Here is a 112074-nt window from a genome sequence, read left to right as displayed (position 1 = left end):
AGGATGTGTAAAAAAAATAAAAAAAGCATGTGGTGTTTAAGTTCAAAGAAAGTTTCAATAAATAAAAACACATTATGCCAACATTTTCCAAGGCTGATGGAGGAGCTTTTCATCTTCCTCAGGGGCCAGTGTCAATCCGTTGTTTCAGAACATGTGCCTTAACCCTTGCGGTTCTCCCACACGCAGCAGAATCAAAGTTAGTTCAACATGAGGCGAAGCCCCTATTCATCTCTCATAACTACTACCAGACCAGACACACACCAGGACACTGTATGCACAAGGCAGAAATATTAGAAAATAACCAGTTGATGTCACTAGTAGCATGGCCATTGTTCATATGTGATCACTACAAATAGCAGTAGGATGCAGTTTATTAGTTGTCGGTTCAGTGTGAATTAATGTGTGGGCAAACATGCTAACAGGATTCCTGCCTAACAACAACAATGAAACAAGACAAGAGTCTCATTGAAATTTATTTTAATAATCATATTGTTAAGAGTTAAAAGTTTAAAATTAATCATAAGCCTTAAAGCAATGTTATTGCTGACAGCCCTCATGTATACAGATCAACTGGAGAATAAAATAAATTCATTCTGGCAGTTTAGAGAAAAATAAGTTATTTTTATTGAAAAGGTGGAAAAAGTATAAAAACGTAGCAAATAAAGAGTTTAAAAAGCACAAATGGCAAACTACGGGGTCATATCAGTGTGAATGCTTTGTGTATTATGTTGCAAAATGCTATACCTCCACACCCCACGGTTTTGTCATGACTGATGTGTATCGGGAAATATTATCCTCTTGAGACCCAAATGTCCTCATATAAAGACACAACAATTTTTTCCTAGATACATTGTCTATAAACATGCATTTCTCATATGATGACCATATAATTATTTTGCTAAACATTTTCTTGTGCAAAGACACTGATTTAGTTCATATATATCAGGTTCTAATAAACCAAAACAGTAAGGGAAATTGCAATATATGCAATAGTTGAGTCCAGGTCTCAGGAGTTTAATATGCAATTTATTACCAAAAATATGTAGGTTGAGTAACTGACTGTAAACATTTTTTGCCTTGGCTTCAACATTCTTCAACAATCCATCAAATGCATTTAGCTCATTTATAGCAGCTGCTATTTTGTACAGTCGGTAAAATCTTTTAACTGATGCCATGACAGGAAAAACTAATATTATTGTCTCTTTCCGCATGCTTTGTGTTTTGCTTTGTAATTTGGTCATCGCTTTTAGTGTTATATATATATAAATCAAACGTATATATATAATACTCTAGGTTTGATTTTCAATAAATGATTTGTGAAAAAATTAGTTAAGTGTTTTCTTCTCATACAAGCATTTTAGCCTATTCGGGTTATGAGGCTGCAATGTGAAATTACCAGTACATGCACTTTAGATGTGAACATATGTTTTTTTAAACATGATGATGTGAACAATAAGGGATCACAAAAATGCATGACTTCATTCACATCCAAAACTGCATGAACTCAAGTAAATACTCATCATGTGAATATTATTTGATGATGTGAAAAAAAAAATACATTTTTAGATGTGAGAAGTCATGTGTAAAGAATGTAACCATATAACTTTTTAAATTGCCCAGATAAATAAATGGTGTGATGAATCACAGGTATGGAAAATAAAATTGCATGCTCTATATGTAAAGCATAAACACATGAAAATAAATAATAATAAAAAAATCACAAAAGAAACATCCTCTACATAAATTCAATTCAATTTTACTTGTATAGAGCTTTCAACAATTGTCATTGTCGCAAAGCAGCTTTACACAATCAAAAGAATTATTTAAGTTACATAAACAAATGTGTGAACTGTATAAAAGTGTTAAAATCATAAAAACTAATTTATAGTTGTTTTTAATACAAAACACAACCATTTCACATGTGAATCAGTCGATTGATCTGTAAAACGTTTTTTTTTATATTTAATGGAGTAATAAAAAAATACATCTCCAAAAATGTTATTTCATTTGTATAGTACTACAATAATATATAGTAATTTCAAGTAGATTTCTGTACATTAATTTTGACACTCTGCATGTCTTACCTGCTTCTGATCTATCCAACACAAATACACAAAAACACACAACAAAAATTGCTGCACCAGGGAGGCAGATCAGCCGATGCAGGTGGAGAGAAACGGATTAAACCTGTGAGTGACAGCTCTCATCTCTACATAGCAAGTAGTCTGAACCTGGGTTTACAGGGATTATAATGAAACCAAACTATTTATACAACCTATCGAACTCCATATGTGCATCTGTCACAGCGCTTTAATAAGCATAGAACTGGTTCTAAATGTATACGTTTAGATATGCTGGAGGAATTGCCAAAAGTTTAAGAAATCTTGTGCAGCGATGTGAATTTTGTGATACATCCTATTATTCAGATAATTTATATTCTATGGCAGGCAATGTTAAAGGGGTTGTAAACATTTATGGTACATGGCATGAACTGTTGTAAAAAAGCATTCTGATCCTAATTCTGTAAAATGAATAAAGAAGAAAGATTTATTAGTGCAGATTCTTACTGCAGTAATATGTTCTTTGCTGTTTTGCTTCAATTCGTTTAGCTTGGGCTTTGCAGCTGCAGCATGCTCCAATGCATAATTTGTTGAGGTATATTATGGGATATGGCCTAGTCTTCTGGGGGGCACCTATGGCTATGAATCTGGAGAGGGGAAATCCCACTGCATCGATTTTACTATAGCTCAAGATTTTTTTTGTGTGTGTGATTAACACACATTCTTTGGAAGAATACAACATTCCAGCACATCAGGCTTCAGTTTTGTACACATCTATCATCAATATAAGTGTGGTGAGTGTCAGAGTAACGCAATTTGACCATGAGAAAACAATCCTGTCATATATCGATTGCTTTTAGAAAAATCTTTTTCTAAGCCAGGACCAGACACCATAAACAAATCAGAGCTTGAAGTAAAGGTGGATGGTTAGAGCTAAAGGACAGCATCATGGGATGTGCCATTGATCTTCTTTTTTTCGCTTCTCTGAACCTTAGGTCACAAGTCAGACATGATTTATTGAGTTTTGACCTACTCATCCGCTAGGTCTGCTATGCCCTTTTGGACTAAAGCCAGCCGTTTCAAAGGACCTGCGCAGTCATGGCGGCGACACTGGCTTGGTCTGTGTGGTCACTCAGGATGAGGTCAAGAGGTCAAAGTGGAGGACAGTGAAACATGGACTGTCGATGTGAGAGGCTGGAAAAAAAAAACACAAAACTCCCCTTTGTGAATTTCTGGTTCATTCTACCTGTATCGATTAAAAGATATCATATTTAAAAGAAATTCGATCATACATGTAGTCACTTTATTTGATTATTTACACTGAATCGATTCAATTTAATATAATTTGCATATAGGTTGCTCCTTATTTTTCAAGGAATGTAGGTATGTGATTTTAAATAATATGTGCAATAATTAAATAACTGGCTTTTGCCAATGCCTCTCATATTCTTCCATGTCATGGACTTTCTGTGGTCAGAGAATATAAATGTAACAGAAAGATTATCAATGCTTTAAAGTCGAAATGACGATAGAAAATATTTTTCAACAATATTTGGACACAGAATTGTAAAAATCAGCCAGCCCGTTTATCAATTCAATGTGGTCTGTACTGTTGCTATGGTGATCTAGTCCATACTTACCACATGGTGGACTGAACGAATGTGAAAAGCCAGGCTCGACTCCCGTCTCTGTGTGCATGGAGGTTGAATGTTCGTGGTGGGTTTCCACCGGGTACCCCAGTTTCCTCCCACAGTCCAAAGATCTGCAGGTTAGGTTAATTGGCGTTCCTAAATTGCCTGTAGTGTGTGAATGAGTGTGTGAGTGTGTGTATGTGTGTGTGCCCTGCGATGGATTGGCACCCTGTCCAGGGTGTACCCACGCCTTGTGCCCTAAGCCTCCTGGGATAGGCTCCAGGTCCCATGTATCCCTGGGATACATGTGATAAAGCGGTATAGAAGATGAGTGAGTGAGTGAAAGAAAATAAAGGGTTGCATTGAAGTGCTTAACTGTCAAGTGCCTAAAGCATATATATTAAAATTACTACACTGAGTACAATGAGTTGAAGTAAGGAAGTGACAAGAGAAAATCTTATGTGTCTAGATTTATACTTTTTTTGTGTGTGGATGTGCATATGTGTACTGCAGCTGCCCTTGTGGCTCTCTTGGACCAGAAAACTAAGGGACAGTGATGTTTATGAAAAGAAAGAAAAAAAAAGAACTCTGAGCTGTCCAGCACCATGCTAAATGAGACGCGTGACTCATCAGATGAAACAGGGGATTAGGTGGTAATGATCTGGCAAATGGTTTTGAAATTGTAATTATCTACCCTGTGCCGTTGTGCTTAGACTTAGTGTGTGGGTGGGGGACATGGGGGGTGAGTGAGAGAGAGAGAGAGAGAGAGAGAGAGAGCTATGAAGGTTAAAATGTAAAGGATTTTATCTAAGCAAGTGCTTCTTACCTAAAAAAAGAAATATCTGAAAGTTCCGTGTATGGAGTGGTGTTATCAGAATGGTCTCGATGAATATAGCAGGCTTCGTCATTGAGCCATTGATCTTCACTAAGTGTAGACAAAGAGGATGCTGAGCAAAGATTGCTCTTGCTCTGCTCTCTCTAGCGTAAACACTTGACCTGACCAATCACTATGTTACCTGTGCTACTCCCCTCAGCAGTGCTTGAGCACTTTAGAATGTGCTAAAGAAGAGCCTCAGAAAGCCCTCTAAAGCCTCCCAGGTGTATTATATTTCAAATATGGCACAACACTGTGGAGTAATGCATATTCATTATCTCACTGGCCATTCTATTCAAGTCCGGCACAACAGCACACTTTAAAACACTCACAAATAAATAACATTCAGGTGGTTATCTGTAGAAGGTTGTTACTTTTGGTTAAGAAATGATCTGAGTTCTTATGTGAGCTCCTCTTTCACATATCATTTGCCTTATACTCCCATCTTCAGTGGTATATCATGGTTAAGTCAGCAGTGCACCAATCCTAGAAATCTCTTTTCAAAGCAATTGCAGAAATCTCACATTCTCAAAAGCAATGATTCCCAAAATGAGTTAGCTAAGAAGAGGATTTAAAAATCAACTCATGCATGAAATGAAGTGTTGCTTTATATTAATGGTTGACTGCCACCTCATGCATAGTCTTAAACTGCAAGTAGACTGCAAAATGGAGGTCTATTGCCATCTACTGGCAAAACTGCCCAGTGTCCAGGAAAAAAAAATACATGAAAATATGTTTGGACATTTATGTAGAATGTATTATTTTAAGTGGAGTTTGATCAGGTTGTGTATGTTGTTTGATCAGTTTGTGTGTTTGGTTTAGACTTGGTCTAGTTTTGGTCTCCCTAACATTTTACTGAGAACAGGTGCTTCTCTAATCATTGCTCGTTCCTTTTCATTAATGCCCAGTGGAGTGTGTGTGTGTGTGTGTGTGTGTGTGAATATAGAATCCTATAATAATAATAATAATAATAATAATTTTTTCACAGGTTAAAATTAGTGTTTATAGGAAACATGAGTGGTTTAATATACACTATATCCTACTGGACCTACATCAAGCCACTCACCAGGGTGTACACAAAAATGCATACTTCTATCACCACAGTACTATGAGATTAAATGACATATCATATGTTATGTTTAAGAAGTAAATTGGCCAGCTTTAGTGGCTTGAAATAAAAAAAAGAAAAAATATTCACTTAGACTTTGAGATGAAATACATTCACCTCTCTCTAAGAACATAAGTCTATAAATTAAAATATTGCATTTACTAACAATAAGAGAGATATTAGCTATGTACATTATGATGTCTCTCACCCTTTATAGTACAGTAATGCAATAATACAGTCAAATTGTTTCTGATAACTGGTACATGGAGAGTACAATTGTACAGCACATCACATACAGTACCAGTCAAATGTTTGGACACAAGTTTGCAAACATTACTTTGTTTTGTAGAAACATTGTAGAAAAGTACTGGAAAAATCAGGAAGGACCATGGTATTAGAGGGTGTGTCCAAATGCTTGACTGGTAGTGTATAAAATTATAGTGAAACAAGGATATAATAAAACAATTAAATATGTACAAATGTAATATTTAAATGTTAACCTATTGCACTTCAATTGCAAATCAATTTCACTAAAGACTTTTACATTGACATTTCTCTTAAAGGCTTTCTTTCCCAGATCTTACTGGTGACACTAAGCAGATTAGTCATAAAAAAAGCCCTGTACCTGCAACTCTAAATGTCCCCTCCACCGACTCATGAAAGTACTGTTCATGTGCCATAGTGGGTGACTTTTAATTAAAATGTGACTTTGCAACTAGAATGATAATTAACCTCACACTGATAATCTTCTAGAAACTAACAAACAGACAGAGAACAAGTAAAATCAGGAATTCTGGATAGATGAATTACATCATAATGAATTTAGGCAAATAAGATGTGATTTAATGGAATAATAAAAGAAGAAGAGAAATCTGAAGATGGAAGATAAGGGACGTAACCAGTCTCTGCTTTCATCTTTGATTGAAGGTCAGGCCATTTTGCTTAAAATTTACACGTTGATGTTAAAATGTTGATAATCAAATGTAAATTATGGGCCTCAGTAAACAGTAGCATCTAACATTTTTCTGGTTAAGAATTTTTCCAGTCCGAGTCCTGGAGTAGTCTAATGCAGTATCGCACATCCAGTCAGTTCATTATGGAACATAACTTTACAACACTGACTTACAGGAAATAAGGAACTGTCAGTTGTCCTGAAACATAACAAGACTAACTTGTTACAAAATAAGACATGTGGTGAAACATTAAAGTTTTACTGCACATTTGTTTCATAAATTTTTGTTTCTCCACAGAAAAACAAGAATAATAAAATGAAAGTGCCAATCCACACCATAGGCAATTTTGGGAAAGCAATTAGCCTAATCTGCATGTCTTGGGACTGTGGGAGGAAACCGGGTACCCAGAGGAAACCCCACCGAGCACAGGGAGAACAAGCAAGCTACATACACACCGAGGCGGGAATCAAACCTGGCCAGAAATCGAATCCGAACCTGGAGGTGCAAGGCGACAGTGCTAACCACTAAGCCACTCTGCCACCAAGCTTATTTCTTATTTCACTTTAGACACATCAGTTGTTTCTTAGTGCAACATACGTACAACAATGTAGAATATGCAGAGTTGCTGTTTTGGTTTGTCTTTCTTAGCAGTGAAATATAAAATTTTACTGTAGATGTAAAAAATAAATAAATAAATATATATATATATATATATATATATATATATATATATAGATACACACACAGTAAAGGGTGGATTCTGCACAATGTTGTGAGAACAGCTTCCCACATTTACTTGATGTCAGCAATGCCACAGAATATTTTAATTATACAAAAAAACTGCTACTAAAAATTGTTCTAACGCCACTTAGATAGACTGATATTTATTGCCGATTGGAAGATATTTAACTTAGCAGCAGAATTTAACTATAACATAGACAACAGTGAGTGAAACTCTATTTATATCATCTGTTCTCCTAGATGGCGCTTTACTGTGTGTCATGTCGTCATATTCATGCGACTTTTATTTTTAAATAATGACGCGATATTTGTGCGCCCATGATTAGCCGGTGCTAGGCGTTTTAACATTATATCCGCACAACAGATTAGTGTATGTACTCTGGGTTTAGTGTAGCTGCCGGTCCGAGAGAACAGGCGAGTGAATTTAAGTGTTCAGAATGCTCGGTGTACGCGGGGGAAATGCTCCAACTCTTCTGCCTTTGAGAAAGAAACATTTCCTCATTCTCAACTTGACAATTCCGCTCGAGTAGAGTTGCTGTTGTTGTTGTTGTTACTGGGAAGTACAACATTTGTAAGGTTGTAACTGCAGCGTTTCTCCTGAGTGTGAGCTGTGTGAGAGGAGCAGAGATGCTGAACATGCCCTCGCAGTCTTTCCCCGCAGTCAGCTCTCAGCAGCGCGTCTCTGCGGCCGGACAGCCCAGGAACAAGGTCTGCATCTTTCTCTAATCAGTGTCATTACTCTTTACTCCATTACTAACATGTGGCTCCTAATTCAGAGGGTTTTTTGTTTATACGCTCACAAGATGCGGGTTTGAAGTCAACCAAGTTTTAACCTCTACCATTACTGACAGCGAGTTTCCTATGTCTAGGTGGCTCTGAAGCCAGGTCACAGTCTGATGGACTGGATCCGACTCAGCAAAAGTGGCCGTGATATGACTGGACTGAAGGGGAGATTGATTGAGGTAACAGAAGAGGAACTCAAGAAGCACAACACAAAAAATGACTGTTGGACATGTATAAGAGGTGAGGAAGTAAACACACACAGGAAACCAGAATATTAGACAAGTATTCTTCTTTAAAACAAGGTTTATTTGTGACGCCCACTTTTTCTTTACTTCCCTCCTGTTTTCTTACTGTTGGTTTTATGTAATGAATCAATCAGGTTTACAGGTTGTTTATATCACAACAGCAGCTAGAGATAAGCAGTAATTAGCTCTGATTACAGAAGGGAGATTACCGTTCATGGAAAAGGCTTCAGTTCCACTCTTATATACTTGATTGGTTGAACTAGTCATCTGCCACCTGGTACATCATTTTCTAACTTCGTTATTACTTGAATAAATTCATTAATAAATGTTTAACATTTAATACTCTGTTATTTTCTTAAAAAATAACTTCTTTGTGTTGTTGAACTAGCAGTCATTCAGAAAGTCTTTACTTTACCAGCTAGACCAGGCTGTGTATTGGGAGCTAAATGCTTATAGCCATGAGCTGTGGCCAGGCTTTATCACCATTTCTTAATATTAGTGATCAGATTTAATCCTGCTAACTGTTTGTTTTTCTGCAGGTATGGTGTATAATATAAGTGCGTACATGGATTTCCATCCGGGTGGGGAGGAGGAGCTGATGAAGGCAGCTGGTATTGATGGCACTGACCTGTTTGACCAGGTAAATAACAAATTTATAAAATGAGATAATAAACATAAACCCCACCTGGTTTTGTGTACAGTATTGTGCTGTGATAAGCTGTTAGAGTTACAAATAGTGTATAGTTTATGTGAATCTAGTAGTAGTAGTGCTTGTACAAAGCTTACCACTAATCAGCAATAATTCATGATTGTGTACATTTTTTTTGTTTTTGTAAATGTTATGAATAAGGTTGAGACTGTGTGTGCTTCATATCCATTGACAGGTCCACCGCTGGGTAAATTATGAGTCCATGTTGAAAGAGTGCTTGGTGGGCAGGATGGTGGTAAAGGCGAGCACAGCAATCAAAGGTATGGGCCAAGTCACTATAGAAATGCCTATATACCTAGTTAGCTAAGTCATCAGCATTACATAAAGTCAGGGGTACGAAATACAACAGTTCTTCAACTCCAGTCCTATAGGGCCCTTGTCAGCACAGTTTGGTAACTCTTTTGCTTAAACACAACAGCAACACTACTTCCTGGAGCACACTGTACTCTGTTAATTACAAGGTTCACTGTGGGAATTTAGGTGTTAAAGAATTACAAACTATGCTACACATTGGCCTTCCAGCATTGGAGTTTAAAAAAAAAGCTTAAAATACACTATCCAAATGTACTGTAGTTACATCTTCCCTTCAAGTCACAACTAAATATAGCCCTTTTCATTAGCTTTTGCCATAAACCTAGAAGTACAGAATTGTGTTCAATGTCTGCTGTAGCATGATTTCTTCACTACAAATAAAAGGCCAAAATATGTTTCAGCATGAAACACAAGCATTTCTGAGTGACAAATTACATTTTTCACAACATGTGCAACTGTTGTATCAGTGATGTATGAGATGTTTGTTTGCTTCCACAGCACATGCATTGAAACCTGAGCTCACTCATGTGAATGGTAAGAATGTAAACATGCATTTAAGCAATATTAACTATTTGTGTTAATATTTGTTGTAAGTGCTGGATAACATAAAGAGGTGTACGGTTTCCTAAAAATGTTTCTAATGTCAAAAGATTTATCCAGTCACTCCATAAAGAGAGGAAGTTTTCTGTCTTCTAGGTCTTGCTCCTCCTGCTGCTTTGTTGCTGGATTCAGCACCTGCTGCCCCAGCGGCAAAAGACAACCATCCTCGGTATGCTTACATTTTATTAATCAGTATTTTTATCCCCAACAATGATTATCTCTCTCTTGTACACAGCTGATTGCGTATGCTGTTGTTTCCAGTGCTGCTGTTCAGCTTTATTAAACATGTGAATTAATATTATTATTTTTGTCTATAATTAATGTGTAATTATACAGGTTTATCAGCATGTTTAACAAAGAAAAAAAGTTGTGAAAATGTATCTTTCTTTCCTTTTTTTTTTTTTTAAAGATATGACTGGTTCCAGACAGAGGAAACTGTCAATGTTGTCATTTACACCAAGCGTAAGGTTGGACTGTTTTCATCATGTCAGTTCACTATTATAGCTATGTTTTGCTGCAAAAGACAGACTTTCAGATCTGTCCCCTTACTTCTCGTATTTTGCTCTTTTTTTATTCTCTATGACCTTTTTCTCTTTTTCTTGCTTCATCTCTCTACTTACTGCCCCCTTCCTGTTTCAGATTCCAAGATCTGGATGTTCAGTAGTGGACCTTCAAGGAAATGTTCTGCGGGTAGAGGTGCTCTTAGGACAGTGGTCATATTTACTTCATTGGAGTGAGTTGTGTGATTTTTATGTTAGCACTTAATATGTACACAAAGGTTAAATCTGTTCAGGGTAATGTCTAACTTCCCCCCTAAACACATTAGCCATGTTTATATTGAAGTTACTGTATGTGATGGTATTATGGTACTAAGTTGTTGGTTGGTACTGTATTTTATTCATTCTTGTGAAAAACGTCAGTGGTTGTTGTATCACAGCGTTACAGGGTTGAAATGAGAGGAAAAAAAATTATCACGGACATAAGTAATATGTCATTTTTACTGTTAGCGCCTGAAATCAAGAAATCTGACGCAGAAGTATTGGTGACAGCAGACAGAATTAGAGAATAGGATGCAGTTACTCCGTTCAGCTCTTCTATCCACTGATCTATGAGATTATGAGTATGATGGAGTTGATAGGAGGTTTAGCAGCAAAGGTGAAGCTTTAGACCCAGAAAAATGAGTAAGTGAGAGATCTGGACAGGTTAAAGGAAAAGAGCTGTTGCACAAGTCAGCCTTGCGGGCAATGTTGAAAATGGTTAAGAGATCAACATGTTCATGGAAAAATTTAAAGAAGATTATGTATTATTTGTAAATATTAATAGAAAGTTTAGAATGATTTTGTTTTCTTAAAGTCTAAATACTTATGATCACCTGTTTGTATTAAATGTGTTTTAGGTCTTTCTCAAGAAGTAGAAGCAAATGTTACAGGTAAATGATTCCTTTATTTTATTTTTATTATGTTACACATATGTGAGCGCCAGATGTTGAACTCAGCAGATTTCTTTGTCTGCGTTTGTCTGCCATGTTAGTGGCCTATATGTCCATGTTTGAGGTTTGTCAATGCAGATCTCTGTTAAAAGCAGAGTATATACAGTGAAAACCAGCCTCATATACTCTGATTAACATGGAAATTCTCTTGTTACTCACTTGCTCACTACTACCCACAAATTATACAGGGAGTGCAGAATTATTAGGCAAGTTGTATTTTTGAGGAATAATTTTATTATTGAACAACAACCATGTTCTCAATGAACCCAAAAAACTCATTTATATCAAAGCTGAATATTTTTGGAAGTAGTTTTTAGTTTGTTTTTAGTTTTAGCTATTTAAGGGGGATATCTGTGTGTGCAGGTGACCATTACTGTGCATAATTATTAGGCAACTTAACAAAAAACAAATATATACCCATTTCAATTATTTATTTTTACCAGTGAAACCAATATAACATCTCCACATTTACAAATATACATTTCTGACATTCAAAAACAAAACAAAAACAAATCAGTGACCAATATAGCCACCTTTCTTTGCAAGGACACTCATTAGCCTGCCATCCATGGATTCTGTCAGTGTTTTGATCTGTTCACCATCAACATTGCGTGCAGCAGCAACCACAGCCTCCCAGACACTGTTCAGAGAGGTGTACTGTTTTCCCTCTTTGTAAATCTCACATTTGATGATGGACCACAGGTTCTCAATGTGGTTCAGATCAGGGGTCCGTTCTTCGTACGTCGCTAACTCAGTTAGCTGGATTTGATTGTTGTGGATTTGTCCTGATCTTGGATTGTTTCGTTCTTCGATGCGCTTCTAGCATTTGTTGTCATAGCAACATATCCGTAAGCTTGAACCTGCTCGGGAGCAGGTTTATTTCATGTAAACAGGATTTAGCCTGCGCTCCTGGCGGGTTATGATTGGTTGAAATGGCGAGGTCACATCTGATTGGTTAAAGAGCATGACCGACTCACGTGGAAAAAGAAAAGTATATGCCCCCTGCCATGGACTCCCCCACCCACACACACACACACATAATCGCTATCAAATATTATATATGAACATAAATTCATAGGTTTATTATTATCAAATATGATATTACTATTATAATAAACCCTAGGCACGAGACAGCCGTCAAAACCATTAATGCAAATTCTTGTATAATGTTTATTTTGTAACATTTATTTTTCAGGGGTTTGTCATAAAAATATGCTAATAAATATTTATATATATATTAAAAATTTATATTTTATAATGATAAATTGGACGAAACTAATTTTAGTATAAAATAAACAATATAAAACTATACATAATATTTCTATTTTTTCATATACAACATATTTATTTTCATATTGCTTATTTTATTTTATTGTCTCATGTAATTTGTAATTTGTAAACCATTAACCTATAAGTTTATGTTCTAATATAATATTTGATAGCGATTATGTAGGGGGGCAATCCATGGCAGGGGGGGCATTTCAGCGCATAACACGTGTTACAAATAAAAGTTGAGCCGGTCTTTTTCCATTTCGTCAACCAATCGGAGGGCTTGTGATCAGTGTTTCTACTGTCGATGCATATCGCCTTTTAAACCAACGCACGAGCGCGCAAGAATCCTAGACAACTCAATCCAGATATACTAATCATCAACAACAGGTGAGCTCGAAGAACCGACTTAGCCAGATCGTAATTAGCACGATGATCTCATCTTAGATGTGTCAATTCATCTCGGATGTGTCAAGCGACGTACGAAGAACGGACCTCAGGTGAACAAGGAGGCCATGTCATTAGTTTTTCTTCTTTTATACCCTTTCTTGCCAGCCACGCTGTGGAGTACTTGGACGCGTGTGATGGAGCATTGTCCTGCATGAAAATCATGTTTTTCTTGAAGGATGCAGACTTCTTTTTGTACCACTGCTTGAAGAAGGTGTCCAGAAACTGGCAGTAGGACTGGGAGTTGAGCTTGACTCCATCCTCAACCCGAAAAGGCCCCACAAGCTCATCTTTGATGATACCAGCCCAAACCAGTACTCCACCTCCACCTTGCTGGCGTCTGAGTCGGACTGGAGCTCTCTGCCCTTTACCAATCCAGCCACGGGCCCATCCATCTGGCCTATCAAGACTCACTCTCATTTTATCAGTCCATAAAACCTTAGAAAAATCAGTCTTGAGATATTTCTTGGCCCAGTCTTGACGTTTCAGCTTGTGTCTTGTTCAGTGGTGGTCGTCTTTCAGCTTTTCTTACCTTGGCCATGTCTCTGAGTATTGCACACCTTGTGCTTTTGGGCACTCCAGTGATGTTGCAGCTCTGAAATATGGCCAAACTGGTGGCAAGTGGCATCTTGGCAGCTGCACGCTTGACTTTTCTCAGTTCATGGGCAGTTATTTTGCGCCTTGGTTTTTCCACACGTTCTTGCGACCCTGTTGACTATTTTGAATGAAACGCTTGATTTTTCGATGATCACGATTTAGAAGCTTTGCAATTTTAAGAGTGCTGCATCCCTCTGCAAGATATCTCACAATTTTTCACTTTTCTGAGCCTGTCAAGTCCTTCTTTTGACCCATTTTGCCAAAGGAAAGGAAGTTGCCTAATAATTATGCACACCTGATATAGGGTGTTGATGTCATTAGACCACACCCCTTCTTATTACAGAGATGCACATCACCTAATATGCTTAATTGGTAGTAGGCTTTCGAGTCTATACAGCTTGGAGTAAGACAACATGCATTAAAGAGGATGATGTGGACAAAATACTCATTTGTCAAAATAATTCTGCACTCGCTGTACATACCCTTTACTCCTACTGTTCATCACTGATCTAAAGTTAGATTTGATATGTTCTGACAGTTTTCTCTCCTCTTATGTAATGTCAGTTCAGACAGCGAGTTCAGTCGGGAAGGTCGAGGTGTGCCTGCGCAAAGTCCACAAAGCCAAATGGACACAAGTGGGTCAACCCCTAGAATCCCATGACTCATTTATTCAGAGTAAACACAGAGGTGAGTCAACCGCCTGTCCTTTTGTTCTGTGTCTGAATGGAAAACTATGTGATTAATCAATAACTCTGGGTGCAGATCAGTTGAGTGAAAGCAGATGTGAAATTTGTTTTGGGAATCTAGGGTTGTTCTACAGAGACTGTGTATTGGCTTCAAAGAAAGAAGTTACACATGACACGCAGCTCTTCTGTTTCCGGCTGTCTCCTGGAGCACACATGCACATCCCTGTGGGAAGACATGTCTACCTCAAAGCTTCTATTCAGGGTCATTTCTGTTTTGTTTTTTTCAATCATAATCATTAATTTTTAAAATTCTTTTATTGATCATAATGTAAAGCCAAGTATACCAAGTAAATAAGTACTTCAGAATTAGAACTATTTTTGGACAAACTGTACTTCAGTAATTGTGTGCAGCATACTTAAATGTGTTTTCTATTAAACAGGCAACGATGTTGTAAAGCCCTACACACCAGTAGACCAGGTGCTCATGCCCCAGATTCACTCCAGCAACACTCTGAGCTCTGAAATCTATCTGATGATTAAGGTCTATCCTGATGGAGCATTTACACAACATTTGAACAATCTTGACATTGGTGTGTATCCGTGTTCATGTGTGTGCATGCATGCTTTCTTTTAATCCTGGTGATTTTACTGAACATATTTGATTTAAGGACATGCATGGCAGTATTGATTATACTTATTTGCTTGCTTTAGTTCTGAGTAATTTGTTTACTGTTAATTAAATATAAATTTAAAGCAGTATCTATTAATATGATTTTCCATTCCCCTGGATATTGCTTGTTCTTTATCAGGAGCCTCCGTGTCCATAAGCGGTCCAGAGGGTCCCTTTACACTCAGGAGTCTGCATGATGTCACTCATTTGTACCTCTTAGCCGCTGGCACTGGTTTCACACCCATGGCTCGCCTTCTCTGCCTTGCCTTACAGGACCTGCCCTCTGTCAGGTTACACTCTACACACAACCACACAGGCTTGAATGCAGTTACTTAATTCTGCAGCACTTTTAGGAATAAATGGTGCTCACACTATACTGCTTTAATGTTTTTTTCTCCGTAACAAAAAACTATAAATGTTTATATTAGTGGTGGAAATCTTTAAATATTTAAGTTCAATTTAAGGTGCACAAAGCTCTACCCTTTTATGGGGCTTAATTCTGACAACATTTTGGAGTCTTTGCAATATAACAATTTATCTATACACATATAACCACGGTTAGGCCTGGCATTACATGCAGTGGCTGAGTTGCATGGAGCGCAAAGTTATGGGTCTTGCGGAAGGACCCACTGCTGTGACCTGATGGCGGGGCTCCGACCTCCAACCCTCTGATCAGCAATCCTGAGCCTCAGTAGTTCATGGGTAAAAAAAGATTCCTCATGCTTTCAAAACCATTCTTCCACTGTTCGGGCCCTGGCAGAGGAAAAAAAAGCAACTAAAGCAACCCCAGATTGCAAATAGTGCCTCTAGAGGCTTGTATAGTCGCCACGCCATAGGAAGGTTACTTCATGCACTTCTGTACTTATGCTGATATGCACCCATTACTCTGGAATAGGGTCAGTCTGGACTCAGCAGACCACATGACCATTTTCCTTTGTTCCAAAGTTACATTTTTACGCTCCCTATACTTTCACTATTGAACATAGCTGAAATTTGTATAGTCCGTTTTTAATGATGCAAACTGCCCCCCTAAATCTAACACACAAAGAGGTGTCAAGTAACGAAGTACAAATACTTCGTTACATTACTTAAGAAGAAATTTTGTGTATCTATACTTTACTGGAGTAATTATTTTTCAGACGACTTTTTACTTCTACTCCGTACAGTTTCACGCAATTATCTGTACTTTCTATTCCTTACATTTTAAAACTAGCCTCGTTACTCCTATTTTATTTCAGCTTGTCATTCAAAAAGCAAACAAAACAAAAAAACATCCGGATAAATCTCGCCATCCATTTCTTTGATTGTGGTTGGATGAGAAGTACAAACATACCGTTCCGACACCCTATTGGTTGGTACGCGATCCATCGCACCTGCACATGACGTCACGTCACACACTCCAGCAAGGACGTTTGAATAAAATAGCATTTTCGGTTGATAAGGTTGTGATAAGTAGACGAAGATGTCCGTGATAGAGACTCAAGATTCGAGTGAAATGTCACAACCAAGCACCAGCGAGGAAGGTAACAGCACCAGGAAGGTAACAGAATGAATGATTAATCCAAGTGATTAATCAGAATTTATATATATATATATATATATATATATATATATATATTTTTTTTTTATTTATTTTTTTTTTTTTTATTAATTACTTGGAATAATCATTCATTCTGACAGCACTAATGTTTATCGTAAACAACCATACAAGGGTAATTGTTACTAAGCCTGCCCTGGGTACACTAATTTTCTTGTATGTTGCCTTCACAGATTCCTGCAGCTAAGCTTGGATGTACATTTACATTCCAGTAAAGGTTACTGATGACATGCCTCTGAAGTTTGACTTTTTGCACCATTAAAATACTTATAGGCAACTAGTTATCATATCTTCTTCTCCATAAAACATGTTAATGTTCAGTAGTACACATATATGGTTCTTTAATGTATTTGCATTGTACTAAAATGCATTCTTTTTCAATTGCCATATACAGCATCCCAAATCACTATGGCCGTTAAAAAATACTACAACAAAACAACAACACATTTTTCTTTTCTTTTTTTATGAGGTGTTAGTGCAATATATAGGCCCGTGGCACAGCCTAAGCTTTTATCCTTAATGCTTTTTTTCCCCCTCACGTTACTTTTATACTTTAAGTAGTTTTGAAACCAGTACTTTTACACTTTTACTTGAGTAAAAAGCTTGAGTTGATACTTCAACTTCTAAAGAAGTCTTTTTAAACCCTAGTATCTATACTTCTACTCAAGCAATGAATGTGAATACTTTTGACACCACTGAACACACACACACACACACATACCCTTATTAGATAATCCTTAACTCCATTCCAGTCATTTCAAATCTCCTTAGTTTTCTTTGCTTAATGCAGGCTGATAATTTGATCCTTTAAAATGTTAAAGGTAATTTAAAATGTTTTTTCAGAAAACACTCAAGCAATCTTTAAGTCAATCTTCTTTGCCTAATAAAGTTTTCATTGCCCCTCAGGGAGACCAAGTTGATGTTCTTCATTCGTCAAGAGAGGGACATTCTGTGGTATTCTCAGCTGGAGCAGCTGCGTGCAGAGGAACGGAGGTAAACAACGTTTACTATAGTTAATAACTTGGTTACTGTTTTATTCACTGACTACGCATAAGAATTTTAAGCTTTGTTTACATCACAGTGAAGCACATAATTCTTCCTCTTGTCAGATTTCAGGTTGAGTATGTTCTCTCTGAGCCTGCAGCCACATGGACTGGGAAAAGAGGACGAATAGATGCCTCGATACTGCAGGCATTTCTGGAAAGACCAGGAGACTCCAAGTGCTTAGTGTGTGTGTGTGGGCCATCTGGTTTCACTGAACTAGCAGTACAGTAAGTATTCCTGTGTATTCCTCTGTGCTTATGCCATCTTTCACTCACCCGAATGCACACTGCTTTTCTAACCTTTTGTGTGTATTGAAACATTCGTTTTACTAAGTTTTACTTTGTTTAATGTAGACATAACCTTCGACATCATCAGCTTTTTCATAAGGTCTTGCTATGAGGCACAAAAATAAAAAAGCAAAGTCATTTTAAATAGTTTGTCTATAAAGTTTTTCTAATCCCCATTCTTCTGTTATATTTATGTGGTTCATCTTCTTACAGGCTGGTCAAGCAACAGGGATTCAGTGACAAGGAGATTCATGCTTTCATAAGTTGAGCCCTAAGAGTTAGTACTAATGATTTCTATGCATTACAAACTCCAAAGCCGTTAAGTAACACCGAGTGATTGATTAGAGTTTGCCATTTACTAACTGGCAATGCTCTTGTCTGATTTGTATGATCTTCTGAAAAGAGCTGCTCTTATTTCACATCCCAAAACTCAGCAAAAGAAATTTGCTGTCTACATATGTAGGATATACCACTTCCACTGTAAATTCAGATTTTATCCATAATTTTTTTTTTATATTTTATTATATGGAATGATCACTTTGTCTTGACAAAAATGTATATATATGAACAGTTAGGCAGGGTAATATGCTAATTGTGAGTCTGTTTATAATGCCTGTCCAATTTCAGTTGAAAATGTAACTAACGAGTTTGGAAAACGTATCTCTGGTATAAATATTTATGACTTCTGTATAGTTTGGAATTATTTACCATGGTTTAATTTATCAATTGGTATTTTAACTTAAACACACCATCGTACCAGAAAAGTCAACCCACATCTTGAAAGTGAAAGTGGTTTCAGAGATGGAGGGATATTTGTTAGACTAATGCAGCTAGCATTAACTGAATTCACTGAAGTGGTATAAATACTAGGATGAAACATCAAATGTAAGAATTGCCTTGCTATTCTTACTTGTGTCTACAGATTAGTATGATGTCAATTAAGTCATAGCCAGTCATATAAAAATTATTTTTTAGGCTGTTGGGATTATGTCATATATTATCTTTATGATTTAGTTGGTGCAGCAGATATGGTATTGTGAAGGAAATTTATAATGTGTATGGAAAAAAAACAATACATTTATTAAAATAAAAAAGGTCTGTGATTTTTCTTTTTTTTTTTTTTTTAACGAATAAGTAGGGTGACATTTATGTGTGCTATATTAACTCTTTTGTGGGATTGTCTAAGCTTTAGGCACTCATAACTCTTGCAGGTTCACTGGTTGTCCTTTCTTGGACTGTGTTTTGTAGGTACTAACAACTGCATTATCAGTAACACTCCACTAGACCAGCCATTGTAGACATGGTACTTGTCAAAGTTGCTCAGACTTTTGAGAACTGACTGTTTCCTTACTGCCAAATACATTACACCCCCAGCAAGTGCCATTGTAATAAGATAATCATTGTAGATGGTTTTCAGGTCAAGGCTGACAGGATTATTTGGCCAAACGTTTGTAGACAACTAACCATGAAACTTGTAAGTGCTTGTTTAACAGTTGGTTCCATATTAACCTCCCCTATGCTGCTGATATAATCTCCTCTTTTCTGGGGAAGTATTCTCAGTAAAATATGAGGATTTGTGCCCAAGAGCATTAGTGAGGTCATGCACTAATGTTGGGTAAGGAGACCTGGAGCACAGTCAGCATTCCAGTTTATCTCAAATGTGTTCTGTGTGGTTGACGCCTTTTATCTTCTTTCATAGCAGCTGTGTCCTGGACCACACTTTGTGCACTTGAGCATTGTAAGGCTGAAAATAGTAGTGCTACACCATACATGCTATACAATTGTATGCTTTTACTGAGATTGGGGAAGAACTTTGTACTGTACTGTACGTGTGTGATGGTCAGGTGTCCACATACTTTTGCCTATATTTTGTCTTCACCAGCAGCACGTCAGTCCGCTTTGATAACCCATGGTGGATTTGAGAACTTCCTACTATTGCCTAATGTGGCAGCAATCTTAAAGACCACTAGATCTCAGTGTAGATTCATATTATTTAATATTAAGGAACAGTTGAGGAAGAAGCCAGCAGTATAGAGTTGCGAGAACATTAGCACTGGACTAACATTGAACTGCTGTTACAACCTGCTAAAGCGGGTTTATTCTCTCTGCAACAAACTTTACTGGTAATTATCCTGGAACCTCTAGCTCTGAGAGGGAAGAAATCATTCTAACCCATCAGATCAACTTCATGCTTTTGCAACTGCTGTAGCAGGGATCAACAAGATGTAGTGGTCATAGCAGACCGGCTAACCTCTTATCCAAAATGTAGGACATCTAGACATGCTTTATCTCATGCTTTATTTTTTTCACTGAATCAAGAGAATAAGAGGGAATTACGTTTCTCATCTCTTTTCCCCAAGCTCCCCTTTGCTATATGTTAGTGTTATGGACTGGTTTGATCCTAAATAAATCGTTCGGTTTGAGAGCAACAGTTGATTTCAGCGCTATTTGACCATGACCATAGGGTCAGCAAAACTGGTCAGCTACAATTGTTCTTTTGTTTCTTTACATTATCCCCTGCGTGTATACAGACACTATATGGGAATGTCACAGCATCTTTAGTTGTGATATAATATTTATATGGACCTACACATCATTCATAACTAATACAATTTTAAAGTGATATTAAGTGCCACGGGCTGAAGTATGGCTTACACTGCAAAGTAAAACACGCTTGTTTTAGAAATCCCCACAGCACACGGTGTGGCCACAAATCAATCCCAGTACAGGGAATGTGTTATCCAGCTGTATTTACTCAGTACAACATTTAACATTCAAGTGAAAGATATTAAGATATATAGAAAATGTAACTTAAAAAACTGAATCACTAAGTTGGAAAATGATCATCACACTCCTAAGAATGTCTTGTAAACTCAATAAGGTGAAGCCTGATTGTGACATGTTGGTGTTATATCTCTCACTTGGATGCTAAAAGTAGTACTGAGTAAATACAGCTGGATAAAACAGGCTGCAAAGCAACAAGCTGGGAAAACTATTTAAAAAAATATTTTACGATTCTTTTTTATTCCCACTGTATATTTATTCTTATATAGAATAGAGGATGGGTTAAGCCTGGTCCCTCTCAAGATCTCTTTCTAGTTTTCTAACAAGCCCCTGGCTTGTTCATCAGGGACAACTGAATCTTAAGTGATACATTTTCCTTACATTTTCCTAATTTCTTTATGTATTGTTTATTATTATTATTATTCTGTAAAGCTGCTTTGTGACGATGACCTTTGTTAAAAGCACTATACAAATAAAATTGAACTGAATTATAAATTAACATTATCAAAAATTAAAAAGTATCATTATTCTAATGATAATCCTGCTTGTATAACCAGTAAACCCACAAAACCACCTTTTCCTTGTCCTTGCAAAAGAAGACGAATTTAACTGCAGTTTAAAAAACTAACCACTAGATGGCAGGCGGCGAACAGTATTAAACCCAGAGCCTTGAGCGCACGAGCGTCTGTTACGTGTCCCGGTTCCGAGAGTAACACAGCATCCTTGACAACACGCAAACAGAACTCAGTGAACTTGGTGTGAACATGGTGTTTTGTGCTGTTAAACGAGGAGATGCACAGAAAACACAGGAGCCCGGGGACACTGTTGACGGTACAATTCTTTTACAGTCCGAGATAAACTCAGGAATGAATTTAGTATCTACACAGGAGAAAGGTTTTGTATGTACTTTGGTCAGAACTCGCACTTCTTGCTATCTTTACGTTTCATACATCGGAGGACCTGAAACCAGGCTCTGAGTATGTTCTGGTTCTATGTCTGTCTAGACAGATTATGTCACAGCATCACGCAAAACTGGCTGGACAGAGTTTAAAGAACCTTTTGCAGCTCCTGTGTGTCTGCCTGAAGTAATATCTGCCATAAACCTTGTTAAATCCTTCTCTTTCACATTGACTGTAATCAAACTAAATGACAGGAGATTTAAAATCTTTCTGTGAACTGGGTACATTTTGTATAATTTCCTAATATTTAACCACCAATCCAGTGGAACAGTATACCATATAATGTCACACCAAACTAAATGTTGTGAAATTACAGTTAAAAAAAAGGGGGGGGGGGTTTATCTTTGTTGCAGGCAAACATTCTCACGTACAAACTCTTTTCCAGTCAATGACAGATACTTTAGCTAGTATAATAAAAAAGAAAGCTGATTCAGTCAACCTATAAATATAAAATGATATTTAAATGTATGATCATATATCTCAGTACCCTGAGTTTGTTGTAGAAGAAGAAAGACCCCAGTATCAAAAAAAGAAAATACTGCTTCGGTGGAATTTAAAACACACGTATGACATAAATTTGATGATGACATGTGATGGCTTTCTGTTTGCATTTAGACCCACTGTGTGATCTGGCCACAGAACCGGCTCCGGTCCAGCCCACGACAGTTCCCCAGGACTCATTGAAGGTGCATTTGTTCTGCCCCTATTGTCAAACCAATAGTGTACATTTAGAGTCTCTTAATAACAGCAGTAGAAAGAGGGAAATATTTTTGTATTTATGATATAGATAAAAAGTTATTTTTGTATTAAATTGTCACTTGTGAAAGAGGGAATGTAGTTTGTTTTTAAAAACCGGTGTAGCAGCAATTCAGACTTTCAGTTAATTTATTGCAGCTTTTGCCAGGAGGAAACTATAACCTGTCGGTTTATAAGATTTGGATGGTGATTTGCAGGATTCTGTTTCTATGGGGGCAAAGATGATTCAGGAGCTGGAGGACCGAGTGAGAGAGCTCGAGGAGCTGCTCAGTGAGTCCCACAGGAACTCTGAAATAAAAAGCAAGGTAAGCAACACTGAAAGTAAGAAATGTGTACACAGTGGAGGTTAATGCTCACCTTGTGCTGAGAGACAGAGGGCTGAAAGCAGTCATGGCTGGTCATGCATGATATTAGATATGAGGCTAAAATCTGATTCCTGTCAATAACTAGGTCACATTTTTTTCCCCTTGGTACACAAAACACACACAAAGTTCACAAACTACTTTGTTTTGTTGCAGCTGGTTTTGCTAAAGTTCAAAATTATTCATTCTATTAAGCTTGAGCATAAAGTTCTGTGTAAAATTTAAAACTGTGCGAGACAAATATGAATGTTGTAGTATTTCTAAACCTTTGCTAAAACAAGACCTGACCAACAGAAGCAACACTGCACCCACAGGCTTATATCATAGGCACTATATGATGATAGACACGTCACTTCATCCTCTCTTCTTACCCTGATGCGCACATCATTTTGGAACAGGGTAAATCTGGACACATGTCATTTCATTTCAATAAGCATTTAAGTGATCATCAAACTCCAGATGTTTTTCCGACCACCTCTTTTTGTAGAAGATGATGGGTTTACCACTATCCTTGCAGGTTAATAATACGTTAATAATCCTGAGTCATTTTTGTCTTTCTGCTGAACAATAATTTGATCCCTATGAAATGGAGTAATGTCTTTGACACGACCACTGAATATGTCTCCTGACATGGTTGTATAAGAAATGAGAAGCTTCTCACTGCATCAGTTAGGGTTAAATAACATGTTGCCAGCTGAAACATATTAATCACTGCAGTCATTATCCAATGGGAGGCTCTTAACTATTTGCGTAGTTAAATCCAGGCTGCGACTTAGTTTTTGGTGTGTGTGTGTGTGTGTGTGTGTGAGAGAGAGAGTGAGAGTGAGAGATTTCTTTATGTTTATTCTAAGGCTCTTGACTCACAGTATATATGCATGATTTTATGAATTGCCCTGCTGCCACATGATTGCTGCATAACTGTGTAATTGTATAGGCGGTTCTGTATGTGTGTTTGTGTGTGTGTTTGAAAGTGCAAGTTTCTTTGTGGGACTTGCAAGCATTTTAAAGAGTTGTTATAAGCGATGAGTCAGCTTATGACTCATTGCATAATTTATGACTTTTTTATTTATGAGCATGTGTGTGTGTGGGCGGTACAGTGACATAATTATTAGCACTTTGACCTCACACCTCGAGGTTAATGGGTTCGATTTCGGACTTGTTGACCCTGTACAGGATAAGCAGTATAGAGTGTGTGTGTGTGTGTGTGTGTGTGTGTGTGTGTTTGTGTGTGTGTGTAAATAAACCAATAAGCCTTGGTCGTTGAATTTTCAGGTTGTTCAATATGATGGAGGGAATTATTATGTTTTTATATTCATGCTGCATGGTTAGTGTACTTTAAATGGAACATTCAGGAGTTTCAACTGTTTTAAAGGTTTTTATTATATGGTAGCAGACCATTTTACAAGTGAACATTCATCACTTGATATTACAAATCATTTTCTATACGTCTGTGTTGTAGAGGTTTGATGAGGAATGCGAGGCGTACAGTAAACTAAAGTCTGAGTATAATGACTTGAAGAAGACTGTGATGCAGAACCAGGAGTTGCTAAAGGTAAATGTTTCTTCTCATGAATATACAGCTAGTATTGTAAACTGTGTGTGTGCATATGTGTGCATGCAATTGTTTACTCAGATTTTTGAGGTTTTGTGTGGGGTTTTTTTTGTTTTTTTACATTTTAGGCTTTTGTCATGAGTGAGGGGTAATTTATATACCTTGTTGCTGTGTTGTAGGAGTTTGAGAGAGAGCGTAAGGCCCACAGCAACCTCCAGGTTGAGTATGACAAGTTAAAGATCATTGCAATGCACAATGAGAAGCTGCTGCAGGTAAATGTTTCTTCTCATGAACATGCAACTACTAATGTAAGCTGTGTGTCTACAGTTACTCAGATTTTATGGCGTGTTTTTTTTCCCCAAAAAAACATTTTAAGCTGTTGTCATGAGTTGACAGGTCATACAGGTCATGGCTATGTTATAGGAGTTTGAGAGAGAGCGTGAGGCCCACAGCAACCTCCAGGTCAAGTGTGAAAAATTAAAGATCACTGCAATGCATAATGAGGAGCTGCTGCAGGTAAGATTTTCTTCCCATGGAACTATAAATGCTATTTTGTGTATGTGTGTGGGAGGGTGTGTATGCGTTTCTTTACTTGCATTTTGGGGAGGTTTTGTTCATTTTAAACTATTGTCATGAAAAGCCTCTTAATGTGTAAAAAAAGACTTGTTTGTTCAATGTTTAGAGCTCTCTGGCAAAAGCTAAGCAGAAACACCAGAAGGCTATGGTGTGCATCGCTCAGCTAGAGGATGAGAAGGATGACCTGATCAAGGAGGTTAAGGCCCTGCGTGAGACAGTGGAGGACCTGGGGAACCTGCTGTCCGAGACTAATAAGGATTATGATGAGCTAATAGAGGTTAGTAAAACAGAACAAAAGGAGAAAAAAAACATGTATTTTACGCATTTCTTAAGAATTATAAGAAAACTTCTTGATGTTTATGCTGAATGATCAGTTTAACAAAAATGAAAATTATAGTTTTGGGTTGTTAGCTTTTACTACACGGCTCTGTTTTAGGAGTGTGAGAGAGAGCGCAAGGCTCACAGCATCATTCAGTCTCAGTATGAAGAGTTAAAGAAGACTGTGATATGCAGCGAAGAGGTACTGAAGGTAAACTTACCTTTTCATAAAATTACAACTATTGTGGTATGTATGTATGTATGTATGTATGTATGTATGTGTGTGTGTGTGTATGCAGAGGTGGAAAGTAAAGAATTGCATTTAATCGCGTTACTGTAATTGAGTAGATTTTGTGTACTTTTACTTTTTCAAGTAGTTTTAAAATGTGTAATTCGACTTTTACTTAAGTATGTCTTGCTTAAAGTACAGTAACCTCGGATTGCGAGTAACATGGTTTGCGAGTGTTCCGCAAGACAAGCAAAGATTTTAAATAAATTTTGACTTGGAAACGAACAAGTCTTGGTTTATGAGTACAAAGTATCATACAGTATATCACGCATGCACTTCTTGTTTTGACGTCCAGCTTCACGTGATCACAACTGAGCCAATGGTTTTTCTCTCTCTTGCGCTGTGGAATTGTGGATAATCGTCTCCCCTACTGGGTCTTAGTGCTCATTTCTCACTGGTATAATCAACATTGTGCAAGTGTGTACTGTTCACTATAACACTGTGACCATGTGTGTGTGCGTAAAACATATTTTATTTTGTGTTTGAAAGCGTGTGTGTACAGCACGCGTGTACTGTTTCTTATAACACATGTGTATAAGTGTGTGTAACGCAAAAGAAAGTCTCATTAGAGGTTAAAAATCCATTTTTTCCCTCTCTGTCGTTATGTGTGTACCCCCTCTCTGCTTCACACACACACACACACACACACACAATTTATGCATGCGCTCACACACACAACACACGCACACTCCGCAGCTCAAGAGAGAGAAAAACACACACACACACACAGCGCCTGCGCGCATAAACAACAACACTTATTTGTTGAGATTTATTTTTACTTTTTTTTAAAAAAAAGTAAAGTGCAGGTTAATTTGTTTTACTTTTACTTTATATTTTTTGTTAATTATTTTTATGTACTTATTTTTTGGGCTGTGGAACGAATAATTTGAATTTCCATTATTTCCTATGGGAAAATTTACGAGTGTTTTGGAATACAAGCATTCGCTTCCGGAACGAATTATGCTCGTAATCCAAACTTTCACTTTAATTGTACTTTGGTACATTTTAATTCATATTTGTTACTGACTAAAAAATAAATGAATGAAAATGCAAAATAATAAAAATAATGCAGCAGGGAAGGAAAGAAAACCCCGGAAACCTGATTGATAGATTTTTATAATGGTAACTTCACTTGTACTTCAGTAAAATTTCACTGAAGTAACAGTACTTGAGTACAAAAGTTTATTACTCTTTCCACGTGTGTGTGTGTGTGTGTGTGTGTGTGTGTGTGTGTGTGTGTGTGTGTGTGTGTGTGTGTGTGTGAGTAAATCAAACCAAAAAAGGCTTGTTTTTTAATTTTCAGGACTCTCTGGCTAAAGCTGAACAAAAACATCAGGAGGCACTGAAGTCAATTGCTCAGCTGGAGAATGAGAACACCAACGAGGTGGAGACCCTGCGCGAGACTGTAGAGGACTTGGGAAACCTCCTTTGTGAGACCAGCAGGGACTGTGATAAGCTAACTGAGGTAAGTTTAAAATAAAGAAAAAAACCTGGAAATTAAATGAGGACTTGTTTATGTTTGTTCCGCATGTTTGTTTGTTTTTACAAAAAAAAAGTAGTTTTAAGTTGTGATCATTCCTCACTCAACTTTACAAGTCATTTTCAACATTGCTGTGCTTTAGGAGTGTGAGAGAGAACGCACAGCTCACAGCAAACTTCTGTCCCAGCTTGACAAGTTGAAGCTCACTGTGATGTGCAGAGAGGAGGTTCTGAAGGTAAACATCTCTTCTCATGAAACTACAATCGTTATTTGGACCCGCTAATTTGTGTGTGTGTATAAGGAGAGAAAACCAAAAGACTTGGCTGATGAATTTTCAGAGTTCGCTGGCTCAGGCTGAACAAAAACACCAGGAGTACATTTCTCTGCTCGAAGGTGAGAACGCCAGCCTGATCAAAAAAGTGAAGACCCTGCGTGAGACCATAGAGGATTTGGGAAACCTCCTTTGTGAGTCCAACAGGAACTGTGATGAGCTAATGAGGCAAGTAAAAACTTTAACACATTGAAATGGCCCATTGTTAATTTTTTACATATATCCCTCAATTCTTTTACTATACTGTGTTGTAACGTTCAGAGGTGTGAGAGAGACTGGAAAGCCCATAGTAACATCCAGTCTCAGTACGAGGAATTAAAGAAACTGTGATGCAACATGAGGAGATGCTGAAGGTAAACCTTTCTTCTCAAAATATAACTACTATAATAAACTTATGTGTGTGTACTTTATTCATATTTCGTTTTTCCCAAAACATTGTAAGCTGTTGTATTGCATAACAAGTTAATTTTTCATTCAATTTCTGTGTGTGTGTGGAAATGAATAAAACCAACAAGCTGTGGATGTTAAACTTTCAGGGCTCTCTGGCTAAAGCTGAGCAGAAACCCCATGAGGCAATGATGTTGCACCTGATCCAGAAATCACCTGCACCTTCTTAATTTCTCCCACACCGCCCCATATCTATGTCTCCTCCACTGGCTTCTCTCGTAGCTGCCCGCATCAAATTCAAAACACTGATTCTTGCCTACAAAAGCAAAACTGGCCCCTCGGTTCCCTCTCATCTTCTAGCTCTGCTTGATCCAACCCACCATGTCCCAGGGATTGAGGAAGACGTGCATCTAATCTGTTTTTTTTTTTATCTGGCTGGTGGTGGAATGAACTTCCTTTAGATGTCCGTACAGCCAAGTCATTGGCAATCATTAAATGACGACTAAAGGCCCATCTGTTTTTGTTGTAGTTATTTGGGTTAACATGGCGTCTTAAGCAACAAAATATATATATATATTCCTAACAGTATGTGACCACTGAATCAGTAGGATATATTTATAGATGAAACTTCAAATGCCACGTAAATAAAATATTTTAAAAAATGTTAAAGTGTGTAGTTGGAATAAAAAAAAAGTTTTCAAATATTGGTCTCAATACTCTAAATATACTGGTATCATACACTAAGGTTATAGACAGAGTATGAGTGGAAGAGTGAGTGACATCTCTTCTACTGAGATGTTGTGAGGGAGCCGCTGTCGCCTCCTAGTAGTGCCCAGTATATCCTGTGTAATCGATGCTTAAAACTATCGTTTAAATGGTTTATTTGGTAGACTTAGTTATTATACAAGTTAAAAACACTGAGGCGATGCAATTAAAATTTCATTATATTTGCCCTGAAATACAATTATTTTGGGGTCTCTGTATGATTATTTGGTGTTCGACTACACGTGTTTGACTCGTTCAACTGCTTGGGCTTTAATGTAGATTTATATTAATAATGCATGTTATGCAAATTAAAATAATGAAATAACAAAAAGAAAATTAAAAAGTATAAAGTATTTTGGTTATGATAAGTTTCAGAGATGAAAGTCTAATCTTTATGCTTTCTAGCAAATCTAGCACTGCTGCTTTTCTGATAAGTTTCACAATCCTGTAAGGTCTTTTCAAATTGTGTATGTGGAAATTCCCTTACTTTCACTATTTATTTCTACAGTTTTTTTTTTAACCATGGATCTTTAATAAGCGCTTAAATAATCTCCATTCATGATTTTAGTTTTCTGAGCAGTCCTTACAGATTTTAATAATGTGTTGGACAGTTCTTACCCCAATCCTAAAAATGTCATATCTATTTGTTTTCTGTGCTTGATGCAGGCCTATTTGACTCTTCTGAAGTGGTGACTTTTTTTGGCCAGAGAGTGTATACCCTATGTATATACAAACAACAAGCTGGTAACTTGTTGTATGAAAGATTATTTGCAGCTACATGTCCATATAATTAAAAAAATACATGGTGCAACAGTTCTAGCAATGTATTACAATAATATCCTTATCGTTAGAAATTACTTCAAAAGGTTGGTAAATAGCCCTTTTCATGGTGGCTCCATTTAAAAATAAAACCTGTGTCCCAAGTGTCGCACAGGATGCTGATTGGTCACGTCATTGGTGATGTCACACAGTCCACGGCAGTGAAGCTTTTACGTGATCCCGCCCCTTCTGCGCGACACAAGCGTTAGAGTCCTACGTGACAATCCTGGCAACCCTGACTGAGGCTAACTCATTAGCTAGCTAGTGTAGAGGGGAAACAAAAGGACAGAGGATCGATTTTCCATTTAATGATTCGGAGATCTTCTCCGCCGTTTATAAACAATGTTCTCCCTAACCACATCTTTCCAGCCTCAGGTAGGAAAGGGTTCTGTGTGTTTCCTGGTGTTATATGACTGAATAGTTGAACATGCTGAAGCATGTATATCAGCTAGCTGCTGGGAGTTAGTTACTCAGTTCAGTTCTTTTCTAAGTAGCTTAGCTCAGTCAACGGGGCACAGTGGAAGCAATTCCGTTTTAAAACGTTTTATGTTTAAAGTTTTAGTGTGAGCTCTTAACGTAAATGAATTGTCTTTAACAAACAGGTCAGCTCTATGAAAGTTAGCTAACTTTACCGGTGTGTGTGTGTGTGTGTGTGAGAGAGAGAGAGAGAGAGAGCAGGCTAGCAATGATGCAACAGCAGCTGGTTAGCTAAGCTAGCATCTCTGGATAGAACTATAAAATATATCCAGTTATAACTGATTACACATCGACACCTGGATTTGGTAACTTGTATACTTTGGCTTATTACACATCTAGAATATCTATGTATTTTTTTTGTTAGCTAGCTAATTTGGTGGTTAAGAGCAGTGACAGCGTGCCTTTAGCCTCGGACGGGTCACTCCTAGCTGTCATGTCAGTGTGTGTGTGTGTGTGGACTGAAGCCAATCCGCGCTGGCTGTAATGTCTCGCGATTTCCTTTCCTTCCGTTTCATTTTTATTTAACGGACTCGGTTTCCTGGACCTTTTATATTCACCTGATATTAAGCTTTATTTAATAAACTTACTCTGACTTTTTATTGCACATGAGCCATTTCCTTTAAATAATGCTATTTAAATACTATGAATATTTATTAAGATATTTAAATTTAGCTCTGTATATTTATTCAAATCTACTACTCACAGACTGTGTGATTAAAGTTATGCTATAAACATATGGGCATTATTTATTAACAGAGTTACTTGTTATTATTATTATTGGTGCTATTTATAAGCAAATTTAAGGTTTAGCGTAACCCATTCATGTGGTCATTTTTAAATAAAACTATAAGAAGTAAAATAATAATGATAGTAAATAACTTATCAGCACTTGTGATTTCCACCACTTGGACAAAGTTATATAATTGTAGACTCCCTGGCTAGGCCTCTTAAAAAACCCAGTTTGAGAAGCACGGTTTTGCAGAGATCATGTGTAGTCTGATTAACTGACACTTTTTTGTTGAATTTGTGATGTTGTCCTTCAGGTCACTGTGTCACTGAGTTACATAATCAATGCTGTACACTCACTGAAAGCGTCAGCCAGCGCCACCGCCACCACTGCAGTTCAGAGTCTACATCGAGAGCTTTCAGCTGATCAGCACACACAGTCACACATCCCTGACACACAGGTACACGTCATGGCTGTGTTTTACATTGCACACCTCACACGATTCTCTTGCCTAATCAGTCATTGCTCACTATAATACTTTTAAGTAATAACGGTATGGAAAAATTCATCCACAGCTGTACGGGCCAGTCATGTATCTGTTTCTAGATTTCTGTTTTAATAAAGGACAGTCTTAAATTTTTATATTGAGGAAACTGTTAGAATATTATTTTATAGTATTGCTCCTTTTTTAGGGATTTTGGAGCTGATCAATGATCCCAGATCTGGGATCAGTGTGCGGGATATTGGGATCTGCCATTTAAAATGTTCTGTTTGTGTAGTGTTTATTTTTAATTTTTTTTACATTTATAACAGTAAAAAAATTATTGTAAGCAGCAGTGCACAAATATAAGTATAATATAAGATCTAAAAAGTATCAAATGTAGAAAATTTTTTTGATTGGCAACATATGTATCATCTTTCATTATCTTATGTCCTGTACATTCTAAAGAAACTGAAACCAATAGAATAGCCCATGCTCCACTAAAGAGCAAAAGTATTCCATTCCTTAACTAGCATCAAGGGGCTCTCACAAATGCCAAAATGCTTATCTAAAATGTGACTATCCTACTATACTCAGTTGTTCTAACATGCAGCACATGGAACAAGGCTGCGTCAATGAGTAACAAATTGAAACTGTCTGCACTGAATGTTTTTAAATAAACACAGACATGAGTCATTTTGTATTTGGCGAGCATTAGTAAGCATTGAGGGCAAGCCATTTTTTATAAATATGAGAATTTTTAGTCCAGTCTGGATGCATACTTCTTTTATTATCCAGAATGTGTGCAGCCGTGCTGGCTTGGACAGAGCTGATAACCGCTCTTATTTCTCTCTTTATTATTATTTTCTTTCTGATAATGGTTTTAGCCTTTTTACTCTTCAGTGTAAGGCTGTATTATAACTGAGCGTGACAGCCAGGGAAAACTTTAAAATGTGCAGGGCAGGTGGTCCTCCAGGACCAGTAATAAGACACACTGTTGTAAGTGTGATTTAATCAGTTATGTAATTTAATCAGTTTTTGTTGTTCAGTTAGATTTAATTTCAGAAAGGATTCACACATTTTGAAAAGAATTGGTACACTTTTCAAATATTTAAGTTTTAAAAATTGCTTTAAATACACCATAGTCTCTACAGCAAATACCATCCGCTTTCATCTTATGTGTTTTGTAAGAGTATTCTAATTTTACATTTATGTGTGGTTGGTGCAGTACCATCACCTAATATGTGCTGGTATTGCACCTACCATGCCGAGTGACTGAAGCAGACACTCGGCATGGTAAAAAAAAAAAAGATAACTTGTTATGTATGAGACATAGTATTTAAAATATCAATGCCATTAAAATATAATTTCTAGTTTTAATACTTTGAAACCTGTAAGAAACATAGCTGTATGAGACAAATCAGACAATACACATTGGTGCTATCAGAAAAATTCACAGCTCTAGTAGCCAGTAAGTGCACTGTTAAAATATCAAGTTCAACACTACGTAGTGTTGTGTATTGATGATTGCATAGAAGCTACCCTGGGAAATGTCTTCAGGCATGTTTACACACAAACATTTTAATATTTGTGCAACATTTGGTGAGCCTGGTTGTGACTATCTATTTAGCAGCTTAAGCAGATCCATAAAGACCTGGGGATCTCAGAGCTGAAGCTTGGTGGATTCAGGGAGCTGTTAAACAGGCTGCTGCCGGCACCAGCTCCAAAGGAGAGCTCAGACCCTATCTTCTGTCCTCCATCTTCAACATGGAGAACGTCACACGTTTCCACAGATTCCTTCTTTCACAACAAACATGGTAAAAGTTCCTACAACCCATTGTGTTTTTCAGATATTAATTTAATTGAAAGTTTTAGTGGAAAATACGCTTCAGTGACAGATATGTGTTCATGATATGTTGGCTTGTTTATTTTATAATGTGACAATAAAAATGGTTGTTTTTTAATGTTTGCTATACCAGGTTTCTCTCGGAGAATACCAGGTCGATTTGGTCGTTCCGTTCAATTCCATAGACAAAACTCTCGTCCTCTTCAGGTTCTCTGCTCAGATCTTCAGCATATGCAAGGTAATACAGAGAAGCTACATTTATAAACTCTTGACCCATAGTGTTTAGTGAAGGTTAGCAATCTTCCTGGAATTTTATCACAAATCATCTGATTGTATTTAATACTTTTTCATTGTATTCAATGATTTTCTTTTTACATGCAATGCAGTTACAAATGTATTATGTGATTGTGTGTTTCTCCCAAAAGTGTTGATCCAAAACCGAGGTTTTAAGACGCTGAGGTCCAAGACCAGACGCCTTCAGTCCAGCTATGAGAATCCAGCAGAACCCGAGAGCTATACATCGCTATTAATGAAGGTTAGAAATCAGTGTCGAGGTGTAGAATTAAGAAATAACTCACAAATAAAAGTGTGGGTATACTAGGGGTGCAATGGTGCAAAAAAAAAAAAATCGCCTTTGTTTGGTTCGTTTTTGAGACAGTAAAGTGAATAAAAAGACATAATGTCTCATCTTTCTCAACAGGGTAAATGGTAAGCTTGTCTTTTCTTGCAATGCCACCATAACTGAAATCTGGGGTTTTCTCTGTATACAGTACAATGTAACGTTAAATCAACATGGATGCACACAGCATCAGAAAGAGTAAAAAGATCTTACTTGTAAATGCGTTGTGGCAAGGAATGTGCCATACTTTTTACTCTTCATGGTTTGCGAAAAAAAATCACATACTCGCTGAATAGCATACAAAAATGGGGAGGGTCCTGTTTCTCAATTTATTGGTTAAACTTGCTGATGATGCATTTCTGACCGATGAATTACCGCTTTTTAAATAAACTTGCTCATCTGAATTTTCAAATATATACAAATTCCATGTCTATAATAAGCAATCCTCTGCTCCAAGAGAAGTCCTCAGGAACTGTCTGTTCTAGTAATTAAAATTTACAGGGTTAATGGAGCAAATCACCCAGCACTGAACAGAACATCCTGTACCACCCCTGGGGTGTACTCAATTGTTAAATGATTTTGTCATAATTTCTTATGAAAGTCAAAACTTGTTTCTCTTTTATATCCCTTCAGATTTTCTCTTTTTACATTCCTCATGTGTAACAGGGTATTCTTACGAGGGATAAAGCTGATGCTGAAAGTCTTGACCAGTTACTGAAACAGAGGAATCTTCCAGAGAATCAGCAAGATGCCTTTAAGACCGGTTTTACTGAGGGCTTCATGAAATCTCAAGCCCTAATGCAGAAGACACAAGGCATGACGTTTAAATAGTCTTTGAGACACTGATACTGTATGTGTTGATAAATTCTAAAGATTGGCTAATGTTTTAAATACTTCCATGCTTACTTTCACCTTTACTAAAAAAATATCAAGACTAGCCTTAACAAGAAATTTTCTTTATTAACATATGTAAATGCACAGGAATGTGCCATGTTTAGGTGAAGCGCTTGCGTGAAAATAAGATGTTTCACCTAAAATAATATTGTGTTTTCTTTAACAGATTCACTTAAGAGGACTCGTCTGGTTTTGCTTGTCCTCTTACTTGTTGGCATCTATGGTTTGTCAAGAACCCCATTTCTCTCGGGTAAAGGCTCGTTTTCTGATACTGGTTTGTTTCCTATCTTACTTATTTTCAGTGTTTGCATGTATGGCAAAAATCTGTTATATTGAAGTGAATAATTAAAATTTGTATTGCATGTTTGTTTGGTCCATACTAAGGTCGCACGGAAAATTTACCATTTTTCTATTGATTGCGCTGAAAATAATAGTGACTCATGTCTAGTATTAATAGTAGACATAATGTGACCGATACTAGTTCAGTGATCAATAAATGTATACATACATTTGACTGGTAAGTAACTGATTGGCAAATTGCTGTTGCCATTCCTTTAAAATAATCAAACTGTATAAAATAATCCTTCCACAGTTTCTAAAGTGATTTTTCTGAAATGTTACTCCATTCTCAAAGATCAACATAATTGCAATAATGTTATACATTAAATATATCTTTCATAAATGCTTTGCAAACTACACTTTTCTGTTTTGTTCACTAACAGTCCGATTCCGGAGTACATCTGGTCTGGATGCCGCGCTGGATCCAATCCAAATGAAAAATGTCACATTTGAGCATGTGAAAGGGGTGGAGGAGGCAAAAAGCGAGCTTCAGGACATTGTTGAGTTTTTGAGGAATCCTCAGAAATTTACTGCACTTGGTGGAAAGCTTCCTAAAGGTACAGATCTACAATCAAATAAGATTCCGCTTATCAATCAAATGAATGTTTTGCTTTGAAAGCTTTGACTAAGTTAGAACCATGTCTGCAGGTGTCCTCCTGGTCGGTCCTCCTGGTACTGGAAAGACTCTACTGGCCAGAGCTGTGGCAGGGGAGGCAGATGTGCCATTCTACTATGCGTCAGGGTCAGAGTTTGATGAGATGTTTGTGGGTGTTGGAGCAAGCCGCATCAGAAACCTATTCAGTAAGTATGAAGTACTTAAGTGAAGCTTGTGTAATTAGGTCTGTAAAGATTGTTATATGAGCTACACACTCGTTCATTAAGCAAAACATAGTGAGATTTTCTTGGTTTGGTTTTCTTTTTCCTGTAGAAGAGGCAAAAGCTAATGCCCCTTGCGTGATCTTTATTGATGAGCTGGACAGTGTGGGTGGAAAGCGGATAGAGTCGCCCATGCATCCATATTCACGTCAGACCATTAACCAGCTCCTAGCAGAAATGGATGGGTTAGTAGTTTGTGCTGTTGTCAAAGTAATTACAGAAATTTGCATAAGTATTAATTATAGTTATTTTTATTATTTCTTGTATAATTTCAGATTTAAACCAAATGAAGGGGTTATTGTTATTGGGGCAACAAATTTTGCAGAAGCCTTGGACAAGTAAGTAAATTCTTTGGAAAATGAGTTTAAATTATCTTTTTTTTTTTCTTTCCTTCGTTTCATTTTTTTCTATTTGACAATTTTATTATTATTAATATTTAAAAGTTTTAAATTAAACATTAAAAGTCTTGAAGATTAAGAATAGATCTGCAAATAGTTTTAAAAACGTTTTTGATTAAAAACAGTGGGTCTTTTAAATTGTGTTTTAAAAGAAAACCCTCCCTTACAAGAACCAAGGAAAAAAAGTATAATGAGAGTATAGTACAACCTGTTTTTATTTCTTGACTTATTTTCTTTGTGTCTGTGTGCATATGTTCCTGTGTGTATTAAGTGCTCTTATAAGGCCTGGGAGGTTTGACATGCAAGTCACAGTCCCCAGACCTGATGTAAAAGGACGCACTGAGATCCTCAATTGGTACTTAAAGAAAATCAAAATGGACCCTGGTGAGAAAATATTATATAATTATTGTAATAATATTGGGGGGGAAAAATTGTGCTTTACCTGCATTTTGTTTGCATTTTTTTAGATGTGGATGCAGAAATTATTGCCAGGGGAACTGTGGGCTTTTCAGGAGCAGAGCTGGAGAACTTGGTGAATCAGGCTGCACTAAAGGCTGCTGTAGATGGAAAGGAGATGGTGACAATGAAAGAGCTTGAGTTTGCTAAAGACAAGATTCTCATGGGTAAATTTTCTCACTGTATGGATATGGGAGAGGCATTGTACATGGAGGACATGACTCCTGAAATGTCTTCAACTAATTTCTAACTTTTTTTTTTTTTCTAGGCCCAGAGCGCAGGAGTGTGGAGATTGACAAAAAAAACAAAACAATCACTGCATATCATGAATCCGGGCATGCCATTGTGGCATATTATACTAAAGATGCCATGCCCATAAATAAAGCTACCATCATGCCGCGAGGACCCACCCTTGGTCATGTAATTATCATGTATTATTATTATTATTATTGAATAATAACCGTTTTTGTTATTGTCAGTGCTAAAATAAATGTACAAAAAGAAAACTATCAGAAGAGTACTGAATTTATGTTGCCTCTTTTCACTCAGGTGTCTATGCTCCCAGAAAATGATCGGTGGAGTGAGACCCGTGCTCAGCTGCTGGCTCAGATGGACGTGAGTATGGGTGGCCGAGTGGCAGAGGAACTCATCTTTGGGGATGAAAACATCACTACAGGTGAGCATATGTACTTTTTGCAGATTGATGATGTATGTTATGTTTATTTACGTCACTTCTAAAGTGCTGTTTGTTCTTTACAGGAGCATCAAGTGATTTTGATGGAGCCACTAAGATTGCAAAGATGATGGTTACTCGCTTTGGAATGAGCAACAAGGTATGATTACGGATTATATGTCAGATATTGTATCATGAGTACCCTGCATTTTATGACTAAATTCATGTTTCCTTTTTTCAGAACATGCATTTGTTTCTGATGTAAGACTGCGTCAACTTCTATTGCTTGGAGAGATTTTGTTTGTGTAATGGGCTGCAGCTGCACTAGAACTTTTTAAAACACTTGATTGCTTTATTTCATTAAACGCAAAGGGAGAATTTAACAAGCAGCCCTTTTACTTTTTTCTTTACATTTCCTTTAATTCATATATTTAAGCTTAATCCCAGTTATCATTTAGTCTCTTTTGCGATTCGCATATAGCCCTTTAAGGAATATGTAATGCTTACTGTGATAGTGTATGTTTATAGTGTTTGGGCTGAGAGAATATTTACAGGTATATGCCAAGGCATTGTCTCCACACACTCAGTTCTTATGGTTACTTCAGTGTATACACTAGGGGGCAGTGTTACATAAGCTTAAGCACAATTAAAAGACAGCAAAATCAAAGACTAGTTCTGTATTTATAAAAATGTCAGGCAGCATGAATCTAAGTTTATTTTGAAAAGGTGCCATAATATGTTTGTATCCTGTGTGAGATTTAAATATGAGGTACAGGGGGAATAAAAAATTATTCAGTTTGATCATTTGGCTGAGCATATTCCTAGATTGGAAATCTGGTTGGTTTTAATTTTTACTGTTTGCTTTATTGTTGAACATTTTCCCGTTTGCACTCTAAGACTATTGTTAAACCCAACATGAGGACTGTTTGATCATTCTTTGTATCCTGCAGTATTTCCCATGTTTACTTTCTTTGTGTAACTTAATGTAAATCTGTTTTCTCTGCCTTTTCCAGCTGGGTGTCATGACCTACTCTGACCTTTCTAAACATAGTCCAGAAACACAAGCTGCTGTTGACCAGGAAGTGAGAATTCTGCTGCAGGTAACTTTCAGTGTCCCAGCCACTCTTTAAAGCATGCTCAAAGTGTTAAGACATGCACATGCTGATCCTGTTCATATTCTGTCCTTATCAATTTTTTCATCAGGATTCCTATGAGCGTGCTAAGAAACTTCTCAAAGCATACAGCAAAGAGCACAAAAAACTGGCAGATGCTCTGCTCGCCCATGAGACTCTGGATGCAAAAGAAATTCAGATGGTTCTGGAGGGCAAATCTCTAGACCCCAGATGATATTGTTCTCAAGAGTGTCAAAGGAGCTTAAGACCTTCATTTGTTTTCACTTAAACAGAAGCGATGGAATGAGGAAGGACGTTAATATCCTGCTCAGTTCTTCCACTATCCATCAGCAGAAACATATATTGAATAATGTTCTATTTAATTTTCATTTTTATAATGTCTCAAACTGGAAGGCTTAACCAATTTCAAAGCCAGCTTCATATATCTTTTTGGGTTATACTGAGTCTCCCAAGACAATTTTAATGAATGCCTGCAGGTTTAACAACTTTGTAGCCTTTATTTACCAGTGCAGAGTATGTATTTGCACAAAAATTTTACACATCAATTATCTCTTTTGACAAAATAACTCTACCAGGGCATATTGCAAAGTAGTGGTATGTTAACATTCTTGACCATCCAATGTGTGCAGAAAGGCAATGTTATCCCTTCCACCTGGTGTAGATTTCAATTACTGTTACAAGTCCTGTAAAACTATGAAAATAAGAATGCTAGTTTTGCCTACGAGATCAAGCTATGAATAAGATGGTGAGGAAACTGCATTCCATAGATACTGACCTCTTCATTTCAATAGAGCTATTAAACATGCCAGATCTTCTTGATCTAATCTAACAGAATGGGGTCGCTATACTATGGTAGCCTTTAATGGATCTGAAGCACATTGCTAGTAAAAAAAAGAAAATCTTTGAAAAGTAATTCTCTTTCCAAACTGCAACATGAAAATATTTTACAGAATTTGCTTAATTGAAAAATTGTTACCTCAAGTGTAGTCTACCTGAAGTTATCCTTAAGTCTGATCGGACTGGTACATACAAGCTGAACTATCTGTCAAAAACTTTGATGCAATCTTGGCAGTAAAGGTTTTTTTATTATTATTATATAAGAACCATGACTTTGCATCAGTACACCTGTGTTCTTTCAATAGTAGCCTAAATATCCAAGTATTGGCTTCTATAAAGGTTTTTTTTGTCTCACTATTCATGGAGGAGTTTTCAATCCCTTTAATTTTCATTTAGAGGTAACTTAAAAAGTAAAGTTGGAGAATTAACCAAAATTCTTATTTTGTCTTTTATATCCACTGATAGGTTTTGTAGTTATATGAGCAAAGATGATTTTACTTGGTGACCTATTTATTTGTCTACTATTAGTTTGATGTGGTGCTCATGGAAGTCATCAGTGTTTGTCTTAAGTAACTGTGGCCAGTTTTGTGGCTGGTAAAGGAACTTTGATGGCAACCCTGTATATAAGAGTCTATGTAATGTTGTCTGTGTCTGCTCTGTAAATTAATCCTATGTGAGAATGATTTTTCTTGTTAAAATGAGCAATGATGGAAAAAGTAATAAAGTGACTGGAAATGGACAAAATAGGAAGTGTGGGATTTTTCTTCTCTAACAGAAGGTAAATGTACAGGTTTTTAGCAAGATTTCCTATGCTTGAGACATAAATGGTAGGCTGTACTTTAAGAGATTTTTGCATAGTTAGATATTTAATTTAAAAAAAGTCCCAAGATATCCCTTTACCTCAAAATAACTCATTTAAATGATTACTGCCCATAATTAAGGAATGGGTTGAGTAATTTTCTGCTTGGTGATTTTCTCATCAATGATGCATGATAACAAAAGCTCCTCTATCTGACATAGTTCTATAATGCAACTGTATTATTGCAGGTTAGAGGAAATGCCACTATTATGCCCCCTTATAGGAAGTGCCCCATAATTCTTTTTTTATCTTTGTCTAGCCATGCAATTAATGGCTTTTGTTTCAAACTACCTTAATTGTGGGTTGCATAAAGAACCTGTATGTAACCCAATATGCCTCTCCTGAATGACTTTAAACAATTCTCACTCACGAGGAGGCTTTATAAAGGCCCTGGGATGTAGTGAAGGCATGAATCATGATGAAAATACACTATGATTAGCAGACAGGGTTTGCAGTAAGTAGAGTGGTGTCTAAGCTTCAAAATCTGCTGAGGCAAACAGCATGGATGAAGAAATTGCTGTAGTCGGCATTGGGTGCAGCTTCCCAGGGGGTAAGTGCTAGTGCGTTCCACACAGATTCTTCCCTGAGTAATTTGACAATAATGCTTATATGTGGCATCTTTGCAGGTGAGGGACTTGACAAATTCTGGAAAGTTCTTGTTAATGGAAAAAATTGTGCTGTGAATATTCCGGAACAGAGATTTGATGTAAGCCAGTGGTACGATCCTGATAACACCATACTTGGGAAAATACAAACTACTAAGGCTGCCTTCATAGATGGGTAAATCAATCATTTTGTCTTTGTTGTCTTTATCTCTGTTTAATTTGCTTGGGGTTTTTTTGTTTTGCTTTATAAAACGTATTTGCTTTTAAAACTTGTACATTTTAAAACTGATTTCCATAAATAGAATCATTCTATTGTTAAATCTGATGTTACTGTACAATGGCAAATGTTCTGTAAAAATACTTTTGATATTTGAACAAGTTATGACGTTAACCTGCAGTGTTACAGCTTTAACTGGAGACTATTGATGTCTTTATAACTGTAAGTGTTTAGTTAGTGTTCATGGTCCATTAACAGTTCACAGGGATCTTGGCTAATTAGACAAAGGCCCATTAATTTAAATCATGTTTGTTTGTTGGATTTAAATGAGTGGCAGGAACATTTGTTTAATGACTAACACCAAATGTATCCTCCCGAGAGCAGGCTCTTATCTGAAGATAGTAATTCCATGATATCTTCTTCCTCGCTTGTGGGGAGGATTTTGCTTTCAGTTTTCTCCTCAGTAATTACAATCCTCTCTGGGGTTCCGTTCAGGTATATTAATTATGAGGCACTTTGCTTTTTTTCTATCAGGTTCAATGAGTTTGATCACAGGTTTTTTGGCATTTCTGAAGCCGAGGCCAATTTTATGGATCCCCAGCAGAAGCTTCTTCTGCAGTGTTCCTATAGAGCACTGGAGAATTCTGGCATTCCCATGGAAAAAATCAGTGGCTCCAGAACAGGTGTTTACATAGGTAATGATAACAGTATTTCTGTATATTTTAAAATTATGAGCATAAAGAAAGCTTTATGTGTAGCACATCAGTGGCACTGGCATGATACTAATGTACTATATAAGCTGCAGAAGCAAAACATATGTTTTGTATATTTTGATTATGCTTTTTTTCAGGGCTCATGAACAGAGACTATGAAACACTACTAAACAACAGCCCCAGTACAATAACCCATTATAATGGCACGGGGACAGCTATGAGTATCGCAGCCAACAGGATCTCCTACACATTCAACCTCACTGGGCCTTCATTTGCCATAGACAGTGCTTGCTCTTCCTCCTTAGTTGCAGTCCACTCCGCTTGCCAGGCAATCAGACAAGGTGAGGCATTTCTTTAACTTGTAGCCTAATTGAAAATGTCTGACTGCAGCTAATAAAATATTAAGACCCAAATTTTGAACATTGGGCAAAGTTCTTCCTGGGGTGACAAGTTTCAGCAGAAAACAAAGCTATGTATTGTTTCCAAGACACTTTTATCAAGTGTATGTAGAGTGCTATCTGGTGTCTGCAATAAAACCAAATAGCTTATCAGCCCCAGATAACCTGCATAAGCTGATTTTTCCATAACCACTCTAGTATCACAATTAGGATGTTTAATTATTATCTTCTTGTATGATCACTTATAAGGGAGATTAATAGATGTACTTAACCCTGGATGGTGTGAAGAATCACATTTGGTAACCTAGAAGTGCCAGATCAGTAATTATGAATATATATATATATATATATATATTTTTTTTTTTTTTTTTGAAAATATCGTACGTAATTTTTGAAAATGCGTGTTTTTATCTTTAAATAAATGTGCCCATATATGGTAACATCACTGACCTTGATTTGCAGCATAAAAAATAACAAACAAGGAAAGTATTTGAAAAAAACATCACAAAGGGTAAAAGTCTTGACATTTTAAAAATTAAATTTCCTAGTATTTCCAAGTGAATTAACCAGCTATGATTTTAGGGCAAGAAACGTTTATTTGTATAGCACATTTTATACACAGTGGTAATTCAAAGTGCTTTCCATAAAAGAGGAAAAAATATTCATAAGAAGAAATATATAAAAAAAATAACACTAAAACTTTTAAAATAAAAAATAAAAACAGTTTGTAGTGGCACTTTTATAAACTACTTAAAATTTGATTTAAAATAAAAATAAAACAGTTGAAAATATGAGAAACATAAAATACAGTGCACTCAGTTCAGACGTGGCTCAGTGCTTATTTAATTAATGCACAGTTAAACATGAGTTTTAAGTCTAGATGTGACTAATGTTTTAGCACATCTGATCTCTTCTGGAAGCTGGTTCCAACAAAACTCCCCTTGTTTTGTGTGAACCCTTGGTATTTCTAACTGACTCGAGCCTAACGATCTAAGTGATCTGTTAGGTTTATATTCAGTGAGCATATCTGCAATGTATTTACATAACTCATTTAAAACATTCAAGTGACAAGCTGTGAGGCAACTCGTGATTTTTTTTTCTTCTTGGTTGAGGACATATTTTCTCCTCTCACTAGGTGACTGTGAGATGGCACTTTGTGGAGGAGTTAGCTGTATTCTTGAACCACGGATCTTTGTGGCTCTCAGCAAAGCTAAAATGATTTCCCCTGAAGGCACCAGTAAACCCTTCTCCAAAACAGCAGATGGATATGGGAGAGGTGAAGGCTGTGGGATAGTTCTTCTAAAAACTTTGAAAAAAGTAAGCTATTTTTAATGATGATAATATGGTATGTCATGGCATATTCAACTTTTATATTTAGAAATTTGTATTCTTTTTTTTTTTTTTTTTTTTTTTTTTTTTAAAAAGGCTCTTCAGGACTTTGACCATATATGGGGCATAGTCTGCAAAACGGCAGTAAATCAAGACGGCCGCACTGTCACTCCGATCACAAAGCCATCTATGGTCCAGCAGGAGGAGCTGCTAAATACAATTTACTCTACAGGGACCTACCTGTCTGATATCCAGTACGTAGAGGCTCATGGGACCGGGACTCCAGTGGGAGATTCAGTAGAAGCAGGAAGCATCTCTAAAGTCATTGCCAAGGCACGGCCCTCAGAGTTAGGGCCGCTCCCTATTGGCTCAGTTAAGAGTAACATCGGACACACGGAATCTGCAGCAGGAGTGGCAGGACTGATTAAGGTACTTCTAATGATGAAGCATGAAACCATTGTACCTTCAGTATTCTACTCAGAGGAAAGTTCTAGCATAGATGTTCAAGCTCTCAATCTAAAGATTCCTACCAAAGCTGAAACATGGTATTGCACTGGTTCCACTGAGAGGGTGGCTGGAATTAATAGTTTTGGTTTTGGCGGAACTAATGCACATGCAATCATCAGAGAATATAAACATGCCTCTTCTAAATTAGAAAGGTTTGGTTCTAGGAAATTGTTCCCATTATCTGCTGCCACAAGTAAATCCCTTGAGATGTGTATTGCTGACACTTATCTAAGAATCGGCACTGAAGATAAAGTTGACCTAACGACTCTTTTGTATACGTCGGCATGCCGAAGAAGTCACACTAAACATAAATATAGGAAAGTGTATGTTACGGCATCTTTTTCAGATTTAAAGGAACAGCTGAGAACTAGCCTAAACAAGAGGTTTGATGCTTTTAAATCAGACCCCAAGGTAGTCTTTGTCTTCTGTGGGAACGGGGTTACATACAGGGGAATGTGCAAACAGCTCCTAAAAGAGGATCCTGTTTTCAGAGAAAAGATCCGCGAGATAGAAAACTATTTTCAGGATTACAGAAGTACAAGCATTTTACAAAAGATACAAAGCAGCTTTGACAACGATGATTTCTCAAAGCCAGACATTGTCCAGCCCCTCCTTTTTGCTACTCAGGTTGCCACGGCTCATTTGCTCAAGCACTGGGGCATTAGACCCACTGCTGTACTCGGGCACTCTGTTGGAGAAGTTGCTGCAGCCCATTGCTCTGGGCTTTTGTCTCTAGAGGAAGCGGTGAAAGTAATCTATTATCGGAGTGTTCTCCAAAGCAAAGTCACTGGAGGGAAGATGCTTGTTGTTGGTAATATAACTGTCTCTAACATTTTGGAAATTCTTCCAGCTTACACAGGAAAAGTGTGTCTTGCTGCTTTGAACAGTCCTCTGTCATGTGTACTATCAGGGGAGAGTGATGCTATTGAAAGCATGCAACAAATGTTAAAGAACTCATTTAAGGCAAAGAATATGTTCCTTCATGTCTTGGATGTTCCTGCTGCCTACCACAGTCACATGATGGATCCAGTACTGACTCAAATTAGAGACAGCATTGGGAATTTAAATAGGCATGAACTGGAATGCGAGTTATTTTCTACAGTAACAGGGAGGATGTGTAGTATGGGAGATTTTGTCACTGGGGAGTACTGGGCAAGAAATATCAGAAATCCAGTAGTATTTGATCAAGCAGTAAGAGCAGTGGCTAGTAATAAAAAGAATGTAATCTTTGTTGAAATTGGCCCAAAAAGGGCTCTCCAGAGGAACATTATGGAGACATTAGGAAATGACACAGTGGTGCTTTCCTCGATCCAGCCAGACAAAGATCATGATGCACTACTTACTGTTGTATCCGAACTGTTTGAGCTTGGAGTCAATGTAGACTGGGATAGGTTCTATAATGGGTTTCAGTCCTTGCCAGCTTCATACCCAGTCTATCAGTTTGATTGCCCTAAAAAGGATGTATACTTTGAAGAAGTAAGACTAGGTAATGAGGTGATCGCTCTCTGCCCCCATCCCCTGGTAGTTCCACATAAATCTAATAACAGAATGTACAAATGCAATCTGTCAGTAGAAGCCACACCTTACCTTTGGGAGCACAAGAACAATGGTATAGTCATCGCTCCGGGTGCTCTGTATACTGAACTGGCTTTGGCTTCTGTTATGGAATCTGTCATCTCAAAGATACCTCTTGCTTCACTGCAACTTACGATAAGCTTTCAGAATTTGCTTATTCTTAGTAAGAGCTCTCACTGTCTGAAAGTGCAGCTTGAACCACATGAGGACAGCACTTTGTTTCAGATACAGTCCTCTGCTACAACGCATGCGTCAGGCACCATTGCCTATGGAAAAGGACCAGCTATGACTGACCACCAGGACATTTTCTTGGACCACATTTTAAAGAGATGTCAATCAGTCATACCAATGGAACAGGTATATGTTATGCTTAAGCAGGCAGGGTTTGAGTATGGGCCTATCTTTCAACAGCTGGGTGACATTCAGTATGGAGAAGATTTCAAAGAAGCAGTAGCTGATATCAGGATACCAGATCAATTGCTAACCCAGCTTAACAAGTACTGCTTGCATCCTGTTGTATTAGATTATTTTATGCAGATGACCTCAGTTTTAACCCTGAGTAACAGCACTATTAGACATGGATTTCCCTCTGAAATTGGCAGCATGGTGATAACTGCACCTCTATGCAAGGAAATGGTTATATATATGAGGCTTACGCAGGAAATGCCAGAATACTTTGAGGTATGTGGTTGCTTCACAGACAGAAAAGGACACACCCTTGTGGAACTGAAGGATGTTAGAATCACACTTGTAGGAGACGATGCAAAAGTTACTGACTTTTACTTCTTTCATAATGAAAGATTCATTGTCCCTGCTATTACCAGCATGCACAGCAAACCAAAAGCTGTTGTCTTTGAGGACACTTTAGGCATCGCTAATGCCCTGAAGGCATATTTACATTCATCATCTGTATTTTTTTCTCCTGCTGATGACGGTTTTTCTTCTTCACAAGTTTCAGACCTTCTATTGCACTTGGATCAATGTTCAGCTGATATAGAGAAAATTCTCTTTATCTGCAGCTGTCAAAACCTCAGCTTTCTTAGAACCCAGACAGTTCTGGAGCAGTTGGCTGACAACTGTGAGCTTTTCCGTCAAATTGTTTTGACTATGAGAAAGTGCAAGCACTTGCACACTATTCATGTCATAACTTACAGATCCTCTGACAGCTCTGTTGATCACATTAGTCCAGGATTTGTGCTATCAGGTATGACGAGGGCCTGCGCTGCTGAGTTGTCGGAAATTTCTTTTCAGTTGATAGACCTTGGCACAGTGTCAAGTGAGGATATAAAAGCACTGGCTTATGTAATTTGCTCCTATAAAATCTATGAGTACCCAGAGGTCATGATAAGTCAAGGACATGTCCAATCAACAGTGATAACGCGAACAGCCCTTAATAATATAGTCGAAGGTGTAAACTCTTCATGGTCAGAGTGCTTCACTCTACAGACAGCCAACCCATATGAAATGGCTTGCTTGTCAGCCATACCAACTAACGAGGTAGTTGATTTCATTGATGAAAAAAATGTGGCAGTTCGGCTCTGTAAAATTAGCATGCACACCTCAGACTATTTTCCAGTCAGTCAGTCTGAGCTTAAATTTGGTCAGACTCTATATTGGAACAAACACGCATCTCAGAACCACAAACTTTTAGCCCTTGATTTTAGTGGCATTGTTACAGCTGTGGGAAAGGATGTACAAAAACTGAAAGTAGGAGACCATATAGTCTCCTGTTACCCCATTGTAGCAGGCTCCAGGGTTACCCTTCCAGAGGAGGCTTGTTATAAAACAAAGAGACTTGAGTTTTTAAAGAAAACCCCTTGTGTTTCTTATATTATACTTGCATGGGAGATTCTGCACAGTGCATTACCTAAGATCAAACGAAACAAAACATTGGGTATTTTCTCCACAACTCCAGACTCTGCTCTCATGCAGGTGTTAACAGTCATAGCAAAGGAGTCAGGATGGAATGTTATCACGGCAATAGAACTAAACACACTTGGCCAACATTTAGACCAGTGCCCTGTCCTAGTTCTCATACCACCTTATGATAAGTTATGCCTGTCACAGTTAAGTAGTAAGGCCAGTACAAAACACATTTTTCTTGTATGTGGAAATAATGCACCGCCAACAAATATTCTTCCAAATGACAGTGAGAATACATGCTTCCACTTTGTTCAACTAGGCAGCATTTTCCAGAAATCCCATCTCCATACACAGAGTTCTGATGTAAGCAGATGGCTAAAAAGGTTGAACTTGGATAGCTACTTTTTATCCTTACCAAGCAAGGTTTTCCAGTCTCCCCAAACTGAAGGCGATAATATCGGATCATACTTCACTGCTAAAACTGTATCCATGATTGTTCTAGATAACAATGGGTCTAGGAAGTCTCAGATACAGCTACACCCAGGACCAATCCAGCTCTTCTCAAAGACTGCAGTGTACATAGTTTCAGGTGGTTTATCTGGATTGGGACTTGAAACAGTGAAGTTCATTTCACACTGCGGTGGGAAGTGCGTTGCCACACTGTCAAGGAGTGCTCCATCTGAGGAGACACAGCTACAATTCAACAACCTTAAAAAGAGATATGGAGTAAGAATAATCACTCTCCAGTGTGATGTGTCTGTATCGGATGAGGTACTGAAGGCAGTCACCATTATTGGACAAAGCTTCCCTTCCTGCCCAATAAAAGGGGTTTTTCACAGTGCTGCTGTTCTGCATGACGGGCTACTTGAAACACTTGATAAGTCTCTCTTTGAAAAAGTCTTCCGTCCGAAGATCAGTGGTGCATTGAACCTTCACTACTCTACTTTAAACAGCAAACTTGATTATTTTGTATGCTACTCATCAATTTCTTCTTTTATTGGCAATGCGTCCCAGGCTAATTATGCAGCAGCCAACTCATTTCTAGACACTTTGTGCCACTATCGGCGTAACGCTGGGCTTGCTGCACAGTCCATCAATTGGGGACCTCTTAAATTGGGACTTCTGTTCAACAAAGAAGATTTTCAAAAGTTTTTAGAAGCCAAAGGTTTGATGACGATGGAAATTCCAGAAATCCATGAAGCTTTAAAGCACTGCTTATTGGAAAACAAGCCTCAGCAAGCTGTGTGCAAATTCAACTTCAGAAACTTAAAGAACAACGTTCTCTCTCAGAATGCCTCTCTAAAATTCAGACTAACTGCCTTAATTGAGAAAGAATTTAAAGACAAAACAGGTCATGAGTCCAGGAAAAAACAGTCATCATTTGATGATTATATTAGAGGCATTCTAGGTCACATTTGCAATGCTGATGCCGATGAGTTTGATGCTGAAACCTGCCTTACTGCTCTGGGCATTGATTCAATGTTGGCTATGACATTGCAGAATCAAATCTTTCAGGATACTGGTGTAAATATTCCACTTATTACTTTACTTGACCCTAACATCACTCTAAACTCACTGGTCACGCTTCTAAATGAAAGCAATGAGGAAAAATAAACAACGTAAAAAAAACATCTTTGGATCTTAAATCTGTGACAATTATTTGATCAAATATAGAAAAATGTATAACATTGATGTACACTCAAGATGACATTTATGAAAATATTATGGAAATAATTGTACATTTGTAAAAAAAATAAAAATAATTATCTTTACTGGGTGTTTTGCACGGCAAAAAATTTAACCATTTAAAAGTTTGAATTAGAACTTGGCTGCTGTATAACGAATAATAAAACTATGATCTTTAAAATAATGTGGTGGTGTTTTTTTTTTTTTTTTTTACACAAAAACTTGAGCAGTAGACAGCCTTATATGCACAGTAACACACAGTATGATTGCACATGAACCCCTGCCATCCGTTATCACCCAAATGAGAATGGATTTCCTGTTGAGTCCGGTTTCTCTCAGGGTTTCTTCCTATTGCCTTCTCGAATAGTTTTTCCTTGCCACTGTCGCCATCGTCATCATCCAATCTTATCATTTTGATTCATACACATTAACATTTCAAACAAACTTAAATAATTCTTTTGATTGTGTAAAGCTGCTTTCCAACAATGTCAATTGTTAAAAGCGCTATACAAATAAATTGAATTCAATATACAAAGGAATCAAATGTATGCAAGGTTAGGGATTTACACAAATAGAAATGTATGTAAACAACAAGACATACAAACATGCTGTCCTTCAATTAGAACTATTGTAATGCATCTAATGTCTTTACAGTGGTGGTCAAAAGTATTAGGACAACATATGCCATGTATTATAGTTCTCCCTATGCACAAATCAAGTGATGTCACTAACTAGTTCAAGCCTGTCTGTCTGAAAAGTAGTGCTATTTAAAATCAGCTGGTTTAATTAATAGATGTAACAAAAAATGTTTACTTTCTAAATCCGGAGTGTCCGCCTCTGTACACAAATGCCTATAACTACCGAGTTCTCAGCTCAATTATGAACTTCAGTGCAAAATTCTTCTTCAGGAAGCAATCAGCATGAATTGTGTGACTGACACCAGCGTGCTGCAGATGTCTTTTTGACTCTATACCCAGTCGGATCCAATAGGTTCTGAAGAATAAATGACTTCATACTTAGTACTGATTGCTGTATAGAAATTTAGTTGCATAAAAAAATTATATTCGTGTTACCTTGATTTTGATTTTTTAAGGAAAAAAAAGAAAATGTCAGTAAAACATTGACCTTTATTTTTTTCTCAACATTTTTCATCACCATGATATTTTACACTTATGCACAAGAAGTGGGTGTTTTTGTGGTCTTTTTATGGATGGGTAAATGTTACCCACAAAAGCTGAGCTGCCTTTGTGCTTTTATACAGAAATGGTTATGGGGGGAAATAAAAAAAATAAAGTGTTTATTGTATTAATTGAAGCATTAAAGTATAAATACTGATTAATTTTAGATTTACAACATCTAAGCAAATTCTCTCCCTGCTTGGTGGGTTTCCTCCTCGTACTCTGGTTTCCTTCCACAGTCCAAAGACATGTGGATTAGGCTAATTGGTGTTCCCAATTTGCCCATAGTTTGTGAATGAGCATGTCCGAGTGAGAGTGTGTGTTTCTGTGTGCCCTGTGATGGACTGGCACCTTGTCCAGGGTGTACTTCCTAATGCCCTAATTCTCCTGGGAGTGAAAGTGAGTGAGTAAAATCATCTAAGCATTACCACCCTGGCCTGAGTGTTGCAAATTAAATGGCAGGGGTTAAATTCGGGGAGAAAGCTTCCCGAGATATTAAATAGAAAGATTACGATGCTAAAGGGCCTAGAAATCTCACAATATGAGACTAAATCCTGGTCACAGAATAGATTTGAAATGCTGAATAATTGCCACAATAGTTTTTGACCTCTGATTTCACATACAGTACTTCACTTTTTTTTATAGGGGAAAAAAAGAGACAAATATAGATTTTAAATACTCCATTATTCCATACTGTACATGATTTATTAAAACAAAGATGGCATAAAGTTGCAGAAATATTTAATGAATTCTTTCCAGATAAATCAATAGACAGATTAATAGATATCTTAATTAATCCCAAAGGGAAATTTCAATGGTAGCCAGTTCACAGATTATACAACACCATGCAAGCAATAAGTCCAAAAAATATTAAGGAAGGTTAAAATGTAAAAAAAAAAAAAGGGTAAAGTTATTAAGGAAAACAGAAAATTAACAGAAAATCCCTATCATACACTGTTTACAGTTAGGTCAAAGAACATAGATAATGTAAAAAGATTAGAGGAAATAACTGTTAAATGTGTTTAAAAATCACACTGTCTTTTAGATCATGGTTAATGAATAACACTTTTACAGGTGTGGTGAGATGTATTTCCCCCTACGGTATTTCTGGTGCAGAATTTCTGCTACTATTTAAAGCAACTTACTGATAACTAAAGAAAGCAATTTGAACTTTGAGCTTTATCCATTGTCAATAAATTAGCCTGTTGAAGAACCACTTAATATACATAATATATGTACAATAGCTACAGTGGATGAGACAGCTTTCTCAAACCTGACAATTAGCTGAATTTACCACTTCAAACTACCATATTAAGCATTTATTTCAAAGTCATGTTTATGGCTTAAGAAAATATAGATTAGTCAAAAAAATATGCATTTATTTCCAAAAGTTTGACATGCAATGTTGATACACTCAGCTAGCTACGAACTGCATAAAACTATATACAAATTCCTAGTGTATAATAGTGCATAATATACAGTAATTCAAGAATATACAGTATATATTACAGCCATAGCACTGTACAGAGAACATTTGCTAACTTTAGTGCAATATCCAAATAAATACTAACTTTTATAAGTATATGACATTTATTATGCATTAACATTCATAAGTATATGTAGTTTGATAATATCCTAGTGAATACAAATACGAAATGGTGCATGAGTGACAAACGCTAGAATTTTAATTGAAATTTAAGCTGCACAGCAACCATTGCTAAATAAATCACCTTCTGTGGAAAGAACTAGAATACTGTCATCTCTTCACCAGGGAGGAAGTCATTGCCATCCTCTTCATTTCCACCATTTTCCATTTCCAGTATTTTAATCAAGTCAGAAATTGTCTTTTCCGGATCCAGGATTGTTACCAGAGGCACACTCACTCCTTTATCTTGAAAAATGAGGTTCTGCAACGTCATGGCTAGCATGGAATCAATACCCAGTGATGATAGACAGATCTCATCACTCAGCTCATCTTGTTCAATGTGAATATTTTCACTTATTAGTGATTTGATATATTCACTTGGTGAAGAGATTGTGTTAGTCTGTTCAAGTTTTGAGTTGATCATTTTAGACTTTTTGAGCTCTTCCTCTACCAGTGCTGATAACCGCTGGGTGAGGGATTTGTTTTGAGACAGAACATTATATCTAATGTTCTTGAAATGGAATCTGCACACGACCTGTTGAGGTTTGTTAATCAAAAGACACTGCTCAAGACTATCATGAATTTCTGACACTTCCAGGATCATCATTCCTTTTGACTCCAGAAATCTTTGGAAATGGTGTTGGTTCAACAGGAGACCCAGATTTAAAGCTCCCCAGTTAATCGCCTGCCCAGGAAGTCCATTGTTTCTGCGATACTGGCAGAAGGCATCCATAAATGAGTTGGCGGAGGCATAGTTTGTTTGTGAAGCATTGCCAAGGAAGGCCGAGATAGAGGAGTAGCACACAAAATAATCCAAATCACAGTGCTCGGTAGCATAGTGAAGGTTAATTACACCATTCACTTTTGGCCGCATGACTTTCTCATAATGGGATTTGTTTAGGCTCTCAATTAGTCCATCATGGAGGATTACTGCACTGTGGAACACTCCTTTGATTGGTTTGGATGGAAACAGTTTACCGATCTGAGTAACTGCTTGGTGAACCTGCTCTGCGACTGAAACGTCACATTGTAATCTTGTGATTGAGCACTGACACTGGTTTTTTACATTATTCATCTCCTGTTCTATCTGATCACTTGCACCACTCCTAGACAGGATCACAATATTCCCTCCACCCCTTTGAGCGATGAACTTCACTGTCTGAAATCCAAGTCCTGACAGACCCCCTGTCACAATGTAAACACAATGCTTCTGGAACAGCTTTTTGGCTTCTGGTATCAGTGGGATATCGGAAGGTTCATTCTTGGCATCATGCCCCAAGACCACCACTGGAATGGTCTGGCATCTGAAGTATGATTCTGAAAGCAAGCAATTAGTGTTCTCTATTTTTGAGTTCTGAATGGTGTGGTTTTTAAAACCCCCAAATATTCTGTCCAAATGCATGTTTTTTAGCCAGTAAAAGATGTGTGATTTCTGTGCTCTAATTGACTGCTTTTGCATTAGGCTTGATGAGAAAAGGATTTTCATATGAACCTCATTATTTTGACCTCTAAAAGCAAGCTGACTGACACAGGTGTTTAGCTGGTTGTCAGCAACAAGGACAATGTCTCTAACACTTGTCATTTGACTGGATTTTGTAATGACAGTTTCATCATACGGAGGGAGAAGCACAATTGCTGCCATCTCATTAAAATCATGACATAGTTGGTCAGTGTTCTTGGCCACAGTGACACTCCAACCTGATTTGACTGCTGTGACAGTTAATACTTTCACTATGACTGAGTCCGGGATAGGGGAGAAAATACCCAATTTTTGGTGTCTGCCCTTTGGCAGTGCAGAGTGTAAGATCTCCCAAGCGAGTATAAAGTAAGATACACAGGGAGTGTCCTTCAGAAATTTAAGCCTCCTTGTTTTGTAGCATGCATCTGCTGGAATAACAACTTTGTTACAGGCAGCAACAGGGTAACAGGAAACTATATGGTCTCCCACTTTCAGTTCTTTCACATCATTTCCCACAGCTGTGACAGTTCCACTGAAGTCAAGTGCTAAAAGTTTGTGGTTCTGAGAGGTGTGTTTGTTCCAGTACAGTGTCTGACCAAATTTAAGATCAGAAACGCTAACTGGGAAATAGTCTGATGAATGCACGCATACTTTACACAGCTGGGTCTCCACATTTTTCTTTTGAATAGGTTCAGGGCATTCTTCAGAAACAACTGCTGAAAGGCCTGTTGCTTTGTAGGGATCAGAGGTTTGCAAGATAAAGCTTTCACACTGTGATTTTTCGATATTTTGATCTGAAATGTCTGACATCGGTGTGTGAATAATCTGGGGCTTAAGAATCTGGCCATTTTTTATGACCAGCTCTGGGTATTTGCTGCAGGGAAATGATCTGATGATCTTAGCCAAAGCTTTTAGGTCATTACTAGAATCAATGTCTATTAACTGAAAGGAGAGATCTGACAATTCAGCTGCACATGCTCTTGTCATTCCAGACAGTACAAAACCAGAACTGATGTGGTCTACTGCTCCTTCTGATGACCGGTAGGTAACTACCCTGATGGAGTTTGGGAAATGCATTAACTTAAGGCCTGCAATAATTACCCGGAAATTTTCACAACAACTTGCCATGCAATCTAATACATTCTCTGTTTTGTGCAAGTCTGCAGCACCCCACATAAACAAGACTTCCTGGAAATTTGTATCGACCTTTTGGATGTTTAGGTCAGACAGAAAAGCTTCAAATCCATGTTCTGTCAGTACTTTGGCATGCGTGGAGGAAATGTATTTTGACTTTGGGTCCAAGTATTGTTGTAGGCCTTTAGAAATTCCTAACTCATCAGCAAAAACCAATGATGTCGGTGTTGAGAAGTTGTCAGGCTCTGACACTACACTGTAACTGTTGTGAAAAAAGTACTCCTCTACAACACGAGAGCGATTCCCTAGGTAGGTAATGACTACATTCTTGAGTTCAACCAGAACCCTGCCATCTTTGTCAGCAAAACAGCCACAAATTATAAGTTCCTCATTTCCCATATGTGTTGCTCTCAAATACACAACCATTTCCTTCTGCAACGGTTCAAACACAGTTAGGCTGCCTATTTGTGAAGGAAATCCAGGCCTTCCCAAGAAATGATATGTTCCTGTAACAGGAACAAGTTGCATGAGATAGTCTAGGACTACAGGATGAATGTAGTACTCATGTAGTTGGGGCAATATTTCATCTGGAACAGTAACAATTGAATATGCTTCTGCAAGTTCCTCTCCATAATATACATTTCCCTTATTTTTAAAAATGGGGCCGTACTGAAATCCACCCAAAGCTAGGTTCTTATAGAACTCCTCAGAACTCACAACAGATTGGCATCTTTCAGAGACACAGTTCAGTGAAATGTATGGCTCTTCGGGCAACCTTACCTGTGTTGACTCAACTTTCCCTGATGCATAGCTTACTGATGAAGAGTGCACCTTAAACTGAAAGCTATGCCCTGCTGTGCTTTTAGTCGAATCCAATCGTACTTTCACGTCAGGTATATTTTCTGACAAAATACATGGACTGTGAAACTTTATACTGAGCTGCAGAGAGCTGAGGGGCATTTTTGGTTTAATACTCGTCATGGTGGCTGCTAAGCCTAATTCAACGTAAAATGCCCCAGGGACGATGGCAACACCTTGGTGTTTATGTTCATACAGATAGGACAATGCTTCAGAGGAGAGGTCACAGCTGAAATCTAAGCCATTTTTACTTAACTGTGTAATAACAGGATGGACACTACTGTCACCAGAGAGATTTGCTTCAGTTAGTACATCTTTCCTCACACTGTCAAACTGATACCTTGGAAAAATAATTGGTTCCATCTCAGAGCCTTTGTAAAACTGGTCCCAATCTACATTGATTCCCATTTCAAACAATTTGGATACAACAGTCAGCATTGTCTCAACATCTTTATCAGGCTGCACTGATGACAACACCACAGTGTCATTCCCAAGAGTCTCAATGATGTTTCTCTGCAAAGCCCTTCTTGGGCCAATCTCAACAAATATCTCATTCTTGGTCAGTTTAACTGATTTTAGTGCTTGTTCAAAAGCGACTGGTTCTCGGATGTTCCTTGCCCAGTATTTACCATTAACAAAATCAGTTGGGCATACCTTGTCTCCTGACACTGTGGAAAATAATTCTGTGTGTAAGTTCTGTGCGTGCAGTTGGCCTATACTATTCTCTACTTCTCCCACAATAGGATCCATCATGTGACTATGATAAGCAGCAGGCACATCTAAAACATGCAGGAACAAATTTTTACCTTCATTGGAATTGCTCAAGCTCTTGTGCAAATTATCAATAGCATCTTCTTCTCCTGAAAGTGTGCATGACTGAGGACTGTTCTGTGCAGCTAAGCAAATCCTCCCAGAGTAAGAAGGAAGACGTTTTAACACATCTGATACAGGCATGTTGCTTACAACAAGCATTTTCCCTCCTGTTACTCTGCTCTGCAAACTACTGCGATAGTAGATGACCTTTACTGCATCCTCAAGCGACAACAGACCAGAGCAATGAGCTGCAGCGACTTCTCCAACAGAATGTCCAAGAACAGCATCTGGTCTAATCCCCCATTGCATTAATAGATTAGCGATGGCAACCTGTACGGCAAACAAGAGAGGCTGAACAATTTCTGGTGCTGAGAAACCAACCTCAGGTTCAGACTCACCCTCAAGTATTTCTACTAGGCCAATTTTAAAGTATCTTTGGAAAAGATCATCAATCTCTCTCACTTTCTCTCTGAAAATAGATTCCTCTTTTAGAAGCTGTTTGCACATACCTTTATATGTAACACCATTCCCACAAAACACAAACACTAGTCTTGGAAGCTTCTTTGCTAGCACAATCTTTTTGTCCTGAACATACATAAGTTTCTCTTTTAAATCAGTCAGAGATGATGCGTGAAATGCTTTCCGATATCTATGTTTCCAGTGACTTCTCCTACAGCCGGAAGTATATACCAGGCTTTGTAAATCACTTATATTATTCGCACTGATATTCTCTACAGTGTCTTTTACCATATTTGCCAATGATTTCTCTGATGCTGCAGAAAGTATGAAAAAATTGTGCTGTTTTTTGACAGCTTCCTTTGGCGATTTTGTCTTAAGATATTGCTTTACAACTGCATGTGCATTCGTCCCTCCAAACCCAAAGTTATTTATCCCAGCAACTCTCACTGAACCTCTGCTAGTGACCCATTTTTCAGCTTTGGTAGGAATCTTTAGATTAAGAGCTTGAACATCTATGCTAGAACTTTCCTCTGAGTAGAATACTGAAGGTACAATGGTTTCATGCTTCATCATTAGAAGTACCTTAATCAGTCCTGCCACTCCTGCTGCAGATTCCGTGTGTCCGATGTTACTCTTAACTGAGCCAATAGGGAGCGGCCCTAACTCTGAGGGCCGTGCCTTGGCAATGACTTTAGAGATGCTTCCTGCTTCTACTGAATCTCCCACTGGAGTCCCGGTCCCATGAGCCTCTACGTACTGGATATCAGACAGGTAGGTCCCTGTAGAGTAAATTGTATTGAGCAGCTCCTCCTGCTGGACCATAGATGGCTTTGTGATCGGAGTGACAGTGCGGCCGTCTTGATTTACTGCTGTTTTGCAGACTATGCCCCATATATGGTCATTGTCTTGAAGAGCCTGTCAGATTATGTACATAAGTTTTTATTATTATATTATTATTATTATTATATCCACAATGAAAAAATCATAGTGATTGAAAATGTATGCAATAAGTTAACTTATTTTAGCAGTGAAATACCTTTTTCAAGGACTTCAGCAGGATGACACCACAGCCTTCTCCTCTGCCATAGCCATCTGCTGTGTTGGAAAATGGTTTGCTGGTTCCATCAGGTGAGATCATCTTTGCCTTGCTTAGAGCCACAAATACTCTTGGCTGAAAAATGCAGTTAACACCACCAAACACAGCCATTTCACAGTCCCCTGTTAAAATAAATACAGTCAAATCTAATTTAATAATAGACAAATTACTAATTCTGACAAATACACACTTTATCAACTCTTATAATGAGAGAAACATCATCAACATTATTACATTGTTGTGGCTCTGAGCTTGTTCTGTGTTGTTGGGGTATAAATTCACATACTAAAGGGTAACTAAAGAGCTTTCTATTTCTAACCTGTGCTCTGAAATAAAGGGAATGGGCCAAATGCACAGACTAAAGACTATAAAACAGCTTGAAATAGTATTATAAGGGGATATTTAGTGCTGTCCTCTGACTATGAAGTTTTATGTGTAAAAAAAAAATCCTAAAATTCTATTTTACACAGTTATACAGCTACTATATACAATAAAGCTATTAATTAAGTTATTAATTCGAAACATTTATGCACATACTCATGAATATTGGCAATAATTTTGAATTTGATTGTATATCCGTTTTGTGTTATTTTACCTTGTCTCATGGCTTGACAGGCCAAATGAAGAGCAACAAGAGATGAAGAGCAGGCACAGTCAATGGATAAAGAAGGTCCAGTAAAGTTGAAGGCGTAAGAGATTCTGTTGGCAGCTATACTCATGGCTATACCAGTACCAGTGCAGTGGTTAATGATAACAGGATTGACATTAGCCATGGTGAGTTCATAGTCCCTGTTCATCAGGCCTGAAACAGCATATAACACATATAAAACCAAAGGTATAGAAAGTACATCACCGTTAACGATCAAATAGTGTTTGGCAATTACCCAGAAAAACTCCTGTTTTGCTCCCACTGGCCTTCTCCATGGGCATGCCGGCATTCTCAAGTGCCCTGTAAGTGCACTGCAGAAGCATCTTGTGCTGTGGGTCCATCTGCTCCATCTCAGCATCAGTGATGCCGAAGAATCTCTGATCAATCTCATTGAATCTGCAAATCAAATGTAGTCTGAGATTGTCAGAATTAATATTTATACATTCATGATAATTTTACCAACATTTCTCTTCTTGAAAAAGGAAACAGCAATTCATTCATAACTAAAAGTAAGAAATGAAATTATCATATGTAAACTGAATATACAGTATGCTTCACTTTACAGCATGTAGTGTTATACAAAACGAAGGACTTCATAAATAAACTGCATCATAATTGATTAGGGACTTTCTGAATGGCTGCATCCATGTACATCTTTTTGCCAGACTGCAAGGCTTACCCATCAGCAAATGCAGCTTTTGCTGTCCGTGACTTTCCTGCCTTATTGTCATCTTGATCACACCATTCATTCTGGTCAAACCTTTCGAATGGTATCGGCACTGCACAGTTCTTTCCCTCAAGCAAGACATTCCAGAAATTATCAAGTCCCTCACCTACAACAGGCAGATTTAATTTGTGTATACAAAATGCAAAACATATACTTAATAGTTATTTGCTGAAAGTTTACTGTAAGTTAAGTTTAATTACCTCCAGGGAAATTACATCCTATGCCAACAATAGCAATTTCTGAATCCTTATCTTTCATGATGAAAGGAAGCTGACAGTAATCTAATAAAACCAAAATCATTTTATAAGCTGATCATATTGAAAATATTTAAATGTAAGTGTCTATTTAAAAAATAAGGCTTACCTGTATTGTCATGACAAATTCCACGAAGTCTGACAAAGTTTTGAAAACTATCAGACAGTTGTTCGGTTATTAGTATTTATATAAGCAAGTGCTATAGATAAGATTTAACGAATCAAGGACAAGGTGCTTAGATAAGTAATAGTTAGATAAGATATAACAATTTTAATAATTAGCATCACTTTTATCATATGTGAGGGCAGAGCAATAATCTGCTGAATCTGTGTTAAAGGTATCAATCATCAATACATCAATCATCGATAACAAAAAAAAAAGGATTTTAGCAATCGTACTGAGATGAGGCCCTGAATGAAAAAAAGTAGGAAATACAGTATTCAAGAGAAGATTCATTATTTGAATAGTAGAATTCAAGGCTGCACAGATTGCACATCTTAATGACACATATACCAATCAGCCATAACATAGAAAACCCTGAAAGGTAAAGAAAAGAACAATAATGATCTTACAGTTTCACCTCCAGTTGCAAGGGTGGTTTAGGTGCATTTTAATAAATTAGAATGTCATTAAATAATTTGTATATTTCAAGATGAGAAGATATATTTTAAGTATTTATTTATTTAAATTTTGATAATTATGGGATGTTATGGAAGCTCAGGTTGCTCTAATAGTGGCCTTCAGCTCTTCTGTGTTGTTGGGTCTGGTGTCTTGCATCTTCATTTTCACAATGCCCCATACATTCTCCATGGGGTTTAGGTCAGGTGAGTTTGCTGGCCAATCAAGCACAGGGATACCATGGTACTTAAACCAGGTATTAGTACTTTTGGCAGTGTGGGCCTGCTGGAAAATAAAATCAGCATCTCAATAAAGCTGGTCAACAGAGGGAAGCATGAAGGCCTGTTAGACAGCTGCACTGACCTTGGACTGGATAATACACAGTGGACCAACACCAACAGATGACAGTTCTTCAAACCACCACTGACTGCACAAACTTTACACTGGACCTCATGCAACTTGGATTCTGTGCCTCTTTTCACTTCTTCAGTTTTTCAGTTTACTTCTTGTGAATCTCCCCCAAATTCTTGAATGGGCTTTCACAATCCTCTGAAGGCTGCGGTTATCCCTGTTGCTTGTATTTAATACATACCACAAAAGTAAGACAAGGGATAATGCTACTCAGTTTTTATAATCATATATATTTATCTCTCATATACATATATCTATATATACATTTTATATTTACAAATATTGTAAAATGCTTTATTCTGAGTGGCTGCATTGTATCTACAGCCAGTCCCTGTAACATAAGGTAAAATTAGGTAATTTACAGAGGATGCAATGTGCTCAATTGCAAGGTACCATTCGCGCACGTTCACCTTACTGCCCATACTTAAAGTATCTCTATAGTATCATTAGAATTTATTAAATTTTGACAGTAAAATTTTAAAAAGATTTTATGGCAAAATACTGCAAAATCTATGGCCAAAAGAAGCAAGCCCTGAATTAAAATACAATATTTTAATACATTACAAATTAAATGAGAAACTATTTTCTTTAATCTTTATTTAAACCAGTGTTGTCCAGCATTTCTGTCAACACAAAAGATTTAAATCTAATGAGGTTTAGGCCACTTTGGATCTAAATGCTATGAAACCATAGAGATGAAAATAGATATTATTATTTATTGTCATTATACAGGATAAAAAATAAGTGTCATAAAATAAGGTACATAAAATAGAATAAAAAAAGTAAAAGATGGACAAATATAAGAGTATAAATATTGCCATTGTGTTTCACCTATTATGTGTCTATGTTTAAGTAACGTTTAGTTTATCTGTCTAAATGCACCTATATTAAGTTAAAAAAAAAACAGGACAAAATAGAAAACACAGGCTAATACATTTAACTTGATAATTGCTTTCCGACATGTTTATATAAGGAGTAAACCACGGTGGCATGCTTTTAGAGAAATATAATTAATGGCAGGGTGGTATGATGTGTTAACAGAGGTGGGCAAAGTTCACAAAACCTTTACTTGAATTAAAGTAGATACGTACCTCTAGTAAAATATTACCTAAGAAAATGTAGAAATCCTCTAGTTACAATTCTACATGAGTACAAAAAAGTACTTACTTTTAAATGTACTTAAGTGTCAAAAATAATGAGCTTGTATTAGCTCACAGTTTAATTTGTGTCATAGTAAGAGAGTCTCTCTCACTGCAACTTTGTTACTATGAAAATAAGTTTTCTCATCAATACCCTGCATTTTTTGCAATTGTTTTAAAGAGAAGATTTTTTGTTTTTTACTTTACACATAAGACCTTCTTTTTGGCTTTTCACTGCACAGACATTAACTGATAGGATGGAAGGAATCCGCCCCCAAGTGGCAGCAGGTTATTATACACTGCCTGGTCAAAAATTAATAAAAACACACAGATCTCATTGCCTGCCTATAACTTTGATTCTTGTGCACAGTGTGGTGGTAAATTCATGTGGTAAATTCAAGGTGAATCAAATCCTCATGCTCCCAGAACCACTCTTTCACATTTTAAATCCTGGAATATGCCTGTTGTATCAGGGAAGAAAAAAAGTCCATAGATGTGATAATCTGGTCATTCAAATCCAACTTGATTGCAACTACGAGGTTTTTACCAATCATCTTTACTAAATATTTATGTGATCTCAATTCAGGATTTTTTTCTGACCACATTTCTTCTACAAAGTTAAAGGTTCAGCACAATCCTTACAGGTATTAGTAATGTATTGAAGGGTTGAATATTTCAAATCTCCATAATTGTTTTTGATACTTGATGCAGGCTAATAACTTGACCCTACTAAAATATTAACTTTTTTTTTTTTTTGGCCGGGCAGTGTATAGATTGTATAGGTTTATGAAGAGAGGTTAAAAATCAGAGAGTCCATAGACAATCTGTGAAATTTTTTAGAACAGGAAATAAACTAAAACAAAAGAGACACTCTAAAACAACAACAACAAAAAAAAAAACTTGTGTCCTATTATGTCTGCTAAAAAATGTGTTCAGATGCTATGCCAATGGATTTGATTTAACATAGATCATAATCTTATAAAGTCCCAGGTACAAGTACATTAGAGCAGAAAGGGAATATACCTTATTTATTCCTGTAAATATTTGTAAGATTCTTCCTGTCACTCACATTATTGCTGATAATATCATTTGTGTTGAATTGAAAATGACTTTTCTGACTTCCTGCTTTAAAAGAAAACATGTCAATTCATTCAATCAAATGATGGCCTTAATTTATTGTAAGAGCCTGCTGGGGAAACTGTTTTGAGCTTTTTGATTTACAAAAATTAGTCAGCAAATTTATTCCCATGTTATCTTGAGCATCTGGCAGCTAAGTTCCCAGAGTCGTTGCGCCATGTCATCATCCATAGCGGCATTAGAACAGCTTGCACGCGCACAGTCACTGCAACAAACATGAAAGTGTCACTACAGAAATAAAGTTTTTCGTCTCAGGAGAAAATATGAACAAGGAACTATCTACATAAAAATATACGTATATGTTAAGTTTTTACTAAAATTTGCCTTACCTGTAATAGTTGCCACTCTCTGTCTCTAGCTCAGGAGCTACTGCACAGTACAGAGTGGTTTGAGCTCCCTGCAGTGATGTCTTGGTAAAAGGTTTGATCATCCACATGGCTGCCTGTTGGGGTCGACTTAGGTGCCTCCACAGCTCTGTCTGCACTACACCAGGGTGAAGGGCATATGTCGTCACTCCTGTACCTGTCGGATAGAACACAGAAGCGGGCCATATAAGCATGTGCCTCAAAACTCAAACTCATGGCCCATACCAAGAGACTGCCTGATGAAGATGTCTGACTTACCCTGGAGTTTATTGGCTAAGCAGCGAGTGAAGAGCAGATTGGCCAGTTTGCTCTGGCAGTAGGCTTTTGATTTATCATAGCCCTTCTCACTGTTGATGTCATCCAGGTTGATGGTCCCCCACTTATGTGCCATTGATGAGACAGTGACGATTCGAGCTGGAGCTGATCGTTTAATCAGGTCAATTAAAAGAAATGTCAAGAGGAAGTGACCTACAAAAGCATGTTGGTCATGAGTGTCAGCATATTTTCTGATTTTATACCAAACACTTAAGATTTAAAACATACATTTCTATTTAACATACCCATGTGGTTGACTCCGATTTGCATCTCAAAACCATCTGCTGTTTTACCATATGGGCATGCCATCACTCCTGCATTGTTAATCAGGATATTGAGTTGTTTCTCCTCTTGTGGAAGAAACAGTGAGTCATGATGTGGAACATAACAAGCTATGCAATTTTATTAAATATAAGACGAAATGAGATATTCATGTCCAGTTCCATTTTTAAATATGACATTAAAATGTTATGTTTTAAAAATCCTTTACTGACTGATATGACAATGATTCTTCTTCTTCTTTGTCTTTCGGCTGTTCCCTTTCAGGGGTCGCCACAGCGAATCATTTGCCTCCATCTAACCCTATCCTCTGCATCCTCTTTTCTCACACCAATTAACTTCATGTCCTCTCTCACTGCATCCATAAATTTACTCTTTGGTCTTCCTCTAGATCTCCTGCCTGGCAGTTCCAACCTCAGCATCCTTCTACCGATATATTCACAATCTCTCCTCTGAACATGTCCAAACCACCTTAATCTGGCCTCTCTGACTTTATCTCCAAAACATCTAACGTGGGTTGTCCCTCTGATGAACTCATTCTTGATCCTATCCATTCGTGTCACTCGGAAAGAGAACCTCAACATCTTCAGCTCTGCTACCTCCAACTCTGCCTCCTGTCTTTTCTTCAGCCCCACTGTCTCTAAGCCGTAGAGCATTGCTGGTCTCACCACTGTCCTGTACACCTTTCCTTTCATTCTCGCTGATACTCTTTTATCGCACAACACACCTGACACTTTTCTCCACCCATTCCAACCTGCCTGTACCTGCCTCTTCACCTCCTCTGAACACTCTCCGTTGCTCTGGACCGTTGACCCTAAGTACTTAAAATCCTGCACCTTCTTTACCTCTGCTCCCTGTAGCCTCACCGATCCTCCTTGGTCCCTCTCATTTACACACATGCATTCCGTCTTGCTGCGGCTAACCTTCATTCCTCTGCTTTCCAGAGCATACCTCCACCTCTACAAATTTTCCTCCACCTGTTCCCTGCTCTCGCTACAGAGCACAATGTCATCTGCAAACATCATAGTCCATGGAGACTCCTGTCTAACCTCATCTGTCATCCTGTCCATCACCAGAGAAAACAAAATGGGGTCTGCACATCTCACCACTGTCTTACTGCTCTCATACATGTCCTGCACCACTCTAACATACTTCTCTGCCACTCCAGACTTCCTCATACAACACCACAGCTCCTCTCTTGGCACCCTGTCGTACGCTTTCTCTAAATCTACAAAGACACAATGCAACTCCCTGTTACCTTCTCTGTACTTCTCCATCAGCATCCTCAAAGCAAATACTGCATCTGATGTACTCTTTCTAGGCATGAAACCATATTGCTGCTCACAAATGCTCACCTCTGCCCTTAACCTAGCTTCCACTTCTCTTTCCCACCACTTCATTGTCTGGCTCATTAACTTTATACCTCTATAATTGCCACAGCTCTGCACATCTCCCTTGTTCTTAAAAATTGGCACCAATACACTTCTCCTCCATTCCTCTGGAATCCTCTCACTCTCCAAGATCTTGTTAAACAAACTTGTCAGAAACTCTACTGCCACCTCTCCTAAGCACTTCCATACCTCCACAGGTATGTCATCAGGACCAACAGCCTTTCCACTCTTCATCCTCTTCAACGCCCTTCTCACCTCACTTCTACTAATATTTGCTACTTCCTGTTCCACAACAGTCACCTCTTCTACTCTTTGTTGTCTTTCGTTTTCCTCATTCATCAACTCCTTAAAGTACTCCTTCCATCTTCCCATCACCCTCCTGGCATCTGTCAGTACATTTCCATCTCTATCTTTAATCACTCTAACCTGCTGCACATCCTTCCCATCTCTATCTCTCTGCCTTGCCAACCTGTACAGATCCCCCTCTCCCTCCTTACTGTCTAGCCTAGCATACAAGTCCTCATATGCTCTTTGTTTGGCCTTTGCCACCTCTACCTTCACCTTACTCTGCATCTCCCTGTACTCCTGTCTACTCTCTTCAGTCCTCTCAGTGTCCCACTTCTTCTTAGCTAGCCTCTTTCCCTGTATACACTCCTGGACTTCCTCATTCCACCACCAAGTCTCCTTGTCCACTTTCCCCTTACCTGATGATACACCAAGTACCCTCCTACCTGTCTCCCTGATCACATTGGCTGTAGTTGTCCAGTCAACTGAAAGCACCTCCTGACCACCCATAGTCTGTCTCAACTCCTCCCTGAAGACTACACAACATTTTCCTTTCTCAGCTTCCACCACTTTGTCCTTTGCTCTGCCTTTGTTCCCTTCACCTTCCACACCACCAGGGTTATTTTACACACCACCATTCTGTGTTGTCTGTACACTCTCCCCTACCAACACTTTGCAGTCACTGATCTCTTTCAGGTTACAACGTCGACACAAGATGTAGCTTCTGCCTCCACTCTTATATGTCACCATATGTTCCTGCCTCTTCTGGAAGAAAGTATTTACTACTGCCATTTCCATCCTCTTTGCAAAGTCCACCACCATCTGTCATTCTACATTCCTGTCCTGAAAACCAAACCTGCCCATCACATTTTCATCACCTCTGTTCCCTTCCCCAACATATCCATTGAAGTCTGCACCGATCACCACTCTTTCACCTTTGGGGATGCTCTGCATCAATTCATCTAACTCACTCCAGAATTTCTCCTTCTCTTTTAACTCACATCCTACCTGTGGGGCATAACCACTAACAACATTGAACATTATCCCTTCAATTTTCAGCTTCAGACTCATAACCCTATCTGATACTCTCTTCACCTCTAGAAAATTCCTTACAAACTCCTCTTTTAGAATAACTCCTACTCTATTTCTTTTCCTATTCACACCATGGTAAAACAATTTGAACCCTGATCCTAAGCTTCTAGCCTTGCTACCTTTCCACCTGGTCTCCTGGACACACAGTATATCCACCTTCCTTCTCTGCATCATATAAACTTATCCCTTCCCTGTCATAGTCCCAACATTCAAAGTCCCTACTATCACTCCTAAACTCTTGCCTTTCCTCTTCTTTCTCTGCTTTCGAACAGGCCTTCCTCCTCTCCTTCTTCGACCAACAGTAGCCCAATTTCCACCAGCACCCTGTAGGTCAACAACACCAGTGGCGGTCGTTGTTAACCCGGGCCACGACCGATCCGGTATGGGAATTATATTCGTGATTCGCATCATTGATTTGGCAAATGTTTTACGTCGGATGCCCTTCCTGACACAGCCCTCTGCATTTATCCAGACTTGGGACTGGCACAAGAAGACACTGGATTGAGCCCCCCCGTGGTTGCATTGAGCCCCCCCCCCGTGGTTGCATTTACCATATGGGCATGCCATCACTCCTGCATTGTTAATCAGGATATTGAGTTGTTTCTCCTCTTGTGGAAGAAACAGTGAGTCATGATGTGGAATATAACAAGCTATGCAATTTTATTAAATATAAGACGAAATGAGATATTTATGTCCAGTTCCATTTTTAAATATGACATTAAAATGTTATGTTTTCAAAACCCTTTACTGACTGATATGACAATGATTGTGAACCAAAATACAAAAACTGTTTTAAAGGCCACAACCATCAGACCTGTGCAACATGTTGCATAACACAAGTTCCAGAATATCAGTACGTGAATACTGGATATTAGCTGTAATTCTGAATGTTATTGTCAGCACGTATAATTATAATTTTTCCATGGTACAAGTCATTTGTACAATATGTTTCATTCTTATATATTATATATTTGACAGCAGTTTTTCCCATACATGCATTATACTGAGAATTCATGTGAAAAGCACATGGCAATGGATTGTGACACATTTCAGGTGTATTATGGTTGGCCATAACATTATAATGCAAAAATGTGTGGGTTCCCCTTATTCGTATGTATAATACACTGATTAGCCATAAATTTAACAGCTAGCTGTGTACTGTATGGTCTTAGCAGGCAATGAGCGCAAGGTTGAGCATTCCTCAGATCTTAATCAAGAACGAGCATCTATGGGATGTACTGGACAAAAAAATCTGATCCATGGAAGCCCAACCTTGCAACTTATCTGCTGCTAATGTCCTGATGCTAGATACCACATTAGACTTTCAGAGGTCTAGTAGAGACATGCTGTTCTGAGATGGAGGGGAATCTCTTCAATAAGCGGAAAAAGAGGAAGGTGTGTGTGTGTGTGTGTGGGGGGGGGGGGTATTTAGGTCCTTCTGGTTGGATGTTGGAGCAGTGGCCTAAACAAGCTCTGTTTAGTCCTAAATGCAGCAGACAGAGTGTAATAAGAATGAAATAAGAATAAATAAGAGTGAAATAATTAACCTTATTAATCATCTATTAGTCATGTCTTATCACTACATATCAGCAGGCAATAAAATTACAATTTGATTGCAAAATACTGCTACTGAATTACAAAGCCCTGAAAGGTCTTGTCCAATATTAAAAGGTAGAGATCTAGAGCTTCATACACGCTAACTCCACCCGGCAGTGTTTGGTATGAATGTGCAACTATCAAGACAAATATGGGTGACAAATTACAGGTTAAAAAAAATAATACAAAATAATGTGCTGTAGTAAGGGGTTGGGCCAGTATACATCACCAGACCAGCTTCTCTGCTTTGTGCACTGATTGTGGAAATGTACTGAAATAGAGAACACTTGGGCTGAGTATCATTCAAACATGTCCAATATCAGTACCGATCCTGATATTAATTCCTCAACTATACTGTTTTTCAATTTTGCAAGATCCATTTTATCAAAAAAAAAAAAGAAAAGAAGAACAGGAATACAGTATATAACATTTTATACAAGAGTAGGTTTGGAACAAGCAATCTGATTGGATGAGAGACATTCTATAAGTGGTCACAAAGGATGCTAACAGCACAGGCATGTTTAACTAGATGCATCATTCTGCGTCCCAGGTGTTTTAACAACCATTAAATTACATTAATTGTCAGTCGCAGCATGGGTGAAAGTTGCCAAAACCCACACTGAAAACTAGCTAAAAACACGTTCACCAAGAAAACACGTTTGATTAATGTTATGTCTTCTTAAACAATGTCTCCTAAGTTGTTTGGAATTACCTCTGACCTGTTGCGGTTTTATTTACACCTTAACCGGATTACATAGCTAACTAGATTCTTAAACAATGCCGTGGGCAAACACGTATCGCTGTGTGCACGCATGCTGTTTCAGAGGAAAAAGTAATTCTTACACTTGTAATTCTAAACATGAACATGCATAAACATGTAGCATATAAATATGAATCATGACATGCAAATCTGATCTGACCAAGAAATGAATTAAAAAATCTGAATTGAATAGTGTGGCTTGTAATGTAAACATAGCTGGAGCATTCAGTGGACCAAGAAATGAGAGCATTCAATGGATAGTGCTCCATCAGCACATTCATGCGCAACACAATATTAATTAATAAAAATGTGCAGAAGCCAGAATCAAATTGCCAGCCTTTATATTACCAGATGTCTGCTTTAACTTTAGCTCCTAAAGCTCTATTTAAATACAGTTCAGCTTATGATTTGGTAATTTCTCCCAGGCTGCAGCTAAAGCTCCACTCAAACGATATCTAAAGTTATTTGAGGGTTCCAGTTTAAGTTACCGGCAGCACATCTAATACATTAATGTTAAATTTAGTAAATAACTGTGTACTGTACAAGCTGGTCAAGTTGGCAAATTTATGTTTGCTAAACCTATTATAACCCCAGTCACAGTCAAATCCCAGTCTTATCAATATCGAATGAGGAGGAATCCAATGATTCGATGGAACTTCAATGATGATGATTGAAGATGGCTGTGGTTCGTCCCTCATGCAGTCAAACACGTTGGAACTTCTGCTCTTAAATATTTTCCACACACACATTCTGGTGTTTATGTGGACAGCCAATCATGATTGGGACATCATTCTTGTGCATCTTGCATCATTATGGTGCTCAAAGTTCGGTAGCAAGTCCTAGTGATCACAGTTGTTCCAAAAGATATTCCCCTTAAGGTGTTGTCCATCTGCAGGTTTCGGCAGATGTCTGTAATTATAATGAGCACCATATGCAAAATATTCTTCTGTCCAGACTGAATTTAGCAATCAGTTTCAGATATCCTTATTTTTGTTGTCATATCAAACACACAACAGGACCTCTAAATTAACTCCTGAATGTTGCAAATTTGCAGTTTGTTATAATTTATTTGACTGTGAATCCTTGCATGACATGCTCGCATTTTCATGTTTTCACATTCAATTTTACTAATTTGTTTATCAGGTTTTCTGGGTTTTCACAGAAAAACAACCCCCTTCGTTAGTCACACTTGTACTCTTCCTGCTTTAATCCCGCTATCCGATGTTCACAAGAGAAACCAGTCTTCCTGTGGTTAAGTATCAGTTCCTCTCTGGGTTTTCTTTCGAATGTTTGCCCATCAGGTGTCAAGCCTGTGATTTACAGTATATGTGACTGTTGTTAATAGCACAATATACAATTACATTAGAATAGGAGGTAATATAAACAGTGTGGTAAAAGCCCCCAAGTTATATCAGATCTGGAACAAAGGCCCCAGTATTGCAGTGTATGATTCAGCTGCTAAGAAAGATTTCACAAGGGAACGGAAGTCCAAAAAAAAAAAAAAAAAAACCTTTCTTGCATTATTTGCCGCTTCAGAGTTGATTTTGTTAAGTGACTCAAAACTGGTTGAGTGTGCATGCATTCAGAAAGAGTGCTGGGGATGTGTCATTAACTGAAGTGTATACTTGTCTTACCACTATTAATGTTCTGTGCAAATTCTCTGATGGAGCTGCAGTCAGCCAGGTCAAGTTTTTTGCAGACAACATTCTGATTCTTGGAAACTTCTATGACCTCTTTCATAGCTGCATCACCTTTCTCTGTATCTCTGCAGGCGATAATGACACGCATACCTGGAAACAGGGACAGAATTGACTTTTAATTACTATTTTTTTCATAGTTTGATGGTACAGCATTTTGGAAAATGCTCCAGTTCACCAGAAGACGGCTGTGCTGATAAGAGCTTCAGGCAATCTCTACATCTTTTTGTGCTTTTTAAAGGTCATTTTGTAAATCTCTCTTACTTGACCATACAATATGATCACCGACCACTGCCAGACCTCAGAATTACACCAGTGGCATCCCTAGGGTTGAGGTCATCCTGGTACCAGACCATAAACAAAACTTGTGTATAATACTTGTAATGGGTAAGAACTTAACATACACAACTCTTCACAATTTTTTTTAGACCACTTATCAGCGTTAACATCCTGGTGCTTTAAACAGTTTGTAGCACAATGCTGCTAAGGTACCAAAGACTGACAGAACAAATGTCACAGAAAAATTAAGTGGATTTTTTTTTTTTTAAACATTAAAAAAATAAATAATAATCATAGCCTATATAGGCAAGTTGCATAGCAATACACCCTGACACACCCAGGTAGGCCACAATCTTGCCATACCACTACACAAAGTTAATCACAGTTCAATCGGTAACCTGTGGCAAAAACTGAGGAAGTAGGAACTAGACTTACTTTTCTTTTAAATATTACCTAATTCTCAGCTAAGATTAAGCCTGGTCAGCTGTGTGTGTGGTTTTTTTTTTGGTTTGTTTGTTTTGCATCATATTAAAAATAGCTTAAAAGTACATTAGACATCACTTGGTCCTTTCTAGCATCCACTTAAGCAGTAAGACATGGAAACAGCTTTTTTCTGACGAATCCTGCCTCCAGTTTGTGACTGATAAGAGAATTTGGCATTATCTGGAATCAGTTAAATCCTTACAAACAGTGAGATGCGAGTCAATCCTACAGCACAAGAGCAGGACTTAAATAGTCAGTGCAATTAAGTACCATGCATATTGATTTATAATGTTGTAGCTGCACCACCAGCTGCTATTTTTAAAGCTTAAATGCTTCTGGGTTAAAATCACATAGGCTTTAACAACAAAAAGACAATGTTTAAATTTAAACCCTATCTAAAAGGAAACAACTAAAAGCTGCAAAGGACTGCATACTTAAAAGAATCCTTTTTTCTTTTTGCATTTCTCACCCAATCTTTATGCGTTTCAAGAAATTCATTATCATCGAGGAATCTGAAATGTGCAAAATTTGCATAGTACAAACTAACTAGTGACAGCTAGTTTTCTGGTTTCCTTTTCACAAATGTCCAACATTCTACAAATGTGTTATTTACTGGTGAATAATGTGTGCAATGCCCTTATTATGCCAGTAACTGATGTTATAATGCCAGCACTGTGATACTGCAATTTTTTTTATTGGATTCTGATGAATTAGCCATGTCTTTACTTATAGTGAAAGTAGCAAACTCAAATGCAGTGGTGCTGCTTAACCATTAGTGCTACTGTATGCAACAGGCTGGAACATCTATAGCTACTGCACTCGGGACAGATCTCAGACCTCTCTCCTCCCTACCCTGAATTCTGTGTAAAGCTGATTATTTATAATCTGAGTGCATTCAAGCACAAAATCAGACAAGAAAAACAAGTTCTCAGGACAACTTATCAGTGGAGTGAGGATGTTATCTTTATCTTTGCACTTTAGGACTGTTTCCAGAAGACAGACTGGCAGGTTTTTCCAGCATGCAGTAGACACAGACTTTAATTAATACATGAATTCTGTCATTGATTGCAGCACTGTAGTACTGTAAAAAAATAAATAAATAAATAATAATAATAATAATAATTTCGCCACCTGTCATTTTGTCATTTATTGCTTCAAACAGCCAGCCTTTAATGGAGTCTTGAGAAGTTTCTCAGGCTTACTGAAGGACGTTGTTGACTCTCCTTTTCAGACTAGCCCTGTACCTTGTTTTAAAGGAAGGTTGGTTTGTTTGCCACAGTGACGCATCAAACATTCCAGCATTAAAAACACATTATTAGATTATGACGATAATCAGGCCGGTGATTAGTATGCTGAGTGGTACGATAAGACAAAAGAGGAAATAAGGTTGCTGATGAAATTGATGGTTGTGGGGGGAACTTTGCACTGCTGTAGAGTATTAGAGCCTCACAAGTATAGTTGTCACTGAACTTTTGTGTAAATGACAAAAAAAAAAAAAAAAAAAAAAAAGGATTTGTGATCCACCTCTGGGTAAACTACAGCCACTGGGAAGCTTTAACAGTTATGAGGGGCAAAGCACTTCAGTAAATTTTACAAAGTAAACATACCTCTTTTGGCCAAATCAATAGCAGTCTCTTTACCAATGCCGGTGTTACCGCCAGTAATCAATGCAGTTTTGCCATTCAGTGTTATATCCGATGCCCATGGTCTAAAATAGTTCCTGTGGAGAAAAAAAACACAAGTAAAAGTGAAATAGTGCGATGTAAGGATCACTTCCTTCCTGCTTTAACCGTTAAAGCGCCAACAGGTTCGTAAACAGCACATGTCTCTCTCCACACCTCAAGCCTTGCATGGTCCCGATGAAGAAAACACAGAAAACAGGAGAGAGAAATGACTCAAGAAAAGAAACAGTAAAGCAGCTTCATAGCACTGCACTTTAAACACTGCGCTCAGTGAGTTGACAAGAATTTAGGACAAACAGGAAACGAAACGATTCCGGCCCTCTGATTGGCTGCTGGGTTTGTCTGGAAATCCAATGATATTCCTTAAAATTCTCATCTATTAATAGATTTGATCGGAGAAATTTAATATGATATGATAACCAGGTTTTCCCGTTAATTCGGGAAGGACGGGCTAAATGTGAGACAGGGACACTCGCTTTAACTTAAATAACCCACATAAAACAAATGAATCAAAGAACAGGTTAATATCCTATGCAAAGTCATGAAGCACACAAAAAACCTTCACAGCACTGCATCATTCCAATCAGCTTACTGTTCCAAAACGACTCGTTAGGCTCCCAAACGACTCAGTGTGACATTTTCTAAACTGGACAAAGTATTATTAAATATTAGGATCGGTGATTATTGTTCTTTGTTTACGCATGGTCATACACACTAACACACCTCTTACCAGTCACGCTAATCAGCGATTCAGAAATATTTTGAAAGGTACATAATGTTCACCTAAAAGTGTCGGTTCATAGAGTCGACTCTTTCCCGAACGACACAAGTCCACGTGCGCCAATGCTTCAGGAAGAAACAGATACCCCAAATAAATACATATTTTACATATATAACTTTGTGTGTGTGTATATATATATATATATATATATATATATATATATATATATATATATTTTTTTTTTTTTTTTTTTTTTTTTTTTCAGGACTGTGTATTTTAACAATAATGTTGTAAAAATCCAAATAACTAGGGTTAGGGTTCTAACCCAGATCTTCATTGTAGAGGGTTTAAACAATGTTTTCCATGTATGTTCAATTAACCATAATCAATTAATTAACATGCAGGTTAATTAATTCCTGTGGAATGGTCGTTAAGACCTTAACAGCTTACAGAAAGTAGGCATTTAAGGTCACAGTTCTAAAAACGCAGGACACTAAAGAGACTTGTCTAGCGACTGTGAAAAACATCCAAAGAAAGATGCCCAGGGTGCGCTTTAACCAATCAGGTCACATCTGATTGGTTAAAGAGGACAACTGACTCACGTGGAAAAAGAAAAATATATGCCCCCTGCCATGGACAGCACACACACACATAATCGCTATCAAATATTTTATATATATATATATATATATATATATATATAAACATAAATTCATAGGTTTATTGATATCAAATATATTACTATTATAATAAACCCTAGGCATGATACAGCCGTCAAGACCATTAATACAAATTCTTGTATAATGTTCATTTTGTAACACATTTATGTTTCAGGGGTTTGTCATAAAAATATGCAAATAAATATTTATATATATTAAAAATAAATATTTTATAATGATAAATTGGACGAAACTAATTTTATTATAAAATAAACAATATAAAAGTATACATGTTGTATTGAAAAATATTAATATTTCTATTTTTTCATATACAACATATTTATTTTCATATTGCTTATTTTATTTTCTCGTGTAATTTGTAAACCATTAACCTATGAATTTATGTTCTAATATAATATTTGATAAGGATTATGTAGGGGGGGGCAATCCATGGCAGGGGGCATTTCAGCGCATAACACGTGTTACAAAAAAAGTTGAGCCGCTCTTTTGCCATTTCGTCATTTCGTCATCCAATCAAAGGGCTTGTGATCAGTGTTTCTACTGTCGATGCATAACGCCTTTTAAACCAACGCACGAACACGCAATAATCCTAGACAACTCAATCCAGCTATACTAATCATCAATAACAGGTGAGCTCGAAAAACCGACTTAGCCGGATCGTAATTAGCACGATGTTCTCATCTTAGATGTGTCAATTGACGTACGAAGAACGGACCCCAGGAACACACAATCCCTCCATCAGTGCTCAGACTGTCCGCAATAGGCAGTCCATGAGGAGGAGATACACTGCAGTACTTCAAGCAGCTGGTGGCCACACCAGATACTGACTGGTACTTTTGATTTTGAGCCTCCCTCTTTTTGCTGAGTATATATACAGATTTGGAAATGTGTTATTAGTAATGGGCGGCAGTCATTTCACTTTTACTGACACACAATGGGGCATTATCTGTGTACTTTACCTATTAAAAGCATTGATTAGCCTTTTCTTACCTTCATCCAAAGCTCCCAGGACAATGTTTACTTAGAAACTATTTTGATTCCTACTCAGTCACCACAGACAGATCAGAATAACAATTGATTACCTTCACCTCAGCTCTTTAACAGTCGAGGTTTCAGTTTCAGCATGAGGTACATGAGAAAACAAACCTCTGCAGAGAATTAAATAATTTTGACCACAGCATTTTAAACAGATGACCCCCCCCCCCCCCTGCAGTAAATGGAAAATATTATGACAACATACAATCTACTGTATACAGAATGTTTATTTACATTAATGGAATGAAAGACTTATCTTTTATCTTTAATAAAAAAAAATGGAGTGTTCCATTTTCTTTGCCTTTCTTTATACTTTCTTCATTTGTTGGAAGTTACAACAGAATTTAGCTGTAGTGCAATTAGTGTACTTTTGTATAGGCAATCTTTGATAAGAGAGACAAATGACATGATGGGTATATGACAGTGTACCTTGAGTATTAAATGTAATGCATAAACATTACAAATTGTTGGATATCCTGATACTTACACACGGTTCCAGAAAGACCGCTATTAGTACATTTAAACTGTTTGTAAAACCTTCAAAAAAAATGGAAAAAAAATACTGCATAAAAATGTGAAAATATGCTGATACTTTATTTCTTTTCAAAGAAAATAATAGTGTAGATGCTGGCACTGACATCTGGAACAAAAGCTTTAGATGGTCTCCCTTTTTACAGGTCAGTAAAAGCACAACTTCTACTCACAATGCATCAAAGATGGTAAAATTTAAACAGAAACTAGGTAAAGGCAGGCTTGAATTGGCTCAGATTGGCATTAAACAGCTTTGAGAACTACACACAGGCAATTGCTGTTTTTTTTGTTTTGTTTTTTAACAGTAGCACTTGTCAGTTTGTATTATTACATCAAAACAGATGAACAACAAGAAAAAAAACCTCCACTGGGTAAACTGGTAAAATACAAGCTGGCTCAGACATACAATAGTCTTATAGGAATGCATGCTATATTTAAAAAAAAGAATAATAAATTAGCAAGTGGAGCAAATTTGAAAAAGCAGATGATTTAGTTTTTTTCTTAAAAAATATTCAGGCCACTTAATCCTGAAGAAAGGGTCCCTTTAAGTGATCATAAAGCACTAGAGGCACTTAGGTTATGCATAACTGGGTAAGCAAGTGCTCATGTAAAATCACAGAAAATTATATAAATTATTCTCAATTATACTAGCACTTTTTAGGGGGGGCAGGGTTGCCGAGGTAGGTTTTACACATGACCATACTGAACTAAAGAACCCTTTTGTATTTGGTAATAAAGCAAAACAGTGGCAGGCAAATTTAACATACTAAGACAATGGTAATGAAAAAAAAAGTGCTAGTAACATGCATGGTGGTATTTAACAGTTTGGAGTCTGACAGCTTTGCAGAGCCAACAAAACAGTGGAAACATTTAAAAAAAAAAAAAAAAAAAAAAAGGCAAATGTAGTAAAAGGGACTTCACCCTTGTGCCCTTGTTCAACAGAAGATGTGCAAAATGCCAGGCACCATCCATTTATTCTCTAGTGGAGAATCTGACAAAAGAGGACAAACTCAATTAGAATCAATATTTTTGCATTGATGATTGTACAAAAATAAACAGCATTTATTAGTTGTTCAGTAACCTTTGTTTCCTTATATTATTAATAATTACAATATATATTTTACTGTGTAAAGTAAACATTTTGCCACTGTTTATTTCAGAATTAAATTTGTAAATAATCTGCATTTATAAAAAGCATGGAAAAGTCAAAACCTTCGTATAGTTTCTCATCAACTAAGGTGCACCAAGGTCAGCCTCCTTTTCTTCCTCTTCCTCATGGTTGATAGCGTGGAACTCTGCTACATAAAGGCTCTTATCAATGCTACCGGGAATGGGCTTAATTTCGGTCACTAGCTGGTCCTCAATGGCCTTCAGATTGAAACGATCATCTGAAGTAATCAGATTAATGGCCAAACCAAGATGCCCAAACCTGCCTATAAAACAAACACATTTATAGGTCATTCATATGACTGAATAGATAAATGTAAATAAATGTTGGGTAAATAAATTCATTTTAATAATCTTATGTACAGTGAAAACAAATAATTGAATAGTGCATAATGAATAGCTTGGCAACTGGTTATTAGAATGATGACAAACTGAATTAAGTTTATGTCGGTAGAAAACCCAAAATAGGGACAGGAATGAGTAGAAACACACTTAAAGGAGCAGTGTAAGAATTCCTACACTTAGTAATTCATGCAATTATATAAGTCAGCCAATTGTGTGGAAAAAGTACAATGCATAAACTCATGCAGATATGGACCAGCGCCTTGGCATAATGTTCACAACATCCATCAGGATGGGGGGAAACATATTGCTTTTAGTGAGCCTGTCTATAGCATGATTGTTGGTAGGAGACATTCAATAAATCACTAATTCCCTTGTATTTTCATGCACATCAGACTACAATTTACTCAATATACTGCACAAAAAACAACAAACAAAAAACAAATCAAACTAACAGTCTTACTGTCTCGCACACACATCATCTATACCGCTTAATCATGTGTTACAGGGTCGCAGGGGCCTGTAGCCTATCCCAGGAAACTTTGGGCACAAGGCAGGGTACACCTGGAGAGTGCCCATTTATCGCAGGGCACACACTCATTCACACACTAGGAGCAATGGGAAAAGCAATCTAAGTCTAATCTGCATTTGGACTGTGGGAGGAAACCCACTAAGCACTGTGCTAACCACTAAGCCACTGTGCCGCCAAAAAAACAAAAACAAAAACAAAACAAACAAAAAAAAAAAAAACACCAACCATGAACATGGCAGTTCTGCAGATGCAATTGCCTTGTCCATGACGTAAGTCATTGAAAAATAGCCAGACAGGTTAGATCTGATAACTGCTCTATATAAGCGCGGTTAGTAGATAAGCATCTCAGAACACATAATGTTTCAAAAGTGAGCCAGATGGCCTACAACAAAACACCATGTCAGGTTCCATTTCTGTCAGCCAAAAACAGAATTTTCGGGCTGCACTGGGAACAGACTCACAGGAACTAGACCGTTGAAACTAGATTTCTGCTAGGGCACACACATGGCACGGTTGGAATTTAATGCCAACAGAATTAATCCAACCATTTTTGTGTCAACAGTCAAGGCTAGTGGAGATGAGGTAATGGTACTTCGGGCTCAATAATACCAAAGCAAGCATTACATGAAATGTCACAAGTATTTTTAAATATTGTTGCAGACCATGTGCATCCCATGGCCACAATTTACCATCATCTAATGGCTAATTCTAGCACGACAATGCACCATGTCACAAAGCAAAATAATCTCAAACTGGTTTTATAAAAATTAGTTCAGTGTTTTTCAGTGGCCTTTCCAGTCACTGTGTCTGAATCCAGTAGAACACCATTGACACGTGGGAGAACATACTATGAAGTACTTAAGCCATGTTAAGGGTGACCTTCCCAGTATTCGTAATGGTTTTTCTATTAAAGTGCTTGTTATATTTATTAACTTAAATTAGAGGTATCCAGAAACACAATTTATACCAAAATCTGGCTTTTCCCTCCTCATTTTGGAGTGTTTGCCAAGATCCTGGGGTAAAGGCAACTAAGATAAAACATCCACAAAATGTTCTATATTGCTTCCCTACAACGTAGTAAAATAGTCTATAATAAAGGATTGTGATCTAGGAACTTATAAGTAATTTAGATTTCTGGATGGTCTTGTTTGGAGGTCTTTACACTTTCTACATGGTAAATATATCTGGTGTAGTTACCTGATCTCCCAATGCGGTGTAGGTAGGTCTCTGCATTTCTGGGAAAGTCAAAGTTGATGACCACATTGACAGCCTGAATGTCAATTCCTCTTGTGAAAAGGTCTGTAAAAAGTAATTACAATGTAAAATAGGATATGATTAAATTAGGCACCAATGTGGATAAGATTAGTCTGAACAGCAAAATATACTGACCTGTGCAAACCAGGTTTCTACAGAGACCGTTTCTGAAGTCATGGAACACACGGTTTCTGTATTCCTGTAAAAATGCAATACATGCAATGATATTGAACAAAACTCTTACCAAGCCATCTACCTAAAAAAAAAAATGCCCCCACACACTAAAGATTGGGGAATGACAATTTGGGAGCCATGGCTAAAATATCAATCTAATGATTTCATGTTCTGGGAAATTACCTGCATCATTTTTGCATGGATATAAAAGCAGGAGTATCCCAACTGTGTGATCTTCTTAGCCAAAAGTTCCACCCTCTGGGTTGAGTTACAGAAGATTATTGACTGGTTGATCTGAAGCTAAATAAGAAAAAAAAAAAAAAAAAAGTTCACAAAGCATATGAAATCATATATTTTAAAAATCAAACAAAAATGTAAATATTTAAATCCCATTTCATCTCTACACTAAAGTTTTCTATATTTTTCCATATTTGTACAGCTAGGTTTTTCTTATATTTTATTTTATCTTCTATTGCTATATTTTCCTTAGCTAAAGTTTTTCTATACTTTACTTATTTTATTCCATATTTATTTCATATTAATAATCTTTAAGATCACGGGCGGTCGTTTAAGCATTTCATATTGTAAAATCTGAATTTATCCCAAATCATCACCATTTTCCCACATGGAGATTTTTCAAAATAAGTCAAATTCTCACTGTGCTTTTATCAACAAAGCTGAAAGCTTATTGTCACTGCAGCACATGTAATATACATGGCTGCTCACATCTCTAAGCAAACTATCACAAATGCCCATGCTTAAATGAAAATAATGATATGGAATACACCTTAATTTGGTCTAATTTAAGTCCCAATGTAAATGTAATACATAGAAATAAAAAGAGTAAAAAGCATAGTTTCGTGTCGTACCCTGGAGAAAAGTGTGTTCAGGCAGTGCACTTTCTGTCTCTCCGTTACATATGCATAGTACTGAGTAATGCCCTTGAGAGTAAGCTCATCCATCAGGTTTATTTCGTAGGGTTTTTTGAGATGTTTTGACTGCATAGAACAAAAGCATAAACACACGGTAAAAACAGTTGTAGGAGACATAAATACAAGTTAAAGACTTCTAGATTTAAATACTAAACATACAATGTATCAAGTTTGCTTAAAAGTTTGTATACACTGAAAGATAAACATGTTGAACTTCAAAAAGCATGAGAAGGATAAGAAGAAGATCTCAAAATTTACAATTCCAGTCATTACTGTTCAAACTCTGATAAAGAGGTGGAAAATAAGAAGTTCTGTTGAAGCCACAGTCAGACCAAGAAAGACCTTTCTAGGCCAAGAAAGATTTCAACCACTACTGCCACAAGAATTGGTCTGGAGGCAAAGAGTAACTCACAAACAACTTGGAAAGAAATACAGGCTGCTCTGGAAAAGAAGTGGTGGTGGTGTTTCAAGGAGCACATTAAGGAGGTACATGAACACCAGGAGAAAGCTGTTACTACACCCATGCCACAAAGCGCCCCACTTGCAGTACGCCAGACAGCACCTAGACAAGCCTCACAACTTCTGGAGTAGAGTCAATTGGAATGATGAGAACAAAACTGAACTTTTTTTTGGAGAGGAGCCAACAAGCCCTATAGTGAAAAGTACATCATCCCCACTGTAGAGCATAGTGGTGGATCTCTAATGCTTTGGGGCTGTGTGATCTTCAGTGGCACAGGGATGTTAGGCAAAACTGATGGCAAGATAAATGCAGCATGTTATCAGAAAATACCGGCAGACAATTTGCATTCTACTGCGCATGGGACGATCTTGGATGTTCCAACATGACGATAATCCAAAGCACTGGCTACAGCAGAAAAAGGTGAAGGTTCAAGAGTGACCATCACAGTCTCCTGACCTCCTCAATATCATTGAGCCACTTTGGGGAAATCTCAAACATGCAGTTCATGCAAGACAACCGAAGAATTTACAGCAACTGAAGGCATTTTTCCAAAAAGAATGCAGAGAGAATTAAGGACCATATGCACAATTATTACAAAAGACTATGTTATCATTGATGCTAAAGGGGGCAATACCAAGATATTAAAAACATAGAACTTAAGTCCTATAAGGCCCTTTTAACTCATGTTTTCTTCTTGAAAACATCTTGAAAATTCTCCCAAAGTATGCAAACTTTTAAGCACAACTGTATAGATTATATTTATCAACTTTATCAACCCCCAAGTCCCTCCCACCCCACTCACCATGAATTTTTGAACAGTGACGGGAAAGGTGGCAGAATAAAGCAGTATCTGACGATTTCTGTCCAAAAATCCAATGATCTCCTCAATTAGGATGACAAAATCTTGAGAGAGCAACTTGTCTGCCTAAGGAAAGAGGAATAAGGACAATGAGAAAGATCATTATGAGCATTAACTTTGTGTCTGGAGAAATTCATGTCATGTCTGCTCTCATTCTCTGGGTTTCTCAATGTCTCATACATACAGACCTTAATTTCAGTAATTTAAAGTTTATATGCAGCTCAATAAACCTACCTCATCCATCACCATCATGTGGACTTTGTCAGCTTTGGCCAAACCTTTCTTCATAAGGTCCAGCAGCCTGCCTGGAGTGGCTATTACCACATGCACTAAGAGAGTCAAAGAAATAAAGAAAAATATTGGAGTGTATCTAAATACATATTCATCACCACAGACACATGTAGAAAATGCAAATGAGAATTAACACATTTTTTTTTTACACAACCTCTTTAAACTTACCCAAGCTGTGCACGCTTACCTGTCTCATCCAGGCGCATGATGTCATCCTTTAGATTGGTTCCACCAGTAGTGGCCATGACCTTCACACCACCCATGTGCCTGCTCATAGTGATGCAGATTTGGCTCATCTGAAGAGCCAGTTCACGAGTTGGCACCATTACTATGGCTATGGAGTGAGGCAGCATGAAAAAGTTTTAAAACTTATTCTGGTGCATAATTTTTATCAGAATAGCATGCAAAACATTCTAACACAAAAAATGTTATTTTACTTTATATTTAAAAAAAAAAATAACTTAATGCTGAGGAACAAAATCGGGAATCTGTTTGAGTTTCAAAAACAAGTATAAAAATACAAATTATGCTGCATCATGGTCTTCGGAAATATGTGGGGGGGGGGGGGGGGGGGTGAAAAGGATAAAACGATAAAAATTTGGTCCAAGTTTAAACAAAATAAAAAGGTTATAAAAGGACAACATATAGATAGAAGACATTAAAAATAGGGGAAAAGGCATTAAACTGGAAAGAAAACATAACCTCTGCCACCCCAACGATCATACAGGTACAAAACATAACTGAAGTAGGGCTGCAACTAACGATTATTTTGATAATCGATTAGTTGGGCGATTATATTTTCGATTAATCGATTAATCGGATAAAACCTAACCGCTTCTTTCATTAGATATTTCGCTTATAACTATTTTAAAAAAACATAAATCAGGGTATTATTTATGTATAAAAATAAACTTTAAAAAATGCAAAAGCCACATATAGAGTTAATAATGTTTAATTTGGACATTTTAAACCTTAAATGAAATGTAGTATATAATATATACAGTATATATATATATATATATATATATATATATATATATATATATATATATATATATAGTTAAAAAATACACTGATATATTCAGTTGATAAGACAAACAGCTAAAATAATGTAATTTTGTATAATAAAATGATGTATGCATAAGTAAAACCACAGTAAATTACAAGTTAACTTTGTAGTGGACTATAAAAAAAACTGTATAAATGCAAAAAGCTAATAGTCACAAATGTACTATTATTTGCATTCGCTGAAAATCACAACAATCACTAAATGTAATATTCTACTGTTATTCACACTGTGTAAATTAAGCTGATCTAAAATAGCGCCATGTAACTAATCACTATTGCTCGTGAGGTGATTGCGCAATGTAATGCTCGCGAGTAGCGCGTGAACAGATCTAGCGCGACTGTCCCGAAGTTAGCAAACAGTTTAAACTAAAAGCACTTAAACTATACAACTTTTACACGATGGAGATACAGTTTTTACTGACTCTGCTGACGTTTCGCTATCCGTAACACCAACACGTTTTCTCTTTAAGTGTTCGTGCATGACATGCCATGTAAGCTCGGTCTTGCATAGCGTGCAGGTTACCGTCTTCTTAGAGGCGTTTAATGTAAATCACTCCCGGACCCTGGAGGACTCGGGGCGCGCGCTTTTTCCTGCCGGCGCTTCTGTGACCTCCATCGCGCGAGCGGCTGTGTGTATTTGTGCATCTTGGGGTCGCGCTTCTCAGTAACGTGCGCAGCCCAACTAATCGATAACGGCATTCGTTGACAACGAATTTCATTATCGATAATTATCGATTTTATCGATTAGTTGTTGCAGCCCTAAACTGAAGTCTTTTGATGTCACATGACAAAAGGCAGGTTTATGAAGACAAAGCACAAATTATTTTGAGCCAAATTATGGATAGAAAGAAACTCATCTTACCTTGAATATGATCCTTTTTTAGGTCAATCCTCTCCAGAAGAGGGATGAGGTAGGCTCCACTTTTCCCTGTGCCATTTTTGGCCCGGGCCAGAATGTCCCTTCCTGACAAGGCAATAGGAATGCTCTCCTCCTACAAAACAAAGGCAAAATCAGAACATAATAATAATAATAAGAAGAAGAAGAATAAGAAAATACATGAATAAAATAAGAATATTTACATGATTAATCTAGTTTTCAAAAATAAATGCATATTAACACTGAGCATGACCAACTTGTACCAGTGCATTTGTGAATAGATTTGGAAATCCAGGTTATTTTAGAAAGCCAGAGAAAGGCATCAAAATGCCTATTAAACAAATGTCAAAGTTAATGTTAGACCAACGCCAATGACTTTTAATACACCTGGCAATGCTAAAGCTGACCAGTGTGGATTCACAGTACCTGAATAGGAGATGGCTTCTCCCAACCCATCTCAAAGATGCCCATCAACAATTCTCGTTTAAGGCAATAATCCTCAAACTCATTCCCTTTGGTTGCTGTAACATCCTAAAAAAAAAAAATTAAAAAAAATTAAAAAAATTAAAAAAAGATTTAGGGTTTAAGTTCAAGTTCCTTTTTTTGTACCAAGGGTAAAATTGATTTGCAGTCAACAGTCCTCATTTACAACAAATACAGTACAAAACAAAGCACACATAGTAAAACAAACAAGTACCATAAACTTTAAACATAAATGCCCAAACAATTATTTAGTGTCCAATTCTCCTTTAAATATCTGTTTATACCTTATTTACTGTCTAATTGCTGCTGGAATACTATTTTTATATCGTTTAGTTCTACAACTTGACACCAAAAACATATGACCGGAAGGAAGACGACGAAACTCTGCATGCACAGGATGAGTGATGTCACCTAAAATTTAATTTGTTATTCTCCTAGTGTACACAGCCTCTAAACTAATAAATGACACCCCAATCAGCCTGCTGGACCACTTAACTATCTGATTTCGAATATTTCTATTCTTGACCGAAAGATTTCCAAACCATGATGCCAAAGAAAATAATAAAACTGATTTAAGAAAAGCACGATAAAATCATCATAGATGATTTTAGGTTGCTATAGAAGATTTCAAAGATTTCCTAAACAGTCTCCTGAGTCTTAAAAAGTCTTTAGAGACAACAAAAGGGACAAAATAACAGATTTGTGCTAAAGCTGATTCTATATCAGGAGGGATGTATACCAAATTTGTAAGCCGTGAGAAAATTCTGGAAAAAAAATCCCACAAATGCTCACATTACTAAAATAGTAATATGAGCATTTGTGGGATTTTTTCCCCAGAAAATAGTAAATAAATCATGAACAAGAGAAAGTAATGTCATTGGTCAGGGTTGCCAGAGTCAAAGGGTACTATATATTTATATATAAATACGTACGTATACACATACACACAGTATATGGATTGTACAATATAGTGACATGCTTTTTGGGCACAACCTGAATTTTATTTCATTTTAACCAACCATACAAACATGACTGAAAAAAAAAAAACATTAAACAAAATGGGACACAGGCAAAAAAGTAGCACAAATGCATGAGATTGCATGTTTTATGGTTGTTTTCGGCTTCTTATTGTAACCAAATAATAATATGTGCATTTGTGAGTACTACATTTCTGCGATGTCATTCTCATATTTCAGTAGCAGTAAAACTTTATGTTCTAAAAGTAACGAAAACTTTGGTTCTACATGACATAAAACCCCGAATGCACAATGGCAAAGCAAAAATATATATTTTATTGGTCATTGGCCAATGGTGTATTGCAGCATGGATCCATGTCGCTTGAGTTTTAAGGATTAACCTTCCTGGGTTTTTTTTTCTTCATTCTTTAAAAAGAACATCCTGTTCACAGTGCGAAACTGTATTTCTCTGCAGAGCATGTGTGACCACCAGTTGTTGTTGGTCTTTTGGCATCTCCTGGCAAGGGACAGTGGTTGTAAATGCAACAGATGCCAACTGCCTTAAAAAAAAGAATGAGAAGGGAGTGCTGATGTGTGACCATCAGTACTTTCTTTTTATTCTTTTTAAGGCAGCTGACATCTGTTGCATTTACCACCTTTTAGTGCACTGCTTTCGCGGTAGGAGCAATAGCACAAGAAGTAACTGTCTGCTACTAGTTAATTGATCAAGACGGATGCCGAAAATATACTTGGGAGGCGGTCAAAATAAATAAATAAACTATTAAACACATTTATAAAATTATAATAAACTATTTGTGCTGGAACCAAAACCATTTAAACTTCAGGCAAAGGCATGTATGTTTGAAATTTTCTAACTTACTGAGGTTTTCACTCTCATATCCTTTTGTGGGAGCTGCAGAGACTTCTTCCAGTCATCTCCAAATCTGAACAAAAGGTTAAATACATCCTACTTCAAACACATAGACTAACATTTTTATTCAAATGTACTCAAATATGGTCAAATTTTTAAGGTGTACCTGATACCACCACTGGTGTGTGGTATGCTGCTTCCTTTCTGGGAGACACTGAGCACTGTTGATGGCTGCAATCCTGACTGGAGGTCGGCGGACCTGGCCTGACCATTCTGTTTGGAGACTCCAATGACTGTGGTGGGAATCTGTGTTCTTGCAGTGGCCATTGCTACAGGATATGGTTCTTGGAGTCAACAATTTCTTGCAGATTTCTCTTCTAGAATGCTTCTGCTAATCTCCTGTTCTTTCAATGCTTTTATTAAACCCAAAGCCCTTCTGTGTAAACACTTGTTTTGTACTACTCTCACTTGTACGTGCCGACCTCTTGAAAAGAAGAGGTATTGACGTTTGAAAATAGTTTGAAAGAGAACTCTCCCAAAAGAGGAGAAAATTGTATTTATATGAATAAATATAATCTGCTGTCACTATTAAAATACACGATTTGCAAGCGTGTATTTTAAATCACTCAAATCTAGCCTTTGGACTTTAAGTAAATGCAAAAACACTACCTTTTTTTTTTTTTTTTTTTTTTTTTACTTTTGCTATCCCTGAAGATTTTGTAAAATGTTTACTTCTATCTTTACTTGGCTGCCAGTATTAAGTCTTACTCTGAAGTACCTTTTATGTTGTTTTTGGTTCCAAGTGCTGAAGATCATAAGAAATTAAAAAAAAAAAAACTTTGAGTTATGATCTATAAAGATTATTGGTGTTTCTTTATCTTTATTAGAAATGTTACACCAATATGTCTCTAGTGAAACTAATGGCACTATATTTATTTGAAAAGTCAATACAGAATTATTTTGTATTCAATAGCTGCTCTTTTCTTTGTGGCCTGTTGACTCTTTGAACACCTCCGTCAAGAAAGCGGTGTGTCACCTTTGAAATAAAAAAATAAATGATTAGACAAATTAAGCTATATCACATAAAAGAAATAAATAAAGGAAATTTTTTGTATTATAATCAGAAACATGAGAGAATTAAATTGTCATGGGTAGGACAAGGATGGAGAGAGATGAGTACAGGGCATGCAGGGATGGGAAGGAGAGTACTACTTTGTTGTTATTAGCAGTGACAATGATGATTAACGCAAAACTACAATAAGATCTGGGGCTGCTTCTGTTGGTCAGGTCTGAGCTCACCTATCAAACACTAAATAAGGAGAGAATAAGAAGTAAAATATATATATGTTTTTTTTACATGAGGGGTGTTTCAAACCAGGACTTGTGATGGAATTTCTTGTAAATGAAGGTGAGAAACCAACTGACATGTACAGAAGACTTCAGTACACGATGATAAGACTCTAAGCAGCATTAATTTACATCTGTTACATCTGAATGGTGCAAACGTTTTAAAGAAGGCTGTAGGCCCATGAATGATGATGGCTGACGTGGCTCAGAACGCACTTCTGCAGTTGTTTCTGTGAGCATTCAATGAGTGGAATACCTGCTCCTTAAAAATCAACTGATATTTTCCCCCAATTTGGTGACAAGTTAAAAACGCACGTGTTTCTGAGACAGTACACACAATCAATCATGAACACCACTTGCACATTACAGGAACTCGGCTGGGAGTTATTGCCACATCCATGTACAGTCCTGACTTCACTTCAAGCCATTACCACACAAGTCCCTGAGGGGCTACTGTTTCAGATGCGAAGCAGGCAGTCTAATCCTGGCTCTGGCCATTATCTGAGAAAACATTTTAATTTTATTGTATCCAAGTACTAGTGAAACACTGAGATAAGTGTATAAGTGTAGCAGGGGTTATATAAAGAAATTGAGGTAGTTTTCATGCTCATAATTGTGTTCAATTATACACATATACACACATACACAATTTTTTTTATATGAATCAGGCAGATATAAAATTGCTGATATGCTGTGTAGCACAGCAAACAATTTGTCTACATTTCTGAGGGGGCATTCAGAATTGCCTTACATGTGGATGTCTAGGACTTAGTGTTTAATGAGTGATAAAACGCCTCGGCAACTTAAAAAGACAGGAGAAATTATGAGAATGTTTAGGGGATACATTGAACACTTACTAAAACTTAAAATAATCCTTAATTTTGCTTTTAATCTGCTTCTGTAAAATGGTCAACACCAACACTAACTTTACCCATGCAGCCTTTAAGCACAGACTGAGGTTCAGTGCTAGTTAATATTATCTTAACGGTTTAAGTTGCTTTGTTGCAAATAAACCGTGTAACGTTAAGCTCCAGTTTAAACGGTCAAACCTCTACACGTTCGGGGTGTGCTAAGTGTTTGCTAAGGCTAGCTAATTACCTTTTTAGCATAAATACTCAGATCGCCAAAAAGTAACACACAACTATGAGTAGTTGGTTAGCTATCGTTGCTAGTTAGCGTCATGGATGAAAAAAAAAACGTAACAGATAAGTTACCGTGTAGCTGATTATTCATTACCAAGCAGATTTTGCTTTATAAACAAACAGCTAACATTATGCTTAATGGATTTAAAAAAAAAGTGGATCCGAATGAAGTTGTTGAACTAGCTAGCTAGCAAACTAACCTAACTAGCCAGCTAGCGAGCTTGGGGGAACCGTACTGTAAATTAAGTGCGTTGAGAACTTCTCAAAATTTGAGCCAAGTTTAAGTGGGTTACCTTTTAAAGCTCAGAGTTTTAAATCTCCGTTGATGTTTAAACATAAGTTTATCCGCCGCTGTAGTGAGAATCTCCTAGTTGCTGTAATTCTCATTAACACTGTCCCTTTGTCTCTTCAGACTTCAGTCAACATGGCCGCGCGTGCCCAGTTCTAACACAAGCGAAGCAGAGCATCAAATGGCCAATCACCAAGCGACGTTTGAATTTAGAGGGCGGAGCCTCCGCAATGCCATGCTGCAGGTGTGTACAATGCGTGCCTCAAAAACCAGCAAAGGGATAGCATGTGCAGAAATGTCAAGTCAGATAGTAACGTTTAAGCAGTATTATTAGCAGTAAATGTTATTGTCATATAGCATTTTTTTCCCTTTTTTTCCTTTTGCTTTATATACAGTTAAATCAACCTGAACACTTTTTGGAATGAATCACTTTTCATGCTTCATATTTCCATCATACTTAACCCTCACTGATGCAGTTAGGCAATGTGGTCGTGGCAAAGGTGTTGCTCTGTTTTAAAAGGGTCAAATTACTGCCCTACATCAAGAAAAGGCAACGACTAAAAAGATTGCTAAATTGCTGAAACTAATAAAATTACTATAACATGGGAGGATATTTTTGAGGAATAAATGTAGTCGAAAAAACATCTTAAATAAGTGTGATGGAAGATCACTTAAACTCTTAGGGAAATCAAGTTGTAAAACAACAGGAACAAAAACTCACTGCTATGATTAATGGTGAAAATAAGAGCATTTCCACACATCCAATATGATGATACTGTAACTCAATGGAATGGGACAAAACAGCTGTGTTGCCTTAAGGAAAACACTTATCAGTGAGAAAGAAATAGCTTCTATTTGCTAGGAAGCATGAAGATTGGACTGTGGAGCATTGGAACATGTCATGTGGTCTGGTAAGTCCAGATTTTGCCTTCTTCCAGAGTGATTGGTGCATCAGGGTAAGAAGAGAGGCAGATTAAGAGATGCATTATGCTTATTGCCTACAGTACAAGCATGTGGAGGCAGTCTTATGATCTGGGGCTGCTTCTGTTGGTCAGGTCTAGGTTCCACCATATTATAAGCCCAAAAAATGTAGTCAACCAACTACCTGATATACTGAATGACCAGATTTTTTTCATCGAGGAATTTTATTTTCCCTGATGGCATTGGCATATTCCAAGATGACAATGCCATGATTTATTAAACTTTGAAAGAGTGATTCAGGGAGCATGAGACATTATTTTCATACATGGAGTCCAAATCTTAACCCAATTGAGAATCTTTGGGATGTGCTGTAGGAGGCTGTATGCATTGGTCTAACCCTCCCAGTATCAATACAAGATCTTGGAAAGTATTGATGCAACTCTGGATGAAAATAAATGTTGTGACATTGCATAAGCTTATTAGAACTATCCCACTAATGTAATCAAAGCAAAAGGCTGTATGTGGAGTATATACACCTCACTACGATTTACCGTTTAAACCACACTACAACCCCATTTTATCTGTATGCAAAATTTTGCACTTAAATGTATGTTTAGTGAAAATGTCCTGTGCATGTGTACTTTTGTGGGTACTTCCTCTATGGTAATGTGGGAAACTACACATACTCCACTAAAAACATAGATCTATAAAATTCAGATTATGATTTGGGTATTTCATAATCAACCAGAGTAATAGAGTAGATAAGAAATAAGTCCAAAAAAAGTACAACTGAGGAACAGAAAACATATTTATATATATAAATATAATGTGTATAAACACATGCACAATGCACAATGCACATTTCTTTCACATTTCATAACAACACCATGAACATAAGCCACTTCCACAGTTAAGTTGCTTAAACTGTCATATAGTCAGTTGATTCTACACCTAGGGAACATATAGTTGGGGTCCCAAAGTCTGAAAATCTTTTAAATTAATTAATAATTTAATACAGCAGTTTACCTTATAAATATTAAGTTGTTTAAATGACAGCAAATTGAAAGACAGTGGATATTTGTGATGTCCCCTTTTTACTTATATGATGGTGTGCACTTGAGCTGACATGTACTCAAGTTTTTGCAAAACCTTATGATCTGTATTATGTCAAATTTACATTTCGGCATTTGGCAGATGCTCTTATCCAGAGCGACTTACATTTTTATCTTATTACACATCTGAGCAGTTGAGGGCCTTGCTCAAGGGCCCCAACAGTGGCAACTTGGTGGTTGTGGGGTTTGAACCTGGGACCTTCTGAACTGTAGTCCAATGCCTTAACCACTGAGCTACCCCTGTGTGTGTGTATATATATATATATACACACACACACATACACACACACTATATATATATATATATATAAAACATATAAATATGAGGGGTTTCAGTGCTTCCTAATATTGCATTATATTAGGATATTTTATATTGCATTATATTGCAGTATAGTTTACAAAAATATATCTTTAAAGGAAACTTTATTTTTCTTCTACGTTAGAATGAGATTTTACAGCCATAACAAATCATATGCCATTAACACAATAATATATCTGATTATAAATTTTAGGCTACATTATAAAAAAAAAAAAAAAAGGAAGATGGGCCCGCCACATCTATCCGCACTCCTAATCCAATGTTCAGTAAAACATGTGCAAGTATAAACAATTCACATTTGACTTATGTCTTTTCCCCAGTGCTTGCACTTAAGTTAGATATGTCAGATTGATCACTGTTATGGCTGGAGGGCCGTGACTGCATACCAGAAGGCTGGGATGGTGATCGACGAGAGACAGGTGGCCCGTTCCTGGTTGGAATGAGTATAAACTGTGTATCTGTGGGATAGATATGTCTTTGTACAACATTTGAATAGTAAGGAGAGTGACCTGACATTAAATGCATGTGAGGACCAGAAGGCATGAGTGTGTCATATGGGTGTGATTGAAAAAAAGGAAGAGAATGAATGGACACCATATTGTTCACTGCTACCATATCATGAATTGTCCTGGATGTCATTTGTAAATCCTCTGCTTCTTGCATGTCCATTGGTGACAGATTCGCTGATCTGCTTTCACCAGATTGACTGTTTGGTGAGTGTGTGTGTAGAACTGTTGGGGAAAGAGATGCACTGCGCTGAGGATTAGGAGTAGCCCGTGGAGAAAGGCTTAAGTTGTTTGGAGATGGCGTACCTGAAAGAATTGAAAATTTTCTTTAGCCACATAAGTCATAAGGTATCTATAAGACCAGTTTATTAAAGTGTTGTATTAGTTTAATACAAATTCGTATAGCAAGGTGAAAGCTGTTGTATAATTTAAGTAAGCCCTATAGAGCTGTTTATACAGACTCAGTGTGTGCCATTTAGATCTTGTACTATTAGATTATCCATTCAAGTTTAAATGACAAGAAGCAACAAGTTGAAGTCATAAATGTTGGAGTTATAAAAGTACATAACAATTAAAAATTTTATGTCAATGAGGGGTAAAGTGCCTGTTTGATTTGAGCAGACGACAGCAAAATATGCCCTTTTAAATATGACGCCATGCTGTTCATTACTGGTTGTATTGCTTGTTCCTCTTGTTTGACTGACAGTTTCTTTTCTGGAAAACTATAAAAGCTTGGGGCTTTCCGAAGTTGGGTAGGTTCGGCTCACAATTCTTACAAAGCAAAACAAAACATCTGTTCAAAATCTTTCACTGTTAATAAAGTGGTTAGTGTTTACATTGTTATAGGGATGTTTTTTTAAGTGTGTAAGTCAGGTGTATTTTCAGCAATGTAGGTGAAAAAGTGGGTAAAGTCATACAATCCCATTTATTGGTCTTCATATGAATGAAGTCACATATAAGTCATCTATTTAAACATTTATACTTGTAAATACATGCTTTGTTATAGAAACTGCAGTTTCTAGTGTGTTCTTATAACACATTGTCATGTTCTATGACAATATTTGTTTATTTGAGCATGTATCAGGGAATATAATGAATTGTCCTGCATTATCTGGTCTTCTGTTTGGGGTATTTTTGAGATGTACAGTAGTTAGGGTGTAAATTTTGCTGAGAAAGAAATTCCAGCAAGCTTCGTTTAAAATAAATAAATAAATAAATAAAGTATATATATATATATATATATATATATATATATATATATATATATATATATTTATATATATATATATATATATATATACACACACACACACACACACACACATTTGTATTGCATGTCTTACCATTGAAGCTGTTCTGAGTTTTCAGACTGTGGGTTCGTATAGGCTTTCCACGTAAAACATCAGACACCTGAACAAACGATTTAATAATTAATAATATAATAATCTGTGCTGTTTATCCAATTATATCATAATTAATGTGCTGTTTTATATTTTTGGAATTCTACAAAGCCTCACATATACGTACAGAAAGGAAGCTACATACATGTAAGTACGGGTATTCACCACTAATGGGCAGCATTAACATCCCAATGGCATATTGCACAATTAATTTTTCCAGTTAGACAACACACAAATATATACAGTTGTGAAAAATAAAAATTATTTATTTGCTTATGATTAATATTATAACATAGAGTAATCCTTAGTTCTAAATTAAAATCCTAAATTAATGTAACTTTTTCTACATAAATACCATTGCCAGCATTTTATCTTAATTTCCACTATCTTTAGTACCTTCTTGTTCTTGGCCACCATAACAGCTGTGTCATTATGGTAATTCTTTAGGCTGCTGTCTGCTCCGTTTTTCAGTAGGACTCTGACAGCATCTACCTCTCCACGACCACATGCAATGTGAAGGGCTGTATTTCCACTGTATGACTGTAAGTTTACATTGCAGCCATTCTGAGAAAGAGAACAAAATAGAAAGAGTACAGTCATTTTTTTAAGTAGTCAGGGCAGTAAATGTCTGATCAACAATTTAAAATATTAACATAATACACAATTCAACTTGTTCTACTTAATCTTCTTGGATTTGGATTTTATATTACTATCTTGTACAGCAACATCGATAACAGTTTGTAAATTAAACATTTAAGGAGTTATACAATACAGGTCAGATATATTAAAGAGAGAGTGAAGGTTGTGACTGTTAGACTTCACTGGAATGTGACGGTAAAATGCCAAGCTAATATTTGAGTCATAAGCTTTTGAGGAAATACAACTGAAAACACAGAAAGCAAATAAAAGAAAAAACAGACAAAGAAACAGAACCACACCTCAACAAGGAAGTTGATCATCTCCATACAACCTTTCTCCACAGCATGAATCAATGGGCTGCGACCACTCTTATCATCCTGAATTGAAAAGGACAGCACATATGTGAACACACATATACACCTTTAAAATAATAATACTGGTACCATAACCCAAAAGCTACTAATACTGAAAAAAATTATGTAGATACGTATAATATGCCCATGACGAAAAAGAAAATGTGTGCTGGTAGAGAAAGAGGTAGGATAGAGATTAGATTTGACTCACTACAGCATTAATGTCAGCTCCACTGTCTAGTAACATTTTTGCCATCTTCTTATTTCCATCTTGAACAGCTAGGTGAAGTGGTGTTAAGCCTAAAATGAATACATTGTAATATATTACAAACAGCTTTATTAAAACATAAATGATTTTTACAACCTACTTAAACTTGCATTTGCACAGTTTGAAAAAATACCACTCACTTACTCACTCATTCATTCTCAATTATCCTGTATAGGGCCACGGACTGCCTGTTGCCTATTGCAGGGGACTTGGGGCATGAGGCAAGGTACACCCTGAATGGGGTGCAAATCTATTGCAGGGCACAGCCACACAAGGGCAACCTGACACACTGTGGGGAATGTCTTTGCAAAGTGGGTCAAGAGTGGCTCAGTAGTTAAGGCATTGGACTATGTATCAGAAGGTCTCATGTTCAAAGTGGCACCACGAAGTTGACACTGTTGGGCCCTTGAGCAAGGCCCTTAACCCTCAATTGCTCATATGTAAAAAATAAAATAAAATAAATAAAAATAAAATAAAATGTAACTCGCTCTGGATAAGGGCATCTGCCAAATGATCAAATGTAACTGCAAAAGTAAATTGGCACCCAGAGGAAACCTACCAGGTTATTGCAAACTCCACACACACATGGGTGGGAATTGAACCCTTGACCTTTGAGGTGGGTCACAGACCACAATACCCGAAAAGAAAAAAGAAAAAAGAATGTGTAAAAAATACATACAATTGATTCACCTTTCATTTACCTCTTTTCACACAAGGCTCTATTACATCAGTCATGATTAGGCACATGGGTTAGGAATGGAAAAGCTCTATATACACTAAAAACAAACCAGGTGGTAGATAAAAGCACCTAAAATATAAGGATGCTTCTTTGTTATTTCCTGAAATCCATGCCTGTTTAAATGTTATCTTATCATGCTTAGAATGTATATTTTAGAATCATTAATATTGTCATAGAAAAATATGGGCCATACATTTAGGCATATGCTCTTATCCAGAGCAACTTACATTTTTATCTCATTACACATCTGAGCAGTTGAGGGTTAAGGGCCTTGCTCAAGGGCCCAACAGTGGCAACTTGGTGGTTGTGGGGTTTGAACCTAGGATCTTCCGAACCGTAGTCCAATGCCTCAACCACTGAGCTACCCCTGGCTCTACATAGGGCTATATCAACAAGATGTAATTAAGAAATACACAAGGCCAAAGGTATGTGGACACCTAATCTATAGATGAGTCTTTATCAAAGTGCTATAACAATAGTGGGCACTATTTGTTCATTGGCAATAGGGAGCCCAAAAATATTTTATCAGAATGCATCAGAATGCCCCTGTGCATAAAATGATACAGTACCATCAATATAATCAAACCATCCATAATGGTTTGCTGAGGTAGGAAAGATTTTGAATGTCCTGCAGAGATCTATGACCTCAACCCCCCTTAACACCATTAAATTGCAAGACCAAGTTCACAGAGGCCTCATCCATCCTCAGTGCTTGACCTCAATAATTCACTTATGGCAAAATGGCCAAATCCCCACAGCCAGGCTCCAATAGTGAAACGCCTCCCTAAGAGTATGTAAAAGCAATCAAGTGGGGACCAACTCCATAGTAACTTTCTCCCTGTTTGGTCGTTGGCAGTTCCAACCTATTAGATAACTTTCCTTTATCTTACAACAGTTACCAGCTGAGAAGGTAAATCAATGCCATGTGGGGTCAACCTTTTTTTCACCTCATGCTTCATTAGAAGGCATCATAACAGAATTGAGGGAAAGTGCTATTTTTTATCCTGTCAGAAGCTGTCGAGAGCATTTAATTGTGTCCTTACTGGTTTCCGTATTTAACAGCTTTATCCTTGCCAGAGTTATGCTGGATTTGGAGCCTATCCCAGCAACACTCGGCACTAGGAAGGAATATACCCCCCTTGAATGGGGCCTCAGTCTATCACAGGTCAAGACACATACACATTTTCACACAATTAGTCAATTAAGACACTTTAAAGTAAGCTTCCTTTGGCACTGCATTTGACCTGATTGAGTCAAACCTAGCAATCACCTTCAAAGTTCTTGCTGTTCAGGCAGCCTGAAGGGCAGCACAATAATTGGGAGAAGTGGGAAAGTATTACACGGAGACAAGCATCCTGTTGTTGTTCACAGCAGAGATGCAATGCTGTTTGTCCATTACGGTCCAGAGCTCCAGGGTCCGCTCCTCCCTTAAGAAAAGCCTCCACCACACCAGGCTGATGTGTTATGACTGCCAAGTGGAGAGGAGTCTAAAGACAAAAAGAGGAGAAACAACATTTAGCAAAGTCACAGACAAAAAGGAAGGACATAGACTGTATTTCCACCTTCACTTTAACTGCATACAAATATACACACAATACTGTGACAGCAACTTTACTGCAGATGATTACAATGAGAACTGACCATGCTGTGTTATTAAGACCGTAAATATGAATCATATCCTGCTACATTCCCATCAGTACAACCTCTCATTTAGAACTTGTACAACAGGTTAAAGGTCAATGCCATAGAATATTACCAACAAGATAAGGCACAGACAGTCTTAAATACACATAGGCATTCACCCACACAAATATTTGATGCATACATACATTTCTGTTAAACTACACAGTAAGATACATATGAATGTGTATGTATGCACACACAAACACATGCATAGTCATAATACAAGTCACCCTTCTATTATCTTGTGTCTTTTGTATTGACAGGTCTGTCTTGTTCTTTCATAATAGGAAGGCTCACTGGGTGAACAATAAAAAAATGATTTGACTATTCCTCTCTAACTCTTAATCACGTGTAAATCAACTCAGGAAAAATTGGCTTCAGGCTGACTCACCTTAAGCTAAAAAAGGGGAAAAGATCAGACAGGGAAAAGGGTAAGTACAGTAACAGAATAAAAAATTCCTCTGGTGTCACAATGCCTGTGGCTCTCCCTTCCTGTGGAAATGATCCAATAACTGAGAAATAGTTCTGTATCATCAGCGTCAATCTGTGTATGTGTATGAACATACATTCACAATTTATCTAATTGTGCAAACATAGAAATCCATACTCATAAAACAGCATAAGCCTTAGAAAAAAAATCACTCCTTGAGTTTCCTCCCTTGATTTGCTCATGTGTAAATATAAATAATAAGCTTATCATTAACAAAAGAAAAACTAAAGTTGCAAAACCAGTCCAACACATTCAACAGTCCAGCTTTAAAGCCAATATAGAAACAGGAAGAATGAAAGAGAGAAGGGAGGGCAAGTCGGAAGCAAATGAGTCGAAAAGGGAGGGAGAATGGAAGACTTGGATTGAAGAGGGAAAATCCCTTTCCTCTCCCCTGCTGTGTATCTTTAGAATTACACTCAGGACTAAAAATGGATTTATCAAAGGATAAGGGAATGTGCGAAGTGGAAATAAATATTTACAGAGGAGCAATTCCTGCATAAAACTATGACAGAGCGAAATGTTACTGGGCAAAATGTTAAAAGTAATACTAAAAAAACGTGTATGAGGCGAAGTACAGTATAATTTTTGATATATCCATATAATCTCTCGTATCAATGTTGATTGTGAAGTCTGTATTGAATGTATTCTTTGATTAGAATGTGCACAAATGCACATACATACAGATAAAGTAAGTATGAGAAGTTGGAGTCTTAATGCTTTTGAAACAATAATACTAATACTACTCATAATAATAATAATAATAATAATAATAATAATAATAATAATAATTCAAGAGTTCAGTGAGAAACCAGAGAGAGAAAGAGAGAAAGAGAGAGAGAGAGAGAGAGAGAGAGAGAGACTGTGTGTGTGTATGTGCACACACACATGTATTAAGGGAAGTCCCCTATTCTACACTGTGAACAAGAAGGTATGTTGAGAAAGAGCCAGAATGTGAAGGGCATCATGTGACTTCTCGGAATGAGGATACTTAAGTTCATGCACACACACTGACACGCACACACAGCAGCTGCTTAACCTAAGCACACATTTACAACACACATTTGCTTACAGTGCTTACATTCTCCTGCAACTCATGTTCAAAGGTTTGGACTGAAATCAAAATGCAACAGAATTAGATCATCTAAATCTGTTGCATAAATCATCTATGCACCATTTATTTGCATGAGAAAAACATAGTAATAAAAAGAAGCTTCCTTTTCCCTTTTTTGTGTATCTTTGTTATAGCTATTGCTAGAGCTATAGAGTCTCCACTCATCAAGCCATAGTCATCAGAATCTTTATCAGGCATTTTAAATGTCAGTAAAGTCATGGTCATGCCAGTATACGGATGCTATAAAAGTTGCAAGAAAAACTAAAATAGATACTAGAAACACTACTAATATCCTCCCATATGTATCAATACGGTGAACTTAGTTTTAAAAATAAATACTTGCTCTATATTTTAGTATGAAGTTTGACAGATGGTAATGTAAAATAGATGTTTTCTACATCTCTGATACATGCACACATAAAATACATGCTTTTAAATGGAATGCACAGTTGTTCAGTTTTGGGGAACTGATGTGAATGAAGACAGGATATCACACAAGACATATTGACAGTTCACAGACACGACTGAGGCGCAGCTTCTGGTAACTGGCTTGCATTGTGTATGCTGACTGAAACCTCATCATGAAGTATGGTGATTTCTGAGGTTTGGGTAAACATCAAGTGGCTAGTTCAAACGATGAGAATGGTGGAAATGCTGCTTTAATGTGAGAGAGAGAGAGAGCAAGAGAGAGAGAGCAAGAGAGAAAGACAGAGAGAGAGATAGAGAGAGAGAGAGGAGAACAGAATGTGAAAGCTTGGGGACACTCCACTGAGTGTGAGCCGTAAGCATAGAGCAATGTGGGAAGTTGGAAAGGCAGTTCCCAGACAGAGGAAGACTGGTGTACACTATACACCATGCTCATGGAGGTGATTATTTAAAAACAGAAGTGAAGTAGCACTGAGTCAGGGATTGATAACTTACCAGAAAAGCATGTGCTTCCTCTTGTTTTCTACTACCGTCCCAAGGTGAAATATTATCTGTAAGTGTCACTATGTTGTTTATTGTTTTGTAGGCACGTCTAAGTGCATGAGTCCTACCTGTCTTAGGTTATTGTACAAGTCCAGGTCCCTTTGTGCCTGATGCAAAATGTGGATCAGCCAGTGGACTACTGTCACTTTCTCCTGTGCCACAGCAATGTGTAGAGCCCTGCAATCACACACATATAATACACGTGAAAGATGTAAGCACATTTCCATATATTGATACTATTTTGGGTCAGTGCAAATATTAACCTTATAAAATGTCAACTGTTTACATATTGGAACGATTTGTATTGCTTGTTCCTGCCTAGAAAAAAGGATTTCACTAAGCAAATGAGAGCCCGTGATTGGATAATTCCTGCAGTAATTAATATATTTTAGTTGGCAACGATTCTTTCGTTAATGCAGTGAATAGCTTTATATTGTTAAACAACCATGAGGGAAGTTAAATCATGTGGTAATGGAAAAGACGTTACCGTGACAAAGAGAGTTGAATTATTGGCCTGCATCAGCGAAGAAAACTACTGGAATTATCTTAAGAACTATCCAACTCATTATTAAAACATAGAAAAATATGTGGCATGAAATATTGACAGTGGAAATTACAGCTATGTTTAGTAGTGAAAGTAAAAGCACTTCCACACGCAATGCGATAAGAACTCACCGGATTGGGACTAAACAGCTGTGTGGTCATAAGAAAACCACTTGTGAGTAAGATTAATTAGAAAAAAGAGCTTCTATCCGAGAAGCATTTACTTCTATACTACTACTATTCTACTTCTAAAAAGGTCACATGGTCTGATGAGTCCAGATTCACCCTGTTCGAAAGCGATTTGTGCATCAGGGTAAGAAATGATTCCGTATAAGTGATACACCCCTCATGCATTATGCCCATGGTACAAGCCTCTGGAGGTAGCGTTCTAATCTGGGGTCGCTTCAATTGGGCAGATATTGGCTAAGCAACCTCATGTGGAAATAAAACAAAGTCAGCTGACTACCTGCATATACTGAATGAACACCTCAATGGATTGTTTCTTCCCGGATGGCACAGTCATATTCCAGGATAAAAATACCCTTATTCATTGGACTTAATTTGTGAAAGATTGGTTCTGGGAGCATAGTGGGATTGTGGTATAGTGGTAAACACTGTGCCTTCACACCTCCAGGGTTGAGGGTTAAATTCCTGCACACAGGAGTCCCCCCAACCTCCCCCCACCGTGCCCCCAGTGTCCTCGGATGTGCTCCAGGCCACCCGTGACCCTATACAGGATAAGCGATATACAGAACAAGTGAGTGGCATTGGGAATCATTTTCACAAATAATTTGGTCACCAGTCTTGACCTTAACATTAATTAAAGTATTTTGGGATGTGCAGGAGAAAACATTACAAAGTGGTTCGACTTTCCCATCATCAATAATAGGTCTCAGACAAAAATAAATGCATGGATCTGGATGGAAATAAATGTTGTGACATGGCATAACATTTCTGAACCTAAAGGGGCCAAGCAGTGCATGTGTTTTGAAGTAAAATATTCAAGTTTAACATGCAAAAGTGAGTTAGATGTAGATGTTACTTAAGCCATGACTGAATTTAAGATAAGATCATATGAATCAAACTTCAGTCCTCCAATAACATAATATATAAACATCCCCAAAAACATTTCCTTAACAAGCAAATGTTGAAATACCCAAAACACACACTACTTTTAATATTGGACTTTGTGGGTTTGACAGCTGGGAGAAAGATGGACTGATTAGCATAGTGATCCATCACCTGAATCTGTGACTCATGGCTTGTGAAAAACATAAACCTACATGAGTCATTTTGTACACAGTGTCCACATATGAAACCAACTTCAGTAAATGCAGGGAAATCCTTATCTCCCATCATCTCACAGAAAACCTCCACCTCTCTGTGTGTGTAAAGCAGCAAGAGGTACATCTGTGTGAAAATGATGGAAGGATGCAACTTTTTTTTTTCTCTGTGTGCTTTTTGCTAGTGAGACTTCCAGTAACTGCTACTTTTGTTTGAGGTCATTTCCTGACATCTGGGACAATGGCAGTGTTATGTCTGGTTTGATTAATAACCATTACAGTTAATGGTAATTTATATAAGCTTTCTGGGACACTCAAGGTTTCCCATGAACATTTGAACTATTTTTTATATAATACCTGGACAAAAGTTAACACCTGTCTCACTGTCTTGAAAAAAAAGAAAATAAATATTTTGACCAAAAAAAAGGGAGGTTCCTAAGCTTAAGTTATGGTATTAACCTAAATACATTATATTAAAAAACAAATATAAGGGTCCACGGTTAAAGGGCATAGGGTGCCACACCAGGAAATAGAAGTAGAACAGGATTTTTTTGAAACCACACTTCCTGTAAGTGTGTAAATAAAAGAAGAAATAAAATGTCATTTCCACTGTAAACCTTTAGTCTATTAAGGTTGTAAGTATCTCCATAAAATAATACTTGGAATTTCAAGTGTAGAAAAATTCACACTTCTCTTTCAGAGCAAACATCCACAGGGAGATAAGGAGAGCTGACTCATAGTCCTAAAATGGAAAATGCAAAGCCATGCATAGGGCCATGATTGCTTCATGTTGGCCATTCCACACAAAGTACCCAACAATAAAGGATAGTAGCACCCTGCTATCACAATACAGGGAATAACATAGTACGTCCATCAATGATACATAAGCACACACTTTTCCCCTTCTTTCTTTTTTATTGCATAGATGTACTGTTATCTTAAAACATACATGATGTGAAACAACTAGCTGGTCACCTTTCATACTACCACATGACAGTTAGTCTGTGTGATTACATCACTTCAAAGGCAGTACACATATCCAAAAACCATCTATGTTCTTGAAATATGTCTTTCTTTCTGTGTTTATTATGTCAAAGCAGCATATGAACTCCAAATGCTACAGTGGGAATCAAACTGAAAGAGGAAGCTGGACTGAATGACTGTTTTAACTAGCCATGACTCAGACATACAGACATAGCCTGAAAAAAAATGCAATGTCATACATTCTCTGTTCCCTGGTTCTCAGTTTGAAAAGCAGAAGAGGCCAAAAAAGGTGTTGGCTTTCTCTTGACTTAATATATTTCCCATAAATGACTTCACCTTGCTTGACACGTTATTACGACATGTCCTCCATCTCTGTCACAGATTTACTTATTTTAGAAGTATTATTCATTTTATGTTCATCATACTGATTAAGACGATTTGTTATCACTAATCAGGCAGGTTCAATTATTTGTTCATCTTTGTCAGGATGTATGCATTTGCAAAACTGATATGTGCAGTGGCTGATCCGCCATTTACATTTAGTCATTTGGCAGACGCTCTTATCCAGAGCGACTTACATTTTTATCTTATTACACATCTGAGCAGTTGAGGGTTAAGGGCCTTGCTCAAGGGCCCAACAGTGGCAACTTGGTGGTTGTGGGGTTTGAACCTGGGATCTTCCGAACCGTAGTCCAATGCCTTAACCACTGAGCTACCCCTGGCCCTGACCCCTGGCCATCTGATGCACTTCTTCATGTTTCTTTTCCTTTAGTGGTCTAAAAGTGTTTGAAATGGTGATGGTGATGGGTAGAATTTAAATAAAAGGGGTGAATTGTCTCCCTTTATGTGTAGATGCCCCGTTTTTTGGGACATGTCGATGTGATCAAAGCAAGAAACAGGAAGAACTTAATAAGGATGTAGTAACAATGGCATTGACCAGTTAACAACATAACTAACACATCTTAGTGACGATAAGCATGGCACAGACAGGAAAGATCGAATGGTCGTCTGAATGAGTTATCACTGCGTTGCTGCTATGTGAATTAAATACTCACAACGACCCTTTTGTGCTATGACCGTGATAGTTCCATGCCATGTTGTTAAAGATCACATCAGTTCATATTATGTTCTTCTAGTCCTTACTATGTTTCTGAAAAAAAAGTTTGAGTTTTGACCCTTGGCGCCACATATAAAGAAATTATACATCCATGTTCTATGCACCCTTATATAAGGTTTTAGGGAATTATGGTAACAGTTATGGTAACCTCTTGTTCTGTTTCAGCATAAAGTACATTGGAAGTTTGGCTTTATTTAACAGAGAACTGTTTTGCCTTTACTCTTCATTGCTGATCCACTAATTCTCACAATCTCATGCTCTCTCTGACTCTGTTCTCTAAAGATGAAACTTTAGGTTCCTGGAAGTGAGTGAGAGTTAGTTAGACCGCAGCCCAGATAAAGCCAGTGCTGCGTATGTGCGGCATCCTGTACAGGCCAGAGACACACAAACCTCACATCCCTTGTGGCATGGCCCGCTGTGGCAGTAAACAAAGACAGAAGGGAAGCTGAATATGGCACAAAAAGACTGAGCCAAGCACTGTGTGGAACTGTTTACCAGAAACCAGACGCACAGCTGACTGACTTTCAACAAAAGTACAAAGGAATGAGAAGAACACAAAGTCAGAAAAAACAAAGTCTTGATTTGTTTTTTTGGTTTGTTTGCAGCATGCACTTATAATGGGCAGACAACAGATACTGTAAATGCAAAGAAAACTGCAAACCTAGGATTAGACTTGCTTTAAACACCTGTATAATACTTTATTCGCTATAAGTTCCAACTTAGAAAAAAAACATGAAACCAGATACACTTCAGCGATAGTAGTGCAAAAGTCACTCCTATACATGCAGAGAAGTGAAGCTACCTTTGGTTGAGATGATTCAATATGAGGCAAACAAATAACAATAAAAAAACAACAGTAAGGTATGTTTGGCTACTATATGTCCCTAAAATTCCCCTTTCTTGAGCCAGAAACTACCTGACCTATGCACATCAAACATACATCAGCAACTTGAACCATTATTGTGCATCTAATGAATGTTGCAACCTGCTGCATGTAAATGAATTTGTTTCGTTTAGCTTACTTGAATGCTTGCTGTGGTGTGTGAGCTTAGTGCAGCCATAGTGCACAAAAAAAAACAACAACAGATAAGATGGTACATGTCGAAATATATACCTCATACATACTGTGTGCCTTAAATTACAACAATAGCACTGCAAACTCACTACACTGTGCATTTCTCTTACTGTGGCATTTAGAACTGGAGTGTATATCTTGACATCCGTCACAATGGAATATGTTTTAATGTTTATTATATTCTGTGGATTACAGCACATAATAGAGTTTAATGGCCTTTGTGCTCATAAACATATCAATCACATCATTCTACATGAGGTTTTTCCACCATAAAACAATTGATGAAATATATCCCAATGGCTTAAAGCAGTGTAGCGTAATCAAGGTAAACTTTTTTTTTCACTGAATTTAAATAATGTTGTTCTGTGGTACTGTCCATGAATATAACAGGCACTGAAACACCAACAAACCCTCTAATGATAGCCTACCTGCTACAAGTGCTGAGTAAACAAACGCTAAGTGCACAACACTAGGTAAAGTCTTTGCTGCGGTGGCTGCATGGTTTCTGCATTGATGTTGTTTTTTTCCTCATCTTAGATAACTTTAGGATTTGGATCATTCATTTTAAGTTTTCTTAAAACAATACTTAAAAAATCTGATTTATTTATTTATTTTGCTTCCTGTTTGTCATTCTTGGTTGCTAAATGTGTGGGTGGCATTTTTGTCTTTAGAGGCATCTATGTGACAACAGATCATTTCCTAAATATTCAATTAAATTAACCAATAAAAAAAATACAATGGCAGTGACAGTAGCATCAATCTCTAGCTAATCAAGTCTTCAAGTAACAACCATACAGTCTAAGCTCACAACCTGATACGTAACTAAATACCTCCCTCGTTTTTTTTATAGAACTACTTAATTTAAAACATATGGCCAATTATACATGTTAATATTAACATCCCACATACTTATCCATGTGTTGTGAATCAGAGTGGCTTGATAAAGAGTAAATGGGGTAATCAGTAGTATATATAACAAAGACAACTAAACAATTGTAATAATGATTATATAACTACCTATATTTATTAATATGCATAATAATTATATTATTCTGTACATAATGACATCTTTGTTTAATGCAAGACGTGTACACATAAAGCTATTCTATCATGAAGTGTTTGTTGGATAGTGACTACCTGCATTCAAAATCAAAGCACATCTGATGATAGTGATGATGATACTACTACTAATAATCATCATTATTATTTGAAAGAATAATTAAAGCATATGAGGTTCAGTAATTTAATTGAGATGAGTAATTGTAAAAAAGGAGGGAGAAAGCGAGAGAGAGAGAGAGAGAGAGAGAGAAAAAGAGAGAGAAACAGAGAAAGAGAGAGAGAGAGAGAGAGGGGAGAAAGCAGTGAAAGCGGAAGTGGGGAGCGGATGTTTGGGTTTTTGGCCCATTCATTTAAAAATATTAAAAAAAAAAGAGAAGAGAGAGAGAGAGAGAGAGAGAGACACCTGAGTAAACCGCAGACTCGCGCGCTCACACTGGCTTTCCCGAAAATGAGGGTCTGTAAAGCGCTGAGAAAAAAACAAGGTGAGAGGATGAAACACCCATTGACGTAAGAACCTAAAAGAAGCAGATTACAGAGAAGGGGTGTGTGTGTATGTGTGTGTATCTGTGTGTCTATTTGCTTCATGTTGATTTGTGTGCTGCAGTACAGCTACTGATGTAACAAGACGATACAAGCCAGGAAATTGTGTTATACCAGAAACCACAATTTACCAGCTTAATTCATTAGCATATGATGGTAGGGTTATGCTTAACAGTCAAAAGAGCAAAACATAAAAAACAAAGGTTGTGCAATAAAAAGATACAACTTACACTGAATATGTAGAGCACAAACTGAAATGTAAGCACTCGACAAATTCCTGTGGTCAAAACTCCTGTGCCCTTCTCACTCATCTCTGCCTTTGAGTTTGTACACTCATTCAATCTGATTTGCTTAGTTATATGAAAAGTTGCAACACATGTTGACTAAACTTGGACTTCAATTAAGCAGGTGTCGATTTAGGAAAGCTAAGTTTCACTCACATGAGTTGAGAGTGACATTTTCATAGCTGGCATCATGTGGGTGGTTGTTTAGGTCTTACAGTAAGGGTGTGTTTGTCCATGCATGACTGAGCATTTGATGTATTCATCTGTAGCATGGCCTTCCTCAGCTGTCTCTATACACATGCACAGCATTTAGCAGATGCCATTGTACAGAGTAACTAACAGAATTGTTTTGTAGTCACCATCAAAGCTTTCTTGTGCAAGTTACTTACTGCCACCTTTTCATTTAAAAAACACTTAGTTGCTTCTCACACAAAGACAGAGACTTAGTAAAATACAGGACATTGTTTTTCCTACAGTACCAGTGAGTCTAATGTAAAATGCATCAAACCTTTTAGCTTTCTCCAATCATTTTCCCCTAGTGCATTAATGCCAAAGAGATTCAATGTGATGAAATACATGAGAAAGGAGGTAACACTGTATCCTCCCTACAGGAAATAATGTGACTAAAGAATGTGGTAGAGATACAGTGGCAGAAATACACTGATACCATTTTTAAACCATGACAAAAAGTTAATATAATTCCGATAAAGATCAGACAAAAGGACAAAAAGTTTTTAAAAGAAATTTTAGATAATACAATAAAAGATACTTATAGTGTGGTTCAGTTAGACAGGTTTACCAATAAATAAACTAAGCCCCATGAACTAACAATAGAGCTGTGGAATTCCATGAAATTCAATTGATTTCAAGCACAGGTTTTTTTTTTTTTTATATTTGTCTTCCAGACACTTCCTGTAGTCAAAAGGAATTAGCATCTTGATGAGAGGCCAAACACAGGTGGCCAATTTGTCAAATTTGTCATGTATAAAATGTAAATTATTAAAAAAAACATATAGTGGTTGATATGTTTTAAGTTTTCCCTGAGGAGACATTTACCTAATATGTATGGAAGGACACAATAGTTGGGTGCTAATGTGCTATAACAGCCCATCTGTTTACACAATAAAAAGTATTTTTACAGAAAGGACTTTGCACTTTCTGGTTTTGCTCTGAAAAGTGACAAGCTGTGTTTTTTGTATTATAATATTTCAGAGACTGAAAAAAATGGTAAGAGAATTACTGTTTTTCTCTGCCCAAACACAAAACCACAGAGCAAACCTCCAGTTCTGAAAAATAAGTTAAACGTGAGAGTGGCAAAAATGTTAAGTTCCTCAAATGACCACTAGGAGCTGGCTCCAAAAGTGAGTCAATCCCCATTGAGCTCCATGTTAAAACTTCCCCAGAAATAAACGTTTGCATCCTGGTACAAAACAATGTTGTGGTCTTCATAGCACGATTCTCCACCCATAACAAAATTTATGTGTAACTCATCAGTTAAAATTATTTTAAAATTTGAATTATTCTTAATTAGGGTGTAGCTGTGACAGCTGCATTGGAGGTATCAACCATAAGCTGTCTGCTATGCATCACTTTGGCCAATTAGCTAAGTGGAATCATTATAGTTTAACTTACCACAAGAAATGTAAGGGTTGGACACGGCATGATGTGTAGGACACGGTCCAAACAAGTGAAAAATAATGTTAGCATATAAATTACCATTGCCACCTTAGCATTTAAGATGAGCTTAAGCTAAGCTAGGTAGTTTGTAGTAACTGAGTTTAGTAGGTGTGTTCCAACCAACAGCCAGGCTCCTTTCAATACGACCATATGCCCATTAATGTATTAACCAGGGTTTAGGTGGAATTAGGATGCCAGGATTATGATGACCAGAGCTCCCCCAGTTGATCTTCAAAACTGCTCTTCGGAAATTCAGTGGGTAACTCAGAGGTTTTGTCCAGTTCTTACACAGTCTATGGTAATAACAGTGATGACTCATAAATATTCATTCATTCATTCATTCAATTAGCCTAATCTGCATGTATTTGGACTGTGGGAGGAAATTAGAGTAACCCGGAGGTAAAGTCCATGCACACAGACCTGAGGCAGGAATCGAACCCTTAACCCTGGAGGAGTGAGGCCATAATGGTAACCTCTGCCACCGTGACACCTTCATATATGTTCCACCATATTAAATATAACTCTTACTAGGTTAAAAGAGAGTTTGTTGCAGTGCCCTTTTTGAGTTTGTTGCACTGTTGGATGCAGATCCCCATCTTGACACAACCCTCCCATTTTATCCAGTGGCTGGGGTTTAGACATTGACTGGGCCTTCCGCATGGTAGGCGGGGAAATATACCACTGAGCCACAAATGCCCCGATGCCCTATCACCTGTCTCAAATGAAATATGCGAAAGCCATTACCCTCCCCATTTGGTAGCTTTCATTACATATAGAAGAGCTGGCTAGTGGCTGGAAACAGGCAGGGGATCAAATCATGGCGAAAAATCGTGATTCCCTATAGAGCTAGCTTTGGTAGTACTTATATTGCAATACCAACAATATAAATGCAGTCAGACAGTAAATCAGATTGTATTTATATAAGGTATAAACAAGTAAGATAAAAAAAAAAACATTTTAATTTTGGGCAATTTTGTTGACACATTCACGATATATTATACTCTATTACATTTTAACCCTAAAAATTAAAAAGACAAAAATCTTTAAAGGGACCCTTACGTGTCACCATCTTCATCCTGGCGTGTTGCCAAATCTACTTCACGCCGCAGGCGATCCCTCTCCTCGTACAGGTAAGGCGGGGTAAATATACTTCCACACAAAGTAGGTGGACAGAATGGATTGTCTATAATGATGAATAAGAAAAAGATCTATTAAAATCCACAGATATGCCTCTAACATTGCCTTGAAACAGAATATAAGAACAATGATCTGAAATGCATTGTAAAACTGGTTGACTAGCAAGTTGGGCTATCTCCCCAGATCGGATATTTAAGCGACCGCAGCAATAGACTGCTCTAAAGCGCTGACAGGACTGTTTTCCCCAGAAGCCGTTAGGCTCTCACTGACAAATCAGCTGCTGACCCACATGCTCTGCAAGGGTCTACAAAGCAAACCGAAGACTTCCTTCCGATTTACAGAAAAGAAGTTTCACAATGACAACATATACTTGTCGGACTGACCATGACTGCGCAATCTGCTTCTTTACGAAACACACACACACACACACGCATACATACGCACAGGCGAGCGCAGGGATGGAAGTACGCAAACTGGAGCGTAGACGTTCAAGTGTGATGATGTATCACCTTTAATGTATTACACTGAACAACGCGCTACAAAAAAATAGCGTTCATCACAACGATTAAAATATTCCATGCACTTAGGTATGTTCTAGTTTATATCATAATGTGTGATGCATTATATCATATGCGATAAGGCTTTTCCTGTGTATGAACAATGGGAAGACTAAATTAACATCATTTGTGTCCATATCTCCAGCAGACCCTGTCATGTCTATCAGTTCTCACGATTCTGTTTACAAATGCAAATAAAAAAATAATTAGAGAACGATTCTATAAAACAGTTAAGACTCACAATGGGTGGTTGCTGGCGTTAGCTGTATAATGCTTTGCGCGCCTCCGGGATCCGGGCTCGGAACAAACTGCTGCGTCTCCGCCTCCAGTCCATTGCGGACCCCGCTGCACTTGGGCGCTTTGGCAAGACCAGGACTCGAGTCTGTCTTTATAACTTTGGCCGGTGGCTCTCCTACTGTGCTTTCCGCCTGGTCCAGAGGTTTGTGGTCCGGACGGACAGGACGCTTTCTTATCGGAAGTTTTGAGGTAGATGTCTCCGGCGACTTGCCATCACTGTCGGTCAATCTCTCACACTTCACCTTAGATTGTACGATAGTCTGCTCATGAATATCGCTGCTTTCACGGTTTTCTGGTTTAATCGCATGAGAAAGGGAAGGAGATCCTTTGGAAGAGCACTCCACCTCCTCGACCGATGGTGTCCGATCTCGTGTTTTGGATTGTCTTGTAGTCCGATCTGTGATGTCTCTTGTTGTCGTTCTCAGGTCGAGCGGCGCGGATGCTTCAGTGTGAACACCGCTCATGGTCATGATCATGGATCGTAAATGAGCTTCCCTAAAGACGATCTATCTTTTTTTTTTTTATCAGTCTGGTGGCATCTTAAATCATGTTACAGGTGCATAAAGCAAAAACAAAAAAACAAACAAAAAAAAAAAAATCGGAAGATGCTGACTGTTCAATTAAACACAGACCAATGGCCACAGACAATCCTCCGATAGCCTGTTAAAAAAAAGGCAATACATAACATTACAATACCCGAGCGCCTGGTGTAGTTCTTGTTACGAAAGCATTGCTTCATTCAGATTAAATAGGCTGGATCCTGTAATTGGATGACTAGAGCCTATAGAAGGACGTGTACGTAAAAACGCGCAGCACGTAGCCTGCTACCTGCCTCAAGGGTTAAAAACACTGCGAACTGTCGCGGATTGAATTAATCTAATGATCTGAAGTTCAGTTTCTCTTCTCTCTCTGTTTTTCTTTCGTCACACACGCACGCACGCACGCACACACATACATACATACACACACACACACACACACACACACATAGAATGGGGCTTTTCCCTTTCACACCATTCTTCATTTATCAAACGCTTCCAAAGCGAAACCTCCCCATTTATTAGCTGTACCATTTGCCAGGACACACGTTCTTCTTAGACAAGTAAAGCAACAGCTGCTCTGGTCATTTACACTGAAAGCTACTCATCTCATAGAGTGTACGATCGAGTCTGAACAGCCCATTCACTTTGGGTTGCTGTCGGTGAGACAGTGGTTGTGATGCCTCCTTTACCTGACAGTAGCGTTGTTTATGCATGTAAAGTCTATTCTCACTAAGTCTGAAAAGTAAAGCATGACTGAATCTGCGTATTTAGGCAGCACCGCTGCTGTTCTGCTCTCGTTAGCGGTAATCATGGATTCACCATTAACCGCAGGAGGAAGTGGGCAGCTCAGTGGGGATGTCCCTCCTCCGCCTCTTATCGGGAAGCCTTCTCCTTTCAACCTCTTCCTGTACAATCCTCGGTGGGTCTTTGATTTGGGTAAAAATGACAATTCAGATCTTGCAGAATGTCTTGCTCTCACTAATACTTGATTATGGCAAAAGACTCATTTCCAAATCTCATCCATTCTGTAGGTAACTAACCTGCTTTTGTCTCATCTAATGTTGTTTTAGCCAAACTAGTGATTATTCATTATACAGTACAAATGGTTTGGACCAACCAATTGACTACCTTTCTAGTCTTTTTTCTAGTACCCATCCCCCCCCCCACTTTCCCCCTTACAAGCTTCACTAACTGTGAGATTTCATTTATCTGGGCCCATTTGGGACTTTCCTGAATGCTATGGGCGAGTAGATTGTCAAACGGAAAGCTTTAATGAGCCCTAAAGTCCCTAAAACACCATAAAGAAGCTCTGGTGCAACTTAGCAGTTTGTGACCTGTAATATCATATCATCTCTGTGCCATGATAGCATACCACTGAGAAACTCACACTCATGGGAATCCAGGCTGCAAACAGAAGTGAAAAGGTTCTTAGACCTTAGCAAAAAATAATTTGCGTAACTGCACAGAGAGAAGTAGGTAGTTTCCTAAAGGACAGGAGAAGTACATAATGGCAAGGGCCAGTAACAACTTAAAGCAATACTATTTAATGGTGAGTGTCCAAAAGGTTCTTGTTTTAATCATTCTTTAATCATTTATAAGGTATAAAATAGTAAATTGTAATACAGTGTGAGCACTGTAATCTTATAATATTGTTTAGATATGAGCAAG

At 37.4% G+C, this 112074-nt stretch overlaps 7 protein-coding genes and 1 pseudogene across 8 annotated transcripts; 4 read left to right on the top strand and 4 right to left on the bottom strand.

The window, feature by feature from the left end:
• The first annotated feature begins 7668 nt into the window (after nucleotides 1–7668).
• LOC128520840 (cytochrome b5 reductase 4) lies at nucleotides 7669–19188 on the top strand. The gene is made up of 16 exons (XM_053495258.1): nucleotides 7669–8075; nucleotides 8237–8390; nucleotides 8935–9035; nucleotides 9280–9364; nucleotides 9915–9950; nucleotides 10113–10185; nucleotides 10426–10483; nucleotides 10656–10749; nucleotides 11413–11445; nucleotides 14383–14505; nucleotides 14626–14766; nucleotides 14945–15094; nucleotides 15314–15464; nucleotides 17678–17764; nucleotides 17881–18042; nucleotides 18316–19188. Exons 1-16 carry the CDS (start codon nucleotides 7995–7997, stop codon nucleotides 18368–18370), a joined length of 1584 nt encoding a protein of 527 aa, XP_053351233.1. The 5' UTR covers nucleotides 7669–7994; the 3' UTR covers nucleotides 18371–19188.
• A 2455-nt stretch (nucleotides 19189–21643) lies between these two features.
• On the top strand, nucleotides 21644–27702 carry LOC128520308 (keratin, type I cytoskeletal 18-A-like). Its single transcript, XM_053494498.1, has 11 exons — nucleotides 21644–21717; nucleotides 22461–22531; nucleotides 22799–22906; nucleotides 24423–24515; nucleotides 24695–24787; nucleotides 24939–25031; nucleotides 25198–25368; nucleotides 25528–25620; nucleotides 27002–27163; nucleotides 27321–27413; nucleotides 27517–27702. Exons 1-11 carry the CDS (start codon nucleotides 21651–21653, stop codon nucleotides 27700–27702), a joined length of 1230 nt encoding a protein of 409 aa, XP_053350473.1. The 5' UTR covers nucleotides 21644–21650.
• Nucleotides 27703–29683: 1981 nt separating this feature from the next.
• LOC128520873 (ATP-dependent zinc metalloprotease YME1L1-like) lies at nucleotides 29684–39971 on the top strand (annotated as a pseudogene).
• A 1588-nt stretch (nucleotides 39972–41559) lies between these two features.
• Nucleotides 41560–49026, top strand: LOC128519915 (uncharacterized). The gene is made up of 4 exons (XM_053493880.1): nucleotides 41560–41612; nucleotides 41768–41971; nucleotides 43164–43345; nucleotides 43454–49026. Exons 1-4 carry the CDS (start codon nucleotides 41573–41575, stop codon nucleotides 48914–48916), a joined length of 5889 nt encoding a protein of 1962 aa, XP_053349855.1. The 5' UTR covers nucleotides 41560–41572; the 3' UTR covers nucleotides 48917–49026.
• A 2502-nt stretch (nucleotides 49027–51528) lies between these two features.
• Nucleotides 51529–60279, bottom strand: LOC128519977 (uncharacterized). Of its 2 annotated transcripts, XM_053493979.1 has the most exons (8): nucleotides 60243–60279; nucleotides 59370–60164; nucleotides 59207–59287; nucleotides 58959–59112; nucleotides 58515–58675; nucleotides 58226–58432; nucleotides 57571–57752; nucleotides 51529–57449 (listed from the first exon to the last, which is right to left on the bottom strand). In XM_053493979.1, exons 3-8 carry the CDS (start codon nucleotides 59262–59264, stop codon nucleotides 51912–51914), a joined length of 6300 nt encoding a protein of 2099 aa, XP_053349954.1. In that variant the 5' UTR covers nucleotides 59265–59287; nucleotides 59370–60164; nucleotides 60243–60279; the 3' UTR covers nucleotides 51529–51911. The 2 variants fall into 2 exon arrangements, with proteins under 2 accessions (XP_053349954.1, XP_053349953.1); XM_053493978.1 differs by having other exon boundaries at nucleotides 59207–60164.
• A 713-nt stretch (nucleotides 60280–60992) lies between these two features.
• Nucleotides 60993–73092, bottom strand: rdh12l (retinol dehydrogenase 12, like). The gene is made up of 7 exons (XM_053493980.1): nucleotides 72947–73092; nucleotides 72716–72828; nucleotides 70284–70439; nucleotides 63492–63596; nucleotides 63190–63399; nucleotides 62896–63088; nucleotides 60993–62771 (listed from the first exon to the last, which is right to left on the bottom strand). The coding sequence occupies exons 1-7, from the start codon at nucleotides 72958–72960 to the stop codon at nucleotides 62669–62671; spliced, it is 894 nt and encodes a 297-aa protein (XP_053349955.1). The 5' UTR covers nucleotides 72961–73092; the 3' UTR covers nucleotides 60993–62668.
• Nucleotides 73093–75801: 2709 nt separating this feature from the next.
• Nucleotides 75802–88944, bottom strand: ddx61 (DEAD (Asp-Glu-Ala-Asp) box helicase 61). The gene is made up of 14 exons (XM_053494631.1): nucleotides 88806–88944; nucleotides 86190–87059; nucleotides 86033–86096; nucleotides 84140–84244; nucleotides 83699–83828; nucleotides 81956–82102; nucleotides 81712–81806; nucleotides 81421–81543; nucleotides 80096–80224; nucleotides 79410–79526; nucleotides 79188–79251; nucleotides 78996–79097; nucleotides 76970–77190; nucleotides 75802–76748 (listed from the first exon to the last, which is right to left on the bottom strand). Exons 2-13 carry the CDS (start codon nucleotides 86348–86350, stop codon nucleotides 76991–76993), a joined length of 1437 nt encoding a protein of 478 aa, XP_053350606.1. The 5' UTR covers nucleotides 86351–87059; nucleotides 88806–88944; the 3' UTR covers nucleotides 75802–76748; nucleotides 76970–76990.
• Nucleotides 88945–90516: 1572 nt separating this feature from the next.
• bcl3 (BCL3 transcription coactivator) lies at nucleotides 90517–111173 on the bottom strand. Its single transcript, XM_053494641.1, has 9 exons — nucleotides 109809–111173; nucleotides 108933–109056; nucleotides 99380–99488; nucleotides 96329–96545; nucleotides 94263–94351; nucleotides 93998–94075; nucleotides 93456–93623; nucleotides 93003–93069; nucleotides 90517–91965 (listed from the first exon to the last, which is right to left on the bottom strand). The coding sequence occupies exons 1-9, from the start codon at nucleotides 110338–110340 to the stop codon at nucleotides 91457–91459; spliced, it is 1893 nt and encodes a 630-aa protein (XP_053350616.1). The 5' UTR covers nucleotides 110341–111173; the 3' UTR covers nucleotides 90517–91456.
• Between the last annotated feature and the right edge of the window lie 901 nt (nucleotides 111174–112074).

The sequence above is a fragment of the Clarias gariepinus genome, chromosome 4, assembly GCF_024256425.1.
Source record: "Clarias gariepinus isolate MV-2021 ecotype Netherlands chromosome 4, CGAR_prim_01v2, whole genome shotgun sequence".
Classification (NCBI taxonomy): Eukaryota; Metazoa; Chordata; class Actinopteri; order Siluriformes; family Clariidae; genus Clarias; species Clarias gariepinus.
This window is presented reverse-complemented; position numbering and strand designations above follow the sequence as displayed.

What these genes read in the sequence shown, in the direction of transcription:
- LOC128520840 (XM_053495258.1), top strand. Translation starts at nt 7,995, where the DNA reads ATGCTGAACATGCCCTCGCAGTCTTTCCCCGCAGTCAGCTCTCAGCAG. An exon ending in TATTCAGAGTAAACACAGAG is followed by an intron (nt 14,506 to 14,625) that starts GTGAGTCAACCG and finishes TTGGGAATCTAG; the next exon opens with GGTTGTTCTACAGAGACTGT. An exon ending in CCTCAAAGCTTCTATTCAGG is followed by an intron (nt 14,767 to 14,944) that starts GTCATTTCTGTT and finishes TCTATTAAACAG; the next exon opens with GCAACGATGTTGTAAAGCCC.
- LOC128519977 (XM_053493978.1), bottom strand. Translation starts at nt 59,306, where the DNA reads ATGATTTTGGTTTTATTAGATTACTGTCAGCTTCCTTTCATCATGAAA. An exon ending in CTGTCAAGCCATGAGACAAG is followed by an intron (nt 57,753 to 58,225) that starts GTAAAATAACAC and finishes TTATTTTAACAG; the next exon opens with GGGACTGTGAAATGGCTGTG. An exon ending in TGCTGAAGTCCTTGAAAAAG is followed by an intron (nt 57,450 to 57,570) that starts GTATTTCACTGC and finishes ATAATCTGACAG; the next exon opens with GCTCTTCAAGACAATGACCA.
- LOC128519915 (XM_053493880.1), top strand. Translation starts at nt 41,573, where the DNA reads ATGGAAAAAATCAGTGGCTCCAGAACAGGTGTTTACATAG. An exon ending in TTGCCAGGCAATCAGACAAG is followed by an intron (nt 41,972 to 43,163) that starts GTGAGGCATTTC and finishes TCCTCTCACTAG; the next exon opens with GTGACTGTGAGATGGCACTT. An exon ending in TTCTAAAAACTTTGAAAAAA is followed by an intron (nt 43,346 to 43,453) that starts GTAAGCTATTTT and finishes TTTTTTAAAAAG; the next exon opens with GCTCTTCAGGACTTTGACCA.
- bcl3 (XM_053494641.1), bottom strand. Translation starts at nt 110,340, where the DNA reads ATGATCATGACCATGAGCGGTGTTCACACTGAAGCATCCGCGCCGCTC. An exon ending in CAGGATGAAGATGGTGACAC is followed by an intron (nt 99,489 to 108,932) that starts GTAAGGGTCCCT and finishes GTGTGATTGCAG; the next exon opens with GGCTCTACACATTGCTGTGG. An exon ending in AACTCAGAACAGCTTCAATG is followed by an intron (nt 91,966 to 93,002) that starts GTAAGACATGCA and finishes CAATTCTTTCAG; the next exon opens with GTACGCCATCTCCAAACAAC.
- rdh12l (XM_053493980.1), bottom strand. An exon ending in AATCGGAGTCAACCACATGG is followed by an intron (nt 63,400 to 63,491) that starts GTATGTTAAATA and finishes ATGCTTTTGTAG; the next exon opens with GTCACTTCCTCTTGACATTT. An exon ending in CTTAGCCAATAAACTCCAGG is followed by an intron (nt 63,089 to 63,189) that starts GTAAGTCAGACA and finishes TCTATCCGACAG; the next exon opens with GTACAGGAGTGACGACATAT.
- ddx61 (XM_053494631.1), bottom strand. Translation starts at nt 86,350, where the DNA reads ATGGCCACTGCAAGAACACAGATTCCCACCACAGTCATTGGAGTCTCC. An exon ending in AAAAAAGGATCATATTCAAG is followed by an intron (nt 82,103 to 83,698) that starts GTAAGATGAGTT and finishes CTCACTCCATAG; the next exon opens with CCATAGTAATGGTGCCAACT. An exon ending in ACACCGCATTGGGAGATCAG is followed by an intron (nt 77,191 to 78,995) that starts GTAACTACACCA and finishes TTTGTTTTATAG; the next exon opens with GCAGGTTTGGGCATCTTGGT.
- LOC128520308 (XM_053494498.1), top strand. Translation starts at nt 21,651, where the DNA reads ATGGTGTTTTGTGCTGTTAAACGAGGAGATGCACAGAAAACACAGGAG. An exon ending in GCCCGGGGACACTGTTGACG is followed by an intron (nt 21,718 to 22,460) that starts GTACAATTCTTT and finishes GTTTGCATTTAG; the next exon opens with ACCCACTGTGTGATCTGGCC. An exon ending in TTCCCCAGGACTCATTGAAG is followed by an intron (nt 22,532 to 22,798) that starts GTGCATTTGTTC and finishes GGTGATTTGCAG; the next exon opens with GATTCTGTTTCTATGGGGGC.